The sequence below is a fragment of the Camelina sativa genome, chromosome 16, assembly GCF_030686135.1.
Source record: "Camelina sativa cultivar CO46 ecotype springtype chromosome 16, ASM3068613v1".
Classification (NCBI taxonomy): domain Eukaryota; kingdom Viridiplantae; phylum Streptophyta; class Magnoliopsida; order Brassicales; family Brassicaceae; genus Camelina; species Camelina sativa.
The window spans coordinates 1130440-1258080 of NC_141895.1; the positions used below are offsets into that span (position 1 = coordinate 1130440).

At 36.1% G+C, this 127641-nt stretch overlaps 19 protein-coding genes, 3 long non-coding RNA genes, 1 other non-coding gene and 9 pseudogenes across 40 annotated transcripts; 23 read left to right on the plus strand and 9 right to left on the minus strand.

The window, feature by feature from the left end:
- Window positions 1-1209: 1209 nt before the first annotated feature.
- LOC104749183 (aquaporin PIP1-1) lies at window positions 1210-3018 on the plus strand. Its single transcript, XM_087491831.1, has 4 exons — window positions 1210-1624; window positions 2074-2369; window positions 2520-2660; window positions 2760-3018. Exons 1-4 carry the CDS (start codon window positions 1297-1299, stop codon window positions 2853-2855), a joined length of 861 nt encoding a protein of 286 aa, XP_087347957.1. The 5' UTR covers window positions 1210-1296; the 3' UTR covers window positions 2856-3018.
- Window positions 3019-3297: 279 nt separating this feature from the next.
- LOC104749184 (bifunctional L-3-cyanoalanine synthase/cysteine synthase C1, mitochondrial) lies at window positions 3298-5877 on the plus strand. The gene is made up of 10 exons (XM_010470776.3): window positions 3298-3846; window positions 3998-4107; window positions 4207-4264; window positions 4365-4628; window positions 4743-4880; window positions 4973-5024; window positions 5119-5198; window positions 5296-5355; window positions 5433-5513; window positions 5612-5877. Exons 1-10 carry the CDS (start codon window positions 3682-3684, stop codon window positions 5708-5710), a joined length of 1107 nt encoding a protein of 368 aa, XP_010469078.2. The 5' UTR covers window positions 3298-3681; the 3' UTR covers window positions 5711-5877.
- Window positions 5707-7789, minus strand: LOC104749185 (uncharacterized). The gene is made up of 4 exons (XR_761340.3): window positions 7632-7789; window positions 7188-7423; window positions 7007-7070; window positions 5707-6873 (listed from the first exon to the last, which is right to left on the minus strand). It is a non-coding gene; the product is annotated as an uncharacterized LOC104749185 (long non-coding RNA).
- Window positions 7790-8524: 735 nt separating this feature from the next.
- On the plus strand, window positions 8525-10437 carry LOC104749187 (syntaxin-73-like). 2 transcript variants are annotated; one of them, XM_087491832.1, is made up of 9 exons: window positions 8525-8865; window positions 8959-9084; window positions 9174-9333; window positions 9425-9510; window positions 9590-9658; window positions 9747-9791; window positions 9874-9936; window positions 10021-10097; window positions 10196-10437. In XM_087491832.1, exons 1-9 carry the CDS (start codon window positions 8710-8712, stop codon window positions 10206-10208), a joined length of 795 nt encoding a protein of 264 aa, XP_087347958.1. In that variant the 5' UTR covers window positions 8525-8709; the 3' UTR covers window positions 10209-10437. The 2 variants fall into 2 exon arrangements, with proteins under 2 accessions (XP_087347958.1, XP_019093556.1); XM_019238011.2 differs by lacking the exon at window positions 10196-10437 and having other exon boundaries at window positions 8609-8865; window positions 10021-10101.
- A 3081-nt stretch (window positions 10438-13518) lies between these two features.
- On the minus strand, window positions 13519-14384 carry LOC104749188 (brassinosteroid-responsive RING protein 1). The gene has a single exon (XM_010470779.3). It carries the CDS (start codon window positions 14226-14228, stop codon window positions 13716-13718), a length of 513 nt encoding a protein of 170 aa, XP_010469081.1. The 5' UTR covers window positions 14229-14384; the 3' UTR covers window positions 13519-13715.
- Window positions 14385-18362: 3978 nt separating this feature from the next.
- LOC104749189 (photosystem I chlorophyll a/b-binding protein 2, chloroplastic) lies at window positions 18363-19792 on the plus strand. The gene is made up of 4 exons (XM_010470780.3): window positions 18363-18452; window positions 18756-18940; window positions 19043-19557; window positions 19640-19792. Exons 1-4 carry the CDS (start codon window positions 18403-18405, stop codon window positions 19655-19657), a joined length of 768 nt encoding a protein of 255 aa, XP_010469082.1. The 5' UTR covers window positions 18363-18402; the 3' UTR covers window positions 19658-19792.
- A 308-nt stretch (window positions 19793-20100) lies between these two features.
- On the plus strand, window positions 20101-27070 carry LOC104749191 (uncharacterized). 4 transcript variants are annotated; one of them, XM_010470781.3, is made up of 23 exons: window positions 20101-20596; window positions 20699-20806; window positions 21067-21215; window positions 21333-21414; window positions 21509-21921; window positions 22247-22679; window positions 22770-22993; window positions 23191-23386; window positions 23511-23650; window positions 23722-23896; window positions 24054-24107; window positions 24283-24462; window positions 24570-24682; window positions 24806-24988; window positions 25191-25248; window positions 25396-25455; window positions 25542-25583; window positions 25679-25806; window positions 25902-26037; window positions 26113-26190; window positions 26362-26478; window positions 26568-26630; window positions 26714-27070. In XM_010470781.3, the coding sequence occupies exons 1-23, from the start codon at window positions 20450-20452 to the stop codon at window positions 26813-26815; spliced, it is 3381 nt and encodes a 1126-aa protein (XP_010469083.1). In that variant the 5' UTR covers window positions 20101-20449; the 3' UTR covers window positions 26816-27070. The 4 variants fall into 4 exon arrangements, 3 of the variants coding, with proteins under 3 accessions (XP_010469083.1, XP_087347960.1, XP_087347961.1); XM_087491834.1 differs by having other exon boundaries at window positions 20207-20596; window positions 21067-21232; XM_087491835.1 differs by lacking the exons at window positions 20101-20596; window positions 20699-20806; window positions 21067-21215; ... (2 more) ...; window positions 22247-22679; window positions 22770-22993 and having other exon boundaries at window positions 23246-23386; window positions 23521-23650.
- Window positions 27071-28611: 1541 nt separating this feature from the next.
- LOC104749192 (putative polygalacturonase) lies at window positions 28612-31862 on the plus strand. The gene is made up of 5 exons (XM_010470782.3): window positions 28612-29679; window positions 29838-30310; window positions 30397-30571; window positions 30891-30961; window positions 31039-31862. The coding sequence occupies exons 2-5, from the start codon at window positions 29848-29850 to the stop codon at window positions 31758-31760; spliced, it is 1431 nt and encodes a 476-aa protein (XP_010469084.1). The 5' UTR covers window positions 28612-29679; window positions 29838-29847; the 3' UTR covers window positions 31761-31862.
- A 373-nt stretch (window positions 31863-32235) lies between these two features.
- On the minus strand, window positions 32236-35065 carry LOC104749193 (1-aminocyclopropane-1-carboxylate synthase-like protein 1). The gene is made up of 4 exons (XM_010470783.3): window positions 34592-35065; window positions 34347-34478; window positions 33849-34009; window positions 32236-33418 (listed from the first exon to the last, which is right to left on the minus strand). Exons 1-4 carry the CDS (start codon window positions 34751-34753, stop codon window positions 32401-32403), a joined length of 1473 nt encoding a protein of 490 aa, XP_010469085.1. The 5' UTR covers window positions 34754-35065; the 3' UTR covers window positions 32236-32400.
- A 2088-nt stretch (window positions 35066-37153) lies between these two features.
- Window positions 37154-38258, plus strand: LOC147925009 (uncharacterized). The gene is made up of 4 exons (XM_087490670.1): window positions 37154-37168; window positions 37266-37558; window positions 37646-37934; window positions 38154-38258. Exons 1-4 carry the CDS (start codon window positions 37154-37156, stop codon window positions 38256-38258), a joined length of 702 nt encoding a protein of 233 aa, XP_087346796.1.
- A 6579-nt stretch (window positions 38259-44837) lies between these two features.
- On the minus strand, window positions 44838-47431 carry LOC104749194 (pentatricopeptide repeat-containing protein At5g28460). The gene has a single exon (XM_019237432.2). The coding sequence runs from the start codon at window positions 47271-47273 to the stop codon at window positions 44973-44975; it is 2301 nt and encodes a 766-aa protein (XP_019092977.1). The 5' UTR covers window positions 47274-47431; the 3' UTR covers window positions 44838-44972.
- A 55-nt stretch (window positions 47432-47486) lies between these two features.
- LOC104749196 (B3 domain-containing protein REM20-like) lies at window positions 47487-52054 on the plus strand. The gene is made up of 9 exons (XM_019238471.2): window positions 47487-47635; window positions 47928-48110; window positions 48579-48613; window positions 48700-49467; window positions 49583-49794; window positions 50150-50518; window positions 50885-51305; window positions 51385-51464; window positions 51549-52054. The coding sequence occupies exons 6-9, from the start codon at window positions 50435-50437 to the stop codon at window positions 51801-51803; spliced, it is 840 nt and encodes a 279-aa protein (XP_019094016.2). The 5' UTR covers window positions 47487-47635; window positions 47928-48110; window positions 48579-48613; window positions 48700-49467; window positions 49583-49794; window positions 50150-50434; the 3' UTR covers window positions 51804-52054.
- On the plus strand, window positions 47508-49967 carry LOC147925010 (uncharacterized; annotated as a pseudogene). The gene is made up of 5 exons (XR_015584031.1): window positions 47508-47541; window positions 47928-48053; window positions 48579-48613; window positions 48700-49467; window positions 49583-49967. The product of XR_015584031.1 is annotated as an uncharacterized LOC147925010 (transcript).
- On the minus strand, window positions 52020-53484 carry LOC104749198 (3-methyl-2-oxobutanoate hydroxymethyltransferase 2, mitochondrial-like; annotated as a pseudogene). Its single transcript, XR_015584660.1, has 3 exons — window positions 53077-53484; window positions 52753-52959; window positions 52020-52652 (listed from the first exon to the last, which is right to left on the minus strand). The product of XR_015584660.1 is annotated as a 3-methyl-2-oxobutanoate hydroxymethyltransferase 2, mitochondrial-like (transcript).
- A 5-nt stretch (window positions 53485-53489) lies between these two features.
- Window positions 53490-56028, plus strand: LOC104749199 (uncharacterized). The gene is made up of 10 exons (XM_019238470.2): window positions 53490-53882; window positions 53981-54117; window positions 54212-54385; window positions 54485-54721; window positions 54803-54903; window positions 54988-55060; window positions 55145-55213; window positions 55305-55412; window positions 55513-55638; window positions 55726-56028. Exons 1-10 carry the CDS (start codon window positions 53585-53587, stop codon window positions 55918-55920), a joined length of 1518 nt encoding a protein of 505 aa, XP_019094015.2. The 5' UTR covers window positions 53490-53584; the 3' UTR covers window positions 55921-56028.
- Window positions 56029-64331: 8303 nt separating this feature from the next.
- LOC104749200 (peptidyl-prolyl cis-trans isomerase CYP19-1-like) lies at window positions 64332-65231 on the minus strand. The gene has a single exon (XM_010470787.3). The coding sequence runs from the start codon at window positions 65064-65066 to the stop codon at window positions 64539-64541; it is 528 nt and encodes a 175-aa protein (XP_010469089.1). The 5' UTR covers window positions 65067-65231; the 3' UTR covers window positions 64332-64538.
- Window positions 65232-67422: 2191 nt separating this feature from the next.
- Window positions 67423-68565, minus strand: LOC147925011 (uncharacterized). The gene is made up of 2 exons (XR_015584661.1): window positions 68421-68565; window positions 67423-67880 (listed from the first exon to the last, which is right to left on the minus strand). It is a non-coding gene; the product is annotated as an uncharacterized LOC147925011 (long non-coding RNA).
- Window positions 68566-68730: 165 nt separating this feature from the next.
- Window positions 68731-68802, plus strand: TRNAE-CUC (transfer RNA glutamic acid (anticodon CUC)). Its single transcript has one exon. It is a non-coding gene; the product is annotated as a tRNA-Glu (tRNA).
- Window positions 68803-69076: 274 nt separating this feature from the next.
- LOC104749201 (RING-H2 finger protein ATL68 pseudogene) lies at window positions 69077-70020 on the plus strand (annotated as a pseudogene). Its single transcript, XR_015584662.1, has one exon. The product of XR_015584662.1 is annotated as an RING-H2 finger protein ATL68 pseudogene (transcript).
- A 551-nt stretch (window positions 70021-70571) lies between these two features.
- LOC104749202 (uncharacterized) lies at window positions 70572-72318 on the minus strand. 7 transcript variants are annotated; one of them, XR_015584664.1, is made up of 5 exons: window positions 71888-72318; window positions 71572-71650; window positions 71398-71412; window positions 71266-71309; window positions 70572-70850 (listed from the first exon to the last, which is right to left on the minus strand). It is a non-coding gene; the product is annotated as an uncharacterized LOC104749202 (long non-coding RNA). The 7 variants fall into 7 exon arrangements; XR_015584668.1 differs by having other exon boundaries at window positions 71398-71432; XR_015584667.1 differs by having other exon boundaries at window positions 71398-71432; window positions 71572-71680; window positions 71888-72242.
- Window positions 72319-72468: 150 nt separating this feature from the next.
- On the plus strand, window positions 72469-74286 carry LOC104749203 (reticulon-like protein B6). Its single transcript, XM_010470790.3, has 5 exons — window positions 72469-72910; window positions 73135-73315; window positions 73410-73551; window positions 73716-73785; window positions 73884-74286. Exons 1-5 carry the CDS (start codon window positions 72721-72723, stop codon window positions 74048-74050), a joined length of 750 nt encoding a protein of 249 aa, XP_010469092.1. The 5' UTR covers window positions 72469-72720; the 3' UTR covers window positions 74051-74286.
- Window positions 74287-74772: 486 nt separating this feature from the next.
- LOC104749204 (uncharacterized) lies at window positions 74773-78911 on the plus strand (annotated as a pseudogene). The gene is made up of 6 exons (XR_002035852.2): window positions 74773-75110; window positions 75253-75366; window positions 75478-75621; window positions 76067-76134; window positions 76220-76684; window positions 76770-78911. The product of XR_002035852.2 is annotated as an uncharacterized LOC104749204 (transcript).
- A 4850-nt stretch (window positions 78912-83761) lies between these two features.
- LOC104753220 (uncharacterized) lies at window positions 83762-85816 on the plus strand (annotated as a pseudogene).
- A 4359-nt stretch (window positions 85817-90175) lies between these two features.
- On the plus strand, window positions 90176-91967 carry LOC104749205 (delta(8)-fatty-acid desaturase 1). Its single transcript, XM_087491838.1, has one exon. The coding sequence runs from the start codon at window positions 90457-90459 to the stop codon at window positions 91804-91806; it is 1350 nt and encodes a 449-aa protein (XP_087347964.1). The 5' UTR covers window positions 90176-90456; the 3' UTR covers window positions 91807-91967.
- A 4451-nt stretch (window positions 91968-96418) lies between these two features.
- LOC104749207 (F-box/kelch-repeat protein At3g61590 pseudogene) lies at window positions 96419-98906 on the plus strand (annotated as a pseudogene). Its single transcript, XR_015584670.1, has 2 exons — window positions 96419-96839; window positions 97419-98906. The product of XR_015584670.1 is annotated as an F-box/kelch-repeat protein At3g61590 pseudogene (transcript).
- Window positions 98907-99940: 1034 nt separating this feature from the next.
- On the plus strand, window positions 99941-102893 carry LOC104749208 (BTB/POZ domain-containing protein POB1). 2 transcript variants are annotated; one of them, XM_010470799.3, is made up of 6 exons: window positions 99941-100537; window positions 100622-100747; window positions 100847-100968; window positions 101079-101142; window positions 101398-101677; window positions 101818-102893. In XM_010470799.3, exons 1-6 carry the CDS (start codon window positions 100258-100260, stop codon window positions 102641-102643), a joined length of 1698 nt encoding a protein of 565 aa, XP_010469101.2. In that variant the 5' UTR covers window positions 99941-100257; the 3' UTR covers window positions 102644-102893. The 2 variants fall into 2 exon arrangements, with proteins under 2 accessions (XP_010469101.2, XP_010469099.2); XM_010470797.3 differs by having other exon boundaries at window positions 100056-100537; window positions 100610-100747.
- Window positions 102894-103197: 304 nt separating this feature from the next.
- On the plus strand, window positions 103198-104219 carry LOC104753221 (putative F-box protein At3g61730; annotated as a pseudogene).
- Window positions 104220-105862: 1643 nt separating this feature from the next.
- Window positions 105863-108268, plus strand: LOC104753223 (multiple C2 domain and transmembrane region protein 12 pseudogene; annotated as a pseudogene).
- Window positions 108203-111493, plus strand: LOC104749210 (beclin-1-like protein). Of its 2 annotated transcripts, XM_010470801.3 has the most exons (10): window positions 108203-108791; window positions 108884-109209; window positions 109320-109490; window positions 109603-109727; window positions 109823-109871; window positions 110124-110282; window positions 110375-110460; window positions 110565-110636; window positions 110809-110958; window positions 111053-111493. In XM_010470801.3, exons 1-10 carry the CDS (start codon window positions 108632-108634, stop codon window positions 111306-111308), a joined length of 1554 nt encoding a protein of 517 aa, XP_010469103.2. In that variant the 5' UTR covers window positions 108203-108631; the 3' UTR covers window positions 111309-111493. The 2 variants fall into 2 exon arrangements, with proteins under 2 accessions (XP_010469103.2, XP_087347966.1); XM_087491840.1 differs by lacking the exons at window positions 110565-110636; window positions 110809-110958; window positions 111053-111493 and having other exon boundaries at window positions 108261-108791; window positions 110375-110539.
- A 2532-nt stretch (window positions 111494-114025) lies between these two features.
- LOC104753224 (multiple C2 domain and transmembrane region protein 12 pseudogene) lies at window positions 114026-116366 on the plus strand (annotated as a pseudogene).
- Window positions 116367-119428: 3062 nt separating this feature from the next.
- Window positions 119429-121962, plus strand: LOC104749212 (putative glucose-6-phosphate 1-epimerase). Its single transcript, XM_010470803.3, has 8 exons — window positions 119429-120230; window positions 120350-120424; window positions 120508-120564; window positions 120659-120828; window positions 120916-121050; window positions 121146-121248; window positions 121329-121428; window positions 121525-121962. The coding sequence occupies exons 1-8, from the start codon at window positions 120117-120119 to the stop codon at window positions 121731-121733; spliced, it is 963 nt and encodes a 320-aa protein (XP_010469105.1). The 5' UTR covers window positions 119429-120116; the 3' UTR covers window positions 121734-121962.
- Window positions 121963-121968: 6 nt separating this feature from the next.
- Window positions 121969-124234, minus strand: LOC104749211 (exosome complex component RRP41 homolog). The gene is made up of 11 exons (XM_010470802.3): window positions 123986-124234; window positions 123790-123865; window positions 123648-123694; window positions 123509-123569; window positions 123346-123387; window positions 123180-123244; window positions 123010-123088; window positions 122879-122915; window positions 122579-122781; window positions 122395-122484; window positions 121969-122285 (listed from the first exon to the last, which is right to left on the minus strand). The coding sequence occupies exons 2-11, from the start codon at window positions 123841-123843 to the stop codon at window positions 122238-122240; spliced, it is 726 nt and encodes a 241-aa protein (XP_010469104.1). The 5' UTR covers window positions 123844-123865; window positions 123986-124234; the 3' UTR covers window positions 121969-122237.
- Window positions 124235-127641: the final 3407 nt, after the last annotated feature.

The window sequence follows — 127641 nt, forward strand, 5'->3', positions numbered from 1 at the left end:
TGCATTGGACGGCTATAATTAATTGCATTTTTATTACTCCACCAGAAAAATCCAAAAAAACATTTCGTACATCCTTTTTTCTCTCTGTGTGTCATCATGGGTCGGTCTTTTTTTTTCTAGTGGTCAGTGATTTTTAGCTCATGAAGCAGTGCTGATGTTTCAACATTTTGGTTTTAATTGGCTCTCTCTTTTTTACTGTGCAGTTCAATCAATGTATGTGAAAAATAAACCATATGCAAAGATTAAAGGCTTTTCAAATCTTGTGAAGGTGGTTGGATTTTAATTTTGACCCTTTTGACAAATTCTATCTATACATCAGCCTTATATAAGGGGAAAATGGATATGTTTTTAACAACTTTTTGAGTTATGGTTAATAACAAAAAAATAATTACATAAAGGAGCTGAAAAATCAAAATGGCCCTTAGGAGAGCGTAGGGCCTGCGTAGGGCCCAGTGGCCTACTAAAACAATATAGAAACCACTGTCGTTTGTTTTTTTGTTTTCTTTACCTTTGTCTTTCCTATTTGGCAAATTGTACACTACCACTCTGTTTTTTTAGAATTGATGATACAATTATGTTTTATACCCAGAATGATGGAAATATGTTTTTAAATCTTGAATTAGGAACTAAGATTGTCTTTTTTTATAGCAGAACAAGTATTAAAATTGTAGTCTTTACAGAAACAAGTGCTTTTTAAATGTGATAATCACAAAAGAAAATATCACCCAAAAAAGAGAGGGGAATGAATAACACAGACAAAAACATGGTCATGAATGGTACATGGTGCATGATGATGGTAAGGCCATATACAGATGGTCTTATCCTGGCAAAAGCCAGATCATTCTCAATCAGACGATCATTCATGTTTTTTTTTTTTTAAATGTGTTTTGTTCGTAGCAGTTAGTTAGTGACAATCATGAGGATTATTAAAAACAATCGACATTGATCTAATTTTATTTTTATAACCACATTTTTTCTTCAATCCTTTATTTTTAAACACACTAATTAATTAAACTACACAAAAAAAAATAGCTGGAATGGAGCATTCGAAACTCTGTCCAAAACGCAATAATTAGATTTATAAGTAGTAGTATTATTACTATGAAGATAACATTAACAATATTTATGTTACTGTCAATATTATCATCGTCTTCCCTTATTCTATTTCTCCATATTGTTTCCATTACCTTCCCAACTATAAAAACTCACACCACTCCCACTTCTGGAATATTCACAACAGAGACCGAAATCAAAGGTACAGAGTTCTCAAGAGAGAGAGAGATCAAAATATCGAAGATGGAAGGCAAAGAAGAAGACGTTAGAGTTGGAGCTAACAAGTTCCCTGAGAGACAACCAATCGGGACTTCGGCTCAGAGCGACAAAGACTACAACGAGCCACCACCGGCTCCGTTTTTCGAGCCAGGTGAGCTCTCTTCATGGTCTTTTTGGAGAGCCGGGATCGCTGAGTTCATTGCTACTTTCCTCTTCCTCTACATCACTGTCTTGACTGTGATGGGAGTTAAAAGGTCGCCGAGTATGTGTGCTTCCGTCGGAATCCAAGGTATCGCTTGGGCTTTCGGTGGTATGATCTTTGCCTTGGTCTACTGCACTGCTGGTATCTCCGGTAAGTCGCTCACTCTCCTTCTTCTTCTCCAAAGATCCGCCTTTTTTACTCTACTTAGACGATAAAGTTAGAATCTTTGAGAACGATTGAGATTAGTTTTAGCTTCTTTGCGTGAATTTGTTCCATTTGTATCTGATTTAGGAGAGGCAAAGACGATAAAGCTACAATCTTTGAGAAATTTTTGATATTAGTCAAAGATACGCCTTTCTTTTTTACTCTACTTAGGTTTCCGAGTGTTGAGAGATAAGACAATAAAGTTTGAATCTTTGGGAACAATTGAGATTAGTTTTAGCTTCTTTGCGTGAATTTGTTCCATTTGTATCTGATTTAGGAGAGGCAAAGACGATAAAGCTACAATCTTTGAGAAATTTTTGATATTAGTCTTGACTCCTCCTCTATGTGGGATTTACAGTGTTATAATCTGAAATTTATGTTAATGTAACTCTCAGGTGGACACATCAACCCAGCGGTTACTTTTGGTCTGTTCTTAGCTCGGAAGCTGTCGCTCACCAGAGCTCTGTACTACATAGTGATGCAGTGCTTGGGAGCAATCTGCGGTGCTGGTGTGGTTAAAGGGTTCCAGCCTAAGCAATACCAGGCTCTAGGAGGAGGAGCCAACACTGTGGCTCATGGTTACACCAAGGGAAGTGGTCTTGGAGCTGAGATCATTGGCACATTCGTCCTTGTATACACAGTCTTCTCTGCAACTGACGCCAAGAGAAATGCCCGTGACTCTCATGTCCCCGTAAGTAACTTGTCTATACTACTACTTGTTCATGTTACATATATATATAGCTGCTAAAAACAAATTGAACAGAGTGAAGCTGACTGATTCTCATGGTTTCACTTTGGACTTTGTTGCTAATTGGCTTGAGTTTTTGTAACAATTGTGCAGATTCTAGCACCACTCCCAATCGGGTTTGCAGTATTCTTGGTTCACTTAGCAACCATCCCAATCACTGGCACAGGCATCAACCCAGCTAGAAGCCTTGGAGCTGCAATCATCTACAACAAAGACCATTCATGGGACGACCACGTGAGTCTCCACAAACTATAATACCAATCTCATTCCAAACAACTCCATTTTGATACAAAAAAAATCTCTGACAATTTCGTTTTTGTTTTGCCATTTTAGTGGGTGTTCTGGGTTGGACCCTTCATTGGAGCTGCACTTGCTGCTCTTTACCATGTGGTTGTCATCAGAGCTATTCCCTTCAAGTCCAGAAGCTAAATCAAAACAAGACATCAAGTCCTTTGGTTTCTGGTCTTGTCCTCCTTAGATGCTTCTATTGTTGATCTACATGTGTGAAATGTTTGTATCTGTACTGTAATGTGCCCTCTTAATGCAATCTTTGTAAACAAAGGAATAAAAATTCCCAAAAGTTCAACGCAAATGGTGTACAAAAGCCTACATAATAAACCCAATCCTAATTTTGCGTTAATCACCGGTTAATCAATTCTTCGGTAAGCCGGTTCGGTTTGCAAATATATCCGGTTCAGCATTGTATTCTAAACGTGTCAGTGTCACCAACTTCGTCTAGAATGGCTAAATCCTCCTAATCGAATTGAGACATAGCCACCAAAAATTCACCAGGAATAAACAAATGATCCCATTTGTCACATACTTCTACTTTTCAACAAAGCATAAAAGATTCCCCGACCGATGGTTAATTAAGACTGTAATAACAAAGAAATTGCAAGAAGCAGGCAGGTGTATGAAGTTGACTGTAAAGTTTTGATCATTCCACTCACTGAATGAAAGACGAGTATCATCAGTTGAACTCTGACAAGAGCCCTTCACGTACCCCAATTCACAATTTGCCTAATTACACATATATTTCCAAGAATCAACTTGTATTTATTTCAATATTATATACTTTACCACTAATAAATGGAAGTGGATACAATGGATTTGTCTTCTTACTCTCAACCATTTTATATATGATTGCCTTCTCCTCCGTTTCTTCTCAACCTATCACTAGTACTACACAGAGCTTTTAAACTTTGTTTTCTCTCTTTCGTCTCTTCAAACTTTGTTAACTCCGTTTAGTCAAACAATGGCCTCTGTTTCAAAGAGGTTACTGAAGAGAGAGACGATCCCCTGTATCAGCAACACCATGAGGAAACTCTTCTCCACCGTTGGATCTCCATCTTTTGCTCAGAGACTCCGAGATCTTCCCAAAGACTTCCCATCTACTAACGCTAAACGAGACGCCTCTCTGGTAAAGCCAAAAATAATAATAACCGTTTTTTTTTTTTTTCTCTTTTCTTGAGTATCTTTGAAAATTGGATCTGGTTTTTAAGTAAAAGTTTATTGTCTTTCTTCCGATGTCGATTGACTCAAGTTCGTCTGGATGTTTAACGTTGTTGTAGCTCATTGGACGAACACCTCTTGTGTTTCTCAACAGAGTCACTGAAGGTTGTGAAGCTTACATTGCAGCCAAGCAGGAACACTTCCAGCCAACTTGTAGCATCAAGGACAGGTTCTTGTTATAATCTATATAAATCTTTGATTACTAGAAACCATAAGTATAAAAAAAGTATTGATCTTTTGTTCGGTTTTGTTTTTGTTGTCTTTTTAGACCAGCTATAGCTATGATTGCAGATGCAGAGAAGAAAAAACTAATCATCCCTGGAAAAGTAATTATTAGCCTTTTTTATATATATATATTTCCCATATCAAAAGTAGATTAGTCAAAGAGTTTCTTACCACAGCTGAACTGATGCTTAATTTTTTCAGACAACATTGATAGAGCCCACTTCAGGAAACATGGGAATAAGTTTGGCTTTCATGGCGGCTCTGAAAGGGTACAAGATTGTAATGACGATGCCTTCTTACACCAGCTTGGAGAGGAGAGTGACTATGAGATCCTTTGGTGCAGAGCTTGTTCTTACTGATCCAACTAAAGGAATGGGTGGAACCGTTAAGAAAGCTTATGACCTCCTTGACTCTACTCCTGATGCTTTTATGTGTCAACAGTTTGCTAATCCAGCTAACACTCAGGTACTACTTAAGAGAGTTAGAATGACATATCTTTTTCCATTTAGCCTTGAAGTTGTTATGTTTTGACATAAGATTGAATCTAGAGATGATGATGCTTGGAATATTTTGATGTAGATTCATTATGATACAACTGGTCCTGAGATTTGGGAAGACACACTTGGAAATGTCGATATCTTTGTGATGGGAATTGGGAGTGGAGGCACAGTCTCTGGAGTTGGGCAATACCTTAAATCTAAAAACCCCAACGTCAAGGTGATTTTGTTTTAAATTCTGAAGGTATCTTATCTTGTGGATATCAAAAAAGATATTGCTATTTGAACGTGAATTGTTTTGCAAATTGGTAGATATATGGAGTGGAACCTGCTGAAAGCAATATACTCAACGGTGGCAAGCCAGGTGAAATAATTTTGAACTTTTTAACACTTTCACTTGTGGTCCATATTTGAGTTGTTTCTGTCGCTGATGTTAGAGTTTTAAACTTTGTGTTTAGGTCCACATGCTATCACAGGCAATGGGGTTGGATTTAAACCAGATATCTTGGATATGGATGTTATGGAGAGTGTTCTTGAGGTATGAAGTAAAAAAGGCTTAAAAGCTTCCATTTTATCTTACTCTCAATCAACTTCTAAAAAGCTAATGTTTGAGAGAATTTGTGTGTGAAAAACAGGTGAGTAGTGAGGATGCTATAAAGATGGCTAGAGAATTGGCATTGAAAGAAGGTCTCATGGTAAGTGTTTTAATGATTTAACAGAGATAATTTGGCTCGTTTGTTTTCTGGCACTAAGTATGGAAACTAACTTGTAGGTTGGGATATCGTCCGGAGCTAACACCGTGGCAGCTCTTAGACTAGCGAAAATGCCAGAGAACAAAGGCAAACTCATTGTGGTAAGAGAGGGAAAAGTGTTTTTTTTCTTTGGCTCTCTGTTTTTGATATGTGTGTTTTGATTTGATCGGAAACTGTTTTTGTGTGTAATGTATAATAGACGATTCATGCGAGCTTTGGAGAGAGATATCTGTCGTCCGTTCTGTTTGATGAGCTGAGGAAAGAAGCAGAAGAGATGAAGCCAGTTTCTGTCGATTGATGAAGAACTGTACTAAAAGAAAAACGAAAGGTGTAAGAGCATCTCGAGGGATGGAGATGGTCTAAGAGTTGTATGTTTGTTTTATATATATGGGGGATATTGGAAAAAATAAATAGAGTGATATTCAGCGTTTTGTGGTTCGAATAAGATTTTTGTCACATTTGAGATTTTTGCTGTTAATTGAAAATATTTTAAAACCAGTAAAAAAATAAAACTAAATTGAAAACGTTATTGGAAACTTAATCCTGAATCTACATAACAACCCAAATACAAATTGAATTTATAGAATTTCTTATGATTAATGATTAAATCATATGACACAATCTAAAATCCTATTAGTTTTCACATTATTTTGTATATTTAACATCCAAAATTTTGACTTTGTTCAAAAAAAAAAAAACATCCAAAATTTTGAAAAAAAACTTTAATAACGTAAAATTTTAATGTAAATTTACGTAACAATTCAAAAACTAAGTGTAATTGTCTATCTATCTAATGATCAACGAAATGACTGGATCCAAAGTCTCAAAGTCCCGTTTAGCTATCACATCGATTTGTAAATTGAGTATTAAAAAAACAAAAACAAAAATATATATTTTATGAAACCTTTTATTAAAAAATCAAAAATCAAAAATTTATTTAAAAACAAACCTTAATACTAAACTTTATATCAAGATGCAAAAACAAATTGAACTTGTGAAATCTATCTAACGATCATCCAAATGACTTGATCCAAAGTCCGTTTAACTTTCACATCGATTTGTAAACTTAGTATAAAGAAAAACCAAAAACAAAAAAAAACACAACAATTTTAAAGTAAATTTAGTATTAAGAAAAAAACAAAAACAAAAGTTTTAAGAAACTCTTATAAAAAATCAAAATTTAAACCTTAGTGTTAAATCTACATCACAATGCAGAAACTAATTGAATTAGTGTTCGGGATTAGTTTTCGCATCGATTTGTAAACTTAATATAAAAAAGCAAAAAAAAGAAACAAATATCTTTAATTGAAACTAATAAAGATTAAAAAAAAATAGAAATTGACCTCACGTTCTTCTTGGGTGGTAAGCGCTATTGAAGATGACGCATGTGGACGAGGATGTATGGATTCTTGGCGCAGTTAGAGTAGTGAACTTGATTTTATTCATTCAGGCTTTTTTTTGCTGTAAAAAAGAAACCAAATATAATCATAAATTATGATTCATAATGATGCTACCAAAAACTGAGATTATAGATTAATCATAAAACACACATAAAAATTACTAAGATGTGAAAATTTCCCAACAAAACTCTCACCGTAGCTGTTGCTTTTAAGTTTTAAGAATAAAGGCGGCTTCAACTTTGGAGTGGGAAACACGACCTGATACAGATGTGATAACAGCAAACGCAAGCAATAATTTTTTTTTTTTTTTCAAAGATGCAAGCAAGATAAGATTCTATAATTTCAAAGAGAATAATAAAATTGATGGATATATACCTTTTTTTTTCTTTAAATTTCAATTCGTCTCTGGCACGTAGAAGTGTAGAACCATCCATCATCGATGTGCTCTGTTTAATTCCTCTGTTTGATCAGTTTCCACGTCGAGCGAGCGAGCTCATCATCATCAGAGCCATTATTAGCCCATTATATATCTCGGGACCTAAAACCCTAAACTTATTTGCAGAATCCATTACTCAAAACGCCTTCTCAACGAATCCTTCTTACGTAAATCACTGTTACGATTTAAATTCAAAATCAAAACACATCACCGTTACGATTGACGGATCAAAGCAACTGAAAAATCGGGAGTACGAATTGAAAATTACCAGCAATCAATCAAACAAAACAAGACACAAATTTAAACAATCCACAGAGAGAATCGATCATCATGCAGTTGAACCCTAGGACTCGACCACCAAGCGAGAATTTGAGATAACCAACCTTTAGGGTAGAGTAAAGAAAAACCACACCGACCGATCCATGAAGAGGAAAGAGGATCGATTCTTCTGTGCCACCGTCGTCGATGAGAGAATCACAGAGAAAAAAGACGACGAAGCATAAATATAATCTCTCTCGATGTTCGGTTTGTGTTGCCGAATGAATATATATATATATATATATATATATATACATTTTAGCTAAAAGACAATATAGCCGTTACAGCCTGTTTTCTACTACTAATAATGGAAATTAACTTGACTTTCATGTTAAGCTACTAGTAGTCTAAAATAATGGAAATTTACTAACGGTAATATTGAAACAACCGCCTCTACTACTTACTACTTACTACTTACTACTTACTACTTACTACATTGATATTACAGTTGTCTAGTTACGGGTTCTAAAGGATAATAAAAATTTGGAAATCTTTATGCAAAAATATACTGTCTAGCTAAATCAGCATTTTATGGTTATGCGGTTCAAATAAGGATTTTGTCTTCGTAAAATCTGGTTTGTTTGGGACTTGAGATTTTTGCTGTTAAATTGTAAATATTTTTAGTTGATGATATATCCAATAGAAAAATTCTTTAATTTAGAAGTAGTTAAGTATTACTCCTTTTTTTTTTTTTTTTGACAACTATTACTCCTTATGATACAAAAGAAAGAAAATAAACAACATGTTGGTAGATGTTACAAAAAAAAAAAAAAAAAAACATGTTGGTAATGAAATCAAATAAAACGTTTTAAAACTTATACGCATTGACTATCATCAGATAAACCTGTCATAAATACTAACAACGACTGAGAGTATTTTGACCAATAGAAGTAAGTAATACTAGAGAATCTACATGCTTTTTGACTTAATAATAATAATTAAAGAAAATATATCTTCCAGTTTTATAGAAGCGAATCACAATATACAGCTTCGTGGCAACAGATCCAACGGCCAGAAAACAATCTTGCAATTTTGTAGAAGCCACCACGTATCCATGTTGTAACTGCTCTGATCACATATTTTGCAAAACAACAACTTTCAGAAGAAACCTTAACCAACAACAAAAAAAAACCTCCGGCGAAGATGGGCGTGGTTGATTTGATCACTAGGGTTGATTCCATCTGTAAGAAGTACGACAAGTATGACATTGATAAACAGAGAGAAGCTAACGTCTCTGGTGACGATGCTTTCTCTCGCCTTTACTCCACCTTCGAATCTGCACTCGAAACTGTTCTTCAGGTTCGTTTAGATCATTCACTAGATCGCGTTGCGTTTCTGTTTTTGTGTTTTTGGTTTTGTATCGTTAAAATTGTGTGAGGAAACGTAATATAGAAAACAGAGGATTTGTCGTCTGAAACGAATAAAGCGAAAGCTGTAGCGATGAACGCGGAGATACGAAGAACGAAAGCTCGATTGCTTGAAGGAGTTCCAAAACTTCAGTGGCTTGCTCTCAAAAAGGTCTTCTCTGTTTTTTTTTTGTTGTTCAATCTGATGATTTGAGCCTTGCATTGGTGAGAAGTTTTATAACATCTGATGACTTATTTTAGGTCAAAGGGATTTCAAAGGAAGAGCTTGATGTTAGAAATGATTTGGTTTTGTCATTGAGAGATAAGATTGAGGCCATACCAGATACCTCTGCTCCTGTTGTAGGTGGTTGGCCAGGTTCAACATCATATTCGAACATCAGATTCGATACTAATGTCTCGGGTATTTATATCTTGTTTTCTCTACGTTATTAGTGACCTCTGCGTTATAAGATTAGTATGTTGACTAATGAAGACTTGGTCGCTTGTATCAGATCACAGAATTGGTAGTGAATATTTCGTGCCAACCGAAGAGTCTGATCAGTTTAAACAAGAATACGAGATGAGAAGAATAAAACAGGCAAGTGTTGTGTTTTTGACTCTTTTTACCATTTGGCCTATTGACCGATTTCTGAAGGCAAGCAATAGTCTAACTACAGGATCAAGGATTGGATTATATAGCTGAAGGATTGGATACACTCAAGAATATGGCTCAAGACATCAATGAGGTTCACCTATATAACGATATCTTGTTGTGTAGTTAATGTTCTGGTTCCCATGTCGTAGTGATTCTCTTACTGCTGCCAAGCATTACAGGAACTTGATAGACAAGAACCACTCATGGCTGAAATAGATACAAAGGTTAATTAACTAACACTTGTCCTCCTTTTTCTTTAGCGAGATCATGCTTACCTCTTTATTGATCTGGTGTTATGTCATTTAGACTGACAAGGCAGCTACTGACTTGAAAAGCACCAATGTGAGGATCAAGGATACTGTAACAAAGGTAGTGATATAACACACGCATTCCTCTTAAGATCACAACCTCGTTCTACTATAATTAAGCTCATTGTTTTCTATTCAATTATAGTTGAGATCGAGCCGCAACTTCTGCATAGACATCATCCTCTTATGCATACTCTTGGGAATAGCTGCCTTCATATACAAGTAACCTTCTCTTTTTCACTCACTCTTCAGTCTTGATTGTTATTGGAGACATGAAATCTTGATTCATCTAACTTTTCTTTACTTTGAATTTTTTGCAGTTCAGTGAAATGAAGGATGGTGATCCCTGAGACGCTATATATGCATCAGCATACATATAGAAGCATGTTTCAAGCTAGAGTCAAAAGAGGGAAGATTCATTTTTCGCATGTCTATTCAAATAGGTGATTTAATTTATCCTATCGTTCTAATTGAGAAGAATAACAGTAAACTACGAAAAAAAAATGCAATTCCATCTAAAAGATTGACATTACAAAAGCAAGTTTATGCGCTCCTACTTCAAGAGAAGAAAGAATACACAACATAGATTTGCAAATGACATCCCATCAATAATCTAGCAAAATATCCACCCAAGTTCAGATTTGTGCGGTGTTGCGATTCAGATGCCAAACAGTTTTGCATTTCATGATGTGACTTTGAGGTGGAGCCAACCACTGCATAGCTCTCTGTTTCTAACTGTGAACTGCAAGCAATGTTCTTGGAGCACAAGTGTTTTGTAGTTAGCAGCACCAGAACCTCCGAGAACATTGCTTTAACATATTTTATTTTGGGTGTTTTGGATACCTTTTAGATAGATACTTCAAGAACATTGCGCCATTACACAGACACGTATACAAAAGCTAGTGGCTTTAACATATTTTTATACTATTGGTGTTATGTGTACGTGTGAATGTGGACTACTAGACTAGATTGCCCCTATAGTCTATTATATATATAAAAAAAGATTCTCTAGTACATAAAATCTAGAGCAGGAGATGATTATAGATGCTGGTGATTTTTATTGGTCATCTACTCAATCATTACCCAAATAGTAAATGCCACTAGCCCCATTTTTAACCTACCCACTTCAATAATCTTTCTCTACATTGAAAGCATGTCATCTCTCCATACCAAATTACAATAATACAATCTCATGTTTAGTAAAATGCTACATAAAAACATACAACAATTCTTGGATTTTCAGTACGGTTCTGTACTAGGAATCAGTTTAAGCCAAGAACGCCATACATAATTAGACTCACAAACGGATAAAAGTAAATAAAAAAATGTTCGTTTCTCAAGATTCTTCGATGTTTGGTACCTATATATATTATTATTGAAATAAAATGCTACGTTTGAATTGACTGATCGATCTGCAGACCAAAGCATGTTACCAGATTCTGCCTTTACGCATTACCATGATCCATTGAATTTAGATCCTTTTGGTTAAAACTAGTGATACAAAAAAAAAACTGATAGTCTGAATTTTAAAATCTTTAATACAATAATTATTTTGTTACAGATGTGGTCACAGGTCACTGGTATTGGTCAGAGAGACAAGTACTGACAAGAATACAAGATCTTAACTACTCCCGGTTAAAACTAACCCTCACGCTATCTTTATTGGTGTAACACTTAGTATGTTCTTAGGCTTATTTAAATTGGAAAAAATAAAAAAGTGGGCTTAAATCAGTTTAATTGATCTTATTGTAGAACTGTTTTTTGGGTTGTTCTATTGTGACGTGGCGTAGTATGATTGGAAACAAATTTTTTGCAACCAAGAGATCGTTTCATTTTCATTTCCTCGTCTCCTCTGTCTCCTCGGCGTCTTCGTCTTCTCCATCGCTGATCGATCTAATCAGCGGTGGTTATGGCTTCTAACGATTCAAAAAACGGCGGCGGTTTCTTCGCCTCTATTACTTCATCCATCACCAGTTTTGGATCGGTCATGTCCAAATCAGTTAACGGGTAACGAATTCAAATCCTCAAATACAATTTCTCGTTTTCGGATCCTCATTTCTTCAGATGGGCTGGATTCACATACTTATTATGTTGGAAACTATTGTGTCGTTTTGGTATTGGGATGTTATAATCATTTAATTGTTGAGCTATAATTGGGGAATTTTGTGTGTGTCTGTGTGTGTGGTTATGAAGAAATCAACTATGTTTGCTTTTTGTTTAGTTTGATGGGATATGAAGGGCTTGAAGTAATTAATCTAGAGGGAAGTACTGCGGATGCAGAGGAGGAAGCAGCAAGAGGAAGGTGGAAGCAAGAGTTATGTTTTACTAAAGAGTTAGAAAAAGAAAAAAACTGATTCTTGGATTGCTCAGGAACGTGATATAGATATTGGAAGATGATGCAGAAGTACATAGGTTCTGATGTTACATCTATGGTGACTCTTCCTGTCATCATTTTTGAACCCATGACAATGCTTCAGAAGATGGCTGACAAATCCGAAGACCCTTACATGTGTATGGTATATGCATGTAAGCAAACTTATTATACCCATTCTTCCTCTCCTTTCTTGTGTTCAAACTCTTCGTATCTCTGTTATTGTAGTTGTTTTTCATGGTCCGGCTAACTTCCAACTGATCTTTTAACAGATTTTTATGTTACCTATTTTTATGTTGTTATGAAAGAAGTTACCTATTTTTATGTTGTTACGAAAGAAATCTCAGAAATCAGATTTCACCATATACACTACAGGGCTAGCTCCATATTAACAGAAAAAATAGTAGTGTGCACCTTTGCAGCTTTCAAGATTCTCAAGTCCTCGAAATAAAGATTCGGCTGCAGCCAAGAGAACCCTTACCATTAAACTATACACAAACTTACTGTGGAATACAAAAACATAGAAGAAAGGTTGAGGCTTGTTTCTTTACCAGATTCAATATTTCCCTTCACAAGCTCAGCGAGGCCTTTGATCGCTTTAGCTGCAGCAACCACATCTTGAAGATTTTCATGGCCACTCTCTTTTACCAATTCCAGAAATTCGTCAGCAACATCCATTGATCAATCTCTTATACAAGTTCCTATATCTAGACACACACAAACATAGTAGCACTGTTCATATTTGGTATTGTATTTTGAAATTTATATAAGTATGTTCTTTTGAAATTTATTTTGCAATTTTGAAACATAGTACCAATGATCAAATGTTCTTTTATAAGTTTTTATAATTGTAATATGTTTAAAAATATTATATTATTAAATCTTATGATCTTAAACATATTCTCCTAATAACTAAGTTTTTAACAAAAGATCTTAACTACTGATCTTATATTATTTTTCTAATATATTTACTCTAAAAACACAAAAAATAGTTGCCCTTTTAAAAATGCCCTCAGAAATTAATTAAAATAGCATAAAACTACTCTAAATGGAAAATTTAAGGTCATAACTTTGGTTTGGATTAAAAATGAAACAATATCGGTTTTATTTTATCTAGATCTTCCATATAAGACCTGAATTTTTTAATACTTTTCAGTTTAATATGGTACTATTGTTTTTTGTTTTTAGGATATATTTAGCATTTATTTTTTTTATTTTTTTTTACTGTTTTCTTCAGCTCATCAAATTAAAGAGTAAATAAAGTACTCGAAATTGTTAATTGCTCATCTCTCATTCATATGTATACACACAGAAAAGCGTGGCAAATCTAATTAGTGTCAGTAAAAGAGGAGGAGGGTGAAGAAAAAGCAAAATCAAAAGTACAAGAAGTGGTGAAAAAAGAACAACAAGGGACGGCAAAAGAGAGAAAGCGTGGTCTCTCTCTCTGTCTTTCTTTCTTTGTTGCTTTTCTATAACAATTCGGTGACGGGACACAAGTCACTGTGAACACCAGAAGCAGCCCAAAGCCGTTGGTTGAACTCTTCTTGCATCTCATCTGGAACAAACGGTGTCCTACAAAGCGGACACGTCTTCTGATCATGATCCATCCAACGGTCAAGACAGCTCCGGTGAAATATATGTCTGCAGTTTCTCAGCCACCGGATCTCTTGCTCTCCTTCGAACTCGTACAAACACACGGCGCAGTTTTCCGGTGATTCTTCGCCGGAGTTTTTTATCTCTTCGTATTTTATAACCGGTAAGATCTCTCTGATTAGAAGCGCGGAGAAGGGTGAGCGGGTTTCGGGTATTCGGGTCGGGTACGATGTGTAGTCGGGCCAGGTTTGGTCCATCTCGAGAAAATCTGAGAGACCCAAGAAACGGAAGATAGAGAAGACGACGGTTCTTATGAAACCTAGAATCGAAAGCGTTTGTACGAATAGCTTCGGTAAGAAAACTTCTGTGTAACCTACGGGAAAGCCCATGGAGAAAGCTAGGGTTTTTTTTTTAAAGAGTGAGTGAGCTCTGGGTTTTTTTTTTTTTTTTTTGATAAAGTTGATTTTTTTAATAAACTGAGAAGTTTGATTTATAGAGAGGCCAAAGGAGGAGGAAGAAGATGAAGAAAGATTGGTACAAGATCCGTCTTAACGACGTCGTGTCGTGTAAGATTGATTTTTGATAAAGTTAACTGACTGTGACGTTTGGTTATCTGAACGTTGCAGTGAGTACAAAATGGGAAAGCAAGAAAAGGTGATAAGATTGGTCTGTGAGATATGGTTCTGTCACCAAACATTGTTGGGATTGTTGTTATTGTGTTTTTTTTTTAGTTGGCTACGTGCGTCTCTACAGGATACATACATATCTTTGGAATAAAAGCATCTGCAAGTTGCACGACGATCAGCACACGTGGTACGTACGGTTGATAGGAGATTGTTGATGTGTAGGGCTGGGCATTCGGGTAGCCCGTTCGGGTTCGGATATTATCCATTCGGGTTCGGGTAAACGGGTTTAGAAAAATAGAATCCATTGGGTATTTTTAGATATATGGTTCGGTTCGGTTTGAGTATTATCGGGTTCGGGTCGGCTTGGGTTACAAATTTTAGAACCCGATTAGTACCCGAACTACCGGGTACCCGAAAAAATATAATTAAATTTAAATAAATTTAGTTAAATTTTGACTTATATAACAAAATATTTTAGATATTTTGATTATTTTTGATATTTAAGTATAAAACTAAATGAAATATTTAAAATTATAATCATAATTTTGGGGTAATTGCATTATATTAATGATAAATATTATAAATATGTTTATATGTTCGGGTTTAATGGGTATCCAAATGTGTACTGGGTATTACCCGACCCTAACCCGAACCCACAAGTATTAGAAAATAGAACCCAATAGAATTTTATAGGCAAATCCGTACCCAACCCGAACTCGGTTTTTCGGGTCGGATTCCGAATTGGATATTCGGGTACGGTTTTTATGCCGATGCCTATTGATATGGATTGCGAAATTAATTAATTTGTCCTATTTTTCCCATTTTATATCCTCTTTTTGGGATTCGTTGTATTTTATTTAACACGTGAAATTTTCACTAGGCCACTAGAAAAAATAGGCTACGTTCTCGGTACATTAGGACATTTTTTCATCAGAGAACACACAAAAAAAAATGGAACACTAATTATCATTTACTCTATAAAAACAATTTGATCAAGATTGTTAACTAATCTAGTAGTAAAGTTCAATCAAGCGGCTGAGCTTCTTCGTTACGTGAATCGCACTTCCAAAAAGAGGTCTGATGCATAGCCTCTGGTTATTGTTTATAGGAAAACAAAAAAAAAGGAATATACTACAGATTTTATATTACACGTAATTACATCTGCTAATTAAGGCTTACCAGGCTAGCAGCTAAGCTAAATAGCTTACTTTACTTGACTAGTGCAGAGTGCAGACATTTGTTTTTGTGATTCAATGTTGGTATTAGTTGAGGTGCATATGTCAAATAATTATATCGATCAACTATAATATTACTATTACTAGTTTATATATAGTTCATTGCTTTTGTCTTTGTTATATATTAGTACTACTACCACTACGGTCTGAATTAATCAGTTTTTTTTTTTTTTTTGACAAATGATAGCACTACGGTTTGGATTACTCATAGTTTTGAAAATGATGATAATATGTTTAAAGATCAGTATAAGATTAAATTGGAATATATATAGATCGATATAAAAAAGAAAAAGGCATTAGGTTTGGAGTAAAACATTACAAAAGCAAAAGTTAAAAAGAAAATGAAGAAAGCAAAGAGAAACGAGAGAAGAGTGTGTTGTGGGTCATGGAGGCTTTAAAAAGAGGGCAATAGAGATGATTAATAAAGAGGAACCAATCAACCTTATCTATACCCCTCATCACCCTCAATTTCGAAAATGATGTATATTTGTTTTTTATAACTATATAGTAGTATATAAAAGAAGAAAAAGTCCATTGTTTAACTGAGTGGTGGGCCGGATGTATATAGGAGACAAGTCGTCGGTGGCAATGATCCTTCCACCAACCGGCAATGGTTCATGGCTCAACTATGATCGGAAAAATGTCGTTTTACCAATGAACATATGTTATGTTATCTTTAAATCGTATTTTAAAATCAACTTGTCCTACTCATCTAATACTAATAGTTTATATATGAACATATATTCATCATTAGAAAACTTACACACGATGCTATTTTCAAACTTAGTATTAATAGATTTGATTCTATAGCTGGTAGGAGACTCGATCGATGACACAAAAATAACCCTAGATAAATTAATAATGCTTATGTTTTAGTCAACTTATGGGTTTTAGATTCACACGCTGAATCCCGAAAACGTATACGTTAGAAAACGCAGCTAATAAATTTTCTATATACTGCAGTCTACTTTTTTTTTTCTTTTTTTCTGAAACAGTACTGTAGTCTATACAAGGCTTCCATAAAAACACAAAATATCAAAAACTCATAAAGTATATATTAACGTTTGAGCCCATAATTGTGTTGTAATAATCAAAATCATTTAAAGTATTTTTGACAAGACATATATATGATTACACAGGTATATAAATACATGTACAGTATTATACTGTTTTTGTATTCAACGTCATCACGAAATTCAAACCAAACTTCAATTAGAAAATTCATGACGCTCAACTAGTCACCGAACATACATGTTTGTATGTATATTATACGACAAAAAAGACATGCAAAGTTGTCAATAACCATTGGGTCCAAAAGAAAGAAAAACACTCTCCAAAACGATAAGAGGAGCGAAATAGGTATGGAGATTGGTGTGTTGATTTGGAAATGTTATAATGAGGCCGAGACAGTCACATGGCCCTATTGCTTCTATGCCTTTCATCTCATGCATCTCCTATATACCTCTCCCACACTTCTCTTTGTCAGGTCACTGTTTAATTTTGATTACTCGCACCATCTCTTTCTCTGGTCCCATGATGCAAACGATACGAATATACTTGATTGACTGTTTCTTGTTTGATTGATAACCTATATAAGTATATATACCCTACTATATATTAACCCAATTTGATCCAATATTGATCTTAGATGCTAAGATGATCGTTTTGGGTGGAATCTGAGTTTCAATCATGACTTCATTTGTAATTGAATAAAATTTAGATGATGAAAGTGACGACAACACAAATTTTTTTATTACACTCTTTTTGCTTTTCTACTTAAAAATACGACCAAATATTTAATTATTGGAGTTCATGTATTCAGTCTCTGCTAAGGATTTTCGTGTTGTTGATATTATTAAGATATAAGATTGTAACATATTGCGATGATAAGGATATAATTAGCTCCTTATTATATCTATCTTTCTGTTTTCTATTTCTACTTTGAACTCTCTTTTAAACATGGCCAACTAGTGTTCGCTAATCATAAAATTTTATAGATGTGAAGTCAAGAGTTTTGTTTTGTATAAAGCAGGGGTGGTTTTGAGATAGAAAAAAACGTACAATCTCAATCGCTACAATAATAGTTGATCGATTAACAACGATGTTCATAGATATTTATAATCATTTTGCTTGTGAGTGTACAGTCTTAGATCTCGTCTTGTCATTCTCCTACACGTCATGATGGTACCACTTCATGTATTATTTTGCTTGGTAGCACTCCATGTGTTTCTATTATCAAATTTCGATGCTACAAATTGCATTTAGTTAGTTCGTAGAGAAGGTACATAAATTAAATGAGGTCCCCGCAAATGTCGAAGCCAAATCTATTTTTTTGACGGCCCATTGATTTCTTCTAAAGTTAGAAAACCCAAAGCAAATATGGGCTTTCGGTATTCTTGCTCGGCCCGATCACTTGAAATACAAGCTAATATATATATATATATATATATATATATATATATATATTTAAACTCGGTTGAATAGAAGTTTATGTTCAAATAGAGAATCCAAGATATGGTGGGAAGAAATTGCCACGTGTAGATGAATTGACCAATGGGGAAACACTTTGCGTTATCCATATAGATAATCAGATAAGCAGAATCTGATTCTGTCATCAGAGGGCTTTTATAGATTACACATCACTCCTTCGTTTCTTCTTTCTAACACACTTTGAGTCTTGAAGGTCAACAACGTCGAGAACAATGGCATCTCTTTGTGCTTCTTCTGCCATCGCCGCCATTTCTTCTCCAAGGTAAGCTCATCTTTTTTGTCTCTCTTCTTATTAGTTACAATCATCTGCTATAGCCTATAGATGAATGTGATTCAGATCCTCGTAAACTAGTTTAGTTTACAAGGCGAGCATAGTGATCCATTGATCTCTAGTAATTAATTTGTATAACTAGCAAATTCCCAAGAACGTGCGTACGTGTGATTTGTTAATAATAATAGTGATGATCCATATGATAAAAAGTTATGCTATTATTGTATATGATAATAGTGTGATCCATATATATGATGATCCTTAGATTTATGATATTGTATGATATATGTGCAGTTTCTTGGGTGGGAAGAAACTGAGGCTGAAGAAGTTGACAGTTCCAGCTGTGTCTAGGCCTGATGCGTCGGTCCGCGCCGTCGCAGCAGATCCAGAGAGACCGATCTGGTTCCCCGGAAGCACTCCTCCAGAGTGGCTCGACGGTAGCCTCCCCGGTGACTTCGGATTTGATCCTCTTGGTCTTTGTGAGTTTAGTTATTTTTTTTGTTCTCCCTTACTATGTTTTTTAAACCAAATAAGTTAAAGACTATTTTCATAATTTTCTGACAAAATTGGACACATGTCAGCATCGGACCCGGACAGTCTAAAGTGGAACGTACAAGCAGAGCTAGTCCACTGCCGATGGGCTATGCTAGGAGCCGCCGGGATATTCATCCCTGAGTTTCTGACGAAGATCGGAATCCTCAACACTCCGTCGTGGTACACGGCGGGAGAGCAAGAGTATTTCACCGACAAAACCACACTCTTCGTCGTTGAGCTAATCTTGATCGGATGGGCTGAAGGACGTAGATGGGCAGACATCATCAAGCCCGGTAGCGTCAACACTGACCCAGTCTTCCCAAACAACAAACTGACGGGCACAGACGTTGGTTACCCGGGTGGGTTATGGTTCGACCCGTTGGGTTGGGGATCCGGTAGTCCAGCTAAACTCAAGGAGTTGAGGACCAAGGAGATCAAGAACGGAAGGTTGGCTATGTTGGCAGTGATGGGTGCTTGGTTCCAACACATCTACACTGGCACCGGTCCTATTGATAACCTTTTTGCACACCTTGCTGATCCTGGTCACGCCACAATCTTCGCTGTAAGTGTGATCCGAATATCAATTTCGGTTTTCTTGATAATCTTTTGACTCGTCTTTGACTAGCTTTTGTATCTTTCAACAGGCTTTCACACCCAAGTGAGAGACAACAACAAGGGTCGTGGGGGAGGAGAATGCGTTTGTGTGATCATGTTTGTACAAATATCGTTTTTTGAACTTCAAATATTATGTATTTATATAAATTGTGGTCGAATGCAAATTAGGGTTTACCATATAACATATGCTCTTGTCCTGACTCAATAATGCTCATAAGGTTGCTTTTACATTATCATATGGGGCCTAAAAGAGCCGAACTCCTCTCCTAACAACCGCACTTAATTACTAGAAAAAAACTATTATCATCTCAAGAATGTTTCAAAGATTAACCATTAAACTAGAAAGTATGTTATTACCAAATCGTGTAATCCAATTGATACATTCCACGAGGAATGTAGAGTTCTATTAACTTAAAAAATTTGATGAAAACAGACTAGAACATGATCGGACATGGTTTCTATGGTTTTAAATTTTGGTGAAACCGTGAAAGGCCCCTTTGGGCTTTTTTTTATGTTCTACATTATCCGGTTTTCATGGGAAGGACTTAAACCGGTTCGATTTGTGAAATTAAAACCCGAAACCGGTCGGGCGATTTATTTTTGGGTCAGTGTTCCAATTTTGATGCTCCGTTTATGGATCTGCAAGATCCACCATCTTCTTCTTCTTCTTCTTCTTCTTCTTCTTCTTCTTCCTCCTTTTTGCCAACAAATGTTTCTATGATCTCTGTATGTGAACAGAATCTGTAATTTCTTTCTCCTCGGATTTCAGATCCATTGTTGAGTTACAATAGCCAAGGAAGGCAAAGGATTTGAGTTTCACAGAGAAAGCCAAAAAAAAGATGTATATGGCTTACGGATGGCCGCAGGTGATCCCGCTTTTAGCGGGATCATGTCCGTCTTCACAGCGAGTCGTGTACCTTAAGCTCGCAGGTCGGCTATTGCTTGTTGTTTCTCCTTCTCATTTGGAGCTTTGGGGATCTTCTCAGGTGCTTGCTCTTAATCATCTCTGCATTTCGTTTCACTGTCATTCGTAATTAAGAGTTCGTTAACTGATAGCTTGTTTGATTTTTGTGTCTTTTCCGGGATAGCAACGAGTGAGGTTGGGAAAATTTATGAGAGATGAGAAGTCGGTGCGAGAAGAAGGAGAGAATTTGCATGCTGTGTGGAGTCCAGACTCTAAATTGATTGCTGTTCTTGTAAGTTCTTAGTTTCACTCTTTTTACTTAGCTGGTTTCTGCTACTGCATCACTCTTTCAGCTGAGAATTCATCGATTTGGGGGATACAAAAACACACACACATTGTATTTACCTTTGAAAGCTCGATGATATTAGACATTCTTAAGCCTATATCTCATTTGGATCAATTTAATCAATAGGCACTTACCTGTTTTGTTAAGAGAACTGTTTGTCTCTATTTGTATGTCTTTTATTTTGTTCTTGGGTTTTTGTTTTGCAGACATCATCATTCTTTCTTCATATATATAAAATAAAATTTACGGATAAACGAGTAAAACCCGGAGAGAGACAACCATCGGAGTTGTGTTTTGCAACCATATCTCTTTTGCTAAGTGAGCAGGTCCCTTTTGCTGGGAAGGACTTGTCTGTGTAAGTGCTTTTTTTCTGTACGTGTCTCTGCCGTGCCCAACTTTTTTACCGTTATGAGTTGACACAGTAATGTTTTATGACTGGAAATGTAAGGCCAATTTCTTTCACTCTGTGTAGGAGCAATTTTGTGAGGGACAGCAAAACTATGCTTTTGGGACTCTCTGATGGATGTTTATATAGTATTTCCTGGAAAGGAGAGGTAATAATAACGTAGATCTGCTTTATCTGCGTTGTTTGTTTTTGGGTTCTTTGTGCAGGACTCCTGATTTCTAAATTTTTGTTTGTCTTTGTAGTTTGGTGGAGCTTTCAGTATTGGCTTCCATTCTTCTGATAGCAACAATGATAGACTCTTGTCCTACACTTTTGGTAATGGGCGAGTTTCTGGAGTAGCTTCGGAAACACTTGCATCTGTTGATGATTTCTCAACAAAATCGGCTATTGTTCAGCTGGAACTCTGCACTCGTTCGAAATTATTGTTTGTGTTAAATTCTGATGGGCAGCTAGTAGTATGCTCTGTGAATAAGAAAGGTTTAAAGTACACTGAGAGCATTAAAGCTGAGAAGAAGTTGGGTGGTGATGTTGTTTGTGCATCAGTGGCTTCAGAGCAACAAATTCTTGCTGTAGGTACAAGAAAAGGGATGGTGGAATTATATGATCTGTCACAATCGATCTTTCTCTTACGAACAGTTTCTTTGCATGACTGGGGGTAAGTAACTTGTTACTATGAGAAACAATTGCTGCGGTATATTCTATATTGTGGTGAAGGTTTAATTTTTTTAATTCTAGTGTTGAAAGTTTGGGTCTTTATTCTAGGGGTATTTATTCTGGTCTGTGTAAAGACCATAGCGTCATACTAAAATTGGAATTTTAGATGCCTTCGGTAGTTCTTGTACTTACGCAAGGATCCAGAAATCCTGAATGGTTTATTCCAGTACAAATATGCTGGTCTATTCAGGATTTTCAGTTTTACTTCTTTTGTCATGCCTTGATATTTTGGTTACATGGATGATAACACTGTTTTGAACTTGCAGTTATTCAGCGGATTACACTGGGCCTGTCAGTAACATTGCATGGACGCCTGATAATTCTGCTTTTGCAGTTGGGTGGAAGTTGAGAGGACTTGCAGTTTGGTCTGTTTCTGGATGTAGATTGATGTCAACTGTCCGCCAAATTGGATTGAGTTCTACATCTTCCCCTAAAATTAACCCAAAACAAGACTGTAAATACGAACCACTGATGAATGGTACTTCAGCCATCCAGTGGGATGAATATGGATATAGACTATTTGCTACAGAGGAGGCATCATGTGATAGAATTCTTGCATTTTCCTTTGGAAAGTGTTGCTTAAATAGAGGAGTTTCAGGAAAAACTTATGTTCGTCAGGTAATGTATGGTGATGATAGACTACTCATGGTTCAGGCGGAGGACACTGACGAACTTAAGCTTTTACATCTAAAACTTCCAGTTGAGTATCAACATATCTGTTATCCCCTTTTGCTCATTCATTCGTATCACTTTCGAAACAAATTTCTTATATACGTTTTCTTGGTCCAGGTTTCTTATATTACCCAAAATTGGCCTGTTCAACACGTGGCAGCTAGCGAGGATGGGAAATACTTGGCGGTTGCTGGTTTACATGGCCTGATTTTGTATGACGTTAGATTTAAGAAGTGGAGGGTCTTTGGAGATGTCAGTCAAGAGCAACAGATTCATTGCAAGGGTTTGTTATGGCTGGGAAAGATTGTCGTAATCTGTAACTACATCGAAGCTTCTGATACGTAAGGCCCGATCTATATTATTAGTTTCGAATCATGGTTCACTGGCTATATTTATTACTGTTTACAAAGAAGAGAAAGTGCCATTTGGTAGAAATGTATTTGCGACTCTTCCAGACTTTTTTTTACATAAAAGCGTTTCGCGCCATTTTGTCTTTGAATGATGCCCATTTCATGTGTATGTTTGCTAATTATTGCAGATATGAACTGCTTTTCTATCCAAGATATCACCTTGATCAGAGCTCTTTACTTTGTCGAAAAGTGCTGCTTGGCAAACCAATGGTGATGGATGTTTACCAGGATTATATACTCGTATCTTATCTTCCGTTTATCATCCACGTCTACCATGTGAAGATATATGGTGAATTGACACCTTCGAGCAAAGCAGATCTACAGGTAGTTAAATATTCCAGTTTATCTCTTCAATGCATCATTTCCAGTAAAGTATACCTTTTTAACTTCCAAATGTGAGCGCTTGAGTTGCATTTCATGCACCTTAAAGTGATTAAATGACAAACAGCTTTCCACAGTAAGAGAGTTGTCCATCATGACTGCAAAGAGCCATCCAGTAGCAATGCGATTTGTTCCTGACCAGCATCCGAGAGAAAGCGAGTTGGATAATGATCTTTCTTCTGATTTGCCAGACAGGGAACCCTCAAGGTAATCATGAATAGAGTAGAACATCCTTTCAGTTTATGCTGTCATACTAAATGTCTTTGTGGTGTCCGTAGATGTCTTATACTGAGGGGAAATGGGGAGCTTTCACTTCTTGATTTGGTTGATGGACGAGAAAGGGAACTTACAGACTCAGTTGAACTATTTTGGGTGACATGTGGTCAGTCGGAGGAGAAGACAAATCTTGTCGAGGAAGTATCTTGGCTAGATTATGGGCACCGAGGAATGCAGGTAGTTCTTCTGCTTCAGAGCTACTTGTTATGTCCACTTTTATAGTCTTCTTCTATCTTGGATTGCCTTACCCCCAAGTGTCTGACAGTAACTCTCTATTTGATCCCTGTCTTTCGTACTTTCCTGATTTGTTTATTGCTAAAATTCTATATTACAGGTTTGGTATCCTTCTCTTGGGGAAGACCCTTTTATGCAAGAGGATTTCCTGCAGGTATGTATCCTAGTAGAGTCCATTTTTCACCACCATCGGTAGCTTCTTTTTGTTCTGATTCTTTTGTCTGTAACATCATTGTTTGATGACATATACATTCAAACACATCCCCCTTATAATTTCTACTTTTTCACTGATCTATCAACTCAAATGCATATTTTGTTCCATCTTTTAGTTGGATCCAGAGTTGGAATTTGATCGCGAGGTGTATCCCCTGGGACTTTTACCAAACGTGGGTGTTGTTGTTGGAGTTTCTCAGAGGATGTCCTTTTCGGCAAGCGCAGAGTTCCCATGTTTTGAGCCTACACCCCAGGCTCAGACTATACTACATTGCCTGCTCCGCCACCTCCTTCAGGTATTGTTGGTCCTGGCCTCTCTTTTCTTAAGTTAGAATGATCTCTTCTCTCTCTTCCTTTATTCATTTCTCAGAATCTTATTCTGCTTTTCTTATAATGTGGACAGAGAGACAAAAATGAAGAGGCGTTACTCTTAGCACAATTATCGGCAGAGAAACCTCACTTCTCCCATTGTCTGGAGTGGCTTCTTTTTACTGTTTTCGATGCAGAGATTTCTAGGTACCTAATGCTATCAATCTTTTATAAATTATCTCCGTTCTTTGTAATTTTTACCTAACCTTCTAGTCTTGCTTCACATAATTTGATTTTTTTCCTGAACTTGTGGCATATTACAAATTTCAGGCCAAATCCAAACCGGAACCAGATTTCAGGACCTGGACATCTTAAAAAGTTATCTCTTTTGAGAAAAGCTTGTGATTTAATAAAAAATTTCCCGGAGTACTATGATGTGGTAGTGAATGTAGCCAGAAAGACCGATGCCCGACACTGGGCTGATTTATTTTCTGCTGCTGGGATATCAACAACGTATGTTTCACTGTCTCTGTGTTTGGCCTTTGTTTTCTTGTTTGTTTCTTATAACGCCTATAAAACTAGGTTTGTTTACTGTACTAGACACTTAATAGTGAGCAGCGTCTACGATGGCCAACGTCGCCGATCTTTTCTGCTCTTTTTGTTGACTAAACTGTTTTCTATGCTATGAAACTTGATATTCTCTTTTGCGTTCTAGGTTGTTTGAAGACTGCTTCCAGCGAAGATGGTATCGAACCGCAGCGTGCTATATACTTGTAAGACTCAGAAATCCTTAACCCTCGAGTATGTTTAGTTATATAATGGTGTATCAACATAAGGCATTCTTCTGTTTATTATAGAACTCTGTAGAATTCTGTTACACTATGTTTCGAATCGTACAATGAAGTATAGAAATTGTGCAGGTGATTGCCAAACTGGAAGGTGTTGCTGTCAGTCAGTACTGTGCATTGCGGCTATTGCAGGTAATTTTGGCTGTCGCATTTAAATTTTATATCTTGTCAATTTTCTTCTTTCTGTTCTTAAAAAAAGTTTATTTGTAAATTTGCAGGCGACACTTGATGAGTCCCTTTATGATCTTGCTGGAGAGCTAGTATGTATTTGATGTTCTTGTTGTTTGTTTAAAATGGGTAATTCAAAACGTGAATCCTGAGTAATGATGTTTGTCTATGACAATTATGCTGTAAGGTGAGGTTCTTGCTAAGATCTGGAAGAGACATTGAGCAGGCGCCAACAGAATCAGATTCTTTATCACCTAAGCTTCTCGGGTTTCTTATCTTCGGTTCCAGCCACAAGAAATCATCACTCGATAAGAGGTGGAAACTACAACTCTGATTCTGGTTTTTTATTTCTAGAGTAATACAATTGCCTTCTGATCATTTTTTACTTGATTCACGTGACTCTGATGCAGCTCTTCGTTCAAAGACCAAAGTCCTCATGTTGCTTCTGTAAAGAGCATACTTGAAAGTCATGCCAGTTACTTGATGTCTGGTAAAGAACTTTCGAAGCTTGTTGCATTCGTCAAAGGCACCCAGTTTGATATTGTGGTACGTAGGCAATCTATATCTTTCACCTTTTTATGCTTGGACCCAAATAAATTACTAATGATGCCAAAACTCCAGGATTTTCTTCAACGAGAAAGATATGGTTGTGCGCAGCTGCAGAATTTTGCTGCAGGACTTGAGCTGATTGGGCAAAAGGTAAGAATCAACTCCATTGTGGTCTCTATCATGTTCAAAACTCTTTTTCTCTAATTCTGCTGCTTGAAACATGTGCAAACCAAACACATAAGATCCCTATGGCATCGTAAAAGTCTCTGCATTGCTGAGTAACTTTATCTTACCTGAAATTCTACTATTAAATGTCCTCAGCTGCAAATGAGTGAGCTACAGAACCGGTTAGATGCAGAGTTTCTATTGGCTCAGATGTGTTCTGTCAAGTTCAAAGAATGGATAGTTGTTCTTGCCACTCTATTACAACGGTCCGAGGTATAAATCTTTTAGACTTCCACCGTTATCACGACTTCAAAGCATCACAGTGACATAGCCAGATTGTTTCTTTAATTGTCACAACGCAGGTTCTTTATGATATATTCCGGTATGATCTACGGTTGTGGAAAGCGTATAGCATGACATTACAGGTAACTCTTGTTTCCATAACAATCACTTAACATCTCACCACTTGTAGGTCTCCTCTTTAAAACTTGTTTGTTCGTTGTTGCAGTCTCACCTGGGTTTCGCTCAGTACCATGAATTGCTTCAGATTTTAGAGGATAAACTCTCAGCGACCGCAGGAGAAGAAAGCAATAGAGGTTCCATCTCTTGATAATAATGTTTCTTTCTGAAGACATTAACATTTTCTGCCTGAGTTTTCACTTTTCGTGTAGATAATCATAAGTTTAGAAGAAATAAGAAACACATACCCACACTACGCATTACTATATATTATTTAGTTATTTTGGTCATAATAGGAAAACAAATCTTGAATCATGTCATGTTTTAAAGTTTTGAACCAGAAGATTTGACCTAAGTGTAATCCATTGTTGCAGCCTAGAAATCGGAAATTTAAAAAGTTCTGCAATTTTGTGTAATGTGCGTGTGTTGAGTACATGTATCTATCTATTTATATATACATTTTTTTAGACAATTATGAAATAATCCTGATATTGAATACTATTTACAGGGAATGCCACTGACATTAAATATTTAATTAAATTTATTTTTTAATAAAAACTAATTGTTATACGTAGTAATTGTTAGAGGAGCATATGCTATAAATTTCGGTTTAATTGTTATAAATAAATTTGAAATGTCTTTATAGAAACTAATTAGTTCTACCTAAATTATTAAATAAAATAAATATATCTTTTTATATTTTAACACCATTTAAAAAAAATGATTATTTCTATGTTAAACTTAATAAAAATTAAAATTATTATGAATCTTTAGACTTATAAATGTTAAAAATCTCATAAAACAAGGTTTATTTCAAAACGAGTTATAGCAGCATTAGCATAAATTTTAAATATTATTAATCAAATGCTAGAACATGGGTTAAATTTTAATTAATGTATAAATATAAAGGATAAAGATTTAAAATATGCAAAACATTAGTCATATACTCATATATATATATATATATATCGTTAATCTACGAATCAAATTATGTTTTTCTTTTCTAAAATAAAATATAGCTCTGCGGTGTACCGCGGGGTAAAATCTAATTTTAATTTACTATTCAATACTATAACATCTTCTGTTTATTCAAATCAATAAAAATTCGAAACAAGAGTATGTATATGAATGCTGACTAGATGCAATTTTCTGGTGGTTGTTATTGCAAATAGAGAGATTAATATAGTTTAAACCCGATAAAGAAACAGATTTTGTATTAAAATAAATTGAAAAAGTAAGATAAGCATAAGCACCCGTGAACGTGAGTAAGTATGGAAGGCGTGAGAAGTGGGTCGGCAGAAGTGGGATGATGAGTGGAGTGAAAGTGGGACACCCCCAAAGTTCACGAGGAGCCTACTTCGCAAACCAAAAAAACAACAATAATTAAAACTTAAGACTATACTATATATTAAGGATAATCTAATCTAATATTGTATTTGTAAGCTTCTCTTTTAACTTAACATGGCCTGACACATTCTCAATCGGAGAATTGCTCTTGTATGCATTAGTCCATGTTACTTCACTTAACAGTTACCATAGTAAAATTTATTTACAAATTTATAATTGCCGTAAGTAGTAACTACCGAGGAGTATAAAATGGTATATACATGTAGAATTTAGTAGCCACGTCGAAAAAGACAAATCTGATGTATGTACTCTACTCTCATAAGTCACAGGTCACAAGGAGACAATCACCCATTCTTGTATTATCTGTTTTAGAAAGAAAATCAAAAACTGAAACATCAAAACCCGTGAGTCTCTGAAAACAAACGAAATAAAGGAATTGACGTTGTTCACCTCACATTCTCTCTCACAGTTTAAACAAATTATGATTGTTATATGTTTGGGAAGAAGATACATGTAAACACATTTAAAGTATGATTGAGGCGAATGATCGTTTTATGCTTTTCTATTATATATGTATAGAGCAATGATGCCATTGAACTTGATTTAGAGAGTGATCACACAGCCTTATAAACATAATCCATTTAGTCTCTTCTTTCTAGTCAGTACTAGAATTTTTCACTTTTTACGTTTAAAACAAGTATGGTCATAGTAACGACATACCTCTGTTATCCCTGTTTTAAAAATCCCCGCCTAGCACCGATTACGCTCCACAAAATCGCTAGGCCCACCTTCTCCATCTCGAAATGACTAATCTCCGCCTAGCATCGATAATCCGATTATGCATGTCTAGTCCGATTATTTTTCGCTTAATTCCGCTTAATTTTGTGTATACCAATTTTGTTTTAGAACCAAATAAAAATCAAACATAAATATTTTTGTTATTTAGGTATTTAAATTAAGAGATTATGATGTTTTACAATAACTATTGTATAACTTTTAACAAAAATCATAAAATTTTCTTTTAAAATGATGTTTTTATGTTTTTACCATAATTTTAAAAACAATACTATAGTTTATATTTTATTTGATATTTTACTTTTAAATAAACAGAATTATACATATATTTAGTACAATATACTTTTCACTTTTTACGTTTAAAACAAGTATGGTCATAGTAACTACATACCTCTTTTTACATAGTAACTTTTAACATAAACAGAATTATACATATATTTAGTACAATATATTTTTATTTTATTGTTAATTTAATAAAATAACTCTAAAACTAGTTCCCGATTAATCCTCGTTTAATCTCCGATTTTCTCGCTAGGCGCTAGGCCCACCTCGACCGCCCGACTAGCGCCTAGCGATTTCTAAATTAGGGGCTAGTATATACCACAATCCACAAAAAGGATATGTTTCTGTTTGCTACTATTTTCAACATTTTCTGCAGACAATGTTATCGCCGCTATATCTCCCAATCAATTGATACCACTAAGAGATAAAATCATTGCTGAACTTATAAGATCAGAGCAGCACACTCAGACAAAAAAATTCGTATCTTTCTCCATTATTTCTCCACTTATAAATACTTAATTCTCTCCACTCCCTTCTTCATCAAAACCATTTAGCTTCATCCACATTCAGAAAGGCTTCACAAGTCACAAGGTAATTCTCTTTCTCTCTTCAACTAACAAATACACACATGTATATTTATAAACACCATTTTGCTTTGCTTTCAAATAGTAGTTTGTTCATTATGCGTCATTAACATAAAACCTCTGTTTCCTAATTTAAACTCTCTTTTTTTTTTCTTCTTGTTTCAGATACAAAACCATGAAGAACATACTCGCTTGCATAGTTACCATCATAACCCTCTCAAACTTCGTAACCTCTTCTCAAGGAAGAAAGGTATCACAGTCATATGAAACATTCGAGTACACAGCAACCACTTGCAGATCCCACAGTGCCTCCATAACAGAGTTCGGTGGCGTCGGAGACGGCAAGACGCTAAACACGAAGGCGTTCCAGAGCGCCGTCGATCATCTCAGCCAATACTCATCCGACGGCGGAGCTCAGCTCTTTGTCCCTGCCGGAAAATGGCTCACCGGAAGTTTCAACCTCACAAGCCACTTCACTCTGTTTCTTCACAAAGACGCTACCCTTCTCGCCGCTCAAGACTTGAACGAATACCCAATTCTAAAAGCTTTGCCTTCGTACGGACGAGGACGTGACACCGCCGGCGGAAGATTCGCTAGTCTCATCTTCGGAACTAATCTCTCCGACGTAATTATCACCGGTAAAAGCTTCATCATCATTTCTTTTCTTTTTTTTTCGAAAAAAACAGAGAGAACAAAATAAGAGCCGTTGGATGTTATTTTATAGGGAACAATGGCACGATCGACGGTCAAGGATCGTTCTGGTGGCAAAAATTCCACGGTGGCAAATTAAAATACACTCGCCCGTACCTGATTGAGATAATGTTCTCAGATACAATTCAGATCTCAAATCTAACGTTCCTTGATTCTCCATCTTGGAACATCCACCCGGTTTACAGCAGGTTTAAATTATCTCCTGTATCTCACTCTCTACTAATACCATGCACCTCATCACAACAGCCGCACGATTATAATAGATACTCTCCGTTTTTTATTATTTAGTTATTCTAGAGATAAATTTTTGTTTCCCTATACTTTTTTAGATTTTCAATGCAAATGGTTGGTAAAAATTCCAATTCTATCCAATTTTATTAATGTTTTGACCAATAAAAAAATTAGAAAATATATTAAAAAGAGATAAAACAGAAAATTTAATAATTTTTAATGTTCGTGAAACAAACTTGTAATAGATTATTAATACAAAGTTATCCTACGTGGCAGCAATATCATCGTCAAAGGCGTAACGATCATCGCTCCGGTGAAATCTCCGAACACCGACGGCATCAATCCAGGTTTGTACTACGTCGCCGTTCAAATCCTTCACTTTTCTTCTTTAACTTGGATTTTAATTGATTCCGACGTGGTTCAGATTCATGCACGAACACGAGGATCGAAGACTGTTACATAATCTCCGGCGACGACTGCATCGCCGTGAAAAGCGGATGGGACGAGTACGGTATCTCGTTCGGGATGCCGACGAAGCACCTCGTGATCCGTAGATTGACATGTATCTCCCCTTACAGCGCGGCGATCGCGCTCGGAAGCGAGATGTCCGGCGGAATCGAAGACGTGAGAGCTGAAGACATCACGGCGTACCAAACAGAGTCCGGCGTACGGATCAAAACCGCCGTGGGAAGAGGAGCTTTCGTGAAGAACATATACGTGAAAGGGATGAGTCTACACACGATGAAATGGGTTTTTTGGATGACCGGTAATTACAAAGCTCATGCTGATTCTCATTACGACCCTCACGCTCTACCGGAGATAACCGGAATCAATTACAGAGATATTGTAGCTGAGAATGTTTCTATGGCGGGGAGGTTAGAAGGAATCTCTGGAGATCCTTTTACTGGTATTTGTATATCGAATGCTACGATCTCTATGGCGGCTAAGCATAAGAAAGTGATTTGGATGTGTAGTGATGTTGAAGGTGTTACTAGTGGTGTTGATCCTAAGCCTTGTGATTTGCTTGATGGACAAGAATCTGAGAAGAAGAAGAGGATGACGAGTGACGGTGGATGTGATTTCCCGACTGATGTCTTGGAGATTGATAATGTTGAGCTTAAGACTTGTAGTTATCAGATGAGTTAGTTTTGTGATCTTTTCTTTTAAACCTTTTCTTTTAAACCTAATTTCAGATTTTACGAGATTTCTCCGCAGAGATTTGTGTTATAAAATATGGTTTTGGTACTACTTTATATAATGAAATCAAATCTATGAGAAGAAGTATATATATATGTCTGTTGTATACCTTTTTATCTATAGATGAAACAGAGAACATGAAACAGAGAAGCCTTAATGGTTTACTTGTTCTTCTTGTACTAATTGGAGTAGTCAATGATGTGTATAATTTCGCATTGATAATTTTTGAGTGGTTGGTTAGTTTGATTCGTTAGTCGTTACTATTCAAATTCATCAGGATACGGAGCTGTCGGTGCAAGTAAGCTGCAGAACAAAGCTGTAGCTAGAAGTGTAAGATAACAGGACAGAGTTGTAGCTTGAGGTGCAAGCTACAGACAAAAGAACATGTTTCATTCCATAATTTTCGATTATTACTATGTGCTCATTGGAAGGTGAACATTTACTTGTTGGAAAAATTTTATATAGCAGTATACAGATAGTTACATACTTTCAATAATACATATTCTGTTTATTGAGTCATCTACGTATATACTTTGTTATATAGATATAGTCACAATCTAGTTGATCGAGCAATATCATAGAACCGAATTTAAGCTCGGAGCAATGGTGAATGAGGGGACATCAACTTTGGTGACCTAGCATGTTCATCGTACATCATCGAAGAGAAACTCAGCTTGAGATTCTTTTGAAAACTCTTACGTTTCTTGTTCTCCTTTTTGTTGTTGCAAAGGCAGTTACAGTTATTATTATTCTTGTTGGCTCTGTCTCCAAGCACAAAGTCTTTGATTCGCTCAATTCCAGTTTGAAGTGTATCTTCGTCCATATTAGCAAAACAGACTCGGAACCAACCTGGCTCAGAGCAGTGAAACGACGAGCCAGGAGAGACATTAATCTTGACCTTATCGATAATCACCTGCCAAAGCGCCATTTCGGATTCAAAGGTTTGATCTCTAAGCATCTGCCTTAAATCCATCAAGACGAATAAACCGGCGTTACTTCTCAAGCAAGTAATACCCATCTCTTTAAGCCCTCCCGTGAACATACGATGTCTCTTCGCTACTCTCTTCGAAACCTCAATAAGAAAGTTATCGACAAATCTATGGTCCGACAACATAGCAGCTAGAAAACTTTGTGTCTGCGAGGAGACCAGTCCAAAACTCGACATCCTCCTTGCGCAGGACACAACAACATCGTTGTAAGAGTAAATCACTCCAACTCGGAAACCGGGAAGACCCATGTCCTTTGAGAGACTGTAAACGATATGGATCAGGTCTCGGTTAACATGATCCATATTTTGGATGATCTCTGCGACACTGATGAATCCTGGCTCAGTAAAAACGGTGGCAGCGTAGATTTCGTCGCAGACTAAATGAATTTGCTTGTCGTTGATGAAATTAACAATAGTTTCAAGAGCTTCTCGATGGAGAGTTGTTCCAAGAGGGTTTGATGGGTTCGCGAGAATCAAGCCTTTGATCTTGATACCGGTTTCTTGGGCAGTAAGGTATTTTGATTCTAGGGCATGTTTTGTAACCTGGAAATTGTTTGAGCTTTTACAGTCCACAGGGATTATTCTAATTCCAGTTCTCCACCTTAAGTCTCTGTCGAATCTGAAATGTTTTAACAAAGTAATCATTAATTAGTTCTGAGAGTGAAGAGTAAGTCAACTAAGTGTTAATTAGTGGTTTGACTTTTGTTAAGAGTCAACGGTCGATTGCAACTTGTGTGGTTGTATGTTGCTTACCAAAATATTGAACCAATCAAAATGAGTTTTGACCAAGCAACAAAATATCACAATTTTTAATTATCTGAAAACGCATTATTAGAAGGGATTTTGGTTTTGACCAAGCAACAAAAAGATAAATATATATGTGTTATAAAGTAACTAAAACTTTAGCCCTTTTCGATTACTTTTATTTTAATCACTAATTCTATTTTATAACACCAAAAATCACTAATTCATATGTCTTTTCAAGTTATTATTAATTGGTAAACTAATATCTATTTGAATATACTAACAGTGTTTGTGTAAAAACGTACGCGGCATAATAAGGAGTAGGGACGAGAAAAGCGTCGCCGGGATCAGCAAGACAGAACATGAGCGTCTCATTTGCTCCGGTGGCTCCTCCGCTCATCACCACCCTCTCCGCCTCAAAACTCGCTCTTCCGCCTCTCGCTCTCTCCATAAACGCCGCAATCGCCTTTTAATTTTCCATCCCCAAACAAACCATTATTTAAAAACAAATCATTAGTTCTAGTAATTTACACATCTCAAATTAATTCCCAAAAGAAAAAAAAGGAAAAAATTCCCAAGACTAAAAAAAAATTCGAATCATAATCTCCCATAAATGTAAGGTATATAATATCACTATACAAAACATACGTGAATGAGCTATATACTATGCAATATTTAATTTACCACTTCCATTGATTTGTATAATCAATAATAGTTCAAGCATAAAAAAACACTTGATACTGTAACATAAGTATATACCTTATATAATACGAAGACAGAACTTATAAGAAATGAGATCATACCTGTCTAAATAGTTTGAGACCGTGATAATCTTGAAAAACAGCTATGTCGGAGAAAGAATCAACTCCCTCCGCCGTGCAAATAGATGCATGTGGATTTTCCTTTATCCAGTCCTTGATCAAATCTGAACAAAGCTGAAAAGAAAAAGAAAATCATAAATAAAATAGGAAAACGTATTAGAAGAAGAAAAAAGTAACGAACTCATTCATTACTAGGTGGTATATATGAATTATATAAGAAGACGAACTTGATTCTCGGCGAGACCCATTTGAATAACACCTTGTGGATTATGAGTTGGATGATAAGGATTATTGTCGTAAGCTTTCCAGCCGTCGAAGTACGGCGAAGCTTCTCCATGCTTGTCACCGGAGGCTAATTTGGATAGGAGACTCGCACCCTGATGAGACATTATATATATATATATATATATATCCGATCGAGTAATCTGAACAACGTGTGTGAGTTTTGTGAAGTTGATATGGATCGGTTTGCTTGTGATGTAAACGAAATATAATGGGAGCCTTTGATGATTATTTATAGTGAAATATAGAGACCATATGAAAGAAACTTGTTTCCACTATTCGGAAACTTATTTGAAATTTTCTGTTATCTATAAAAGGTGTTTTTTTTTTGTGGGGACAAAATGTGCTTACATAAAGTCAAACCTAGAGCCAAAATGTTTTGTTTTAGTCTTTGTTATTGTTTTTTACTCTATGCCAATAACATGTTTTTCTTGAAAAGGAACTATTTTATATAACAAAAAAAAGTGTTATTAATGCTATTATAATCAATAAATGAACAAACAAATAATTTCTATAACTGATGGATCCTTTTTAACTGATGAATCTTTTTTTTTGTGCAAACATATAACTGATGAATCTAGTTCCTATGTAGGGATGATAAATCATTTTGTGCACGAGTAGCATTTTGTAGGTTTCTTTTAGTCATTATATAGGACAACAAACGTTACAAACCTATACCCATGCATTACGATCCTATGAAAAACGCTAAAGATTGTAATGCAAAGTATGCTTGTACTTATTTGTTATTAATAATGTTTTCGAGTACACCAGACTATTATTTATTAATTATGTTAGAATATACAGAAGACTTGGTATCACGGTACTAACTAATAACATTAAAAAGACTTTTGTGTTCCATTGATTTTAATTAAACAATTAGATCAATTAACCAAGAGGTTTACAGAAAAAAGAGAATGAACAAATTAAAAGTCGAGAGTGCTTTAAAGATTCAACGTAGTAACAAAATAAACAAGTTCAAGTCTTACGAACTCTATTATTAGACCCACGTTGATATAGATTCGGGGAGAAATGTTTACCTTGACTTGGGGGGGGGGGGGGGGGGGGGGGGGGGGGTGTTTTACATTTTCAGAAAAATAAAAAAGAACTTTAAATTTTAGGCTCGACATAATATCCGAATAATTTTTAGAATAAAGTACTTTCAATACATTATACATAGTTTCTTGTAAACTTACATTTGAACATTAAGATGTTACAGTCGTTTCGTATTCAAGAAGCGTTAGTTAACTAATATTTTAAAACTATGTTATACTTGCTCAAATCTGTTGTAAAACGCTTAGTGGACTACGTACGGACCGGTCCATATACTGTTTTTATATCCTTGGCCTTTCGGCCCATGTACTATCGGTCCATCGGCCGATGGTCTTCTCGGCAATGCCCTAGTCTTACGTCGGTCTTTTCTTTGGCCTTGTATTGTACTATATATATACATGTAAACCTCGAGTTTGATCAATAAGAATAACAAGAGCTTTATCCCTAAACTCTATATTCATAACACGTTATCAGCACGATAGACTCCTACCACCTAAAACCCAAAAACCCTAAGGCAGCTGCCGCTTTCATCCTTCTCTTCCAAAACCCTAAACCGTTCTTCTTCTTCTTCTCCTCCGAGATCTACCTCTATTATCTCGAAGTTATTTTGTCGATTCACGAGCATCCTTAGCTCGTGATCAAGTTACATACAAACTTGATCGAGGTTCGTGGTACGCGGATCGGGGGTGAGTTTCAAGTACGTGCGGTACAAGGAGCTGTTCGTGGGAAGCAGTTCGTGGTTCGTGGAAGCTGTTCGAGGTTCGTGAGATATCTGAGGTCTTTAGCTCCCAGATCAATACCGGTCAGAACCTATTGGTGTTAAGGTAAACAGAATTCGAAACCCTCTTAAAACCCTATAATCGAATTTGAACCTTAAAACTAATGAACCCTAAAACATCCAAGTACACGATCTAACAAAGCTTTAATTTCCTTAAAACCTAAAACTTAAAATCAGTTGTTAGGATTGTTAGATTGATTGAGAATTGCACCATAACTCTATCAAGTTTAAAATCGGATTTGATTATTTGAAATTGCTTGATTTGTTATGTTGCATAAGAAACTAGAATTGTTTTGTTAAATCATAAGATAGAATTTGTTCAAAGCTGTTCTAGGAAATTTAATAACTTGGATTGTTCATGCATCATGATCATAATCGAATTTGCTTAGGATTGTACAATCGGCTGCATAATTTAATCTTGTGTTCTAGGATTAAATTTTGTTTGTTATTAAAAGTTATGTTAAATTTCTATAAAGCTAAAACAATGAAATTGGAATTAAAATATAATTAAGATAAACTTCTAAATTTAATTTAGTGGTTATCGAAAATCTTAAGAGAAAAAGGAAATCCTATCTAGAATTGTTGCATGCATTAGCATATTTGTTTTTGTTGCTTTGCATGCATGAATTTAAACCATAAAACCATAAAGTGGCAAGCATGTTTCGGTCTCAAATACCGCATGGCCCAAGACATGGTACGGTCTCAAATACCGCATGTCCTATTAATCAAGTGCATGGTTCGATCTTAAATATTGCATGCTAACATTCGGATGTCTACTTCTGTTTATGCAGATGGCAAGCCTTAAGAGCCTAGACTATCCAATACTGAATGCTTCTGGTGATAACTACTTGCTATGGGCAATGAACACCAAGATCAACTTGAAGTCAAAAGACTTGTTCGAATGCATTGAAGAGGATTCCACATGCACGGACAAGCAAAAGAATAAGTGTATCCAGCACATGCATCACCACATTGCTGAGAGTCTCAAAAACCAATACCTATTCATAGAAGATCCTCTCGCCCTTTGGACACAGCTTAAACGCCGTTACGGGCACCAAAAGACGGTGCTCCTTCCAAAGGCCGAGTACGATTGGAAACACCTAAGGATCCAGGATTACAAATCCGTGGATGAGTATAACTCCGAGCTTTTTAGGATTGTCTCGGTTCTTAGGCTGTGCGGTACGGTAGTGACGGAAAAGGAGCTATTGGATAAGACATTGTCTACCTTTAGTCCTAACAATATCGTCCTCCAGCAACAGTACCGACAAACGAAGTTTGCGGACTATGGGGAACTAAATGAGTGTTTACTGCTAGCTGAGCAGAATAACGAACTGTTGCTGATGAATAGTGCCATGAGACCTCCCGGTACAGCCCCATTATCGGAAGCACACAAAGTTGATTTGGGACACGATAGTGCTGCAGTGCCTAACGAGCTTAGAGAGCCTAGAGAGACCAACTACGTCCACAGAGAAAGACACTACGGTCGTGGCCGTGGTGGCAGAGGACGTAGCGGTCGTCGAGGCCAAGCCGGCCGCGGACGTGGTAATAAGGGCCGCGGGCCGTTTAAGCCACAAACCAAGGCAAAGTCGGTTTGTCACCGATGTGGTATGTCAAACCACTGGGCAAAGAACTGCAGGACTCCCAAACACCTTATTGATGCATACCAAGAAATCTTGAAGAAAAATCCAGAAGCTAATCTTGTGCATCTCGATGATGAAGGAGACTTCGATCATGAGAATGATGACCTGCTAGAGACTTCCGATTGTTTCAAAGATGATGAATAAATTTTTGGTTTTATTTTTGGTTTAATTCTATGCTTTTATTTATTTTATGTATTGGATAATTGATTTGGTTTAAATTTAAGAATTTTATTTTATTGCCTTATTACATTACAACACAAAATGTTGTTTTATATAGAAATGGCTGAGGATATGAGTGAGCTAGTGGTGGACAGTGGATCCAGCCACACCATATTAAAAGATAAAAGATATTTTATCAACCTCACCATGGAAAAATGCCAATGTTAGTACAATTGCGGGTATAGCAAATTTAATAGATGGCTACGACCAGGCTCACATTTTGTTGCCTAATGGCACACACATTGAACTAAGTGATGCCCTATACTCACCCAGCTCTAAGAGAAACTTATTGAGCTTTAAAGATATAAGACAAAATGGTTATCATGTTGAAACCAAGGGTGAGGGAACTAAAGAGTTCCTATACATTACAGAAAATGTAAATGGACAAAAGAAGGTCCTAGAGACTATACCTGCACTAGCCACTGGTCTATACCATGCTAGGATTAACATGATAGAAGCTAACATGGCAAAGCACAGAATATTCAACGAACAGTTCACTCTATGGCATGACCGGCTAGGCCATCCGGGTTCGAACATGATGCGTAAACTAATTAAGAGTTCGAATGGGCACAACCTTATAGAAAGGAAAGTTATCCCTTAAAATCTCATGTGTGTAGCATGTGCACAAGAGAAACTTATAATACGGCCTTCACCAGCCAAAGTCCATAAAGAGACTTTAAATTTTCTGGAAAGGATACAAGGTGATATATGTGGACCAATACACCCATCTTGTGGGACATTTCGATATTTTATGGTGATGATAGATGCATCAACCAGATGGTCACACGTTTGCTTGTTATCCACAAGAAACCTAGCATTTGCTAGAATGTTAGCTCAAATTATAAGGCTAAGAGCACATTTTCCAGATTTTCCACTTAAGACTATACGTCTAGATAATGCTGGTGAATTCACATCCCAAGCGTTTAATGATTTCTGTATGTCCATGGGGGTGAGTGTGGAACATCCCGTGGCACATGTCCATACACAAAACGGATTAGCTGAATCCTTCATTAAACGAATACAATTAATAGCTCGACCATTGTTAATGAGATCGAAGCTTCCTGTGTCGGCTTGGGGACACGCAATATTACATGCAGCAGAACTCATACGCATCAGGCCATCTAGTGAACACAAATATTCACCATCCCAACTATTAACGGGTCATGAGCCAAACTTGTCCCATCTAAAGATATTCGGTTGTGCCGTTTATGTACCGATTGCTCCACCACAGAGGACTAAGATGGGACCTCAAAGAAGGATGGGAATATATGTTGGATATGAGTCTCCCACCATCATAAAGTACCTTGAGCCAACCACATGAGATTTATTTAAGGCCAGGTACGCGGACTGTCAATTCGTTGAGTCTGAATTCCCTGAAATGGGTGGTGAGACTAGCAAGCTGGTCAAAGAACTTACTTGGAATCAAACATCCTTAAATTGGCAAGATCCTCGAACTCTAGCATGTGATGCAGAGGTTCAAAAGATTATACATTTGCAAAAGCTAGCTAATCAATTGCCAGATTCCTTTGCTAACCCAAATAGAGTAACAAAATCGTAAATACCAGCTTGCAATGCACCAGTACGTATTGATGTTCAGAAGGAACACAATAATCAAGTTGCTACAGAGTCTAAAGCCCGTTTGAAACGAGATAGACCATTAGGTTCCAAAGATAAGAACCCTCGGAAGTCTAAAGGTGCAAAACAGACCGAGGTTCAGGGAATTATAGAAAATGCAGACATTGCCGCGACAAATCCTAAGGAGCCGAATGGAGTTCAGGACGCTGAACTTCAAGGTCCTATAGGTGTTGATAATAATGAAATATCAATCAATTATATAATGTCTGGGATTAAATGGAACCGTAAAGATGTCGACATCGATGATATATTTGCATACAAGGTAGCACTTGACATAAATGAGGATCTAGAACCCACATCCATATTAGAGTGCACTCAAAGCAAAGATTGGCTTAAATGGAAAGAAGCTATTGATGTGGAGTTAAACTCTTTAAAGAAGAGAAGTGTGTTTGGTCCAATCTTAAGGATAACACCTGAAATTAAACCAGTTGGACATAAGTGGGTCTTTGTAAGAAAAAAAATGAGAAGAATGAAATCTTGAGATACAAAGCACGGCTTGTAGCACAAGGATTCTCTCAAAGACCTGGCATAGATTATGAGGAGACATACTCCCCTGTGATGGATGCAAGAACATTTCAGTACCTAATAAGTTTGGCCATCAAAGAAAAACTTGATTTGCGGTTAATGGATGTTGTAACTGCGTACTTATACGGTCCACTGGATAATGAAATTTATATGAGATTACCAGAGGGTATTGAACTTAAAGCAAAGAATGGTTCTCGAGAACAGTACTGCATAAGGCTAGACAAATCGCTTTATGGACTGAAACAGAGTGGTCGAATGTGGTATAATTGCTTAAGTGATTATTTGGCAAAGAAAGGCTACAAGAACGACCCAATCAGTCCATGTATATTTATAAAGAAGTTTGCAAACAAAGGATTTGTGATAATAGCAGTCTATGTGGATGATTTAAACATCCTTGGTACCTCTGGAGAAATCGCCCAAACAGTAGAATACCTCAAGAAGGAATTTGAGATGAAAGACCTAGGCAAGACAAGATTCTGTTTGGGATTGCAACTTGAGTACAGTAATAATGGAATCCTTGTGCATCAAAAGGCATATACTGAAAAAGTACTCAAGAGGTTTAAAATGGACCAAACTCACCCATTGACTAGCCCAATGGTTGTTAGAAGCTTAGATTTGGATAAAGATCCATTTGGTCCAAAGAAGGCCAATGAAGAAGTTCTTGGACCTGAAATGCCTTACCTCAGTGCTATAGGAGTGTTAATGTTCTTGGCTAGTCACACTAGACCGGACATATGTTTTGCCGTGAACCTCCTAGCAAGATATAGTTCTTGTCCGACTATAAGGCACTGGAACGGTGTTAAACACGTCCTACGTTACCTGCAAGGGACGATTGATTTTGGTTTATTTTATACTAACCATAACAAAGATGGTTTAGTTGGTTTTGCCGATGCAGGTTATCTATCCGATCCACACAATGGTAAGTCACAAACAGGTTATGTGCTTACGCACGGTGGTACGGCAATCTCTTGGCGTTCCATGAAACAAACCCTTGTGGCCACATCGTCAAATCACGCGGAGATTCTAGCCATACATGAAGCCAGCCGTGAGTGTGTTTGGTTGCGGTCCATGACACAGCACATTCGGACCGATAGCGGATTGGAGGACAGCAAGGAAGCAACCGTAATCTATGAGGACAATACAGCTTGCATTGCACAACTCAAGGAAGGTTACATCAAGGGAGATCGAACGAAGCACATACTGCCGAAATTCTTCTTCACACATGAACTACAAAAGGCCGGAGAAGTTCAAGTGGTGCAAGTACAGTCATGTGACAATTCCGCCGACCTCTTCACCAAATCGCTACCGACTACAACGTTCAGGAAGCTCGCGCATCAGATTGGAATGCGGAGGCTTAGGGACTTGGAGTGATGTTTGGAACAGGGGGAGCAATGTGTGCTGTACTCTTTTTCCTTCACCAAGGTTTTATCCCATTGGGTTTTCCTGATAAGGTTTTAATGAGGCAGCATCCCCTAAGCACATTGCATCGATCCCATCCAACATAGGCACGGTCGTCTCGTCCAAGGGGGAGTGTTGTAAAACGCTTAGTGGACTACGTACGGACCGGCCCATATACTATCCTTATGTCCTTGGCCTTTCGGCCCATGTACTATCGGCCCATCGGCCGATGGCCTTCTCGGCAATGCCCTAGTCTTACATCGGTCTTTGCTTTGGCCTTGTATTGTACTATATATATACATATAAACCTCGAGTTTGATCAATAAGAATAACAGGAGCTTTATCCCTAAACTCTATATTCATAACAAAATCATATATATTTAAGCTTTAAAATGCGTGTCGACCGCAACGTGACCCATTGTCTAATCTCGTGCGATTAAAAATTTCAAGATTTGGTTTTCCTCCATTCTAAACTAGTTTAAGAGGAAGAAAAATGATTAGAATACTTCAGCAATGGGTTGGTTGTTAAGCTCCAAATACTTCTTCAAGGTCATTCATTATGTTTATATAGTAACTCATAATTACAAATTAACATGTGAAACCAAATTTGAAGGTATTGGACACGTGACAGCAGTCCACTAAGGAATTGGAAATCAAAGATCTTTGTGGACGGCTTTTTAGATGTATGACATTTAGCCATTTATAGTAAAACTTCTCTCCAAATCAAATTTGCCTTAAATTGAATTGGTCGGAGATGAAAAAGTCTAAAACTAGATGGACACGTTGTATTTGAGTTGAGTGATTACTCGTTTTCTTATTATTAGTGTGTATTTGTAGGGAAAAAGAATACGTACACGCACGTGTAACGAAATGCCTTTTGTATAGAAGGACTGTAGTGTGATATTAGCTGTCCCCTATAGAATCTTGGTTAGTGTTGATAAAATTTTTCATATTGATGTTAATTGTTACGCCAACTCTTTCATATATCCCTTATTTTAGTTTTTACTAATAAATTATGATTCCTCTTACTTCGTAAATGCATGTGATAGATATATACTTTGGCCTTAAATTGTGACGTACGACTAACAAATACAAACGACCAATGATCGGAATTAAACTAAACCTATAGTGGTTCAGCTTCCAAAGTAGTAAGTTTAAGCAAATACATGTGAATATATATGTAATGCGTCTCTTTGTCAAATCGGTTGTAAGAATCGTTTTTCGACGACGAGAGCCAGATTTGAGCACATTGACATGAAACATTTCAGTTTGCCCCCATTTCATATGGCATGAAACATTTCAATGGGATCCCACTTAAGAATTATTTATTATTATTACAAAAGACTCCCATTTTACGAAAAACACACAAAACATGCTATTATTCATAAGTTTTTCAGAATATTATTCATTTAAAACAAGAGTTGCGATCAACTTTTTTTATGCATAATTATTTTGTACAAACAATAAAAACTTTGATGTTATTTTTTCCTTAATCCGTATGGGGGATGGGGCCTTGGATTTTATTGGTCCGTTTCTATCGACGACGCATGTGAATAATTAAAAATTACAAAATCTGTCAACAAACTTGGTTAAAAACTCACTCCAAAAAAATTTAAATAGTACTATTTGAGTTGGCTACTTAGCTCAAATTATTGATACAAAGCGTTTATCGATTTCCATTGGATGTGTTTCAACAAATATACCATTTATTTGAAATTTGATAGTTGGAAGATATGTATAGCATCAGATTCCTTTATCTTTAAAAAATTTTCTAAACTGTATACGTCCAAAAGTTAAATTTCCTACAATTTTCCTACTTTTTTTTATTGATGATAGAACAAACTAAGAAAGCTATAGGTGGATGATGTTTTCATATTAACATAAACTTAGACAATTTGTTTAGGGAATCGATTTTAATTTTAGACACTAGCTAGCTATAGTCTGCGCTATCGCTAACATGCAAGACAACTAAAAAAAATATAGTTGTCAAATTAGTTGATAATCGAATAAAAAAACTCCAAACTTCGAATTATTTGCAGTATTACAAAACTATTCATATAAACAAAAAAAATATATATATATATATGTATGTATATGGATATCCTTATACATGTGTTCAGTATAGAGATAGAAGCACGCATAACTCCTTTTGATTTATTCATATTAACAACAAAAGTTCCTATCAAACCTTTACGAAAGTAAAAGGATATAAGTAAGAGTTGAAAGAGAATCTGTGTTCTTAATTTCCATATCCACCACGTTACATAAGATTTTTAGCAGATAAAAGTGTTAATTCAACGTAGGAAAAAAAAAGCCAAATGTTTAAAAAATATCTCTCTGACCATGGAATATTGGAATTGATTTTTGTTGTCAAGTAGTGTAATAGTCTTGGGAGAATAGTTGTATTTTACATTTTTTTAAAATATTATCATAATAGTATTTCTTTGGGTTCAAAAGTATTATTATTTTGTTCCTCACAAAACATGATAAATTGTACGTACAGTAAGTGGGAAACTTGGAATAAAACACGATTATAGTGGTGCGAAACTGCGAAAGATCTTACGGTCGTGACCCCTAGGCTCTTGCCTCTTATTAGGCCACCTTTAGGGGAGTTTATAATGATTAGTCAACAATTTATCAAAATATCTTAAGATTAATATTGTTGTTTTAGCAGTTAAATAATTATAACAAAACTAGTCAACTCGTTGAACATATAAATGGGGCAGCTTTGACTTCCTCTCGTCAATTGTCCGAAAAAAAACGCATAGTCAAATTCTCTCTGCTTTAGGATGCGTTTAGTCAACTGAAGACACGTGTCTGTCCAAATCTTAATGGAGCTCATCAAATACATGAATATCTGAGGCCCATAAGTTAATGGGCTCATTATTTAAACTAATGCATCGAGAGTTGTAGAATGCTGGATTTGTTTCAACTTTCACAAATTACTTTCGGTTAATAAATATAGTATAAAAATAAAACCAAACATAAATAACGATTGTGTAATTGTTATAGCACGGCAGAACCAAAGACAAAATTTAAAATCATTTAACTAATATATAGGTTACTGAATCTACTAAAACACTATCCCAAGCCAAAGACATCGAAAGGTGAAGCTTTCTCAGTCGGAGTAGCAACAGAGTAACCTTGCATAAACTTCCTCAGCTTAACTAACTCATTAGAACCTGAGAGACGCTCCATTAGAATCTCCATGGTGATCTGATTTGGTTCACAGGACTGTTCTACCATCTCATCCATCAGCTTAAGCAATGTCTCGGCTTGGCTCTTCTCTTTGAGACAGTTAAACAAGGCATTGTAAGTTTCAACATTAGGCCTCACCATCTTCATCTTCATTTCCTCTTTCAGCGAAAGAGCTTGTTCGTAATTCCCCAGCTTAGAAAATGCGTTTATGAGAATGTTGTATATCACAGTGTTCGGATTGACCTTTGACTGCAAACCCATTTCCTTGAAGAGCTTCACTGCTTCGTTTAGTTCTCCGACTGAACAATAAGCTTCGATTACCGCTCCATACGTTACAACAGTCGGGTCTAACCCGTCTTCTCTCATCTGCTCCATCATTTTCTGAACACTCTGGAAGTCCTTGTGTCTGCCGAAAAACGAAATGAGAGTGTTGTAAGTGATGGAATCAGGTTTCATCCCTTCTTTTTCCATATCGGTTAGCATCTCATAGACTTTCTCTGCATTATTCTTATAACAAAACAACCCAATAAGCATGTTGTAAGCCAATAAGTCAAGAGAAAACCCTCCCTCTTTCATTTTCTCCACCACTCTAATGGCGTCATGATCCTGCCTAGCTTGGCACAATCCAGAGATCAAAGCATAATAGATCTTTGCGTCAGGAGAACAACCAGCTTCCAACATTTTGTCAAACCAATGCATAGCCTTTTCTATGTTACTGACGATGCAACAAGCATGGATCAATGTCATATAAGTAATCACATTCCCTTTCACGCCTTCCTTTTCCATATCCATAAAGAAATGAACCGCCATGTTCAATCCATGGTGCCTGCACATTCCACCAACGATTGTATTAAGAGTAACCACATTCGGTTTGATTCCGTCCTCCTTCATCTGAGAAACAACTTCTTTAGCCGTCTCAAGCTGTCCAGCTCTGCAATACCCATCGATCAAGCAATTGTAAGTAACTGCATTGGGCGCACAACTCTCTTCCACCTTCATCCTTACCAACAACTCCTCTGCTTCTTTCAACCTCCCCATCTTGCAGAGCCCGTCAATGAGAGTATTAAAATGAATCGTATCAGCTTGAATCACATTCCCATCTTCAGTTCTCTTTCCACACATTTGTTCAAAAAATTTGAGCGCTTCATCGACCCTCCTTGATTTGCACAAAGTGTTAATAAGCACCCCTAAAGTCACAACATCAGGCCTAATTCCAATCTCATCCATCTTCAAGACTAAAGCATTCATTCTACCAATGTCCATATTCCTCCCTAAGCATGACAAGAGCGCATTAAAGGGAGGAGCTTTAAGTGGAGCACTGTTCTTCATCAGGTCGCTCAAAATATCCAAAGCTGCATTGGTGCGACCATTTCTACACAGACTATTAATAAACCGAGTCAACCAAACAGAGTTTGGGGAGACACCATGAGAGCTAAATCTTGAAATCAACCCAATGAGCTTTTCTTCAGTCAAAACCCTTCCTTTCCAAACCTCGTGAAACACAATATCCGCTGTGTTTCTATTAGGAGGAGAAACTGATTCTCTCTGAAGCATTTCGTCGAGCACCTTGAAGGCATCATCCACAAGTCCATTTCTTAGCAACACACCGATTACAACATTACGAACTGGCGTGTTTTTCATATCCGAATCGAGCCCTTCGTATACAATAACCGACTGATTCACCATACCCACACGCCCAAACCATCGGATCAGAAGCTTAGCGGCAACAACAGTAAGCGGTATGTTCTTCTCTTTCGCAATCTCGTAAAGCTGAAGAAGTTTATCCCGCGAGTCAGGTTCACTACCGGCGCATTCAATAACCGACTGTAATGTCAAGGAGAGAGACGCATCACGGCGTGTCAGAGACTCAGATTTCGCATCGAGGTACTCGAAGAACGAGATTGCTACAGAGTACGATCTTAGCCGCCGCGTGATTTGAGCGAATGCTATAGGAGAAACAGAAGATGAAGATAGGAGAAGTGAACTTAGCGATTCGCTCGACGCCCAATCATGCTGCGGGAGATTTTTCAGATTCTCCAAAAATTTGGCTACTACGGATTCCTGGCTCTCCGATTCGATTTCCGGCCGTGGTTCGACATCATGAGAAAATCGGCGGAGGAATCTGACATGGTTGAGCAGAACGTAAGAGTTCCGGCGCCGGGAAATTGATAGCACGATACTCATCGTTAAGGTTTGAAAATGACGGCCACCGGGATAAGTGAGATGACGAAGACGAACTCTGTTCGACGGATGAACTCAACGAACAAGAAGTTTGGGCCATTTCCATTAATGGGCTTTAACACTTATTAGGCCCATAAAACCTTTAAAAATATTTACGTAATGAGGACAAATCTTTATTTTTCTCATAAAACTGAACGTGAGTTTTTTTTATATCACACTCATTATTTTATTACACCTATGGAGCTTCAAGTGAGGTATTGTTCTTCATCAGGTCGATGGCCTTGGTTTGATTGATGTCGCTTCTAAAGACGATATAGCCTTCTCTTCTCTTCGTTCCCCCTCGACCCAAACTACGATTTTTTCCGGTAAAATTCACAATTCCTCCTTTGATTTTGGATTTTGCGGGTCAGTGATTACCAAGTGAGGATTTTTTTTTTTTTTTTTTGCATTGATACAAGTTTCAATGTGGGGTTTATTTGATTTCTCTTTACTGTTCGTTGTGTTTTACTAAATCGACGGGAAAATTTTAAAAAAAAAAGAAATCTTCAAACTTTGGTTCAGTGTTTGATGTGGCGAGTTTTACAATTGCAGCGAGCTGACATTGGATTTGATTGAGTTTAAAAGGTGTAAATTTTTTGTATTGTGTTTACGTTTCAGAGACGGATAAGGATGAGAAATGTTTGAAGGATGACAAAGATCTGGATTTTATCTCCACATTTCGAAGTGACTCTACTGTGGAAAACAGTCAGGAGTTTGTTTTGTTTGAAGATGTAAGAGCGTCTAGTATTTAAAGCATCTGATGCTAAAATTGATGACCAACAGAAGTAGCAACTAGCCCAAGTAAGTCTTTATCTAAAGTAGAGCGAGTGGAACCAGGCTTTGCCTGACTAAGCGGTTATATGTCTTTACCACACATTGGCATGTCTCTCTTTTGATCTAACCTATTTCTATGGTCTAGCTTGAGCTTTTTAGTCTATTAGTGGCTCTCTATTAAGGAGAAGGATCTACTTTCTTAGTTTTGTGTTTTTGCTTTTCTTTACCATTTGGATCTTTAAAAGTAATGAAGCTGTTCCTGTGCATTTTTCGTGTTATATGGCTTCTCGGGGTACTAGTATATCTAATATGAGCTATAATCCTTGGATGTAAGTTTTCCATCATACATCAAGTAGACTGACCCGCTACTGTGTTTTAATTGTGTGGCATGGGAAGAATGCTGTTTACACTAGACCGCACGCATTTGTAGCAGTAAATATTTCATTTTGTTTTCCAATTTGACCAACTTTTTGCATCCACTGTCTGAAATTCTAGATACGGGGGATGTACTTGCCTCATCAGGAACACAGGTATATTTGCTAACAACTGCACCTTGTGGATTCCTCTTTTTACTCCCTTCTCGGCTAACTTTCCCTTTAATTTAATTATTTCTCAGACTAAACCCAAAGCCAGTCTTAGAAATCAGAGTGCTAGGGAAGGCAACAAAACAGATAGTGGATATGTAATCAGAAAAGATATTGGTTCTTAAAGTGCTTTACACTTGTTTATGAAAGATACTATATGACCTTGAATAATACAACAGGTAAGGAGCCTCTGGGTCCCAGAATACCCATTTCACGACGTGCTAAAGCCGTCTTGCCAAAACCTGGTGTTCCCGTTAAATCTTCTTTACGTTCTTCAGTTGCTTCAAAGAATGAAACGCCCTCTTCATGCTCTTCTCTAGAGAGCTGTGCCAGTGCTTCATCTAGCGCTTCTCACAAGCCTTCTCAAGATCCAATAAAGAAGAAGAATGAGTCATGCTCCAGATTAGCTTCCCAGTCATTGGTAAATCGATCTACATCTAGAGGTATTATGGGCCAACCGAGAATCTCACCCCACCTAACCAATAAGACAACCAAGTCCAAGCTTTCCTCTAGTGTACCATCTGTTGGTTCTATCAGTGACTGTTAATCAGAGTCAGTCACGAGCTTCTGCTAATGGTAACAAGGAAATGGTCTCTGGTGACAAGGGCCCTCCTGCAAATGATAATTCAGTACAAACTGTGAAGCCTCTGAAGAACTCTAAAGATGTATCTGTTGCCCAAGCTGATGCTAAAGAAGGCATGAAACGAGTTTCAGCTATCAGCGGTGGTTCGGTTCCTCCAACTTCCATGAAACCATCAGGTCTTCGTGTGCCATCACCAACTATCAGATTCTTTGATGGAGTAGGTTCCCAATGTTTCGAAGTGTTTGTTCCTTGAGATTGGACCAGATCTAGTTCTATGCTGACCCTGAATATGGTAATTGATGTCTCTCTCTCTTTCTCTCTTTGTGATACAGGCCAGACATGGATCTGTATCGGCCAGTAAGAAGTCTGGAAAGTCTCAACCCGTAAGGTCTCCAATACAAGAGTCATCGAATGCAAAAACTAAGGCAAGTTCAAAGCTTGTCTCTGCCTCATCTCCTAAACTGCCAAAGATTGTATTCCAAAATCAATGCAGATGATCAACTCGAGGGATGATGAGGATGAGCTGCATGAAAGGAATCAATAGGTATACATACAATGAAGCTCTGGTTTTTTAAGTTTGTCTTATAAGCATAGGAATTTCTCTGTATGTTAAATTCTTATGTAAGCCCCCCATCCCCCAAAAAGGCACAAAAATACAGTAATTTATTAAATTCATAGTGAACGAAATTAATATAAGCTTATAAGGTATTCGACCTACTACATCTACCAAAAATAAGTCTTAAAATAATCTGTGAACCCAACAGAGGATAGAGTGGGCTGCAATCTCACATCCTTGCAGTACCATCAAATATTACAGTCTCTGTTTTTTTCATGCAGACACGCAAACTTAGTGTTCAGTCATTATTACACTCATTTCCTATTTTCATGTATTTTTTCAGAAGACTTGACACAAATTGGGAATCCGCTTCTGCTTCCTTTTGACTATAATTTATTAGAAGTTATGGGGCCAAACTGTAAATTAAAGATATGTGAATTAGAGTACAACTCTGTTTTTTCAAACTCAGAGGTTTTGTTTGACGGTCAAACTTTGACTCCTTTCTCTCTCGGTTATAAAAACAATATCTCAGTTCTGTCTGAATCATCGACGTTTGTATTGTATCCCTCTCTCACTAGCTTAGAGACCCATTTCGACTCTCTCTTTCTCTCTAGCTTCTTACATCTCCATGGCTGAGCCTGAACATGATGATGACGTTTTGCTTCCTCGTTTCTTCAAGGTGTACGTCTCTCATACATCCTCTGAATCATTTGTAAGAATAACTCTTATCTCTTCCTTTTTCTTCTTTCTTCTGTCTTCCATAAACGTAGTAGCAAAAGTCTCAAACTTTTAGGAAAGTTAAAGTATGAATGAGAGAGTTGTGCTTTGTGGTTTTGAATATTTTAGTTAATTTGCAGTTGGGGTGAATCTGTTAACTGTAATGTAAACGGGATTAATAGAATGAGCTGTGAGTGGTAACAAATTTTGGATTTTTTTTTCCTTTGTTTCCTGTGAACTAAAGCATAGGTTAAAAAACTGTTTAATGTGTGTTAATAATACGCTTGTTAAAACTAAGACACCATGATTTCTGTTTGATTTGAGTTATAACAAGTTAACATATATGTGTTTGGATCATCAGGCGATTCCTTTGTCTTTCATGGAACATCTTGCTGATCCATTGCCAAACACAGCAAAGCTCCAAGGCACTGGAGGAAGAGATTGGACAGTGAGCATGAAGAAAATACGTGACGGTGTGTATTTTACAGCTGGATGGTCAAAGTTTGCACAGGACCATGAACTTGTGGACGGAGAGTACTTGACATTCGTGTATGATGGTAACCGAACCTTTGAAGTTAGTGTGTTCGGTCGTTTGGGTTGTAAAGAGACCAGAGCTGAAACGGAGACACTAGAGCTTTCTGGTTCTAGTTCTGATTCTGAAGAAGACGAAGAAGAACCTCCAACGGATGTTGACTATGACATTAGCTTAGGTGAAGATGAAGAAATCAGCCAGAGTCTTTATCCACTTGAGGAGGAAGAGACTGAATCTGATGCTGCTGCAGGTGTGATAGTCTTTTTTTCAAAGTATTTAAACATCGTTAATCCACAAAAGCTAGTATTGTTAAGCTTGTTTTGTTTCAGTTTTTGAAGGGAACGTAGACATTAAAGCGCTAACTAATCCACACTTTCCAACCACCCTCAAGGACAGGAATACTGAACTGGTAAAAGACTTAAGATTCAGTTACTGTCTCTCTCTTTACTTTCATTGGGGTTCTTACATGTTGTGGTGGTTTTGTTTTGTGCAGATTATTCCAGCCAGTGTTGTGACAGAAAATAAGCTTATATTTGGTGATTCCGTAAAGTACATTGATGGTGAAGGGACCTTGGTAGGGCTTAGATGCAAATGGGCACTTGAGAAGGTTTGTTTCAAAGGATGGAACAGGATTTGCAGAAGGAACAGGCTTAAGAAACACCAAGATACTGTTGAATGCGAGCTTCTTCATGACCGAGAGAAAATGGTTCATTCCATCAGAGTCCACGTCATCCGCGGAACTGCTTGATCCTCTCATCACCATCACCATCATCATCACTATCACCATCATCATTATCATAAGTACTGTGACATGAGTTGCTATGACTTTTGTGTTCTTATGTTTCTTCTCAGGTTTTATCATAGTGGTAGTACCTTCTTCATCCTCAAGAAAACTTATGAACTTATAGCTGTTTCTTGTTATGTTTTGTATGCTAGTATTCCATAATGGGGACGAATCTTTTAGTTTTCTCATAAAACTGAACGTAAGTTTTTATATCAGACTCATTACTTTATTACAGAATGAGGACAAATCTTTATTTTTCTTAAACAACCATCCCCTTTGTTTTATTAATCAGCCACCACCCTGAACTCTGAAATAGCTAACTCCTACGGATTACACCAATTTTAACCGCAAAAAGCTATCCTATATAAGGATTTTTATTTCTTCAACCATAACTACGTACTACTCAACATGAAGATCTTAGAGAATTGCTATAGCTGTCACTGAGAAGATGGTGAATCCGAATGCTCCATCTTCTCAGCTGATGCTGCTGCATCTAAGCCCAGCTTCTGTAACTCGCTTAAGAATCCATCAAGGTCGTTTGAGGAGATCTTGTAAGGGCTGTGAGAAGGACCTGGAAACAAGTGTTCAGAGACTTCTTCCTTATACTCCAAGAGCGCTTTGTTGATCACTTCTCCTACTTGAGCGTACTGCTTGCAAAACTTTGGAGTAACCTGAATTGAAAAGAGTGTAGGGAATAGGGATGCAACACAGCGGAAACAGTTAGATAATAAATCGTAAAAGCAGGAGCGGAACACATTCCAAAACAACCGAAAAACATCCAGCTTCTTGTAAAGCCATGGCAGTTTCAACAACCTAATCACACAAAAGAAGAATAAATCGATCTTTCATCACACCTTAAAAAACTAACCTTATTAAAGATGACATACACACGCATGAACCTTTAGTTTCAGACCTTAACAGCACTAGCTATGTTTTTGCCCTGTGGCCTGAAACCACCAAGAACACTTATAGCTTGAGGAGTCAACCCAACATGTCCCATAACCGCAATCCCTGCTTCCACAATTGATTTTGCAGCAGTAATCCTTGAAGGTGATCCTCCTTCAAGTTTAATAGCATCCATTCCTCCTTCCTTGAGCACTCTAACTGCACTATCAACCGCCTAAACACCATTCAATCAATCAAAATCAATGATTTCAAAGGGATTATAACTGAAAAAATTTTAGCCTCCAAGATGCTTAATTTGAAACAAAGCATCAAACTTTCGATGATTACACACCTGATTGGAGCTAGATTCATAAGTACCAAAGGGCAAATCGCCGACAAGAAGTGGCCTTTTGGCTCCACGAGCGACGGCGCGACAGTGAACGAGCATCTCGTCTAAGGAGATAGGAAGGGTGGTGTCATAGCCATGGACAACCATGGCAGCTGAATCACCAACGAGACAAACATCGATTCCGGCTGTATCGACGTGAACGGCGGAAGGGTAATCGTATGTGGTGACGACGGTTATCGGCTCACCTTTCCGATGTTTCTGCCTCAATTGCGTCAAAATCACTCTCTGATTCGGGTTTTGCTGTTTCGGTCCTCCGTAAACCGTGTTTTCCGGTACGTTGCTCATAAACCGGACGGTGGTTATCGCCACCCTCGAAACACGCGAGCAACTCCTGACGAGCGATGAAGCCATTGTTGCTGTCTGATGAAAATTAAATTTTAAAAATTTAGAGACTTTTTTATTTCTTTTGGATAAATCTTTAAAAAAAAGGAAACTTGAATTAAAAAAAACGATGTTGATGACTCACGCGCTGGTGACTCCGATTCCAAAGTTGACTGCTTTCGTACTCTCTCCATCTTCTACTCCATCAAAATCGTCTCTTTCAGGTGTTATCAATCTCTACCGTCGCCGGAGATCTTATCGTGTGTTCACCTCCATGGCTGAAGCTGGGGAATCGAGGTCGGAGCATGTCACAGGGAAGTGGTTTTCCGTGCCGGAGCTCCGATTGCGTGATCATCGATTCATAGTCCCTCTTGATTATTCACTTGATTCTCCCAAAATCACAGTCTTCGCTCGAGAAATCGTTGCGGGTAACTTCAAAGATCGGGGCTTTTCGATTTAAGAACTCTTTTCTATGATGCGATTATGAATCTAGTTTTGATTGAAGTTTGAATTTTAAAATTTGCAGTGGGGAAAGAGGAGCAAGCAATGCCGTATTTGTTGTATTTACAAGGTGGTCCAGGATTTGAAGGACCAAGGCCTAGTGAAGCTGGTGGATGGATTCAAAGAGCTTGTGAAGAGTTTCGTGTTATCTTACTCGATCAAGTATGATACTTTGTATATATATTAGTTTAATGCGTTTCTATGGACACTTTTCTTAGTCTTTGTGTTGCTTTAATTTGAGTTTGGATTCCTACAGAGAGGAACAGGCTTGTCAACCCCTTTAACATCTTCCTCAATGCTTCAAGTCAAATCAGCTAAGGAGTTAGCTGATTATTTGGTTCACTTTCGAGCTGATAATATAGTTAAAGATGCTGAGTTTATTAGAGTTCGTCTTGTTCCTAATGCCGATCCTTGGACTATTTTGGGTCAGGTAAGTTTTTTTTTTTGTCTTGGTATTGTCTATTAGTCACTCTACTTCAGTTCTTGTCATTTGATTTCTTGTTTAATCTTTTTTTTTTTTTTTCTGTAGAGTTTTGGTGGCTTCTGTGCACTTACGTATTTGAGCTTTGCGCCAGAAGGACTAAAACAAGTGCTAATAACTGGAGGAATCCCACCAATTGGCAAATCATGTACCGCTGGTGATGTGTATGAAGCCGGTTTTGAACAAGTTGCTCGCCAAAACGAAAAATACTACAAGAGGTTCCCTGAGGACATTGAGATTGTACGCGAAATCGTAAAGTACTTGGCTGATTCTGAAGGGGGTGGGGTGAGGGATTACAACATTTGCCAAATCCTCTGACCAGTTTAGTTTAGCTCTTTATTTTTCTATGTTTCGTTTTCTTTTTAGGTACCTCTTCCATCAGGAGGCATTCTCACTCCTAAGGGTCTTCAAACTCTTGGTCTTTCTGGTTTAGGATCAAGTACTGGTTTTGAGCGCCTTCACTATATGTAAGAGTCTAGCTTTGCTTAATTTTGTTTTATCAGTCACCTCACGTGTTCTGTGTTAAATCTCACCGTCTTTATTGATCGTAGGTTGGAGAGAGTATGGGATCCTATCTTAGTTACTGGAGCTCCAAAACGTATAAGTCAGATCTTCTTAAATGCTGTAAGAAAACCTCAAAAGTTGTTGTTTTTCGAGTATCTGTTAAAAAGGGAATTGATAGTCTGAGATGTTTTATCGTTGCTGCAGTTTGAGAATTGGCATTCTTTTGATACAAATCCACTATATGCTCTTCTTCACGAGGCCATATACTGTGAGGTATAGTCTCTTCAAATACCTCAACGTCTTTCCTATTTCATACATTTGGTTCTAGTTGTTGTCATGTTCTCTTAATTGGAAACTTTTTCAGGGTGCTTCATCAAGATGGTCTGCTCATAGATTACGGGAAAAAACTGAGTTCAAATTTGATGCGGTGAAGGCAGTCAAAGAAAGTCAGCCTGTACTCTTCACGGGAGAGGTACATGTTTCAAGTATTTCTAATTATAAAAATATACTCATAGCTTGGATGATTGGTTCACGTTGGTTAGCTAAATTAGAATTTTGTATTTATTACATAGATGATATTTCCATGGATGTTTGATGAGATTCATGCCTTGAAGCCATTCAAAGCGGCTGCTGATCTCTTGGCCAAGAAAGAGGATTGGCCTCCGTTGTACGATGTTGCTAGATTGAAAACTAACAAGGTCTGTATTCTGAATCTTCATCTGTTTTTCTTTTCTTATGGATCAAACAATGTTCTCTGTTTTCACATGTCTCTTTCTTTCTGGTAGGTGCCTGTTGCTGCTGCGGTATACTATGAAGATATGTATGTAAACTTCAAGCTAGTGACGGAAACAGCTTCTCAGATTTCGGGTATCAGACTTTGGGTAACAAATGAGTTTATGCATTCGGGTCTTCGTGATGCTGGAAGACAAGTTCTTGATCATTTGTTGGGAATGATCAATGGGAAAAAGCCTCTCTTTTGATTCCTTGTAATAGTCAGAGCATATATGACTTGTGGTTTTCTTCTTTGTATCCTCTTTGAGAATTAAGTGCGTAAAAGAAAGAGAATGAATAAAGAAAGTCTTTCAATTTTGAGCTTCCTTTCCAATCAATGTTCATAAAGAAGATTCTACATTGTCGAACTTTACAGGTGAGGTGAGCCATAGTGAGATCATATATAATGTCAAGTGTCAACTATTATAGAACTCTGTAGAAATCTGTTAGACTATGCTTCGAATCGTACAATAAGTATAGAAATGGTGCAAGTAAATTTACCAAACTGGAAGGTGTTGCTGTCAGTCAGTACTGTGCTTTATTACGGCTATTGCAGGAAATTTTGGCTGTGTCATGTAATATTTATAGCTACCGTAGATGCTGAGGGGATATCTGGTGCTAATCCTCCTGAAGTACAGAGTACAGAGCTTTGGTGTGTGTTTACTTCTCAGACTGAATTTTGAATTTGGTACTTATTACTAAAGTGCTGTTGTGGAGTCTCTGAGCTTTTTCTTCCTGTTATGTTTATAGCGCAGGGAAACTGGATTGGATCTTCGATTCACTACACACTCCACGAGGTAGAAAGTCTTTTCCTACAACGCTCTCTAGCACTGAAGACTTTCCAGAACTCTACAATTCCCATCAAATCAATTGGATTGGTTACACACATTGCATTCATACCCAACAGTTTTTGATTAAAAAGCAAAAAGATCTCACTAAATTGAGTTAAAAGGGGCAAAAAATTCAATAAACACGATTCCCTTAAACAGAAAAAGCATTTCATGGAAGCAATGATTTAAAAGTTCTTCCATTCCCTTGAACAAACAAAAAGCATTTCATAAACACGATTTTTGGTTGTCTAATTCTTAGTTTTAAATATGTTGGACAGAGGAAAGGGAGGACCTAGAGCTACTACCAGAATGACCTAGAGAGAAGAAGAAGGATTGCTGAAGATTCAGGAAAAGACAGAACAGGACAGCAGGTACTCTCCCTCACTCAGATTTTATGCTTAGTTTTGCATATCTCAGACAAAGAAGAAGAAAAAGAATATTCTCATACCGTTGTTTTGTTGTTGTTCAGGTGAGCGCACAAATCTTTGCAAATGAGAGTGAAAGTGAAGAAACTTGATTGGGAGTAAATGGAAGGAGGACAATTCATGATGCATTGAGCGGTCTCGAGGACGCATTGAAAGCACAAGAAAAGATTAGGAGAAGTATATTTAAGAATAATTGTGAATTCGAGTGAAATTACATTTTAAAATTTGAACAATTTTTAAACTAATGGACGAAAGAATTATGTTGGATTTGGGACTTTATAACAACAAACTCAAAAGCATCTTTATAGCCCCGTTGAGAAACTCAAATGCATTATTTAAAAGGCTAACCCTGACCGTAGCTATAGGTCGCTATGTTCTATAAACGTTCATATATCATACACATGGCTAAAGTTGTAATGATCATCTGCTAAGATATGCGATAAAGTGAGCTCATTAATATTATGGAAGTGTTAAAGTTGCGAAATATTCATATGACATACATGTGATGAGTTTGTTTACTAATTAGGTTCGGATGTTAGATATCCAATTTCTACAATTGTGTAAAGTTTCCACAATTGTCATTATATTAGTTTGTGTTTGAAGTTATCAGTCATGCAGTACGTAAGTTAGAGATCTAGTGAATGATGTCTGCAAAAACATGGCCAGGAAAGTGTTGCGGGCGGTGATGGAACTTGTAAGGCTTCAAGCAACTGTGCGCGTGGCCGAGCTGTTAAGGCGAAAGGTTTATGCCAATTTGTTGAAATCTTCACCGACCAACCAAACAAAGCTTCAAGGTCAAGTCAACCATCATGAAGGGAAAGCTTCAACGAGTGCCATGGTTGGGACAGTAGTGCTCTGCTCTCACGGAAGGAAGACGATCGGAGCCGTATGGTTGAGGAAGCAAGGATAATGCGTAATCGTGTTGGGAGACGGAGAAGGTTTGATAATGAATAACAATGGTTTAATTAGTAAACGCCAAATAAACCAAAAATGCTAACGAAGAACTAAGGTTAATTCTTGTTTATTTTATTTTATTTTGGTAATTATAGAAAGAAATATGATAAATTAGCTAGGAGATTATATAAATCTAGCTTTTGTCGGTTACAAATATCATAAAGCAAAAAGTTAACCAAAAAAAAAAACAAAAAAGAAGAAAAAAGAGAAGGAAATTTGTACGGAACCGTCTAATCTGTATAACGGCTAGTCACCGAACCGAGGGTTGAGGAGGTTTTAAGATATATGGACTTTAATTAGAACAAAGGAAATACCTGTTAAAGCAAGGGAAAGCTTGTCTTATCCCATAGACATAATAGAGTATATATAGGGGATACAACTTAATGAACAAGCATTAAGTTATAACTTAATAGATTATTAATGAGTCTTAATGGGCATCCACTAAATCATACATAACACTTCCTCTTGGATGTCCATTGTAATTGAATAGATGTAAATGCGCATAAGATGCTGCCTTATTAAAAATCTTAGCAGGAAAACCCAATGGGAAAAACCATGGTTAAGGGAAAAAGAGTGCATCGCGCTTTTACTCCCAATTTTGAGTACATCACTTGAAATCTTCGAAATGTCGCAATCCAATATGATGAAGTAACTTCTTGAAGTAGTGGTTAAAAACGCTTTTGTAAATGATTCGCCGAATCTTCACTTGAACAAATCTGTAGTAAATATGTATTGTCATTCTTCTATTGGTCATGGGTCTCGCAAGTGACTCATCTTTATCATTATATTTGTTTCTCATGATCTAATCAATGTATGTCAGAGACTTTGAAGATGATAGTCGTTCATCATTGGAATCATAATATTCCTCTCAAGACATTTATCTTTTGCGTGTTCTTTGTTTTCTCGTTAAAAACCTTTCATGGAAAAACCCAATGGGATAAAAACCATGATAAGGGGAAAAGAGTACATCCACGCACATGATCATATTTCTCCCCCTCAAAGCATCATCTTCAGGTTATTCATCATGATCATATATATCATCTTTTCTGAACTGTTATAAACAGAGCTTTAGTGTACAAAAACACATATGAGCATCAGTCCACAATCCTAAGACTTTTCTTAGCTTATTTCCGATCTATTTTCTATCCATTATGAGATCTATAAGATCAACAACAATGATCTATACCAATGATTCTCACCTAGAGATAAACTCTCATCCCCAAAGTTATCAAAAGTCTACAAAATTTTTCTCGCTTTGACAACGTTCTCGAGGGCTATAAAATATTGCTTCTAGCAATATAATCATTTTAAGAGATAGACTGAATCAAATCTTGCTCTTACTGTCAAAATCATAAGGGATCTAGAATAGTTGCTTCCACCAAAAGAGAGTATATCTCTCATAATTATCTTCTGAGAATCATTGTACTACTACACATACTTTATTTCTCATAAAGATCCTCTTATGTTCCACTCATTTTACACTTTCAAGTGTAAGGACTATATGTCCAAATATTACCTCTTCAAGAGAGTTGAACTATTTCATAGCTATTTTTTTCAATGATTAACCAATCATTCTTTGTGTACACTTTTCGATAGAACCTTTTCTATTAACCGCAGTTTATGATCCTCGATTTTCATCCTTAACATAATCAACTGCAACACTGCATGCAAACATATTTACGATGTCGATTTGCTTTTTGGTTCCTTTTCTTTCTAGACATGACTCAACTTGATGAGATTTCCTTCCATTATGATTCTCAGGTACCTGAATCTCTTTCTTACTCATGTCTACATCTCTTCTAGAGATTTTTCATAACTCTTTCATTCCTCAGTGCCATATTAATATATGATCTTTTACTATTCTGAGGATAATTATATTTGGAACCATAATTCTATCACACTTCATGCGATCTTTAGACTTACTAGCTGTTGATTTTATCCTTCTAGGATATAATTTCAATTGGAGCACAGCTGGTATATGTGACTATGTCACTCAATGTCAGAAAATGACTTCTAGCATATTTGCTAAACTTTGCAAATAAATTATCTTTTTCAATTTCTAGCGCACATTTCAAAGTACGAGGATCAAGATAATTTCTCTCAATATAATTCTTTACCAGCTGTTTATTTTCTCCCCCTCATGTTGGAAAGACTGACTCACTGAAATAACAGTCTCTGCATCTCGAGCCTCAAATTCTCGAGATATTCAATATTCAAAAGAGATTCATATCCAACATATTTCCAACATTCTTTCAAATCCCATCTTATATCGTTGTGGTAGAGCAACTCAATATGTATAACACATTTAGATGGAATATATATGGTTTCTGACCCAAACCAATTGTAATGGGGAGAGTATTCATGATTATCATTGGCATGATGCGAATTACTTGACATATAGAGTCATTTATGTCAATCACATATCATGGTTACACCACCATTGTCAATTAACCAAATACTCTTGCAAACTCGAATATATGGTGGATGATCAGTCCACAATATCTCTTTGTATACATACCAGAAAATTGACACTATCCAAATTCATGGGGTCGGCGAAAGCCATATAATCGGCTTGCTTTGTAAAGCAGCACACATAAGAAATCACTAGAAAAAAAACTCTTTAGGTTCTCTATTGAATCTTTTCAGAAATTTCTGATTATTCTTTCGCATCATTACTGAACCAGAATGGCTTAACCGGTCATTGCCAAACAGTGAGATTATTACAAAGCATTTTATCTTCTAGATAATGCATGTAATCTCTAAAATACTTTTATTGTCTTGGGTAATAATACTTATGATTTCAAAATATTTTTCCTTCCTTATTGTCTCAACATGATTACTTTTCAAATTCTCAAGATTTGCTCTGTTATATGAGTGATTAAACTTATTTTGGATGTGAACATAATCTTATATCTGTTCCATCACTTATGTATGTGGGATTCCTTAATTCTCTCCCTCGAGATGATGACACTTCATGTCTATCAATCTCGATTTGAATCTCACTCTGTAATCAATAACATTCTCAAATTGGATCGTCTATTATATCTTAGACCTTTTTTTAACTTTTGAGACTAATTGGGAGATTATAACACATAATTATCAAATTGTGTTCCCATAGACAATAGTATATATATTCTTCAAGAGCTTTCAATACTTTTTCTACTACTTCTTCATATTGTAGTAGAATAGTGGAAACCACTTATAGCATACTTACTGTAATTTTTATTTACAAAATCTATTATATTTATGGGTAATTGAAATATTTAAAATTCGATTGTGTAGTATATATTTATAAAAAAAGTTTGTATAATAATTAAAATTTAACACATGAGAGTTATTATAATATCAATTTTATATTATTATATCATATGAACAAAGGGTTCTTAAAATTCATTTTATAAGATTTTATGAAAATATAATTTTGGAAAAATACAATGGTAAATAAATGTAAATATTTTTAAAAGCTGATGACAAATAAAGGAAAGAGTGTCCTGAGCTCTGTAATGCTGACACCTCAACTTTTTTGCCAAAATGTTACTCTATTAATATATAGGGGATATCAATTTTATATTATTATATCATATGAACAAAGGGTTCTTAAAATTCATTTTAAAGATTTTATGAAAATATAATTAAAGGATATAATTAAGTTAGAAAGATAATATAAATTTTTAATTTTGGGTGTTAATTGTATTTTTGGAAAAATACAATGGTAAATAAATGTAAATATTTTTAAAAGCTGATGACAAATAAAGGAAAGAGTGTCATGAGTTCTGTAATGGTGACACCTTAGCTTGTTTGCCAAAAATATTCCTCTATTAATATATAGAAGATGTTTAATCAGTTATCAATCAATATAGATTTTTTATAAAACATTAGCTAATAAAGCATATCAAGCTTATTTATTTGCTAATCTATAAAATATAAAAAAGAATTAATACTTATCTCGATGGAGAGACGTTATCGGAATTCTGTAACAGAAACATCTTCGACTAGTGATAGTTTGCTCGATCCTTTGTATTGAATCCTTCGTTTCAAAACAATAAGAAACGTTTAGCCAATTACAACAAAACAACGAATAATGTATTTGATTGCTATGACTATTACCAAAGCACTTAGATGTAAAGAAATTATTCATAGTCATATATAAATCATACGGTTTATAAACCTCGATCATAAATCAATATATAAAAATCATGTGACAATGAAGCACTAGGCATCATAACTCAAACTAACGACCGCTAAACAACCTCAAACCAACGATTTACCAAATCAAAGCACTAATAACAGTGTAGCAGTTAACCCGTAGCATATGCAACATTATGTTCAATAATATGCAGTCAATCAAAGTATGTTTTTAATTTAAAACAATAAACAAATATGATGCTTAATTAGTAATATAGGAACTGAGATCGAACAAATACCAACAATCCAACATAGATTATCAGTCAATTATAAATCACCAAGCATGTGTGCAGGTTTGGGCGAGTCAATGAAACATCAAACCATATTTAAATTTATAAGCATGTCTTAAATTTAAAACATATACAATTCTTCAAATTAGAAGATAGAACTAGTCAGTCTAAACTATGTAATAAAAATAAACTACAAAGCCGATTGATTTCAAAGTTCAAACAACAAAGTTGCATGACAGCATGAGTATATAAATATTATCCAATAATACCAAGCTAACCACGTAATACTAAAACAATTAAACAAACGAATTTCATAATAAATCATGAACAGTAGAGCAGCTATCATGTTCGATTTAGTCACGACGTGGGAATAATAAGCCTGTTAATCGAGAATATAACACGGTTTTCTTAACAAATTAATTATAATTAAACTATTATGATAAACTCATACACGACCATAACTTTATAAAGTACTTATCTCGATGATGTTAACATAACATGATATATAAAGCACTTATCTCGATGATGTTGAAAGATATTCGTCGGAGAAAGAAGACGTCATCGACTCAAGGGATTACACTCAGATTGTTTTTTAGACGGCTAGGTTTCTTTTTTTCGGTTAGGGTTAAAAATTCGTACTGATAACATGTTAAATCAAGAGAAAGCTTGTCTTATTCCATAGACATAATAGAGTATATATAGGAGATACAATTTGGTGAACAATAGACATAATAGAGTATATATAAGGGATACAATTTGGTGAACAAGCATTAAGTTATAATCTAATGGACTATTAATGAGTGTTAATGGACATCCACTAAATCATACATAACAATACTGAAATAGTTAGTGGTTATTATTATAAAGAAAAAAAGAAAAAGGAAATATAGCTATGGATAAGTACAAGAAAAGGAAAAAGGAAAGATTGATTAATGACCGTTGAAAGATCACATGATCGAATCCTGACCGTCATAATACATTGTTGTCTATAAATAATGAATGCCCCACTCCTCTATCTCTTCTCTTCGACATCGACTAAACAAAAAAAAAACGCTTCTTCGTCTTTTTTTTTTTTTTTTTTTTCTCTTTTGTTCTCCGTTGTGGCTTGGCTGGTGGTGGTGTGATATTCCTCTGAACCCGGCGCTGCGTCTCTGATTGATTTAATGGTTCGTTCGTACAACTGTGATATTCTTCTTAGGGTTTGGTTTGATCCCTCACGCTAAATGGCTGGAGTTCATCGAGTCTTTCCCTTATGTGATTAAGTATAAGAAGGGCAAAAAAAACATCTTCACCGACGCCTTATCATGGAGACACGCCTTGATCACCACTATGGACGCCAAATTTTTGGGATTCGAGAGCATCAAAGAAGCATACGCCAATGACGCCGAGTTCGGAGACTGTTTCAAGAATCACGGCAAGGGCACATTCACCGAGTTCTATGTTCACGACGGTTTTCTGTTCCGGGGCCGGCGTCTTTGCAAAACTAACTCTAACCAATCTATCATAACCAATATATATGATATCTAATAACTTGTCATATATACAGTATGTCGAAATTATTTTTACACCTGCTGGATCAAAAGCTCTGAAGGCAAAAAACAGAGACTCAAAATACAGAGGCGTTAAAATCTATAAGTCATCACACATGCTTGCATCCGTTCTTTCTCGAAGAGAGATTTAAACTAGAGTGGATAATAATACATATGATTGAAATCTTTCATCGTTTATGACACTTTTAGTGATGTCAAAGGCGCCTTTATTAGGAGATTGATTCTCATATTCAATACACTATGTATCCTCATATTAATTTTAGGCAACCAATACCCCTAGGCTACTTAATTACCAGCTTTAAGCTCTTCCAACCGCGCAAGTTTCATGTAGGCCTTAACTTAGATGTAATCGCTGCTGACGCCTAAATATAACAAGAATCGTTTAGGAAAAAGTCGTGATGATATAGTCAAAACAGATTTTCGGATTGGTTTTTGCAGTATCGATATAGCTAAGGTTTATGCTTCCCATTCATTGTTGGTTTTATGCTTAGCATTATTCAGTGGTAGCCAACCTAATCATGAGGGAAATACCAAACTCAAATCCTAACGAAGAACAGAAAACACACCAAACTCAATTCCAAACAAAGAACAAAAACACTCCACACCAAACATGCTACTACGTACCATTGTAGTTATAGGATAAAAAAAAACTCTCAAATCTGTGAAATCTGACCACAGTCGGCGATCACCACAGTCTTGGAAGGCTTCAGGCTAGGAGTTTCGACGTCTTTCATAATGTTCTCAAGCACATTCATTCCTTCAATAACTTGGCCTAACACGACGTGCACGCCGTCAAGTGCCACATACTTCCTCATACAGATCATGAACCTAGAATCGTTGGTGTCTTGACCACCATTGGACATAGAAAGGACACCCCGGCCGGTGTGCTTCTTCTCGAAGTTCTCATCCTCGAATGTTCCGCCATAGATCGACTCGCCTCCGCTTCCGTCACCGAGAAGGATGTCTCCTCCGCATAACATCAATCCGGGGGACACAGAGTGGATGCGTGATCCTTTGTAGTAAAGTGGCTTACCAAGCTTCCCGATGCCTTTCTCGCCGGTGCAGAGGGCCCGAAAAATCTCCGCCGTCCGTGGGGTCGTGTCAGCGAAGAGCTCCATCACGATCCGACCAGCCCGTTTCTCGTCGACGGTCATATCTAAGAAAACCTTAGGGTTAGCCATTTTCGGGGAGATAGATTATTAGTGATGTTTGGCGAGGAAGGGTTCATATATACAGGGAGAACTAGTTTTCAATCGATGAACATGGAAGATGTCAATTGTCGACCGTCGATAAAGTACACGTGTAAGAAGAGGACATAAAAGATTCTAGGTTAAATCAAATCTGACTAAAGTTAACTATAGGATAGGATAGTAAACCTCTAAGAGCATATGCATCGGCATATATATGCTCCATCCTTCAGAATTATTTGATTTTATTTAAATCGAAATGAAACAATTATGTAAGGAACGTTCCTTCATAGGGGACGTTTATTTCTCCGTCCTTCATTACACGTGGCAGCTTCATCGTCGAAGAAAGGAGCAGATGAAGACGATGCAGAGTCGAAACAGAGGAAGAGATTAAAAATCCTAGCTCTCGATAACCAACTGCTCTCTGATTCTCCGGCGAAATCTAATTCCTCTCTCAAACCTTCAAAGCAAGTTCTGAAACACCATGGCACCGACATCATCCGCAAGTCTCAGCGCAAAAATTGTTTCCTCTTCTCCTTCCTTGGTCTTCTCGCTCCTATCTCCGGCGCTACCATCGACGACCTCGATCGATTGTCTACTAAAAACCCTGTCCTTTACCTCAATTTCTCCCAGGTTAGGTTAGATCCCTAAATTGGGTCACTTGTGTTATTCAATGTTGAGGCGTTACTGCAAATTTGTTAGGTAATGCTATGGATTTTGAATGAATCTCTAGTTTCGAACAAATTAAGGGTTTAGCTAATAGAAGATACGAGAATCTTGTTTATGGAGAAAGAGGAAGACTTGTTATTGCTAATGTAGTTTGATCTTTTAAGTTTTGGTTTGACATTGGTTATGTTCATGTTAAGTTGTGATTGAGAGATGCATTGTTTTTGCAGAATCAAATCTACAAATGGAAGAAACAAGAATGGAACTATGATATCAATCTGGTGACTTGGTCTGCAGGAGTGTTCTACGGATATGTCACGATTGTTCCTCTAGCATTATACGTCGTTCTCAAATACTTCTCTGCACCATCAGGATTAGTCCAACTCTTCTGTCTCTATGAGGTGTTCTTGTTCCTCTAGCATTATACGTTGTGAACTTTAAGGTGTTCCTTTGAAGTCATCTCAAGTGTTTGTTTTGTTTGACCTTCCCTGTAAAAGCTATTTTTTTCCCTGTCTTGAGAGCTGAGTTCTCTTTTGCTTCGGCACTGGAGTGCTTTTCATTCAATGTTTTTTACAGCTTCTTATAACCGGCTGTTCTGTTGTTGTAGACATGGAGAAGACTATCACAAGCTTGTCTAGAAGATGGTCTCTCTTGATATCTGATTTTGAAGCTCAGTTTCGAAAGAGAGGCTGTGCGTAGCTTGTGAAGAAGAGTTAGAGGGACCAAAATCTGAGGGACACCAATGTTAATAACAAACTTAGGGGGAGGTATTGGTTTGAGATTTTAAGAGAATTTTAATGACTTTAATAAAATCATGGAAAATATAATCTTGCTGATTCTTAGTGATTGTTTAGAAAGTTTTTTAAAATCTTGCTAATTTGTTTTTCCTAATCTTGTAAAATCACTCATAAAATCTTGTAAAATCTTGGTCAAAAAATATTGCACAATATCTTTGCCAAAGTCATATATCTTTTTTATTCAACGCCTTTTGACATAATCGTTGGTTTTGGCTATATCACAAAGAAAAACATACTCGATCTCCAAGTTGCAGGTACAATACAACTAGACTTGCTCATCTTCTTTCTATGCATTAAAGTATTCTATCTTTGGTTGAATAAACATATTGCAATTACGAGTGTTGAAGATCATATGTTAGGATGTCTTTTTTTTCGAGATGATGTTAGGATATCATGGATCACATGATTGTGAGAGGGGATGAATCTCACCATGAAGATGACGAATCAGAAATAGACATTTTGGTATTACTACTGAAATATACGACAAGAGCTTACTGTATGAACAAACGTAATGAGCGTCCGATTCGTAAGCCTATCACAAGAATTGGTTAAATTTTCTTCAAATATTGTTCTTTTCTTTGTTTGTGTTGGATTACGGGTTGATACCAAACATTGTTTTGATTTTTTTTAGCTATAAACGTTGTCTTTTTATTTTTTGCTATAAACTTTGTTAGTAGCTGCAACTTTGTTAGGATGCGGTGGTGTTAAAAGCTGCAGTTTTTTATATGTTTCAGGTTTTTACACATACTACGATCTTATGTAGTTTCTTCATTATTATATATGTTGCAGTTTTTTCATTATTGTATATGTTGCAGGTTTTTTCGTATTGCACAAGTTTCCAACTCACAACTCAAAACAGAGTATGAGAGATAGAGTAACGAACAAAATGATAAACAATTCTCTCTTTAATCAAACACACAACTGCATTGATATGAGAAACTGAATTGTATTACAAACCCTTTCACCAATTCACTCGTGTGAGAGACTTACGAAGACGTGGAAGTTGGGAGTGAAGGTGAGGACACGAGTGACACAGCTCTGAAGTGTTTTGCAAGTAGAAGCCATCAAGCAGAGAGACGCAACATCGAGTTTCGTCATGATAGTCTCCAAGATAGCCGCCGGTAACATAACCAGGATTCTTCTCTCGACATCGCAACCTTCAACATCGCCGCACACGACGGTGGTGGTAGCCATAAACGGAGGCTCTCTTCTTCTCTGAATCTATATAAATTACGGAAATTGTGACGATCTCATTGTGTGTCTTCAGCTCTGAAGTGTTTTGCTCTGAATTTGCGACGTCGGTGCCTCTTCTTCTCCGCGATCTTGTTCTGTTTTGCTGTTGAATCTGAGAGAAGTATATAACCCACGTTTTTAACAAAAGAAAAAAAAAAGTCATGGACTATGATTCACAATCTCTCTATTTGATGAGAGTGTTTTCATGACTTTTTCTATGAAGAAAATGATATAAAATCCTAAACCAATAACATAATAATTGAATTCATTAACAATCCATGATTCTTTTGTTTTACTTGAATAACATAAAATTTTTAATGACTTTATAAAACTCTTAATCCAATAACACTAGATTTATAAAGATTTTAGATAACTTTTTATAAATCCACAACTAATAACACCAAATTTTAAAAGAGTTTTAAAAAGTCTTGATTGAATAACAACATATTTTACATAACTTTTAAAGTCATTAAAATTCTCTTAAAATCTTAAACCAATACCCCCACTTAAGAAACTCTGAAAATATGAATAAAATAATTGAAGGACCAAAAAATGTCCTTGACCGATGCAGATGCTCTAATGTAGGATCTCATCTCTATCCCCTTAATTTGACCGAAATAAATTCTGCAACTTCCCTAATTTTTTGACATACCTCGTAGCTTTAACAAGTTCTTGATCATTTGTTAGGAATGATCTGTGGGAAAAAGCCTCTCTTTTGATTCCTTGTAATAGTCGATGCATTTGTGACTTGTGGTTTTCTTCTTTGTACCATCTTTTGAGAATTGATTTGAGTAAAAGATAGAGAATAAACAAAGAAAGTCTTTAAATTTTGAGCTTCCTTTCCAATTAATGTCCATGTACGTTGCAGAACTTTACAGGTGAGCGATAGTGACACTGAGATCATTAACAATGTCAGTCAATTACTAAGAATATTTAGACTATTTTATATTTGTTTAGCAAAATCCGTTGTAGTCTAGCTGGTCAGGATACTCGGCTCTCACCCGAGAGACCCGGGTTCGAGTCCCGGAACGGAGTTATTATTTTTGCTTTTGTTACAACAAAGTGAAGTGAAGAAGTCGTAGTGTATAAACAAATGTTGCTTGATTTGATAAAATGAAACGAAATAGTTAAGGTAAACAACAAGAACAAAGTATATCACATATGTCAATGTCATACGGGTCAAGCACTTGCGTCAAATACGTTACAAAAATTGACGATCCTTGGTCCACTACTAAGTGAAGTCACTATTCACAAAAACCTATAACAAGAAAACCTAATTAATGCAAAGCTATTAATATTTGCCAAACATTGTATTCAATGCCGTAGCTACATTTCCCCACCCACCTCTCAAACTAAAATAATCTCCATCACTCTTTTTTTCCATCTCTCTCTCTCTCTATCTCTCGGCGCCACTCCCACATGGCCCTAACCTCTTTCTTCACCATCAGATGTCAACCACCTCATACACCGCCTCCGCCGTATTTCCTCCTCCTCCTCCAGTCCCTATCCCTACCTATATCACTAGCCTCGGCCTTGGCTACTCCATAGCCATAGCTCTAGGTTTCCTCGTTCTCATCTCCACAATCATCCTCTCTTCTTACATCTGCTGCCGCGCCTCACGCCTCCGCTTCTCCGCCTCCGCCGCAACCGCAAACTCATCTTTCAGAGACCGTAGCGTAATTGTTCCAAGAATCATATTCGTAGCCGAAGACGACGATCTTGAGTCCGGAAACGTCGTTGTTGGAGGGCTTGATCACTCAATCATCAACTCTTACCCTAAATTCCATTTCACTAAAGATATCACTTCCGTCGTCGTCGGCGGTGATGGATTCCACGACGGAGAAGGAAGAGATACGACGTGTTCGATCTGTCTATGTGAGTATACGGAAGAAGAGATGTTGAGGATGATGCCTGAGTGTAAACACTACTTCCATGTTTATTGTCTTGACGCATGGCTTAAGCTAAATGGTTCTTGTCCCGTCTGCCGGAACTCTCCACTTCCGACGCCGCAAACTACACCTCAGTCAACCCCTTTGTCGGAAGTTGTGCCCTTGTCTCAGTACGCCGCCGATCGGAGAAGATCCAGAAGATAAATCTTTCCTTTTTTGTTGCTCCGTGGCGTTTATTATAATATCTTTTTACCTTGGTATCATATAGTAATAATATATACTAATTGATTGATTTGCTTTACATATTCTTTGTCTTGTATTAAAAAGTATAATCGAGATTGCATTCATCTTCTTATGTTCTAATCGAGATTCGGACTACACTATAATAAAGTCAAATATGTAAATAATCAAATTACATAAGATTAATTGTCGGAGATGAATGTTTCTAAAGATGGGAACAAAATAGTTGGAACTTGAGATTTGAACATAAAATGTCCCTAAATATTGGTGGCGTTGACTTAACAATATGTTTTCTAAGCAATTTGATCCCAAAATTTTGTTGTGTATTAAAATAAATAAATAAAGTGTTACAGTAGTGCCAACGAAGTCAAAGAATGTAAAAAAAGAACGCCCCCATACTAGATTTAACTTCCATTAAATTTCTCATAATTGGTCGAAGAAGAAAGACTCTAACGGCATCCACAATGGGAGGTTATATTTTTGGAGTTCTTATAATTTTCAATTACTATATTATGTATTTTTACTAGAATAAGAACTTTAGGATTCTTAATTAAAATTTTTCTCTCCAATGGTGGGTTATAATTTTGAGTATCTTCATTTGAAAATTTTCCCTTTGTCTTTGCATCTTTGGCACAATGGAGAATGTGAAAACCAGAGACAAAAGAAACAAAATATGGAACAGATCAACAAAGCAAACTGTTGATTACCAAACAGAGATTAGACAAATTAATTGTATTCTCTCGATACAATGATTACCAAACAGAGATTTGGATACAAGATGACAAAGTACACAAGAAGATTGGGCTCACAATGAATGAACCATCAGACTGAAACACGAACCATTGCTGAGTGTGGTTGGGCGTGGGCACCAAGTCCATTTAGATTTCAAAGAACAACAACACACACATGAGATTCTGGTAGCTCTAAAGGTCTCACCTTCAGCGATGGAATATCTGCAGATAACAACACAACATGAGAAAGAATGATTTAGTAGAGCTTGTTATACCTCGCCATCAGAGATATCATATGTTTTCAGAGGTCTACAAATCGCTAAGTTTTGAAAGCAACACAATAAAAAAAAAAAAAAAACACAGAGAATGAGATGCAGAGATAATTATATCCTGAACCAAAGTAGAACTACTACTTGTCCGAAATCTCATGTCTCCGTGAATAATAATAGATTACTTCTAAATACAACTAATATGCAAAACGAGACAAGCCAAACAGCAGCTGCAGATGAAAACATGCAAACTTTGTAAATTCAATAACACACTAAAGAAGAGTTGACTTTACAATCATATCATATAAAATAGCATCAAACAAAGAGAGTTTAAAAAAAAGGACAGAGAGGTATAGCAACCAATATACCTGGAACTGCATCAGAGCCTGGGTAGGCTGCAGGAGAGCTTCAACTAAGCAGAACAAGGAGCAAGAGGTGTGAAAGTCTCTACCAATTTGTTAAGTCTTGTCTGCAACAGAGCTAAGCAAAAAAAGACTTACAATATCAAGCCAAGCCTGCAACAAAATAAAACCAACTGAGCAGCTAAATCAGAACAACAATCATAAGCAAAACAATGAAGCTTGCACAATTTTTTGAGACAATAAGAAAGCTACACAGAAAATTGTTCTAATCAAACCCAACAAATAGGTTCAATTTTGTAGTTAGGAGAGTACTTGTTCGTGTTCGTGGAGAATTTGCAGGGAACCGAAGCCCTCTCCTTGAACCATCACCCTCTTTCTCTGCTTCTTTATCCTGCAAAATCGCAAGGTGCGATGTCTAGTGCTAAACAATAAAAAACAAACCATCAACCCCCATCAAGCCTATACCTTTCTACACATTAATTTATCTGAAGCCGAAACCATCAGTAATTTGAACTAAACAATGGTTTACAAAACTCCTTAATTCTTCTAGCTATGAAGACGCAATGGCATGATCGAGTATTGAGGGCTACTCCAACAAAACCATGGGAGATTGAAAAGAATTACTTACATGGGAACATTGTAAGTGAGAGGGATAAGATAATTTGAAGGAAGACCAGTGACATGTCCTCCAAATTGATGCACAGGAACAGCATAGATCCCAGCTCCATGGTTCATGTGTTCCTCATACTGACCAGAATTTAGTCCGGGAACAAGACCCGATTCCAGTTCAATCTCCTTCGATTCCAGTCTTCTCCGATTGAGAGATTTGCGAGAGAGAGAGGAAGAGAAAGAACACAATGCCAAAAAAAAAAAATTGCTCTCAATAAAACTCTTTATCCAACCATGCGCCGGATACGTCACAGTGTCTAATCCAAAATCGAGTATACTAAATAAGAGGAGCTCTTCCTTTTTATTTTTTTTCTACCTTTTCTTAAAACCTCCTCCTTAAAACTCCCATTGGGGATGACCTAAGTTAGATAGAGACTTGTCTCTTCTCACACGACGTTGTTTTGTCCACTGCTTTTATGAAAAACGAGTGAGAGCCGTCGATATGATTCGACAGTGATCCGATGAACGCCACGTGTACAGAGTTTCCTTAGACTTGTCGGTTACTTTATGAAAGGTATGTAAGTGAAAAAAAAGCGCACCAGGCCACTAGCCTTTTTGGATCCTTTGGTTCGTTGCCTCCACGTTCAAGGCACTAAACGTTAACGTCAGATTCATTTTCTTTATTTTTTTTCTTCTTCTTCGAAAAGACCAACGCCGTTAACGTATCTTTGTGGTTCCGGTCCCGAAGCTTTAGGGTCGTGCATAAAAATAGCCTAATAAACCTATTTCAGTACCATTCGTTTCCTTTCTCATCACGTTGGATCGAAATCGGAGAAAGTAAAAAAGACGACAATGGCAGAAGAATTGGAGAAAACTATGCCGACGGAAGAATCTCTGATGGAGAAGATCCATGGTCACGATTCATCGTCGTCGTCTGATTCCGAGCACGAGAAACCAGAGTCTCCCTCAGCTTTGAAGGCCAAGATATATCGTTTGTTTGGTAGAGAGAAGCCTGTTCATAAGGTTCTCGGTGGTGGTTTACGTACGTTTTCATTCTAATCTCACTCTCTTTATTTCCTCTTTTCATCGTCTTTTTGTCGATGCTTGATCTGCTATATGAGGAGGATCTCGTATCTGATTCAAATGCTGGTTACAATGCGAGCTGTCTGAAACTTTGCATCTTAACCTTGGATTGATTATGTGGTTTGATGCAGTGACTTAATCTTTTAGTTTTACATGTTTTTTTGTTTGAAATTATGTTTGCAGCGGCTGATGTGTTCTTGTGGAGGGACAAAAAGCTCTCAGCTGCTGTTCTTGGTGTAGCCACGGCGATATGGGTTCTGTTTGAACTGGTTGAGTATCATTTCTTGAGTCTTGTGTGTCACATTTTGATATTCGCTCTTGCAGCCCTGTTTTTATTGTCCAATGCTCATGCCTTTATGAACAAGTAAGCTATTTTTCTTGTTGCCTTAATCATGTATCAAGTTATGTTTCTCTTTCTTTGATTTGCTTGAAATGTTCTAAAACTCTTTTATGTCCAGGACTCCACCTAAAATTCCTGAAATCAGTGTTAAAGAGGAACATTTCCTTTTGATTGCTTCTGCACTGAGAAACGAGCTGAACCAGGCCTTTGTCACCCTAAGGAGCATTGCCTTAGGAAGGGACTTGAAGAAATTTCTGATGGTAAGTTTTATCTTCAGTTTGTTATTGCAGATATTTCCACTTGTTATGCCTAAGAACTTATTCAATGTACATATGAGAACCCTCCTGAGTCCTGACTATGAGATATATCCTCGTTTTGTATCATGGGTTTTGTGATAAGAACTAGTATGTATTTGGTATGTCAGGTGGTTGTTGGACTGTGGGTAATTTCTGTTGTGGGCAACTGGTTCAACTTCTTGACTCTGATATACATATGTAAGTACCTACTTATACCGATAAAAAAGGTTTTAAATGTATAAAAACTGCATATTTTCGATTGTTGAATCTAAACTGTGTGTGTGTGAAAAAAACAGGTTTTGTGGTGTTGCATACAGTACCAATGCTGTATGAGAAACACGAGGACAAGGTAGATCCAGTGGCAGAGAAGACGTTGAAGGAGCTGAAGAAACATTACATGGTGTTTGATGAGAAGGTTCTTTCTAAGCTTCCTGTTGCTTCCCTTAAGGCAAAGCTGGGTTAGGGAGACTTTAGAGTGAAGCAACCACTTTCTTGACGTTTTCCTTTGTATCTTTTGTGTTTTTACTTGGCCCGGAAAAGAAAAAGAAAAATATATTCTTCCTTTGGCGTTCATTTCTTTTATTTTGACTACAATTTTTGTTTTTCCTTGTTCAACAATTTTTTATTCTGTATGAGATTTTTTGTTCTCAAACAATTTGTAAGTTTGTGATCTAGGTCATCAATTGTTTCCTTTTAACTTTCGGATTTGGTTGTCATTGCTAACATGTTATCCTCTTGATTTACCATGGCCTGGAAAACGAAATAATATGCATTCTAATGATCCAAAAGCTAATGAATCAGTTTACTAAATCCTAAGGGGGGAAACTGTAGATATGCAAGAAGATAGAACCAAATTACTGGCAGCTTTCCATGATCAACTCTAGCTCGAGTTTATTTGGTCATGGTTTTGAGGAATACCAGTGACCTTCGATAGTGGACACTTGGCTTGGCACAATCCAAGTGGATTTTGAACTCACAACAACAAGGACAAGTGTGTAGTGTTAAATATGGACTTGTAACTCTTTAATAAGACTCGAAGGGCCGTTGGTTGGTTCTTTCTTTGGATTTGGACGACTCATATTTACGTATTGGGCCTTCGTGGTTTAAAAGCCCATTAATAATAAATGCTCCGACGAGTAGAGTGATCTGTTCTTTAAAACGTAACGATTGTGTTAATTAATGGATGCTACAGTATGCGTTTAGACACACCGATAGAGAGAGAGAGAGCTATGTGGAGTTCAATTGAGAATTTTTAGGACCTTGCAGACATGCGAGAAGATTGAACCAAATCTCTGGCAGCTGTTCAGGCTATGGAGCTTGCCAAAGAGCGTGAAAAGTTAAGAGAGATCTGCAGCTAATCTCTACATACAGGGTATATATTACCTACTAGTAGCTTGGGTGCTTCTTTTGTATTCTAGTATTCTCACTTGCCTTACTTTCATATCACGTTGAATGGTCGGGAGAGCCATGCTATTGGAACTGCCATGGAACATCTAAAAGAAGTTAACGAAAGCTCGCTAAAGGTATATATTGTGTTTCATACTGCTGAATGGGTTTTGCACACAAATAGGTTGTTATTCTCTAGCTGTGTGCCTGTCTAGTGTCTACTTTGCCTTTTGGAATTTTAAAAACTGAACTTGATCTGTTTTTTTCATCACTTGATAGTTGAAACGAAGCGAGTTAGAAGCTGCTTTAGAATAGAGCAGGAGGAAGCCAACCAGTAGCAAAGTATTCCCTGACGCCACAGAGGCTCTGACTAGGCATCCTAGTGTGGACAAGGTTCTTATACCAGAAGGGACTTTATTTTAAACACATGTTGCACTGCTTTCATTAAATGTGGGGAAAGTTTTATCCTTCCTTCCTTCTTATGCGATTTCCATATTTAACTAGGAGAAGCCTGAAATCTTCCCCGGAAAAAGATGAAATGGAGCAATCCTTGCAAAGGTTGGAAACAGATTTGAAAGAAACACAACAAGAAAGGGACAAGGCACGGCAAGAATTGAAATGGCTCAAACAACACTTGCTAAAAAAGAGGTTAGAAGCCTATGTAAGAGCTATTTTTTTCACTTGGTCCATTATTGTGAGATCATTGTTCCATCTGTTGAAACATACTAAGTCATATATATTATATGAAGTTCCTAACCAGCGTAAACAAGTCAAATAAGTCAGTCAATATATAAACTTATACGAAAGACTTTAGTCATATATGAAATTCAAGTGACAGAAGAAAACACCACATCGACTGCTCACGATACCAAAAATTAAATTACAAATCTAATCCTGCCTGTGGACTTTAGCATGATAGATGACATGGTAGATGGGTTAGTGGTAGTGGTTGTCGTGTCAGATCTTAAATTTCTTATATATATTACAACAATAATGTAACTAGTAATTGACTATTAAATAGAAAAAGAATTATTCTGTATTCCCAACGCTCTACTCTCTTTATATTGGTTCTATAAGACCGATTTCTTTTTAGATCTCATTCAGTACCTACAGTCTACAGTCTACACGAATCTCCATCACGATATATAAATGAACTCAAAGGTATGTAACTCAAATTTTCATTTATTTTGTTCCTTCGCCCCTTATTGTACAATTTACATAAGTTTTGTCGTTGTAACTCCCGTAGGTCATGGATAGGCAACTACGAATTCACCATCATGTGATGACGCCTTTTAAAGAACGATGGACGCGTATATACAGAAGAAAAGACGGAGCTAAAAGTGATTGCAACAATCGTGATTTTTACTTCCACGAGATATGCAGTAATATTCCCAAAACTTTCAAGGCTGAACTTTTTCTTAGGACCAATATTAATATTCCGAGATGTTGTGCATGCGGACAGAAGATCAGGGACATGATCAATAGTTGTGGATGTCAAATGTGTGATTTAAACCTCCATTTAGAATGTGTCAAGTACCCACCACAGGAGGTTATTGATGTCCCTCAAAACCATGGCCATAAACTCAAGTTAGAGATGGTGCAAAGCTGTTTCACCTGCGCTACTTGCAAAAAAGATGGCGATGGATATTCTTACAAATGTCATGTATGCAATTTAACATTCGATGTGAATTGTGGCAAATACGAGGCAGAGGTAAGCTCCACCACCACTATATATCGTCACATCTGACCTATACAGCCGTAACCATAAACTCACATATGTCATGGATCATGTGCAGGTGGAAGTACCGATTCATGAGCATTTGATGAGACCTTTGAGAGATGGGAGGATGGGTGACTGTTGTGGAATCAAATTCGAAACTATAAGTGATGGCTACTATTGCACTGAATGTGATTACTTCTCCCACAAGGCATGCAGCAGCCCTGCTAAAGAGATCAAATACCATTCTCACAAGTGCAACATCACTCTTGTTCTTACAAGCAGCAATACTTCTAGAAAAGAATTGAAATGTGATTTTTGTCAAGAGAAGATCATGGATGGTATCAAATTTTACTATTGTCGCTCTTGTTGTCTAAGATTCCATTTGGATTGTGTCAAATACCCGCCACCGCACGTCATTGATGTTCCTCAGAACCATGACCATAAACTCAACCTAGAGTGAGGCCACGCCACTTCACATGCGCTGCTTGTGGAAAAGATGGTGATGGATACTCTTACAATTGTTACGAGTGTTTTATGACATTCCATGCGAGTTGTAGAAAGTATGCTGCAGAGGTAACACACCCTTCCCACTCCTTACATTCTCTAAAACTCTTTAACGGTGAACCACCCGCTCATTCCAATGGGAAATGTCGTTTGTGTGGAAAAGGGATTGTTGACGAAGCTTTTTACCATTGTTCCTCATGTAACTTTACCTTAGATTTACGTTGTGTTCTGAACCCACCACAACTGTATCTTCGAGACCTAAACATCCATGACCATAGGCTTACCCTTATGCCAAAAAAGATCTCTTTCACTTGCACCACTTGTGGGCTGACTGGAGATCGAAGCCCATATGTCTGTCTTCCATGCGATTTCACTTCCCACAATGACTGCTCTGGATTCCCATGGGTCATAAACATCAACCGTCATGATCACCGCGTTTCTCGAGTTTCTCTTCTTGGTGTTGTGGATTCTGTATGTGGAGTTTGTCAAAAGAAAACAGATTGGACTTGTGGGGGTTACTCTTGTCAGAGATGTCCCAAATCTGTGTTTCATACCAAATGTGCGACTAGAAAAGATGTATCTGACGGAGAAGAGATGAAAGGCAAACCTGAAGAGGATGAACCTATTGAACCATTCGAGGTGATAGATGAAGACGTAATACGACATTTCTGCCATGATAAGCATAACCTTGTACTTGACAATCATGGTTACTCTGTTGAAGGGAAGATTTGCTCGGCATGTGCTTATCCTATCTATGACCCTCCCTTCTACGAATGTATGCTATGTAATTTTCAGCTCCACGAGAGTTGTGCTAACTTGCCTACACGGAAACGGCATATGGTAAGCAATAAGCCGTATATTCTATCTCAAGTTCGTTACAATTGTTCAAAATGTGAGGCATGTGGGGTATGTTTCAATGGCTTCAAATACTACTCTGGTGAACATGTATTAGACGCGCAATGTGCTTCAGTTTCCGAGCCCTTTGTACATCAAAGTCATCCTCATCCCTTATTTTACACATCACCACGAGGAGTCTGCAGTGCATGTAACGAAGATGCATCTCATGTGCTCAGATGCGTTGAAGATAGTTGTGAGTACGTGTTGGATTTCAAGTGTGTTCGATTACCATATGTGGTGAAGCATAGAGTCGACGATCACTTTCTGTCATTATGTTACGGTGAAAAGCAGAGTAGTGGTAAATACTGGTGTGACATCTGTGAGAAAGAAACAGATCCAAGAAAATGGTTTTACACGTGTAATGATTGTGGGACAGCTTTGCATATCGATTGTGTGCTCGGAGATTTCCGAGGTCTCGAGCCAGAAAGAGACGTGACAGAGGTTCTCATTGAAGCCATACGTTCTATGACAGTTCGCAACAATAGTATGTCTCGACCACTATGCAACCAATGTAAGTGTCGTTGCATATCTCCTGTCATCTTGAAAGTCTTCGCTGGCTATTATTTAGATGAAATTCCTAGTGTCTATTATTATTGCTCTATGAAATGCTTTGACAAAAAGTACCTCGGTACTCACAGGTATACACTTAGTGCCTTCTTGCTTTAAAGATCCTAAATTTTTTGTAATATTTCGGAATGCATTGTAATCTAACGGTTGGTATAAAGAATCAACACTATATAGTAATCTAACGGTTGGTATAATGTATCATCAACACTATATAGTATAAAGAATTGAAAAGCTTTAACTGAGAAAGAAATAACGAATGATGTATGAGTAAGTTGCTTCTGAGTTCTGATGCGTATTCCTAACCAAGTAGTTTATTTTTGGACATTCATAACTGGCGATCAAGATCTCTCCTCTAATCCGGTTTTCATTCTCCGGACGAGAGTCATTGTTTCAATAAAAGTTTTTTTTTAAATCATGAAATTATGTTTTTCTGACAAATACATCTTTAATAAAGGTTATGTATTTTGTTAATTTTACTAAGTTTTAACCCGCGGTGTACAGCGGAATATATTTTTGTAATTAAAAATAAAATTATGTTTTATTTTTTTGGTGGTATTTCATATGTCATATAACAGTTATACATTATTAATTAATTTCAGATGAAAATATGGTTTTTCTAGTTTGGAATATAAATTGGGTTTTGGTTGAAATATTTAACATTTATAATTTAAGTTCAAATATTTTAGTTTTGCAATTAGAGTCATGAAAATTTATAATATGTGTTTCAAGATAAGTATTTGGATGAAAATATTTAATTATACTTCTTATTTAAACATTCCATTTATTTTTATATTATTTTTGAAAGTACGTTTATAGTTAGGTATTGTAAATGGACCATAATCTTAATATATGTTAACTTTCAAAGAGTCTAATATCAATATTCTAGGATTAAACCAATCTAAGTGAGTTAATAAAATTTTAAATCTATATTATTGTTGATAACCGCCCTGCTATATAATAACCTTCTATTTTTTTTTTAACTATGGATTTATTATTGATTGCAAATTATGAGAACTATTACATATGATTCTACCATGGGCAATTCCTTCTGACCCTATTAGATTTTACTACGTACACTCTTGCTCTGCTGCTCCATGTTCTTGATGGACATCTCCTTCTCTATGTAGAATCACGGCGAACGACGATAATTGCGCATCACTGGGAATCGTCTATAAATTTACCTCCATTAATCTGCACAATTAATAAATTGTATTACTCGGGGCTCGAACCCAGACATTTTGGTGTATCGGGGCTCGAACCCCAGACATTCTGGTGTAGAAGCATTAATGAACTCTATGCCGACCACTGGGCCAAAGGAGATTCCACATATAATATTGTTGTACTTTAATATTTCTTTTTATTTTTAATTTTTAATAAAATTATATGGTATAATTAAACGGTTTGACTAAGAATTGAATAAAACATATACAAATTTTTAAATTTGAATGCTTGTAAATTTTGTTTCACACTAACTTATATATTTACAAATATTTATATAAAACTTTTATACAAATATTTATATTAAATTAGAAATAAAATTTCTCCCGTAGTATATCCTTGTAGGATAATGTTTAAGATTAAAAATTATAATTGTTACAGGAAATAAAATCAAAACCCAATTGAAATCAACGTTACTTAGGATTAAGAATTATAATCCTTACCAAATAAAAAGAAGATTAAGAATTAGTATAATTATTACAAAAAACAAAAAGAATTTAAACTAATGCTTCTCTATTTTTGTATTCATTATCTTGTTCACATATAGTAAACATATATTTTATACAAACTGGACCATTTAAAAAAAAATCAAAACTGAGAGAAAGATTTGTTTTATGATAAAACAATGTGAGCTCTGTATTGCTATGATGATAACAATAGTTGTTCTATTTACAAATTATTTATAGAGGTAGTCATGGTTAACAGAATAAATCTTAGCGAGCAAGTTAGAAATCTTAAAAATCTCGATTAGTTATTTAATATTTAATTTAGATTCCATTTAGTTTTGTATGTATTAATATCATACTTATTGTTAGTGATAGCATTAAAAGCTCAAATTTGTTACTTAGGTATTGTTTCCTATTTTAATGGATTGTTGATTTAATTTTTGATTCAATGATCCTAAAAATGGTTCCATCTCTATATACTTATTTAAGCAATGTTGTTAAAATTTAACCATACTACCATGTGGCATATTACAAAAAATGTCACTACATTATAATTAATTTAATAACTAAAAAAATAAAAATTTATATTGGTTTATAAAATAATAAAAAATATTTTTGAAATTGTTTAACAGATTTTATTTATTGTTTCGAAAATCTTAGGAAACAATAACAAACTATTTTGGACAAATATAAAACTGAATTTTATTTATAAAACTAAGATTAAATATTTGCATATCTAAGTCATTTAATTTAATAATAATAAATATATTTTAAAACTAAGATATGTGACAACCCGTCCCGCGGCCCCCACTAGCCCCCGCTAGCTGTCCCAATGGACCGTCTGTGGACCATGCTAGCCTCCCGCTAGCCGTCCCAACGGACCCAAGCTGGCCCTGCAGGGCATCGATCCTAACCATTTATTGTGGACATCCAAATCCACCAGTAGGTTATAGGTGCGTCAGGCGTTCCTCGAACCATAGTCCCCACCCTTTAACAACCTTCCCACAGTATACAAGCTGTCACCAATTCACCTGCAGATCAATAGTTCCTACTGGTGGATTTGGATGAATAGTTCATTTCCACAGTGAGGGGTTAGGATCGATGCTCTGCAGGGCCAGCTTAGGGCCTATGGGAGCAAGCTAGCGGCGGGCTAGTAGGGTCTACGGGACGGCTTATCTCCTGGATAAACAAACAAAGGTAACTATGTTTAATACAATATAACAAACAAAGGTAATAGACATGTTTTTCTTGAAATCAGAATCTAAAAAAAGTCATTTGATGAACATAGTCAATTTTAAGAAATCAGAACCTGTAAAAAGTACCATGAAATTATGTTAAGCATCTATCTACTTTAAGATCGACGCATAATCGACACATAATGAAACATGAGCAAGTAAAAAAATCAATCAGATTGCACTAAGTACGTGTAGGCTCGCCAGTTTGGAAATTGAGAGACCCAAATCAAAAATCATCCTATCTACTGAAAAGCTAAAACTTTTGAAAATGAGAAAAGCAAGTTAATCACAAAATAGGTTTCAATCGGACAAATCAATGAGACTTAAGAATCAAATCTGGAATTAATCTTCACATCGAGAAATCTGAAATATTGATCTTACCGTGAATTTAAACTCCGAGATTGAAGAAGTGTTACAGCGAGAGAGAAGTGATGAGTTAAAACATTGAGATAAACCCCATCGGAAAACCCCATCGAATACCCTTCTCTCTTTCACTCTTACTCCCATCTGCGATTAATGGCGTCAATGGTGGCATCATCTCCAACTTCATTCGCTGCTTTATTCAAAATTCATCAATGTTTCCTTCTCTAGCCTCACTTTCCCTCTCTATCCTCACTTTCCCTCTCTATCCTCACTTCTTCCCCGTACGTACACTCCGTTGCTTTATCTCTCCTCCTCTGAGTCTCTCAAATTCATCTGAAATTTTTTAGGTTTTGTGACTACGCTGCGTTTTCCTTTTTTTGTTTTATTTAATATTTTTATTTTATTTAGATAATTTCTTCTAAAAATTAAACTTGTGCTAAATTTGGAACAATTAAGAATGTGTGCTAGTTTTGAAACAAAAACTTAAATTTGTGTTATTTTTTAGAATCTCTCATTATTTCTTGAAATTATTTAACATATTCTATTTATTGTTTCAACAATGTTAGGAAACAATAACAAACTATTTAATTGGCTAAAACTTATTTTTTATACACAATATTCACTATATAAACAATACTAAGTGTATAATCTAATTTTAGTTTTCAAAAACATAATCTAACCATTTGTGAATACAAAAATATTGATCATTGAGAAATTTTTATATTAGATATATTTATTCTCTTGGATTTTATATAGCTCTTAGGAAAAAAGAAACAACATCACTACCTCTAAAAGTATGTTTTAATGCTCATTCATAAATTTGTACAATACCATATCACGGGTCAATACAGGTTTTGTTAGGTTTTTTTTAGACTTTAATGAATTTTTAATTAATGAATTTGATATTGCATCTAAACCAAAATAGTAATATCGATTAATAAGATTAGGATTTATAAGTAAAATGAATAATTGTTATCATTGTTTTTGGGAAGTTTAGGATTTTGGTTCTTAATATCGTTCTTAATATTATAATCTCGGTTTTATAAAAAAAAAAAGGAAAACAGAATATTATTGTGGTTTTAGTTATTGTTTTTTAGGCAATTGTTTTAAGATTAATATTGTAAATAATTTTTTTTAATAAGCAAAACTAAAAGAGTATAACACAAAATATACTTCAAGAATGTTAATATATATTAAAAGTTCTCAAGTGGTAAATTAAAGATGTATTTGATATTTAAAATATGATCAGAACTATATATAAAAAGAAAACTCGAACAGTAAGATTACTAAACCGCAGCTACTTGTTATATTGTTCTTAGACGAAGTCAAAAAAAAAAAACACAGACTTAACTTTAGCACAATATAAAATGATGGATGGTTAGTGGTTGCCTGTTAGACATTATACAATTTGTTATTTAGATGACAATAACGCAACAGCTATTAGTTGACAATTTAAATTAAACCCCTGTTAAGAAATACTTTTGGCCATGTAAATCGTGCTTCGTTGGCATTAGAACTAGTATAAAATTGGTGGATGCTTGGTTAGCTGTGTTTAGATGATCTAAATTTTAGTTTTAATAGATACAGTTGATCTTTAAAACTATTAATTAAAAACACGATTATTGCTTTCTGTTCAATGGAATGTATAAAAAGACCATCCCTCTTTAGATTCGGATGCAGAAGGTTATATATATTGTCATCTAATACTAATCTTCATTACATGAAATAAGAGAAATCAAATCCCAAAATTGAGAGAGCGAGAGTGAGCATATTAGCTTCTTTCTTTCTTTTATGTTTTCCCCTCTTTCTCACCTTCGCTCTTTGTAATAATAATATACGCAATGGACATTATGGAAGTGGAACTACCCATTCACCCTGATCATTTGATGAAGCCTTTGAAAGATGCACGGATGGGTAACTGCTGCGGAATCAAATTCCAATCTATAAGTGATGGCTACTACTGCAGCCAATGTGATTTTTACGCTCACAAGAGATGCAGCAATCCCCCTAGAGAGATCAACTACCCTTCTCACACGTGTGGCAGCACTTTGACTTTTGGAACAAGTTATCTAAAATTCCTTTCAAGGTGCGGTTTGTGTGGAGTGAAGTTCATGGAAGATATCAAACATTATCGTTGTATCCGCTGTGGTGTAAAAGTTCATTTGGATTGTGCCAAGTACCCACCACCGAAGGTCGTTGATGTTCCTCAAAATCATAACCATAAACTCAAGCTACAGATGTGGCAAAGCAGCTTCACCTGCGCTACTTGCGGAGAAGATGGTGATGGACATCCCTACAAATGTCTTGAATGCCGTTTGACCTTCCATGTGAATTGCGGGAAGTATGCTGCGGAGGTAAACCATCCTTCCCACCCTTTACACCCTCTAAAACTCTTCAATGGTGAACCACCTGCGTATACCAATGACAAATGTCGCTTGTGTTGCAAGAAGCTAGTTGATGAAGCCTATTATCATTGCTCCACATGTAACTTTACCTTGGATTTGCACTGTGTTCTTAACCCACCACCACTCTACCATCACGACCTAAACACTCATGACCATAAACTCACCCTTATGCCTCAAATGATCTCTTTTACTTGCACCACTTGCGGTCTTTATGGAGATCGAAGCCCATATGTCTGTCTCCCATGCAATTTCACGGCCCACAATGATTGCTCTGGATTCCCATGGGTCATCAACATAAACCGCCATGATCATCGCGTTTCTCGCACTTCTCTTATTGGTGTCGTGAATTCAATATGTCGTGTATGTCAAAAGAAGATGGATTGGGCTTGCGGGGGTTATTCTTGTAAGAAGTGTCCGACTCCGTGTACCATACCAAATGCGCTACTAGAGAGGATGTATGGGACGGAATAGAGATGAAAGATGAACCGGAAGAAGATGAAGATATCGAACCATTCAAGGTGATTGATGAAAACACAATACAACATTTCTTGCATGAAAGTCATGAGCTAAGACTCGACAAGTCTGGTACCTTTATTGAGGGGAGGAGTTGCAAGGCATGCGCTTATCCTATCAATCACCACCAGCCTTTTTACAGTTGCATGAGTTGTGATTACATGCTCCATGAGATGTGCGCTAGTATGCCTAAACGAAAACAGCATATGGTAAGTAACAACTTGTATCATCTTGACGGCATAAGTGGTTATTTTAATTGTGAGGCTTGTGGAATATGTTCCAATGGTTTCAGATATCGTAGCGATTTAATTCGGCCTGGAATAGATTTGGGATGTGCTTCAGTTACCGAGCCATTTGTACATCAAAGTCATCCTCATCACTTATTTTACACATCACCAAGAGGAGTTTGCAGTGCTTGCAACAAAGAAGCACATCATGTGCTCAGATGCGTTGAAGATAATTGTGGATACGTCTTGGACTTCAAGTGTGCGCTATTACCATATGATTCAAGTGTGCGCTATTACCATATGAAGTAAAGCATAGAGTCGACGATCATTTTCTCTCTCTAAGTTATGGTGATCAAGATGGAAGTGGATGTAGATCATAATGGTGTGATATCTGTGAGAAAGAAACAAATCCAAAAACATGGTTTTACACGTGTAAAGATTGTGGGCTTACTTTGCATATTGACTGTGTGCTAGGAGATTTCAGAGCTATCAAGCCAAAAAAGGAAATAACAATAAAGGAGTATGAGGAGGTAGAATCTGTGGTGGCCGTTCGTAACAATAGTATGTCTCGGCCATTTTGCAACCAATGCAAGTCTCGATGTATATCTCCTAGCATCTTGAAAGTCATGGACGATGCCATGCCTGATGTATACTGCTGCTCTCTTAATTGCTTTGAAAATAAGCACAGTGAGCATCGAACAATTCATTACAGAATGGTTACAGATGAACTAGCTTCGCTAAGTATCTAGGTGCGTTTTGTAAAAATATATATATTCTTTTATTCGTTAACAAAAAAACAAAAAGTCTTCTTTTAATTTCTAGTTGAGGGCGTTCCCTCACATTTGCTAATTTAATTTGTATTTTTTATAAGAGAATCAAAGGGTATTAAATACGTATGTATGTATATGACTTTTCCTGTCCTTTCATGAATAAAAATAAAAATATCGCACTTGAAAACAAACAAAATAAAAACAGAGTCAACGGGTAAAGTCTTCATTAAATAAAGACAAACAATAACAAGAAAAGCCTAAACCTAATTATATATATATTTTTTTTGGAATACTACATGGAAAAAGAGTAAAAGACTAAACCTTTTTAGAATTAAGAAATAGCTCGATATATCGAATGAGCCACTGTCCAACAAATGCAAATGCAAAAAAAAAAAATTAACATATTATTTAGATTTAATTATAAATATAAATATTGTCCGGAATGGCTTTCTAGATGATTAATAAAATCATATATTAAAATCATATGGGAAATGATTCAATAGTACCAATATAAGTGATACCAAAATTATTTAGAATCAATGAGTGATGCCATATTTAATTAACTAGAATATGAATTGTGCTAGAGTACAGGTTGAAATTGCATAATTTATTTTATATTATAATGTTAGAATAAAATATAATTTATATGATTGTTTTTAAAAAAAAATTAGATAAAATATTATGCAATAAAATCATATGTTAAATATGACAGCTTGAAAATAACATCTATTTTGTAAGTTTGTATTGTTAATTTTGTAATTTTATTTATGAGATATGGTTATGTTTGTTGTTTGTTTTTATTTTAATTTTTGAACATGTTTGGTGAAGTGTTTTAATATGACCCGTGCTTAGGTAAGATTTTATTTTTAACTGCACAATAAGATCTCGAAAATCATGATTAAGTGTGATAAATTACCAAGATTTTATTCCTTTTTATGCCTAACAATATATATTTTGTAACAATACATCCAATAATAAAGATTATATTTTAGAAATTGTATAAATCATCAGAATATTCTCTTTCAGAGGATTCTGTGGGATATTCTTAAGTGTATATTGACCAATTAATCTATAACATTTTTGTAACCAACCTATATTTAATCTATAACCTATTTTGTAACCAACTTATAAAAATTATATAGTCTACAAAAAAAGGTTGTGTACTTTCGTTTTATTATATAGGAACCGTTTTAAATATAATGAATTTACAGTATATTTTTATCCTCTTTAATAAGTTGTTTAACGTTGTGCTTTATCAATTAAATCTGTGGAAATTAAATTTGTAATATTGTGTTTAAAATTTTTTTGGAAACAATATGATATAGGACTAAAAATTATTACCAAATATTTTATTTGTTACCAAAGATATATCAATTATCAAATTAGAATATTTAGGTGTAACCGTTTGCTATATGGATTAATGTTTATCCTATGTATAACCTATTTGTAACTATTTGTAACCATTTATTAAAAATATAAAGTCTACAAAAACTAAGTTGTGTACTTCCCTTTTATTAAAAGGGGGATTGGCATCAATTAATTTAAATTGATACTAATTTATCTTAATTTTCATCACTTCAAAGGAAAAAAATACAAAACAAATATTATCATCAATTGTCCAAATGATAAAAAAAATTACTAGAAAATGATGCTAGCAAATTTACAAATAATATTTATTTATAAAAAAATCTAACTAATATTAGCATCAATTGTTTACAAGTGAGCAATTTTAACATCAATTACAAACAAATGCTACAACTATGTAGCATCGATTGTTAGAATCTTAACAAAAACTAACATCATTTGTTATAATTGATGCAAATATATAAATAAGTGATGTGTGGTACACCTTTTTATTTGTAGTGGTCATTTAAAATGCTACAGACGGAGTATATTATATAATTGAAACTACTAATCATCACTTTAATAACATACAACTCGTGTTTTAGAAATCGCTAGGCGCTAGTCAGGCGGTCAAGGTGGGCCTAGCGCCAAGCGAGAAAATCGGAGATTAAACAGAGATTAATCGGAGACTAGTTTTAGGGTTATTTTATTAAATTAACAATAAAATAAAAATATATTGTACTAAATATATGTATAATTCTGTTTATGTTAAAAGGAAAATATTAAATAAAATATAAAACTATAGTATTGTCTTTAAAATTATGGTAAACACATAAAAACATTTTAAATGAAAATTTTATGATTTTTGTTAAAAGTTATACATTAGTTATTGTAAAACATCGTAATCTCTTAATTTAAATGCCTAAATAACAAAAATATTTATGTTTGATTTTTCTTTGGTTCTAAAAAAATTTGGTATATACAAAATTAAGCGGAATTAAGCAGAAAATAATCGGACTAGACATGCATAATCGGATAATCGATGCTAGGCGGGGATTAGTCATTAATCGAGACGGAAAGGCCCCGATTTTGCGGGGCGTAATCGGTGCTAGGCGGGGATTTTTAAAACAAGGCATACAACCAAACAATTTTTGTGCAAACCGTTGTTATTTGATCTTGTTGTTTTTTAGCCAAAATTATTTGATGATTATCTACCATGACTATTGCCAATGGTTTTGTTATTGTTGAATGAACTTCCAAGCTTAAATGGAGATGTTGGTTTCAAGCTTAAATGATTTTGTGTGACTAATTATTGAATCTGTTTGTTGTTTGTTGAAGGAGCTTAGTAGCTTAAATGCAAATTTTTGGTTCAAGACTTTGAACAGCTATGAGGATGACATTGCTCTCTATCGGAAGTATCTCAACAAGGAGGCAGAGTCTGAGCAGGTGAAGCTGAAGCTAGCTAAGCATGATGACGATGACGAGCTTGCTTACCTGTTAATATATTCTGACTATAGAGCTTGGCTGTTAAAAGTGAAGAAGATGATTTTGTGCCCTCCATTCCAATTCTGTTAGAGTTGTTGTTTGCTAGGTCGACAACAAAGAAGCACATCATGTGCTCAGATGCGTTGAAGATAATTGTGGATACGTCTTGGACTTCAAATGTGCGCTATTGCCATATGAAGTAAAGCATAGAGTGGACGATCATTTTCTCTCTCTAAGTTATGGTGATCAAGATGGAAGTGGATGTAGATCATATTGGTGTGTTATTTGTGAGAAAGAAACAGATCCAAAAAAAAATGGTTTTACACGTGTAAAGACTGTGGGCTTACTTTGCATATTGAGTGTGTGCTAGGAGATTTCAGAGCTATCGAGCCAAAAAAGGAAATAACAATAGTATGAGAGCGTAGAAACTGTGGTGGCGTTTCGTAACAATAGTATGTCACGGCCATTTTGCAACCAATGCAAGTCACGATGTATATCTCCTAGCATCTTGAAAGTCATGGACGATGCCATGCCTGATGTATACTGCTGCTCTCTTAATTGTTTTGAAATTAAGTATAGTGAGCGTCGAACAATTCATTACAGAATGGTTACAGATGAACTAGCTTCCCTAAGTATCTAGGTGTGTTTTGTAATTCTTTTGTTCGTTAACAGAAAACAAAAAGTCTTCTTTTAATTTCTAGTTGAGGACGTTCTCTCCCATTTGCTATTTAATTTGTATTTTTTATATATATAATTGAATAAAAAGGGTATTAAATATGTATGTATATGACTTTTCTTGTCCTTTCATGAATAAAATAAAAATATCGCACTTGAAAACAAAACAAATAATTGTTTGGTTGGTTGGAATTATATAAGAAAAAAAGGGATCTGAATGAGAGGGGAAAATATCTGGGGGATGAGAGATGAGATGAGTTAACGAGAAATCAGAAAAAGATATGGAAGAGAACAACAGCTGTGTATCTTTGAGACCAAGTCTTTGGAATTGGAGAAGCAGTTAGACAACAAGGACGGTGCTGCTGCATTAACAAACAAATTTTTTTCTACATTAAAAAAAAAAAAAAAGGAATATGCCAAAAGTCATTAATATACTGCTGCTACAAACCACATGAAACCATATAATATATGATATGGGAAAACCTTAGGTTAAAATTTATATTTTCATGTCAGTACAAAACATTACTACGAAATAAGATATTAATGTAATGTAGAGTAAAAAATCAAAATTTTATTGTTTTTCCTCTTTTATTAAAGAGGAGAAGGATTGGGATTTTGTATTGACCACAACAATATTAAGAAGTTGACGGGCAACAACCAATGACAGCGTACAGAAAAATATCTAAGAAAACGAACACGTGGTCTCTGTCTTTCAAATTTCCATGGACACCACTAAGTTTCCTCCTCCTCCCCTTTATTAAATTAAAATTACCGTAACTAACCACTTCTTTATTTTTCTAATAATTGTCCCTCTTACCATTTTTGATTAATACCCAAATAAAAAACAAAAATAACAATCAACCTCAATCATTTTAATTACACCCAAAAAAATTAAGTCTCACACGTGAGAACGACTTACCTCGGCACGCTTTTCGCCACGTCACTTTTTTCCTTCTCCAAATAAAATACATAAGGAGAGGAGAGAGGAGGATAATAATAAGAGCGAAGAGATAAGCTCTGTGTGTGAGAAAGAGAGAGAGAGAGAGAGATTCAAAATCCGATTCCCCCAGATCCGTTTCTGGGCACCAAACCAATAAAGGTTTTTGTTGTGTCAATGGCGAAAGAGACGGAGAAAAAGTACATTACAAACGAAGATTTAAAAAACCACAACAAATCTGGAGATCTATGGATCGCGATACAAGGCAAAGTCTACAACGTTTCCGATTGGATTAAATCTCATCCCGGAGGCGAAACCGTCATCCTAAACCTCGTCGGTCAAGACGTAACCGACGCCTTCATCGCATTCCATCCCGGTACAGCTTGGCACAATCTCGATAACCTCTTCACCGGTTACCACATCAAAGACTTCGAGGTCTCCCAAGTCTCCCGCGATTACCGTCGTATGGCCGCCGAGTTTCGCAAACTAGGTCTCTTCGATAACAAAGGACACGTCACTCTCTACACTTTATCCTTCATCGCCGCCATGTTCGTCGGTGTTCTCTACGGCGTTTTGTCTTGTACCTCCGTCTTCGCTCACCAGATCTCCGCCGCGCTTCTCGGTCTCCTATGGATCCAGAGCGCTTACATTGGCCACGATTCAGGTCATTACGTGATCATGTCTAACAAATCTTACAACAGATTCGCTCAGCTTCTCTCCGGTAACTGTCTCACCGGAATCTCGATCGCGTGGTGGAAATGGACTCACAACGCTCATCATCTCGCTTGTAACAGCCTCGATTACGATCCAGATCTACAACACATCCCTGTCTTCGCCGTCTCTACAAAGTTCTTCACCTCGTTAACCTCACGCTTCTACGATCGGAAACTCACCTTCGATCCCGTGGCGAGGTTCTTGGTCAGCTACCAACACTTCACTTATTACCCGGTCATGTGCTTCGGAAGGATCAATCTCTTTATCCAAACGTTCCTCTTACTCTTCTCCAGACGTGAAGTACCAGATCGTGCTTTAAACTTCGCCGGGATCTTAGTCTTCTGGACTTGGTTCCCGCTTTTAGTCTCGTGTCTACCAACCTGGCCGGAGAGATTCTTCTTCGTCTTCACTAGCTTCGCCGTCACGGCGCTACAGCACATTCAGTTCACGCTTAACCATTTCGCAGCTGATGTTTACGTCGGTCCACCCAAAGGCAGCGACTGGTTCGAGAAACAAGCGGCGGGAACGATAGACATCTCGTGTCGATCGTACATGGATTGGTTCTACGGTGGGTTGCAGTTTCAGCTGGAGCATCATTTGTTCCCTCGCATGCCTCGTTGCCATCTCCGGAAAGTTTCGCCGGTGGTTCAAGAGCTTTGCAAGAAGCATAATCTCCCGTACAGGAGTCTCTCGTGGTTTGATGCGAATGTGTTGACCATTAGTACTTTGAAGAAAGCAGCTTATCAAGCTAGAGACGCGGCTAATCCTGTGGTTAAGAACTTGGTTTGGGAAGCTTTGAATACCCATGGCTAAAATTTAATCAAAGCTTTTGATTAATTTGATATGTTTTTTTTTTTATTATTATTATGCTTTTTTGAATCTTTGAACTTCGTTATTATGTTTACTATTGGGGAAGAAGAGATGTTTTTTAGATTGAAGAGAAAATTGAATCGAGATTTAATTTTTTTTTTTTACTGTTAGATTAAAACTCTTCGTATCATAATGATTTATTTCTTAGTATTTATTACATTTTTGTAAGTTTCTTTCACATGGCTCTTTTTGATGCCTGCGACTTTGTGGTTTTGCGGCTTTTTGGCCTTTTCAATGTTTTGTCGTGTTTACATCGTTACGTGTGTGGATGCTATTTCATATCCTTTTGTACCTTATACTACTAGTTGTATAAAGGTTTTAAAAGATCATCGGTCTTTGTGTGATTCGAAACCACGAAACGTTGCAAAGATGTAGGCTTTTTAGGTTTATTTAAAACTTGTACTTTATTTTTTTGGTATTCAAATAATGGGCTTAGTTATGCACCACTTTTTACAGGCCTAAGCCCGTGATTACATGGGTATCGTTAATGGTCCGAAAGAAGAATACACATACAATATATTTTCGGAATGATCATATGTTGCAATCACTTTTTTTGTTTGTTAAAAGATCATATGTGTTGCAATCACAAAGAACACATTAAGCCGAGGAAGACGAGATAAAAGCGTATAGTGTTCTGAACTAGTGCATCTTTCCAAAGATTAATGATTATGAGGCAAAGCTTGTTTTCTCTAGTAATCAGTGATCCACTGATCCTGTGGTGAAATTTGGCAGGTTCGTAGATTACAAATGAGGAAGAGAAGCTACACGGATAAGCCTTCGAAAACCTTTGGTGGTTAGTTTCATAAAAGAGACCAGACCGGTCTTTTTTTTTCGGGAAAAAAGAGACCCGACCAGTCTTTATCTATAAAACTTAGGAGAGAGGGAGAGAGAACAGTTTAAAATAGCTGCAAACGTGGTAGAGAAACAGTAAAAAAAAAAAAAAAAGGAATCAACAAAATGTGGAGCAGAAGAAGAGAACATCATCATGTCTTAGTGTGACTTTTAAGTTTACTCCACTTTTCATAAAACACACACAAAAACAGCAAAAGATTAGTCCACTTCCACAATCATTCCTCTTTTTGATTTTATTTTGGACTTCTCACGATTATGTTACAATACCTAATTCATATCATATGTTGGTATATTAGACATATGAATGTGCCATGGTCAAAAACTTAACATTAGTTTTCGTTGTCGAGTTATAAAATATCTGCAGAACAATTTTCTTCTTAACAGCTGTGAGTTTAATGTGAAGTCAGCATATAGGATCTTAAATTCGTTCATAATTCAGAAGAAACAAATTGTTTATCATAGCTATGATCAGTTATTATATAGAAATTGTATGTCTGTGACTGTGTGTGCATGTTTGCTCCATAAATGTAAAGAATGAAAAGTGAGAAGTGACTTAATGTGCACAAAGGTACCTTTGGCAGAAAGACCAAAGCCGGTCCATAACGGACCGTCAGTGACAAATTAGTTTTTGCCACTATCTTCTTCTCTCTATATATTGTTAATTTATTACTTTCTGTGTTTTTATATAGCTTTTACACGGACCACCAAATGGGCCAAATTGATTAGTGCATATTGATCCTGCTAGATCTTCCAATAATCTTCACATCGTAATCTTGTTCTTCTGAGAAGAAAAAATTGTTGTTTTTAATTTATACATACTATTAATTCATATACCTAAACACGATTTGACTACTGCCTCTACTCTCTAAGATTAGTTTGGGTTTAATAAAAGAAAAAAAAGAAGTATATACAAGTTAGATGCTTTACATATAGGCTTTCATTGGTAACATGTGTTACCATTGAGTTAAGTTGAGTTATGGACTTAACTCATAGATTATTCAAAAATGTTACCAATCAACAACAAAACTAAAAATAATTAAAGTTGAGTTTGAGTTACAATGTGTTATGGTTGAATTACAATTTTGAGTTATATCCTCTGTAAAATTGTTAACTCAAAACATTATTCAACATCATTGAAATTTTCATGAGTTAAGATGTGGTAAGTTGAGTTATCTATTTTTTAATTAAAAAAACGAAAATTCAGTTATGTAATACAAAAAAAATATTCATTTTGTTTTTATTTAATTCATATATCAATAAAAACAATTTTTACTGTTTTTCTGTTATTTGATAACTTTTTTAATTAGTTATTTTATTTCTCCTAAATTATTATTTTTTATTATCATTTGAAATGAAAATAGGCATAGACCTAAATATGATAAGATTGTAAATATTATGGTATGCATGTACTTATTTTTTTTAATTTGCAATGTAACAAAGAAGTTTAGTTAACTTTTTGTATATTAAAATTATTTTATTATTTAAATATTTTTATTTCTTTTATTTTTTAAAATTTTGTGAAATATATTCACTAATATTTTTAATAATTATAATCAAATAATACATACTGCAACATCTACCACAAAAATGTCATCAGTCAGTAATTTTGATAAGATTAATAAATCAGATTTTTACAGCGATCCATTACATCAAACTGCTGTTTTTACCAAATAAATTTTACTGCAACTTACATCGAATTATAATATTTTTTTCTCCAACTCAACTTCAATAAATCATGTTACGAGAGCCATAAGTTTGTACTTTTTTTTTTGCAAGTTAATAAAAATTATGCCTTACTACTACTACTATCTACAATACAGTTATATACTTAATGAAACAAACATATACTTCCATATGCTTCATGCTTGTTGTGAATTTGTTAATTTACACTGGATACACTTTCTTTTGCCATGATGGATTTCACATAGTGACGCATACGTATTAGATCAGCGATCCCTATAACAACATAGCAATTTGGAATTTGTATACGTTCAATTCCTTTTTAAAAAAAAACAAGTGCCATATTCATGAAAATGAAGTATTTTGAATCTTCGGTGCTTTTAAGTATAAAACGATAACAATAATATTTAAGACGATGCATTACTACAGTACATAGTATATTAGGTATATGCTTTGATTTTTGGATTTATCAAAAAATTAAAGGTTATATTTGCATGGTATATTCTTTTGGATATTTCCACTCGTTTCTTTCATTTCTCCTTAACTACATTCTTTAATTAAAAAATTAGGTACATACATACATTCACAGTTTAACAATAAAACAGTTCAAAACAAATTTAGTTTGCATTTCCATAAAATTCCTACTTGCTTACGCTGAAAAACAATTGCCAATATATATATATGTTTACCAACCGAACATTTATATAAACATGATCAATCGGCCATAAGAACTATATATATCATCTTTGGTAATGGGCTTAGTAACATGCTCATTAAAATTGAACTCAGATCTCAAAAACATAGACAACAACACAGATCCAATTTTGTTAAAGTTGGCATATAACGAGCAATGTGATCTTAGCCACTAATTAAACGCATTTGTCTAAAATTCTATGGAATATAAATATCGAAGTAGCTACATAACTATAAAGGGTAAGGGCATATGATCGAAAGAAGAAAGAAAGTAGTAATGCGTATGAAGCTGAGATCGATACATAGCTTTACACGTTAAATCTAGTTAGTGCACATGACGAAAAAATTAAAAAAATTAATAATTTGTACATATTTAATTTTTGTGTTTGATTTAATTTTGTTTTATTTTTGGTAGAGTGAGTGTATTAGGTAAAGGACAGGCCACTGAGAAACTGCGAGAAGTCTAGGCTAAGGAAAGTAGCGAGACAGACCTTTCAGTGTTTGAAAAGCAAAGTATAATTACTAATGGAATTAATAATTCAATTTTTTATTTTGATTTGTTTATTTATTCATTCATTTCACAAATAATTAATCTTTTTTTCAAAAATATATATAACCCAAAAAAAGACAAAAAGGTTACCTCATGTTGTATGTCATTTTCAGCTAACCTCTCTGGTTGCGAGAGTAGATACCAAATTAATAAACACTCTACTTTTTTTATAATTTTCACTCTTTTTTTTGACAACGATTAATTATCACTCTTTACACAACGGTTATTGGTAGTAATTTGCCAATTAATTTTTTTTGTCTACAGCGGATCAGCTCAAACGAACCAATTAGGTAGGAAGTTATTTACAAACAAAACAAGATGCGGAGATATACACGCTTGTATTGATATCCTACAGTTAGACTAATTTCTACTATTGTATTGATATCTGTCCTATATATCACTAATCCGATAAGTTTTTAAATAAAACTAATTAAACAACTAGTAGTATATATTAGGGCATGAGTGTAAGGTAAAAAAAATACATACAGTATATGGTCTTTGGTGTTTTCTACTTAAGAGCACTATAACAATGTTTTTGATATACAAAAAGCTGGTTGATGAGTAAGACAGCATTATTATTGGTGTTATGAAAGTTTTTGTGGTTTTTTTTTGTAAGTTCCCATGAACTATTTTTTTTCTTTCTTTTACAAAATAGTTCCAATATTAATACTATATTTTACTATTTTTTATTTAAAAAATTAAGTTAAATAACACGCTCGGGCACGCGCCTGCACTGTAATCGAATTTAGCTATTTAAAACCCTTTTTGGCCTCAAAAAATAAAAATTAAAAGAGAGAGAGAGCAAAAAAACGTATTGTCTTCTCTCTTGCTCGCGCTTGCTCTCTCTTCTTCTTCTTTTGTCTTTCCCTTTCCGGTTGTGTTTTTATCTTTCGTCTCTGTCTGTAAATCTTCTTTTTGTCATTCATTCACTATTTTAACAATCGAACCAAGAAACGTCTCTTCTTCTTCTTCTTCTTCTCCTCTCTCTGTAAAGACCAGATTTTTCCTCAAATCGCAATCTCTCTGTTCTGTTTTTGGTGAACCTCATTCTTACTCTCTTGTTTGACAAATCCAAAACCGAAAGAAACCCATTTCGTTTTCCATCTTCCGTTCCTAGAAAAATCTCATCTTTCTGGAAACCGAGATCCACGAAACCCGCATTTCGTCTCGCAAATCTCATTTTCTTCGGTTTAAATCGAAGGTGTGTTTAGTGAATCGAGATTAGTTTATGTTTTGATTTCACTGTCTCTTTCTTTGGTTTTGTTTGTGAGTGGGTTTCATTGATCTGTAGTTCCGTGTTTGTTTATACTCTGTGATTGGTATCTATGATGTATCTTGTTACCTGATGTTCGATTCGATTCGATTGATGTATCCGTATAGCCTAATTTCATTTCCAATAAACCAAAAAAAAACGTAGATTTTTATTTTATTTTTTGTTGTTGTAACACCTAACTAATATCGAAATTTTGTATTCCTTCTCTCATCACTCGAATCTTTACGTTGAAAGGATGACACAAGTTTTCTCCTTTTCTCTCTTTTTTTAATAATCTTTTTGGTTTCTGTCTGAAAACATGTATTGCTTCAGTACTTTGACTATGTCTGAATACTATTAGTAGTGTTGTTGTTATCTTTCCAAATTCTTCATCTTCTGCATTTTTCGATTTGATATTATGCATGTCTCCTTAAAGCAAATCTTGTTCAAAAGGTCTTGTCTTTTGATTTATGTATTTGGATGTGAACAAAAGGTTATAAATTGCTTTTATTATTTGTGTGGTTTCAGTGGCTTTTTGAGAATGGAAGCAGCTGAAACGTCTTGGACTAATTATCCCTACAGCTACATTACTACATATGTCCCTGAAGCTGAATCATCATACTCTGAACAGAGCGATGATGATACCAACAAAGTCGAAACCTTTTCAATGGATTCACTTCTCCCCGATGATTTACTAGAACGCATCCTCTCGTTTCTCCCCATTGCAAGCATCTTCAGAGCTGGCACTGTCTGCAAAAGATGGAACGAGATTGTGTCTTCACGAAGGTTCTTATGGAATTTCTCCAACAACTCGGTTCCTCAAAGGCCTTGGTACTTCATGTTCACTAGCACTGATGACCCATCGGGTTATGCTTATGACCCCATTATCCGGAAATGGTACAGTTTCGATCTCCCTTGTATCGAGACATCGAACTGGTTTGTTGCATCCTCTTGTGGATTGGTTTGTTTCATGGACAACGACTGCAGAAACAAGATCTATGTCTCTAATCCAATCACCAAACAATGGAGAAGACTTCTCGAACCTCCTGGTCACAGATCAACAGATTACACCGCAATGTCAACCTGCGTGAACCGAGCAAGCCAAGCAAACCGAGCGGTGAACCGTACACAGAGGAGTTACTTAGTCTCGATAGTGAAATCGAAGCAAGTTCCAGGGAACTTCTTCCAGTGGGATCTCTCTATTCATCTCTACAGCTCAGAAACAATGACTTGGACAACTTCAGTAACTGATGTCTTATCCGGATGGAGAGGAGGAAACGAGAGTGTGATCTGCGACGGTGTTCTATACTTCTTGATTTACTCAACGGGAGGCTCTGATCATCGCCACGGCTTGATAGCTACCAATGTATCCTCCTCAGTCGGATCATCATCCTCATTGATGAGGAGTTTCGTACCAATGCCGTGTTCTTTAACCTGCGGGAGACTGATGAATCTAAGAGAGAGGCTAGTGATCGTTGGAGGAATAGGTAAACACGATCGACCAGAAGTTATAAAAGGAATTGGGATTTGGGTTTTGAAAGGTAAAGAATGGGTAGAGATGGCCAAAATGCCTCAAAGATTCTTCCAAGGTTTTGGTGAATTCGACGACGTGTTCGCTAGTAGTGGTACTGATGATATGGTTTACATTCAAAGTTATGGATCTCCAGCGCTACTCACGTTCGACATGAACCTCAAGTATTGGAAATGGTCTCAGAAATGTCCTGTTACCAAGAAGTTTCCTCTTCAGCTTTTTACTGGGTTTTGCTTCGAACCAAGACTCGAGATTGCTCCATAGTAACGTCTTGGAGTTCCTTTTTTTAATATCTCTACTGGATTGTTTTTTGCACAGAGAAAATCGCCGGCGGCTTTGATGAGAGATGATTGGACGGTAATGTTTTTTTTATGTTATATTGGAAAAATGTATTGTTTATTTGCAATTTGGTACTTTATAAATTATAAGATTTATGAATGAGCCCCAGATACTTTTATTTTGATCAATCGAATCCTTTTTTTATCTCTCTTGGCTTTGTGACATTGGGTGGCCCACAATATCTCAAGTAAATGGGTCGGATACTGAAACTGAAGGGTTGTCTTGTTGCTGTTCCTCGAGGATAAATTATGAATCTTGTACTTTTTGTTTTATTTTTTTACAGTTAAATTATAATAATAAGGAATTTTAATGTATATCTGTTTTTACGTACTACTACTATAGCTGTAAATTTGGTTTTAAATGTTTTTGTACTTGTAGTATTTTTTTTAAAAAAATTGGGACCTATTTTACGTGATGGGATTTGTCAGGTTTGGCAGTGTTAGGTTTACGGGTAATGGACAACAGCTATCTATCTATATTGTTTTATATATAACGTATAAATTCGTTCTTTTTATAATTTTCTTAGGGGGTCACATTTGTTTTCGAGTTTGATAGCCTTTTAATTTTTGAAAATGGAATAAACTGTCCCTCGTTAGTTGATTCATAAATAGCTCGTGTTAAAAAATTGACGGTATGATATGATATGTATGGGGTTCTACATGTTTTTTTCTTTTTCTTGATGATGTGTGTCATTGCTATCACATCAATAATAATAAAATCAAATTAGAGAATTAGCCTCTAATTATCAGTTGAGAGTTAAGACCTAAACACGAAAAAGGGAACATAGAAGACAAAACATGATTATGACACACCATTAAGCACGATTAGTTTTATTGCTGTTTAATTTTTAAAACCAACGATGGCTTCCAAAACAGTAACAAGCATTAAACGAGTTAAACTCTGGATGGGATGTTAAATCGATATATATAAAAAAAAAAAAAAAAACATGCTGGGTTGGACCAACCATCTGAAATTGACCACACATAGTGCCCACTAGACTTCTCTCCAAACGAATACTTCAAAAACACACAGCTCGATTCCTAAGAATTAAAACTAAACCCGAATTTTCAACGTTCTAAAAATAGATTTTGAAATATTGTTTCCTTTTTTTCCACGGATTTTTCGTAGACAAAAAATTAGGAACTAAACGTATAAAAATTCAAAACTTATTAATTTTTACGTTTCTAATTTCCTAATCATAAAATAAAATTCAAAATGTTGTAGCAGCAGCCACTAGAGAGAAAACCGGAGGATTGATTATTGGTTCATGAAATCGAACCGAATCAGAACCGGTTATTACAAAGATAAGAAAGAAATAGTAAGTAGTAGTAGTAGTCTTGTTGGTCACTTGGGTGGGTCGGTCTCTTCTCTTCGTAGCCTTTCGTCTGAAAGCCGTTCGTTCAGCTTTTCTCTTTCCAAAAAAGTTCTCCGATCAGTTTCTCCGGCTGAAGCACACAAAAGCAAAAGAAATGAAAAAGGAGAACTGTCTTTTTGCGAATGAGAGGTAGTGAAAACACGGATCTGTTCGATCCCAAAACCCAGATGGATTCTTCTGATTTCTCTCGTCATGGACATGGCTCATCTTCCTCCTCCGACGGCGATTTTGGATTCGCTTTTAATGACAGTAACTTCTCTGATCGCTTGCTCCGGATCGAGATCATGGGTGGTCCTTCTGATTCTAGGTCCGACGTTGAAGGGTGTACGAGTATCGCTGATTGGGCTCGTCATCGTAAGAGAAGAAGAGAAGATATCATCAAGAAGGAATCTGCTGCTGGTGGTATGTCCTTATTGTTCTTATGGCTTTTTGCTTTGTTTAGGGTTTTTATTGAATTTGAATTTGAATTTGTAGTCACCGTTTCAGACATTGTGGCATGTCCTGAGGAGCAGATTTTAACCGATGAGCAACCTGACATGGATGGATGTCCTGGTGGTGACAATCTTGATGATGAAGGAGAGGCAATGGTTGAAGAACAAGAGGCTTTATCAGGTATAATAAGCAGAGAACTTCCTCCTTTGAATATATAGTTTTTAGCTTCACAAGGAAGAGCTTCAGGTTTTTTTTTTTTAATGTTATTTTGTTGAAAAGGTGATGAAGATGAAACGTCTAGTGAGCCAAACTGGGGAATGGATTGTTCTACTGTTGTTAGGGTCAAAGAACTTCATATTAGTTCTCCTATATTAGCTGCCAAAAGCCCTTTCTTTTACAAGGTATATATATCACTAGGTTCTCTTCATTCATGTTCCTTTTGCTCTCATATGTATCTTACTCTTACTCTTAATCCATTTGTTTTCTTCTTTTCTTCTCGAAATCTTTATAGTTGTTCTCCAATGGAATGAGAGAATCTGAGCAAAGGCATGTTACCCTTAGAATTAATGCATCAGGTACGCCATTGCAACCCAAGCTATTATTGGCTTTTGTGATTCGTATGAGCCATACATATCTGAACGCATTATTACTTTGCCAGACTATAGACAGATTTACATTTGTTCTTCCGTTGTGTATTAGTTACACATACTACTGTATATGGTTTTTTGGTGACTATATTTAAAGCCTTCATTTTTTAAGAGTAATTTGGATATCCATATTAGCATTATAATTGATTTACATACATATCCTATTTTGTGTGTGTATAACAGAGGAAGCTGCCTTGATGGAGCTTTTAAACTTTATGTATAGCAATGCGGTATCTGTCACCACAGCACCTGCCTTATTAGATGTTCTGATGGCTGCTGATAAGTTTGAAGTTGCCTCTTGCATGAGGTACTGCAGTAGACTTCTCCGCAATATGCCTATGACTCCTGAGTCTGCGTTGCTCTATCTCGAGCTTCCTTCTAGTGTTCTAATGGCCAAAGCTGTTCAGCCTTTAACTGATGCTGCAAAACAGTTCCTTGCTGCCCGCTACAAGGATATTACCAAGTAAGACCACCTGAAACTACCTATAACATAGTTTTGACGACTGCATTTCCATGTATTTTTACTGTAATCAGGAAGTATGAAAACACACGAGATTGTGTGGTCGATTCTTATAAGTCATGGTTGAACATTTTTTTTTGCAGGTTTCATGAGGAGGTTATGTCTCTACCTTTAGCAGGGATTGAGGCAATTCTATCAAGCGATGATCTGCAAATTGCATCAGAGGATGCAGTTTATGATTTTATCTTGAAGTGGGCAAGAGCACAATACCCTTGTTTGGAAGAGCGAAGAGAGATTCTCGGGTCACGCCTTGCACTCTCCATCCGCTTCCCATTCATGACATGCCGGAAGCTGAAGAAAGTACTGACTTGCAGTGACTTTGAGCATGAAATAGCATCAAAGCTTGTTCTAGAAGCTCTGTTCTTCAAAGCAGAAGCCCCACACAGACAACGTAGCCTAGCTGCGGAAGAATCCGCATCCCTGAACCGCCGCCTCATAGAGAGGGCGTACAAATACAGACCCGTCAAAGTCGTGGAGTTTGAGCTCCCTAGACCGCAGTGCGTAGTCTACCTAGACCTGAAAAGAGAAGAATGCGCAGGATTGTTCCCATCGGGTAGAGTGTATTCGCAGGCCTTCCACTTAGGAGGTCAAGGGTTTTTCCTCTCAGCTCACTGCAACATGGACCAACAGAGCTCGTTCCACTGCTTCGGGCTGTTCTTAGGGATGCAGGAGAAAGGGTCAGTGAGTTTCGGAGTGGACTATGAATTCTCGGCGAGGTCAAAGCCTGCAGAAGATTTCATAAGCAAATACAAAGGGAACTACACGTTCACAGGAGGTAAAGCAGTTGGTTACAGAAACCTGTTTGGGATAGCGTGGACGTCTTTTATCGCAGAGGATAGTCAATACTTCATCAATGGCATTCTCCATCTCAGAGCAGAACTTACCATCAAAAGGTCTACAGATCCTTAGTGACCCGTATCCTCCTTCACGCCACAATCTCTCTCTCTCTAACTGTCTTTTTTTATGCGTAGTATCTTTTGTAAGGCTTGACGAAGACTAAGAAAAGCTTACAAAAAAGTAAGGTTAAACAACGTTCCCACGACAAGTTAAGTTTAAGAAGAATGTAAATGCGTTTCAGAGTTGTATCTTGTTCTGTTCACGCTCACTACTGGTTTGGTTTATATAGATTTTAACTTTTTAATGAATATTCTTCTTAGCATAGATTGTTGTTGTACTGGTAATTCATTAACGAAGTTGTGAACAAAGAAAGTATATGCAAAAATAAATAAATAAAAAGTAAATGTTCGTTATTCAGATTTGAAATAATTTATCGTGATTAACGGTCTTCTATGTAATTTTTGTTGGGTATATAAACCGTTCAGAAGAAGAAGCATATTGGTTAGTCCCTGGATAGGGTTGGGTTCATCATACTCATAGTCTACTGATTTGTCAAAAAGTCATGTTCATTATAGATACCAGGCCATATGTTTATTTATTCTCTATGGAAACTGATATTAACGACCATGCATGTCCAGATCTCTTTTGACTTTGAACTTCTTCATTTGATGATCACAGCCTCATTTCTATCTGGTTTTGACACTGTAATTATAGATTGGATGCGGATTGGTGCCTTTCTACTTGACTCTCGAAGCTCACTCCTGACTGAGAGTTTGAGTGGTCATCTCAAAGTCCCAAGGGATGGAACCATAGAACGAATGTTACAATCCAGTGGTTCATGTGTCATCAACGACATCAAAGGTGGTATCTGGATTGCAGGTAACAAACTTTTCTTTTTCATGACCTGCAGAAACTTGTCAACTACAGGAAAAAAACTGTAACATGACTTATCTTATTTTCCAGATTTACAGCTTGTGCGTTGCCCTGTTTGTGACCTCAGTACATGTGATGGTAAAAGACACTAACCAACTCTAATCTGTTGCTGAAACCTTAGTATTTTATGTCAGTCTATTTAGTATAACGAAATTACAATTGAGAGTGTTTCTATTTATTGTGTAGGAACAATGCAAACACTTGATGCTAGGCACATGGAACTGTTCCTCAGTGAAGGCTACAAAGATGGAAGCTGGGATTACAATCTTATTGGATCTCATAAGTTACAGAAAGACGCAAGTGCAGCTTGTGGAGCCATATTTGATCTCAAACACCTTAAAGAGTCGTCATCCTCAGGTAACTTAATTACACTCTTATGCCTTCATCCTCAATCATTCTCCATCTCACATGAAACCTCTATATATATAGGTATTCTCAACCTCAAGTCTTGGACCGGAGAGCCAGATGATTCCCAACCTAAAGCAGTTATCGCACCCCACGCTGTCGCTGTTCACACGAGACTGCAACAAAACGAAGGTATCAAGTCCAAATCACATTACATAATCAACCATCTTTATCTAGGAAGAAAGAAACACAATTACAATTCTTCAACAAATTAATCTAAATTGCAGGAATCCTTGTGAAATAGCACACAATGAAAGCAGGAACAGACGGTGACATTGTTTCCATCAGAATCTCCCAGCAGCTTCTCTGATTCCTTCACAGTGCTTTGTCTTCAAAGTCTCACACAAAGAGTATATGATATACTGTATATCTGGTATTCATCAAATCCTATTTCTCTTCAGTAAAATAAAGATAAACATTAATTAGCTCATTAAAAGTTTACAACTTTACGAAACACATACCAATTCATTAATATAAGAAGATTCATGTCGACCATTCAAATACTTTCCGGGATCTCACTTTCTTAATGTTAAAATTTTAAATATTCCATTTCTCTAAATTCTGTTTCTATATTCAACACTTTGTGTATATTTTATAGGGACAATTACTATGTTCAACACTATGTAAATATCTTATATATGTATATATAAATATGTAATGCATGCGTGGTGTGTAATCAAAAGGAATAATCAAAGCCTAACTAAAACTGAATCTGAATCTGAATCTTAGGTCACCATCACCATCCTTGTTGAGATCAAAGTTGCTGTCTTTGTTTTGGTGTGTTCTTGATCGTTTGGAAGTGGAGACGTGGAGTTGTTCGTCACGTTACGTTCAGCCGCAGTCACCACCACCAGAGCCACCGTCACTTCTCTCACCGGAGTCATCACCGGTGGTTTGTTTGGGTAAGGAAATCCAAACATAAATTTGTTTTTCATCTTCTTCAAGTCACTGTTTTTGTCTTTTAAATCTGTGCTTCTGCTGGAAGTTATCTGAAAGCTTTGGTTGTTGTTTCTGGTTGCTTCTGTCGCAAGTTAGGTCGCTGGCCGCTGGCTTCTTCATCTGCAAGTTAGGTCGTCTGTTGTTGCTTCTGCTTGATTCGTATGCAAGCTGTCGTCTGCTTCCTTGTGCAGTAAGTCTCTGGTTTCCTTTGTCGCCCCTGGTTACTTTTTTTTTTTTGGTATCAAGGTTACTTCTTATTTCCTCTTGTCGTTCTATTTTTTCTAGCGAAGCCAATACTGTTTATGGAATATTTTATTGTGTTTCCACAATGTTTTTGAATATTAGTATGTTGAAAATTTTTAGTCATAAATTTATCTTTTTATTAGTTAATAATAAGTTAGAATTAGTATATACCCATATAGCCCTATACGATGGTTTTTTTCATGAACAGTGCTGCTCTTTTTCCATTTTAATTGCTATCATGATTTTCATACTAAATTAAACTTTTATTTCCTTAAATTCATTTTCTATACTTTAGTAATTGTATTATTTATTAATATTGTTACGTATATATGCTTAACTAAAAAGATAATGTAATATTTACTATATATGTTTTGTAATATTATATTTTATTATTAGTTTATGTAATTTTAATAAATGAAACTAGAAAATATTAACTTTTTTACCTAATCAAAATAGTTTAATATATATTATATATATATGTTGACCCTAATCAGAATAATGTTCTTAGGTTTGCCACTGGACTCTATAAAATTTAAAATTACGCATAATAGAATTTGTTAGATAGCAAAAAACTTTTATGATTTATGCCATAAAAAAATAAAAATAACAAATAAACTACTTGATTAAAATTTTAAGTTTTTAAAGATATGGTTTATTATAATAAATTCTAATTACTTAGAAATGTTTCACCATGTGAAAGTGTCTCCTGGATTTTTTCAAGGTTTCTCATATTTTTTATTTTTTTCCTAACTCTTTTTTGTTGTTTCAGAGATGGCTGCCAAGAAAGATGATTTCTTCGTCAAGCAAATCTCTCCAAAGCTTGGGGGAGAAAGAGGAGCTCGGAACCCTCGCGGCCCAACATCTTCACATGACCTCGTCGAGCAGATGGAGTTTCTTTACTTAGAAGTAATCCAAGCCAAGAAAAAAGTAGCCGACACTGTTGTAATCCCCATCGTCGAATCACTCTCGGAAACTACAAATCCTCGACCAAAGATCTGCCAATGGGACAAAATATGGAGTGGAATCAAGTGTTCGCTTTCGACAAAACCAAAGGTGATGTCTTGTCCATTACTCTCATAGACGATGCGACCAAAACCGTAATTGGCAAGCGAAACTTCAAACTGGCCTCGGAGATTCCGAGTAGGGTTCCTCCCGACGCAAGAATCGCGCCTCAGTGGTACTCTATGCAGAATGCCCAAACAGGTCATCACATGGATTTGCTGATGTTGGCTTGGTTTGGTACACAAGTTGACGAGGTTTATTCAGAGGCTTGGTTTTCAGACGCCTCTGAAGTGAGTCCACGTAACGTGATCAACACGCGACCTAAGGTCTACCTAGCCCCAAGGCTCTGTTACGTTAGGATTACCATTGTTTCAGGTCACGATTTGATGCCTAGCGATCATAAGCGGACTCCTTCGGCATACGTGACGGCAGCTCTAGGTGATGTGCGTCTCAAAACCGGAGTTTCTCCCGGTAGGAACCCGTCATGGAACCAAGATCTAATATTAGTTGCATCAGAGCCGTTAGAAGGAACCGTCGTCATTAAGGTGATGGACAGAGTCGACGAGCAACACGAAGAATGCATAGGGATGTTAGAGAAGAAGCTCTCAGAGATGACTCCGCTTAAAATTCCAAGTTCCACACCGGTTTTGTTCTATGACCTTGAAATGCCGGTTAAGGTCGAACCGGCAGGAGATTCGAGGAGGTTTGCAAGCAGACTCAAGATGAAACTAGCGACTGATCAGGCTTATCACGTTGCTGAGGAATGCGTCGAATACGCGAGTGACTTCAGAGCTTATGTTAAAGGGCTATGGCCGGGTGTGCTCGGGAAATTGGAAATCGGGATTTTGGGGGCAACCGGTTTAAAGGGAAGAGACGAGAAAAAAGCGGACATCGACAGTTATGTGGTGGCTAAATATGGGAATAAATGGGCGAGGACTCGAACCGTGGTTAATAATGTCGCACCCAAGTGGAACGAGCAGTATTCGTGGGATGTCTATGAAAAGTGTACGGTGGTAACGCTTGGGATCTACGATAACCGAAAAATCTACCAGGTTATAGGGAAAGATGTCCCGATCGGGAAAGTGAGGATCCCATTGAATCGTGTACATTGTGACTGGATTTACACTTGCTCGTATCCGATAATGAATTTGGGAAGCAGCGGGCTGAAGAAAATGGGAGAGCTTCAGCTCGCGATTCGCTATGTTAATTGTGCTGAATTGTACGTATGGTTTTCGGCTCCTTTCCGTTGGATGTTACCTAAAACTCATTACAAGTCTCCAGTGTCCATGTATCAGGTCGACAAGATGAGAGCACAAGCTGTGGATTTGAACTGTGCGAATCTTGAGAATACTTTGCCGCCTCTGGGAAGCGAAGTCGTGTCGGATATGTTGAAGCCGAAGAGTAAGAATTTCAGTATGAGAAGAACGAAAGCTAATTATGGAAGGCTTTGCATAGTCTATAAGAGGTTAACGTGGTGGGTTTCGACCCTTGAGTTGATCAGATCCGGGAAAGAGTTACCTCCGAAAGCCGGTGCATTTGGAATCATTTTAGTGTTTATTTTTTGGGAGTACTGGATGTTGTGTTTGGCGAGTTCGTGGCTAGCTGTGATTTTTATTGTGCTTCTAGCTGTTACGTCAGGGGTCAAGACAATAATGCACTATCGGAACGGCACTCCTCCTCCTCCGTTGGTTTCCGTGGATTTGAAGCTTTGGGGACTGGAAGTGATCAACCTAGACGAGTTAGCAGAAGAGTTGGACTCGTTTCCGTCGGGGGAAATGGATGTAAACATTCTTAAGATGAGGTACGATAGGTTGAGGAAGATTATGGAGCAGGTGATGTCACTATTGGGGGATGCTGCGAAACAAGGGGAACGGTTTCTAGCGCTTGTTGATTTGCTAATTGGACATCCACTTCTTTCGGTTGTTTCGGCTCTCTTCTGTTACATCATCCTGAACATCTTTAACATTTTTTGGGATTACTGCCCAATTATTAGGATTGTCTTTTGCGTAGTTATTTTATGGTGGCTTAAATTCCCGTGTACTCGCAACGATTTGCCCTACGCATTCCAGAACTTCTTCAGAAGACTGCCGACCAACGAAGACCCCATTTGAGGCTTACGTTCTCCTCCGTTTTATTATTTGTTTTGGTTTTGAGATATTCTCTTTTTGTTTTTTTGTTTCTCTTTAAGATTTGGATATACTTTTTTTTTTTTTTTTTTTTTTGGGGCAATCTCATACTATTTGGTTTAATTAATTATGATTTCTGGTTTAATTACAATCTCTTCTTACAAACCTAAAAATCCAATTAAATACGAGACTTTAGTAATCTTTGTTAAATCTCTCTTTTATCTCGCTCTCTGTATCATCATCATCATCATCATCAACATCTTCAATTGAATCTCTGTTCTTAGGGTCGATCCTTGTATCATCATCATCATCATCATCATCACAGATTGATTATGTAAGTAGAGAGAGAGAGGAAGGTGAAAATCCAAACCCTAGAGATAGAGAGATTTGATTTCAAAAATTGGGAAGCGAGATGAGGAAAGAGGAGATCCCCGATAAAACCCGGAGCATCCCGATGGACCCGAGTCTCCCTAAATGGGTCTGCCAAAACTGTCACCACTCCCTTACAATCGTCGGCGTCGTCGATTCCTACGCCGCCAAGTTCTTCTCCGATTCTCCTCCTTCCGCTTCCGGTTAGTTAGTTTCAGTGTTCATAAAACTTATAAGTCTATCTAATAAGAAGTCTCTCTAGTTTATAAAACTTAATATGATTGGTTACATACAGCAACAATGCAGGGACAAGGATATGGAGCTAACAGTGTTGTTGGTTCAACACGTATGGACAACTCCTTTGTTGTCTTACCTCGACACAAGCCTCCTCAAGCTCAGGGCATTCCTCCACGTCCTCGTGGTGCTGATGCTAACCAATCTGGAAAGGCTATGGAAGACTCGTTTGTTGTTGTGTATAAGTCTGAGCCTGCTTCTGATTCACCCGCTTCTCACAACCTTGAAGTCGGCCAAAACGGTCCGTTGCATTCGAATAATTCTGGCTTTAATGCCACTATCAATGTCTTGACACGAGCTTTTGATATTGCTAGAACTCAGACTCAGGTATATGATGTTTTTGTATTCTTGGTATTGTAGAGTGTTGTATTGTATCTCCTGGATAAAACTGAAGTCATCATGATAATACTTTTCTTGCTTGTGAGTTATTTTATTAGGTTGAACAGCCATTGTGCTTAGAATGCATGAGGGTTTTGTCTGATAAACTTGAAAAAGAAGTTGAGGATGTGACGAGGGACGTGGAAGCTTACGAAGCTTGCGTTCAGCGGTTAGAAGGGGAGACACGAGATGTTCTTAGTGAATCTGATTTTCTCAAGGAAAAAAAGAAGGTACTTACTTTTTCAGGTTTCAGCATATTGTTTTAAGTAACTCTATGATGAATTGCAGATAGTTTTTTAAGTGACAAGTTTGTTGTTGTTGTTGTTTTCCTGCTCTGTTTAGATTGAGGAAGAAGAAAGAAAACTTGTTGCAGCTATAGAAGAAACAGAGAAACAAAATGCTGAGTTGAACCATCAACTGAAGGAGCTCGAATCAAAGGGAAATCGCTTTAACGAACTCGAAGATCGGTTAAGCTCTCTCACTGTTTCCTTATTGGCCAACGATACATTTATATTGCTATCTCTTTTTTTATCACATGATTTTATGACTTTTCTGGTAATAGGTATTGGCAAGAGTTCAATAATTTTCAGTTTCAACTAATAGCCCATCACGTGCGTTGCTGGTGATATTCTTAGTGTTCTCCCTCATTTGTTTACTAAATGATACTTTAGAGAGTCCAGAGCTTTCATTCGTTTGCTTCACAGATTCTTGATAATAGTTCTCTCTCATTGTGGCATTAGTGTTCATAGCAATTATATAGGTTTTTGTAGTCATCTTGTATCTGTGAAGGTTTAGGCTTTATCAGCGTAACAGTACTCGTTTCTTAGATCTAGTGTTTAAATATATGTACGTCTTGCTAACAGGAAGAGAGAGATGCAATTTTGGCAAAGATTGAAGTTTCACAAGCACATTTAGAGTTATTAAATAAGACAAACGTACTGATTGATGCCTTCCCCATACGGTATGATGGAGATTTTGGTACAATTAACAATTTTCGACTTGGATTACTCCCTGACATAAAGGTAAGCTTTTCAAGTTAAGTTGCATGTTTATAGGTTATAACCTCTTTCTGCTCATATTAAGTGTTAACTTAGGTCATATGAAACATTATTAGGTTGAGTGGGATGAGATCAATGCTGCTTGGGGCCAAGCCTGTCTTCTCCTCCACACGATGTGTAACTATTTCCGGCCAAAATTCCAGTATCCTTGTTACTACTATCTTCTCACAATTCTTTTCCTTATTTTAATCTTGTTGTTGGATACTATTTACTGTTTATGAAGTTTTATTCTTAACCCTTTTTAAGATGTCGAGTTAAGATACAGCCGATGGGGAGCTATCCTAGAATTGTAGACAGCAACAACGAAACTTATGAGCTGTAAGTAATTTTCATTGCTTAATTGGCATAGTCTTGTACTGGTTTATTATTCTTGGAGTTGAACTTTAAAACATATGTCTTGTGCTGATATTACGCGAGTCTTTTGGTGAGTTTTGTCTTAGTAGTTTCTTCAGCGTTTTATAACTAAAAACTGTTCAATGATCTCTGTCAGGTTTGGCCCTGTAAACTTGTTTTGGAGCACTCGGTACGATAAAGCCATGACACTGTATTTGATCTGTCTTAAAGACTTTACTGATTTCGCAAATTCAAAGGACCAAGAGAACAACATCCCACCAGAGAAATGCCTCAAACTTCCATTCAAGCAAGTCCCCACTCTCCTAAAACTAAAAATCTTTTTTGTTTATGGGTGGAACCCAAAACCTTATAAGTTTCTCTCATATAACATTTTTTGGCAGGATCGAAAATGACAAAGTGGAGGGGTATTCGATAACACAGAGCTTCAACAAGAAAGAGAGTTGGACAAAAGCACTGAAGTATACTCTCTGCAATCTCAAATGGGCTCTCTACTGGTTCGTTGGAAACACTAATTTCCAACCTCTCTCTGCTACGGTCTCTTTGCCTTCTGATGTATCAGCGGCTGGTTCCTTGTACGCCAAGCGGGGTCCTGATTCTAACAGTAAGCCGTCTGGTAAAAACCAAAGAAACTTGTGAGAAATTGAACTAAAATCAGCGACTTGTGTGAATAGTTTTTAAGCATTTATGTTATAAAACATCGAATAATAAGAACACTAATGTTTACAATCTATTTTAATTTTTTTTGGGTAGGGAAATGCTTACAATCTATTATTGTACAGATTCTTATCTCGTGTTATTGTGTAAGCCTTTTATTTCGTTAATTCTTTATGTTCGCAAAGATAATTGATATTACAACGAATGGACCATGTCAATCTTATTAAGATTTTCTAGTTGTATTTTAAAGGTATTTATTTTACCAAACAAATTAATATTACAAACTTTTAAAACTCAGAAGAGAAGCATTTCTTATTCCATTTTTTCTTAAATAAAACTATATGCATTTAGTTCTATTTTTTTTTTCACTTTATAGTTTTAACAAATTTAACTCACATTTCTTTTATTGCAAAATAGACATATATCTTAGTTTTTAAACATATATGTAATAAACTAGTAAATTAGTAACATTAAACAATATTATCTCTTTTTGTAGTTAATTTATTATTTTTAGACTTTAAAGTGTGATATGATAAGATAAGTAAATTAAAATATATTACAAGTATTTATATTTTATAATAAATTATGAGTTTGTAACTGTGTATTTTCTTATTAATAAATTAAGTGTGTATCTAATTAAGCATAATTATAAAACCAATATTTTCAAAAATTTTGACTCACTTTTTGGACTTCATACCATAAAATATATTTAAAAATACAATATATATATTAACATAAACAAGGATATATATTTATTAACTATATTATTAATTATATATTATAATTGCTCCACACGAAATTTTGTTCTAGATCCGCACTCGGATGGAACAATTGTGATGGTGAAAGTTTGTGTACTTGAAAGACTGATTTTAATTCGTGGCAAGACAAAGCCTATATGTGACCACGTTGTCACGAAGATCAACACGGTCAATGAAAAAATGTGTTTGATGATTTAAGATGTTATTTACTTTAATGCTTAATTAATCCTAATCATTTTTAGTTTAATCGATTGTTTTTTGTGTTTTCAGACTTTATGTTTTGTTGGAAGACTTAGATATTTTAATTAGTCTCTCTACTTGATATTACCCTTTGTGGTGACTAAACATTATGTTCCACAGTATTTAATCACTTGCAATACTTTATATTTTGGATTTTATCATTTTAATGGTTAGTGTGATCGTCTATGAATGATGTGCTATAATGATAAATAAAAATAGTTTAATTATCCAACATTTTAATCAGACTTTAATTTATCATTTTCTTAATTATTATTTTTAGACTTTAAATTTGTGTGATATGATAAAATAAGTAAATTAAAATATATTAAAAATATTTATATTTTATAATAAATTATGAGTTTGTAACTGCGTTTATAGGATTAAAATGTTGGATGATTGAACTATTTTTATTTAAAATGAAAATCAGAGGACGTTCCAAGGAGAGATATCATATGTTATGTGGATTATGGTTGCCGTAACATTTGGCTCGGTAAGAGAGAGGAGAGAGAGTACCGGTAGCTAGGTACTCTATATAGCTTTAGCCAAGGAAACATATATTAATGACTAATGAGTGGTTTTTTCTTACAGTAATTAATTTGGTAATTAGAATTAAAAAAAAACAAAAGCAAAAAAGGAAATAAAACATTCATTCATTTTTTTTGACGTGGAAGTTTGCTAATTTCTATTAGTTTAAAAAGAATTTATATTTTTAAGTTGACATTGTTTTTTACTATATGTTATACTATACATATATATCTTGGCTATTAAATATGTGCATGTCCATATATATCTTTGGTACGGTACACCATTATTATTGTACAGGGTCATGTAAATTACCCAGCCCCCATTATAACAAGGGAATTTGGTACCAATAACCAAAAAAAATTATATAATTCACTCTATGACCACTCTAACCATCAATTCTTTATATTCCTTGTATTATATATATTAATGACCAAATTAACCCTACCACCACCAGTTATAGCCCACCACTCCAACCACCGATCCGGCCAGCCAACTCCGGTCAACCACCACCGGCCAACCAAATCCGGTCAGCTACCGCCGGCCAGCCACTGCCGGAAAGCTACCTTCGGCCAGTCGCCTCCAACCAGCCACCTCTAGCCAGCCTCCGTCGGCCAGCCACCTCCACCGCTCTGGCCAGCCAACTCCGGTCAGCCACTGCCAGCCAGCCACCTCCGGCCATTCGCCTCCGGCCAGCCCTCGCCGGCCAGCCACCTCCAACCACCTGAGAGTATTATGGTAATTTCTCTTTGCCCTTTGGTTACTCATCTAATAGCCAAATTTAATGTGCTATATTCTTCATTACATTCCCAATTTTGGCTATCTAGCTAATTCATCCTTATAACAAATAGTTTAAACGGCCAAAAAGAAATTTCAAAATAATAGCTAGACCAAAAAACTTAATAAGCGTAAAAACTCAATACACATTTAACTTTATGTTTTTCAATTAATATAGTAAATTGTGGTTAAAAAAAAGGAGTAAATACTATAAATGTATTTCACTTTTATTAAGCTAAAATAAATGTTCTTAGGTTTGCCACTGGACTCTATAACTCCTTGTGACTTGTTTAGTGATCTAAGTCAGTTCTTTTAAAAATTAACTACAAACTCATTTGCGTACACAAAAATCAAATTTCTTATCGTTTCTCTTTTTCTTGCTTTTATTTATTCAGTTCAGAGATGGCTGCCAAGAAAGATGATTTCTTCGTCAAGCAAATCTCTCCAAAGCTTGGGGGAGAAAGAGGAGCTCGGAACCCTCGCGGCCCAACATCTTCACATGACCTCGTCGAGCAGATGGAGTTTCTTTACGTAGAAGTAATCCAAGCCAAAAGAACAAAAAAAGAGAACACTGTTGTAATCCCCATCGTCGAAGTCACTCTCGGAAACTACAAATCCTCGACCAAAGATCTGCCAATGGGACAAAATATGGAGTGGAATCAAGTCTTCGCTTTCGACAAAACTAAAGGTGATGTCTTGTCTGTTACTCTCAAAGACGTTGCGACCACTACCGTAATTGGCAAGCTAAACTTCAAACTAGCCTCGGAGATTCCGAGTAGGGTTCCTTCCGACGCAAGAATCGCGCCTCAGTGGTACTCTATGCAGAATGCCGAAACAGGTCATCACATGGATTTGCTGATATCGGCTTGGTTTCGTACACAAGTTGACGAGGTTTATCCAGAGGCTTGGTTTTCAGACGCCTCTGAAGTGAGTCCACTTTGCGTGATCAACACGCGACCTAAGGTCTACCTAGCCCCAAGGCTCTGTTACGTTAGGGTTACCATTGTTTCAGGTCACGATTTGATGCCTAGCGATCATAAGCGGACTCCTTCGGCATACGTGACGGAAGCTCTAGGTGAAGTACGTCTCAAAACGGGAGTTTCTCCCGGTAGGAACCCGTCATGGAACCAAGATCTAATATTAGTTGCATCAGAGCCGTTAGAAGGAACCGTCGTCATTAAGGTGATGGACAGAGTCGACGAGCAACACGAAGAATGCATAGGGATGTTAGAGAAGAAGCTCTCAGAGATGACTCCGCTTAAAGTTCCAAGTTCCTCACCGGTTTTGTTCTATGACCTTGAAATGCCGGTTAAGGTCGAACCGGCAGGAGATTCGAGGAGGTTCGCAAGCAGACTCAAGATGAAACTAGCGATTGATCAGGCTTATCACGTCGCTGATGAATGCAACGAATACGCGAGTGACTACAGAGCTTTTGCTAAAGGGTTATGGCCGTGTGTGCTCGGGAAATTGGAAATCGGGATTTTGGGGGCTTCCGGTTTAAAGGGAAGAGACGAGAATAAACAGGACATCTACAGTTATGTGGTGGCTAAATATGGGAATAAATGGGGGAGGACTCGAACCGTGGTTAACAATGTCTCACCCAAGTGGAACGAGCAGTATTCGTTGGATGTCTATGAAAAGTGTACGGTGTCAACGCTTGGGATCTACGATAACCGAAAAATCGTCAACAGGTTTATGGGGAAAGATGCCCGATCGGGAAAGTGAGAATCTCATTGAATCGTGTACACTGTAACAGGATTTACAATTGCTCGTATCCGATAATGAATTTGGGAAGCAGCGGACTGAAGAAAATGGGAGAGCTTCAGCTCGCGATTCACTATGTTAACGTTGCTGAATTTTACGCACGGTTTTCAGCTCCTTTCCGTTGGATGTTACCTAAAGCTCATTACAAGTCTCCATTGTCCATGTGTCAGGTCGACGGGTTGAGAGCACAAGCAGTGGATCTGAATTGTAAGAATCTTGAGAAAACTTTGCCGCCTTTGGGAAGCGAAGTCGTGTCGGATATGTTGAAGCCGAAGAGTAAGAATTTTAGTATAAGAAAAAACAAAGCTAATTGTGATAGGCTTCGCATAGTCTTTAAGAGGTTCTGGTGGTGTGTTTCGACCATTGCGTGGATCAGATCGACGACATACGATGCTCCGAAAGTCATTGCATGTGTAGTCAGTATTGTGTTTATTTTTAGGCACTCTGGATATTGTGTAATTGGTGACTTCGTGGCTAGCTGTGATTTGCATTTTTCTCCTAAGTCTTTGGCTTGGGGTCAAGCGAATATCGTGCTATGGGAACGTCAATCCTCCTCCTCCTCCGTTGATTTCCATGGATTTGAAGCTCTGGGGACTGGAAGTGATCAACCTAGACGAGTTAGCAGAAGAGTTGGACTCGTTTCCGTGATGTGAACATTCTTAGGATGAGGTATGATAGGCTGAGGAAGGATAGGGAGAAGGAGATGTTACTAAGAGGTAACTTTGCAAACCAAGTTGAACGGTTTCAAGCGCTTGTTGCGTTGCTTGAGCAGCCATTGGTTTTGGTTCCCTTCGTGGTCCTCTGTTTCATGATCCTCTGCTTCGTTTGCATTACTTGGGACAATCCATATGTTGGTAAGTTTTTCTTTTCGGGAGTTATTATCTGGTGGGTTAACTTCCCGTGTTTTCGCAACGACTTGCCCAACGGGTTCCAGAACTTCTTTAGAAGATTGCCGACCAACCAAAACCTTAACTTTTGAGATACTATACGACTTTGTTTTGGGATTCTTGTTTTTTATTTGTTTTGGTTTTCTTAGTCTCCCGACGGTTGGATATTATTAATTCTCTTTTGCTTTTAAAGATTTGGACGGTTCATATTTTATGAACAATTTTAAGTTGTGTGAAACTAACCTTCCGCGCATCCAAACTCCCAAAATTTCCATCAGAAGCGTAAATTGTTTTGTCTTAACAGCATATATATACCAAAACCATAATAGAAACAGACCAAAGCTGCGTAAAAAACATACTTTTTATTCATTAATTCCCTAATTCATATTCACAGACGCTGTACAGACAAAGTCACATCTACCAAAAAGAACACGTTAACACATATTATTACATCCTATATATGCTATGCAAAAAACACACACACATGTAGCACAAGAATTGAGATATAATTATATAAACATGATGAGTCAAACTTACCTGAATCGAATAATGGAAACAGAGAAACCAAGCCATTCTCTTCACCATAGTATATAACTTTTGATCATACCTGCAGATACAGAGGGCTTTTATGTTTTCTTTCTGTAAATCATCAATAAGCATATAAACTTTGGATTAGGAAATTACAAACCTTTGGATTAGGAAATTAACAACCTTAGTGGCTTTTTTACCAATGCAGACAAATTAATAGACCAGTAGCTTACCACAGCTGCACGAACCTTTTTCACTTTGGCTAATCGTTGTAGCTTACCACAGACAGTGAAGGGGAAGTCCATTCTAAGAACAATACTATAACCAAATCACATAAGATTTCAAACAGCGAAAGAAAGAAAGAGAGAGATAGAGAAAAAGAGATTACAAAAAGTGCGTCTCTCACCTTTGGGTTTGTTCACTAAAAAAGCATTGTACCATTAGGACCAAACCATCCCATCTAGGAAAGGTTCTCCATCAACCACCACCACTAGCCACACCTTTCTCATTCGAGCGTTTCGTCAACCCCCTTGTGGACACAACATCTGGAGCAGAACACACACATGGAGAAACTAAAAGTTCATCTATTGATTCTCTAATGAGCTTTGAAGTTTGTAACAATATTATTAGTTCATAGCAAAAACCTAACCTGACCTCCATTTGCATCCTCTGTATCATAAATACCTATTACAATTCCATCAATTGCTTCAGCAACCTTAAGACACAACAACAGCAACAAAAAAATACCTAAGTTTCTCGAATTGCTTGCTCAACAATAAAAAGACCTAACTTGAATTGAAAGGATCGTTGAGGAATGAGAGAAGTAAGACTTACCGGGAGGTAAAAACGGCTTCTCCGGCGTAACGTAACTAGCTTTGCAAGTTTGAGAGAACACCCAAGTCAACAACTACAATATAGCTCAGAATCTTCATCTGTTCAACAGATACGAAACCCACCACGAAAAAAATAAGACCTTGACAAGACGAGACGAACTCAAGCGAAAAGGAAAAAAATGTTGTAAACAGAGTTTAGGTAGGGGAGGGATACAAGAAAACCTTACCGAGAATGCGAGAGGCGGAGAGCTTTTCTCTATTGGAGCTTCGTGCAGTCGTGCCTTCGTGGGAGGCTTTAATTAAGAACGGAACACAAGTAAACAAAGCGAAGCGGGGTATATTAAGTTATTAACTAATGAGAAAATTATAAATTATCTATATTGACAACAAACAAAAAAAAAAAATTGAAATTATCATTCAATTGACAAAATATTACCGTTACATACTTCACCTTACCGTTTTAAAAAGTTACCGTTGATACTTGTTGTAAAGCAAATCAGCTGTATATGTATCTTGTTAGTAATTAATTACTATAAATTATAATAAACGCAGACATAGAGATACGAGCTTTAAAAGGGGGAAAACAATGATACAATATTACAATAAAAAACAGTATAACTAGTTTTGGAATCTGATGAATCGAACAAAATAATAGATTCTGGAAGCAGTGTTTGATCATCAACTTCTTGAGAGTTTTTGTTTGATAAAAAAGTATACTACAAAAATTACTGTAGTAACACCATTTTTTGTAGTACATGGAATTGTGAAACTTACATTGTTGTTACCTAACCGTTAGCTTTAATCAAAAAGGAAAACACTGAATCAAAATCCATAAAAAAAAAAAAAAAAAAAACTAGTTTTGGGACTTGTTGAATCCAATAAAAAGAACATGCAGTAATAATGTATAGACAATAAAACCCGGTTTAAAAGATAACTGAGTCCGATGTATGTACATTAATTTAATGTTTCGTATATAGAAAATGTACAAACGCGAGAAACACATATAGGACGATAAACGAGAGACCGAGAATACGCTGGCTCACATCACATAAGTCCGTTGGAAACGGACGATGTAATACAAATGTACATAGACGACGGCATCAAAGCTAAGATTGATGCATATTGCTGCAATAATTATTAATATTAGTATTTTAATTCAAAAAAATTATCACTATTAGTATTCTTTTCTTATTTATTTTTAACTTTTATACATTTACTCGTGTAGTGACGTACTAGTAGTCTAGTACTACTCTCATAAAGTAATTGGTAAGAGTTAATTTTAGTATTTTACGAATGAAATCATAGGATTTTGGGCCACGTTTTTTCCTCTGTTGGTGTTAAAAAATTGGACGATCTTTAATTACACCAAATAATTTTTCAAATTTCCATTATATTGATCTGTTGATTATGTACCGTACACGTGGGTACGTTGTCAAAGTTTATAGTTATTATCTACAGTTCACAAATGCTTTCCCCTTTCTTTTTTATTAGACAAATCATTCATGAGACAAGAAAGTACTAATTAAGTTGTATTTTGGGGCAAAAACTAAGCATATGTATATATATATATATATATACGGTAGACCATTATAAAAAAAAATAATTCTGCGTGCACCACTAATTAAGGTGTTATTCTTCTCCTCTAACCCCAAATTAATGTTGTTGTATCTCTTAGTAGTACTATTTGTTTAATTAATGACAGGTTGGATACATTAATAAATGAAATGAATGAGTAAATAAATTTAATGGTACTTATTTTTGAAAATATAATAATAAAATTAATGAATGTGGGAGAAGAAATAGGTATCCCATTAAAAAAATACTATGATACAAATAATAAATTAAATTGTATCTCCGGAGAAAGTTCAGTTCTGTTTCCGCAATGTCTATATGAGAAGCCAATGCACGAAGCCTCCTCCTCTGTTTCCAACCTTTTAAATCTATTACTCCAAAGTTCATCAAACTGTTTCCATAATCTATTCTTTGTATGTATTTTTTTCATATAAAAAAACCAATCTGAATTTTTATTTTTATTTATATTGTAATATTGTATTATTTCCCATATAAAAAAAGATTAATCGAATAAGTTCCAAAAAAAACGAGAGTTATCTGAGGGGGTTTATATTTGATATAATAATAAATTAAAACACTAAAAGATGAAAGAAGAAGATAGCTGTGTTGCTCTTTTTATCGCCATGTGTTCTTCTTCTTCTTCTTCTTCTTTTTAAAAATGTTTTTTTCTTTTTCTTTGAGTGGAGAGGAGAGTAGTAGTAGTAGTACTAAATGAGCTTAGATTTCCAGATCTACTTAATCACGTCGTGGTCATGAGATTTTTGTGAGAAAGCAAAAGCCCTTTTGTCGTTTTTTTTTTTTGTTTTTGGCTTGTCGGTAAGTTGTTGAGATTTTTCAAAAATTCAAAGAAGAAGAAGGAGAAAGAAGTAAGATTTGAGTGTGAGAGAGACAAAGAGAGAGAGAGAAGAAATGGGTCATTACGCAACAGTAGTGTGGGATCAAAAAGAAGCTACTGAGATTATCAAAGATTGGAATGGCATTGACCAAGTCCTTCTCAGAAACCCACATGGTGCTTCTGCCAAGGTCCCCTTTGCTTTCTTTTTTTCTCTTCTTCTACCATTCTTTTTTTGGTTGTCTCTCAAGTATTATACCATATTCGAGTTCTTGTTAAAAATCAATTCTTTTTTTTTGGTTTTCTCCAGATTAGTTTACATGGAGGGCAAGTGATTTCATGGCGGAATGAACTAGGCGAAGAGCTTCTTTTCACTAGCAACAAGGTACAAAATACATAACCTTTTTGTTTTCAAGAAAGACCACAGAGAGAGTAAAAAAAAATCTGATTTTTATCTTTCTTTGTTAGGCTATATTCAAACCCCCAAAATCAATGCGAGGAGGGATTCAGATTTGTTATCCTCAGGTAAAAAAAATTAGATTTTTTTTTTTTGTTCTCACTGAAATATTTTGATCTTTCTGTAATTGGAGTTTGTGTGTGTGTGTGTTTTTTGGTGAAGTTTGGGGATTGTGGATTGTTGGATCAACATGGTTTTGCCAGGAACAAAATCTGGGTTATCGATGAGAATCCACCTCCTCTTCACTCCAACAACGAACCATCCACTGTCAAATCTTTTGTTGATCTTCTTTTGAAACCTTCTGAAGAGGACTTGAAGCAATGGCCTCATAGGTAGTATATATAATATATATATGTCATCACTCTTGTCTTGTTTTTACTGCTTTTCTACTTTCAACAATGACACATTTGTTTCTGCAGTTTCGAGTTCCGTCTTCGGGTTTCGCTTGCTGTTGATGGCGACTTAACGTTAGTTTCTCGGATTCGAAACATCAATGGCAAGCCCTTTAGCTTCTCATTTGCGTATCACACTTACCTCTCTGTCTCAGACATCAGGTATAATATTATTATTACTGTTCAGTAAGTCAGCATAAAGATTCTTCAGTGTGTCTGGTGAAATCAAATACAATGTTTACTTTTCTTTTCTACAGTGAAGTGAGAGTTGAAGGGTTGGAGACACTCGACTACTTAGACAACCTCAGCAAAAGAGAGCTTTTGACTGAACAAGGCGATGCAATAACCTTTGAATCTGAGGTAAAACCTTAAATAGATTTTGAAAGCATCCATATTTTCGCGCAGTTAGTACCTTAGATCGATGTTTCTTTTGAATTCAGATGGACCGGACTTACCTTAGATCACCAAAGGTAGTTGCAGTTCTTGATCATGAACGAAAAAGAACGTATGTTATTGGAAAAGAAGGACTTCCAGATACTGGTGAGAATGAAACTACAATTCGTTTTCGATTACTTGTTTGTTCGTTGTATTGTTGTATATGATATGAATCATCATTAACTTTGATGGATGGTGCAGTTGTATGGAATCCATGGGAGAAGAAATCTAAAACAATGGCGGATTTTGGGGATGATGAGTACAAAAGCATGCTCTGTGTGAATGGTGCAGCAGTTGAGAGACCGATCACTTTGAAGCCAGGAGAAGAATGGACTGGCCGGCTTATGTTGACCGCGGTTAAATCTAGTTTCTGCTTCGATCAACTCGAACTACAGAGCAAAGGATTCTGATCCTAAAGAAAATATGCTTGTTCCATTGCAAAGTTTCTGCAGCTTTTTTTGTACTGCAACTTTGGAAAAGCAGAAACACCGTTTTTTTCTATTTCCCTTTTTTTGTTGATTCTCGTTTTCTTAGTAGAAGCTTATGAGCTGGTGATTCCTCAAACCGGTCTCGTGATGTAGGTGACAGAACATAAAAAAAAAAGCCTCTTTCATCGGCTAATGTATGAATTTCAGACAAGGTTGATTTTACCAAAAAAAAAAAAAGTTGTAGTAACTTAGATTACTACTGAATCTGTTATAACATTATAATCTTATATAGATCAAAGTTGGTTTGCCGAATAGATCAACTACAAGGATAAAACCATTTTAACCAAAAAGAGCAGAACTTTGCACTACAAGCTTTGAGTTTAGGATAATTCCCGGTTTTTGATAACCAACTTCCAAAATCAGCAGCAAAATCTAATTGACAAAAATCTCGCAAGCGTCATGTTTTTTTCTCTAACTCTATAAAGTTCATGCAGCTCGGCGATACTCTAGCTGTTTGGTGTTTTCTTGAAGTACCTTCAAAACAAAAGAAGAATTGAACATTTAGAGAACAAGGAACAAATCTTAAATGGTAGTTGAGAAAGAACACCCTAGACAGTAGAAAGATTCAGAACTCAATTGTTACCTCGCGTATTCTCTCTGCAATTGCCTTGCAACCTTCAGAAGCCAATGCAAACACCGTTTCAAATGTTGCCATCGGTAACTTCGCATCCATCTACATTTATAACTCAAGAAATAAACATCTAGAATCATATCACTGGGAATGTAGTAGAGACAGATGTGATATGGAAGGAAGAAGAAGAAAGAACCTGAAGGAGTGTCACTTTGTCCAGTTTAGGTAAAATACCAACGGTTACATCAGCTCCTCCAGCGCTATCTTCGACATAGTTAAGATCAAGAAGAGGAGTACTGTTTAAGTATCCAGCACTACAAGACACAGCGAGATCACGCATTGGAATTCCAGCATCTGCTAGAGCTAGAGTCGCGGCATTGATACAAGCTGATCTTGTTCCTGCAAACAGAACATCAACACTAATGGCAAATCAGAGATCAAAAGAGCTTAAATACTTTTTTGCAGAAGAGAGAGAGAGTAAGTTAGTTACTCTTACCTCCATCAGCTTGTAGAACCTGAAGGAATATGTCAATCTGCACAAAGGAAACAATCAATCCATCAAGAAGCAAAAAAGCAAACGAAAACAGAGAAAAATACAAACTTTGATTACAAGTTCATCAAGGAAACCTGAGAATGAGGCAACAATTCGGTTAATATGCACGCTTCCATTGTCTGACGGATAACAAGAGATAGCTCTGTTGATCGCCTGATCATCATCACAATTAATACACAACAATTTAATATGATTCCCGTAAGAAGAAGCAAAAGTCTTTTTTTTATAGCTAAACGATATAAACCTGTCGAATTTTTGTCTTCTACGATCACCAGTACTAAACTGAGCCATACTATACTCACACATCACCTACCAAAACATAACATTTTTAGCCATAAGCATTACAAATTTGACATAAGCTTTTTCGCCAAAGAACAATACGAAACAAGATCACAAAAGCATATACATACCAATGCATGATCGTTCTTTTTTTGCAGGCTCTTGTTTTGAATCTGAGGAAGCACAGAGATAGAGATACATACCAATTAAAACAGACAGATATAAACTAATTCGCTTAATTCACTGGATTATATACAACTAAAGCACCAATCTTTATAGGTCAAAATCAAGTACCTCTCTTGGACCATAGACAGCTGCAATTACTTTGGTATTGCCCATCTCGAAAACAGCAGAACTATAAACAAAAGTTGAAATTTTTGTGTTCATATACAAGTGCCAAAATTTAGAACTGAGATGGAAGAATTAAGTATACCCGTCAGCCTTAGAAACTACTCCAACTTCAGCTACGATTTGCCTCATCTGAGATTTCATTACAAGACAGCGTCACGAATTGACTTGTGAAGGCATCATCATCAGCATAGAAAAGACAAGGAATAGAGAGATGGGAAACATACCTCATTGAATCGGCGACCATCTAATCGAAGACCTTCTGGGTTTACGTACTCCATAGTTGCGAAAATTTACAGAGCCCTAGACAGAGAGGTTATTTAACTATGAGAGCAGAGCAAGACAGAAACAGAACAAGTTTGATGCTTTCTGATTCCCAGAGGAACAGAAACAAGTGAGGAACAAGAGGCAAGACATATATACCTCTGCCTGTATTTGCGGCGGCGATATGACGGACGGTGATGGACGGCGTCGACGATAGAACTAAAAAAGAGTGATTTAGGGCTGTTGGTTTCTTTTTGTGAATTAAGTGAGATTTTAAGGGTATAACCGTAAAAGCTCGTCTTTCACTGTTTCTAAAAATTCATGTTACTTGTCTCAAGATAGGTCTCAAAGTTTTTTCTCTTTTAATTTCAATCAAACATCTAATTAATATGTCACACTTCCGTTTCCGGATAGGCTTATGTCTGTTTTCTGTTTTGTACCATGGTCCATCCATCAACTTTTAAAGAACACCTCGATGGCACGTAAGTCACCCACATGTTTCTGGATTGTTACCGATTTGCCTGTATCAATTTACCTTAGGAGTGTTTGGTTCTAGAAATTTGCTTCAGAATCAAAATGGGAGAAATTTGCTAACTGATGATAAGTGTGATGATGTTGCGGGATTTGGCATGTAGGCTTAACAAATCTCATGTTTTATTCACTGCTTCTTGAGTTCTTGTGTTGAGAATGACTCTTCTTTTAAATTTTCAAAATGAAAGGTGTGTATGGGCTCCTTTTTTTTTTTATTATTGGAGACTTTTGAATGATCGCTATAGCAAGAAGTTAGGTTCAGACATACAGTTAAATCCTGACTAACAATGCATTGGGAAGACTAGTTGTGGAGCATCTGCATCTCACCAATCCCACCTTTGCTCAAACTAACTAATTCTCTTGTGTCATGTCTGCTAGCACAACAACATTGCGTTATCCAGGATACATGAATAAATGACTTGGTATCCCAATACCAATGTCAATGTGTCACCTCCTCCTCATGACAATGTATATCTCAATGAGTGTGAGGTTAGATATCTCAATGAGTGTTATCCACCGTTGTTCTTCAACATGAATTTTACATTGTTATGTCTGGCAGCTTTAAAGCCGAAGTGTGCAATGTTCCATTTTATCAATTTCCTATCTCTTAACAGACAAAACACATCATGGTTTCGTGTTATGCTAGAAACAAAGAAGCTAGTCAGGCAAAAGTACATATCAATATTGACACTAAGTTTTAGGTGTCAAACATAACTTAGTTGGAATGGAGTTTTGAAAGTCTTAGGTGTTTGAGATCAAACATGACTGCAAAATATAGTAGATAGTCTTACAAATAGCAAAGAAACAGAAACGGTCTCGTTACTGAGACTAACAAAATGCAATGTCTACCTAGCAAACAACAACTCTAACAGAATTGGAATGGAGGGCACAAAATCATCTTCTTCACTTTCAACACTCAAGCTCTATAGTCAGAATAGATCAACAGGTAAGCAAGCTCGTCATCATGCTTAGCTAGCTTCAGCTTCCCCGCTCAGACTCTGCCTCCTTGTTGAGATACTTCCGAGAGAGACCAATGACATCCTCATAGCTGTTCAAAGTCTTGAATGCAAAATTTGCATTTAAGCTACTAAGCTCCTTCAACAAACAACAAACAGATTCAATAATTAGTCACACAAAATCATTTAAGCTTGAAACCAAAATCTCCATTTAAGCTTGGAAGTTCATTCAACAATAACAAAATCATTGGCAATAGTCATATGGTAGATAATCATCAAATAATTTTGTCCAAAAAAACAACAAGATCAAATAACAACGGTTTGCACAAAAATTGTTTGGTTGTATTGTATGTTATTAAAGTGATGATTAGTAGTTTCAATTATATAATATACTCCGTCTGTAGCATTTTAAATGATCACTACAAATAAAAAAAGGTGTACCACATCACTTATTTATATATTTGCATCAATTATAACAAATGATGTTAGTTTTTGTTAAGATTCTAACAATCGATGCTACATAGTTGTAGCATTTGTTTGTAATTGATGTTAAAATTGCTCACTTGTAAACAATTGATGCTAATATTCGTTAGATTTTTTTTATAAATAAATATTATTTGTAAATTTGCTAGCATCATTTTCTAGTAAATTTTTTATCATTTGGACAATTGATGATATACATTTGTTTTGTATTTTTTTCCTTTGAAGTGATGAAAATTAAGATAAATTAGTATCAATTTAAATTAATTGATGCTAATTAATTAAGTATGGCATCACTCATTGAATCTAAATAATTTTGGTATCACTTATATTGGTACTATTGAATTATTTCCCATATGATTTTAATATATGATTTTATTAATCATCTAGAAAGCCATTCCGGACAATATTTATATTTATAATTAAATCTAAATAATATGTTAATTTTTTTTTTTGCATTTGTTGGACAGTGACTCACTCATTATATCGAGTTATTTCTTAATTTTAAAAAGGTTTAGTCTTTTACTCCTTTTCCATGTAGTATTTCAAAAATATATATATATATATATATATAATTAGGTTTAGGCTTTTCTTGTTGTTGTTTGTTTTTGGTTTCAAATGGTAACCACAATTTAAGAAAAAAATAAGGAGGAATGTGATATTCCTCTTTATTCCACAAAAATTTTACCATTTGATAGTAATATTTTTTCCTACACATTCCTCTACATTTTTCAAAAAGTAAAAAACAATAGAACAAAATTGTTCCTCCCCAAAATTGATGAGGAACAAATGGAACAAAAAAAAAACAAATATTAAAATTCGTTTTTTATTTTAAAATAAATAAAAAATGTTTATTAATAATATTTCAATTTTGCAGTATAAGAATTTTCATATTTTCATAATGTATTGATAGAAAAAATATTTTTGATATAAATTTCATGTTAAACTAATCTAAAGGTTCTATTTGAAAATTATATGAATAGTAAGATAAATTTAAGAGACTCATGTTTATATTGTGAATGAAAACTAAAAATATTTTAAATTACTCTTAAAATTTTACTGTAGGTTAATATTAATTATTAATATTTAATATGACATATCTAAAATTTTATTTTAAAATCAAATGTAAAATTTATTATATATACATTGAAAGTAGTATTAGTATATTATTGAATTTTGATTTATTTAATATTTAATATATTTTAAAATGCATTTTTATTGTTTGGTTACTATTTAATATTTTTTTTCTCTGCAAATTTTTTTATCATTCCTCGAAAACTGTTTATTATGTTTTGTATTGTTCTTTTTATTCTTTTTTTTTCTTTTCGTTCTTCTAATGGTTACCGGTTGACTCTGTTTTTATTTTGTTTGTGTATTAAGTATCTTGATAAATTCCTAATACAAAAATATTGATAGTAGTATCAACGTGTCGGGGACTTACGTGTGCAATGCCGACAAATGAAATGCAAAGTAATCTATATTAACATGACGGGTTCGTGACGGTAGAGATGATGGAATCATTTACTAAGGTTTTCTTTTTTGTTTGTTTGGGGTCTCTTATGAATATGTATGTTTTGATTGTATCAAATATTAGACAGATAATAGAAGAAGAAAATAACAAGTTGTAGTCTTGTAGACAATGTAAGAGAGACCACTCTCTAACCTAGTAACTAGTACCTAGGACGACTATGGTCCTAACTCCTAACGAATGTCATGCGATTTAATAATGCTTTTTTTTGTAAAAATGTGAAAAGATTTAATAATGTTACATACAATACAATGCATATAATCATCCGCGCGTTATTATATACATATACTGTATTTTTATACGGTTTAACTTTTAACAAG

Coding starts and splice junctions, on each gene's coding strand:
- LOC104749183 (XM_087491831.1), top strand. CDS start 1,297: ATGGAAGGCAAAGAAGAAGACGTTAGAGTTGGAGCTAACAAGTTCCCT. Junction 1,625..2,073: donor CTGCACTGCTGGTATCTCCG/GTAAGTCGCTCA, acceptor TGTAACTCTCAG/GTGGACACATCAACCCAGCG. Junction 2,661..2,759: donor ACCATTCATGGGACGACCAC/GTGAGTCTCCAC, acceptor TTGCCATTTTAG/TGGGTGTTCTGGGTTGGACC.
- LOC104749184 (XM_010470776.3), top strand. CDS start 3,682: ATGGCCTCTGTTTCAAAGAGGTTACTGAAGAGAGAGACGATCCCCTGT. Junction 4,108..4,206: donor ACTTGTAGCATCAAGGACAG/GTTCTTGTTATA, acceptor TTGTCTTTTTAG/ACCAGCTATAGCTATGATTG. Junction 5,514..5,611: donor ACAAAGGCAAACTCATTGTG/GTAAGAGAGGGA, acceptor AATGTATAATAG/ACGATTCATGCGAGCTTTGG.
- LOC104749187 (XM_087491832.1), top strand. CDS start 8,710: ATGGGCGTGGTTGATTTGATCACTAGGGTTGATTCCATCTGTAAGAAG. Junction 8,866..8,958: donor CACTCGAAACTGTTCTTCAG/GTTCGTTTAGAT, acceptor AACGTAATATAG/AAAACAGAGGATTTGTCGTC. Junction 9,792..9,873: donor TGGCTGAAATAGATACAAAG/GTTAATTAACTA, acceptor TATGTCATTTAG/ACTGACAAGGCAGCTACTGA.
- LOC104749188 (XM_010470779.3), bottom strand. CDS start 14,228: ATGGGCTTTCCCGTAGGTTACACAGAAGTTTTCTTACCGAAGCTATTC.
- LOC104749189 (XM_010470780.3), top strand. CDS start 18,403: ATGGCATCTCTTTGTGCTTCTTCTGCCATCGCCGCCATTTCTTCTCCA. Junction 18,453..18,755: donor GCCGCCATTTCTTCTCCAAG/GTAAGCTCATCT, acceptor ATATATGTGCAG/TTTCTTGGGTGGGAAGAAAC. Junction 18,941..19,042: donor ATTTGATCCTCTTGGTCTTT/GTGAGTTTAGTT, acceptor GACACATGTCAG/CATCGGACCCGGACAGTCTA.
- LOC104749191 (XM_010470781.3), top strand. CDS start 20,450: ATGTATATGGCTTACGGATGGCCGCAGGTGATCCCGCTTTTAGCGGGA. Junction 24,463..24,569: donor TGCTCCGCCACCTCCTTCAG/GTATTGTTGGTC, acceptor TAATGTGGACAG/AGAGACAAAAATGAAGAGGC. Junction 25,584..25,678: donor ATGATCTTGCTGGAGAGCTA/GTATGTATTTGA, acceptor TTATGCTGTAAG/GTGAGGTTCTTGCTAAGATC.
- LOC104749192 (XM_010470782.3), top strand. CDS start 29,848: ATGAAGAACATACTCGCTTGCATAGTTACCATCATAACCCTCTCAAAC. Junction 30,311..30,396: donor CTCCGACGTAATTATCACCG/GTAAAAGCTTCA, acceptor GTTATTTTATAG/GGAACAATGGCACGATCGAC. Junction 30,572..30,890: donor ATCCACCCGGTTTACAGCAG/GTTTAAATTATC, acceptor CCTACGTGGCAG/CAATATCATCGTCAAAGGCG.
- LOC104749193 (XM_010470783.3), bottom strand. CDS start 34,753: ATGTCTCATCAGGGTGCGAGTCTCCTATCCAAATTAGCCTCCGGTGAC. Junction 34,010..34,346: donor GTCTCAAACTATTTAGACAG/GTATGATCTCAT, acceptor GAAAATTAAAAG/GCGATTGCGGCGTTTATGGA. Junction 33,419..33,848: donor CCTACTCCTTATTATGCCGC/GTACGTTTTTAC, acceptor AAAACATTTCAG/ATTCGACAGAGACTTAAGGT.
- LOC147925009 (XM_087490670.1), top strand. Junction 37,559..37,645: donor GTGCTCCTTCCAAAGGCCGA/GTACGATTGGAA, acceptor CTCGGTTCTTAG/GCTGTGCGGTACGGTAGTGA. Junction 37,935..38,153: donor AGCCTAGAGAGACCAACTAC/GTCCACAGAGAA, acceptor GAAATCTTGAAG/AAAAATCCAGAAGCTAATCT.
- LOC104749194 (XM_019237432.2), bottom strand. CDS start 47,273: ATGAGTATCGTGCTATCAATTTCCCGGCGCCGGAACTCTTACGTTCTG.
- LOC104749196 (XM_019238471.2), top strand. CDS start 50,435: ATGGCTGAGCCTGAACATGATGATGACGTTTTGCTTCCTCGTTTCTTC. Junction 50,519..50,884: donor ATACATCCTCTGAATCATTT/GTAAGAATAACT, acceptor TTGGATCATCAG/GCGATTCCTTTGTCTTTCAT. Junction 51,306..51,384: donor TGAATCTGATGCTGCTGCAG/GTGTGATAGTCT, acceptor GTTTTGTTTCAG/TTTTTGAAGGGAACGTAGAC.
- LOC104749199 (XM_019238470.2), top strand. CDS start 53,585: ATGTTGATGACTCACGCGCTGGTGACTCCGATTCCAAAGTTGACTGCT. Junction 53,883..53,980: donor CGCTCGAGAAATCGTTGCGG/GTAACTTCAAAG, acceptor TAAAATTTGCAG/TGGGGAAAGAGGAGCAAGCA. Junction 54,386..54,484: donor CTTGGACTATTTTGGGTCAG/GTAAGTTTTTTT, acceptor TTTTTTCTGTAG/AGTTTTGGTGGCTTCTGTGC.
- LOC104749200 (XM_010470787.3), bottom strand. CDS start 65,066: ATGGCTAACCCTAAGGTTTTCTTAGATATGACCGTCGACGAGAAACGG.
- LOC104749203 (XM_010470790.3), top strand. CDS start 72,721: ATGGCAGAAGAATTGGAGAAAACTATGCCGACGGAAGAATCTCTGATG. Junction 72,911..73,134: donor GGTTCTCGGTGGTGGTTTAC/GTACGTTTTCAT, acceptor TTATGTTTGCAG/CGGCTGATGTGTTCTTGTGG. Junction 73,552..73,715: donor ACTTGAAGAAATTTCTGATG/GTAAGTTTTATC, acceptor TTGGTATGTCAG/GTGGTTGTTGGACTGTGGGT.
- LOC104749205 (XM_087491838.1), top strand. CDS start 90,457: ATGGCGAAAGAGACGGAGAAAAAGTACATTACAAACGAAGATTTAAAA.
- LOC104749208 (XM_010470797.3), top strand. CDS start 100,258: ATGAGAGGTAGTGAAAACACGGATCTGTTCGATCCCAAAACCCAGATG. Junction 101,143..101,397: donor CCTTAGAATTAATGCATCAG/GTACGCCATTGC, acceptor TGTGTATAACAG/AGGAAGCTGCCTTGATGGAG. Junction 101,678..101,817: donor CGCTACAAGGATATTACCAA/GTAAGACCACCT, acceptor TTTTTTTTGCAG/GTTTCATGAGGAGGTTATGT.
- LOC104749210 (XM_010470801.3), top strand. CDS start 108,632: ATGAGGAAAGAGGAGATCCCCGATAAAACCCGGAGCATCCCGATGGAC. Junction 109,491..109,602: donor TTCTCAAGGAAAAAAAGAAG/GTACTTACTTTT, acceptor TGCTCTGTTTAG/ATTGAGGAAGAAGAAAGAAA. Junction 109,872..110,123: donor TTCAACTAATAGCCCATCAC/GTGCGTTGCTGG, acceptor TCTTGCTAACAG/GAAGAGAGAGATGCAATTTT.
- LOC104749212 (XM_010470803.3), top strand. CDS start 120,117: ATGGGTCATTACGCAACAGTAGTGTGGGATCAAAAAGAAGCTACTGAG. Junction 120,425..120,507: donor TTCTTTTCACTAGCAACAAG/GTACAAAATACA, acceptor TTTCTTTGTTAG/GCTATATTCAAACCCCCAAA. Junction 121,249..121,328: donor CAATAACCTTTGAATCTGAG/GTAAAACCTTAA, acceptor TTTTGAATTCAG/ATGGACCGGACTTACCTTAG.
- LOC104749211 (XM_010470802.3), bottom strand. CDS start 123,843: ATGGAGTACGTAAACCCAGAAGGTCTTCGATTAGATGGTCGCCGATTC. Junction 123,570..123,647: donor GTAGTTTCTAAGGCTGACGG/GTATACTTAATT, acceptor TTTTGTTTATAG/TTCTGCTGTTTTCGAGATGG. Junction 123,388..123,508: donor CTGTCTATGGTCCAAGAGAG/GTACTTGATTTT, acceptor GTGCTTCCTCAG/ATTCAAAACAAGAGCCTGCA.